Consider the following 126,935-nt stretch of genomic DNA (forward strand, 5'->3'; position numbering starts at 1 on the left):
GATTTTACAAGTCTGCAGACTTCAGCAAAAGCCTTCTGAAAGGGATCAAATAACTGCGAAAACACAAAAAGCTTTGCAGTTATTTAGTTTTAATAATGAGTTACTAGCTCGTTAGTGAAGAAGCCCCCTGCTGATGTGGTAGTATAGAACACAATGATATGTTGAGGGACTGAGATCTCATTATGCAAGGGTTTTTATGTTGCGTGTCACCCGAAGACCTAGAACTGTTGTTTTACACCAATTGAGGTCTCTTGGCTGACAGCCACTCATTGTAAAAAAAAGCATGTGAGAGGGAACTGGCAAAGGACACACGTTTTTTTCCCCCTCCACTCTTTTTCCTTCTCCCTTCTTTCTTAGATTTAATGATTCTCCACAAGATGGTGCCAGTTGGGAAAAAGGATGAATGCCACACCAATATTTCAGTTTCAGCTCAAGCAGTTATTTTATTTGAATATCTCTGTACAATGTGTTAACAAAACTATTGAAACTTTTATAATAATTTAGACATAACATTGTGGACAGTGTTCCTATAATAATTCCCATTTGATTACTAAACAAAAGACACAAATGACTTATTACGTAATGTATCTGAATTAATTATTCATTTAAAACCGACCCATGGAGTGGATTTTTGTTCTTTATGGTGAAGGATGGGTTTTAATCAAGTCAGCACCTGGACACAAACATATCCTTCAGTCTATCTGTCATTACTCACTCATTCACACTCGTTTTCTTTCCCTTTCTCTCTGTCTGTCCAAATACAGTAGTAGATGCACGCAGAGGGTGCTGGGAGGAGCTATAGGACGGGCTCATTGTAATGGCTGGAAAGGTATAAATGGAACGGTGTCAAACACATCAAACATATGGAAATCACGTTTGATTCCGTTCCATTTATTCCATTCCAGCCATTACAATGAGCCCACCCTCCTATACCTCCTCCCACCAGCCTCCTATACTGAGATACAGTATATTTCACTCCAGCTGTATGGTCTCTCCCGCTACCGCTCATATTCTCCTCCACTGCTCTCTCACTGGCTAAGGGGCCTCTCCCCTCCTCTGACAGCGGTCATCAGATGGCTCTTGTAGGTTTTGCTGAGTCCTGTCATCCAGAACTTGAGCAGCCTGACGTTGTCCTCCTCCCCAGGCCCCGTGGCACCCAGCAGGGCCAACACCTTCTGGGTGTCCTCCCTCCCACGCCCATCTACCTTTGAGAACTTAAACAGCACCTTCACTTTACTAAGGAATTGAAGGGATAGAGGGGGGGGGGTTAAGGGGAGGGGTATGGATAGAAGTGGGAGGGAGAGGAGTTATTGGAATTTCCCAATGATTCTGGACTACATTAAGCATTCCACATCATCCTGTACTGCACAGCCAATGTAACCAGGCTGGGGCTTTGGGGGGTTTCATAGGGGGACTTGTTTGACTCTTTAATGCCCCACTATCTACAGTTGCATACCTACATAACTCTGTTTAGAAAAAGCCAAAGAAATGAAACTTCAAAGTTGAGGGAAATTCCCTGCTTATCAGAGGGGTTGTTGTTACTCACTTCATCCACTCCTCCTTCAGACACAGCAGACAGTGAGAGACCACGTCCACTGACAGGTTCTCATTGGACAACGCCACCTCCATCTTATTCAACAACGTGGGACCTGAGAGAGGGGTGGGGGGAAGAGAGAGAGAGAGGACGGGAGGGAAGGATAGAGAGCAAGGGAGGGAGAGTGATAGGGGTGACGAGAGACAGGGAGAGATGCAGGTCAATAGATTGAAACTGGAAAGTTAATGGAGGGAAATTTCACACAACTAATTGTCTTTGACCTTTGCCATGATTGTTAACAACTAGAGGTGCCTTGAAGAAGACATGTATAATGTATACCTTCATGTTGACGATGTATATAGTATATTGTCCAGATGGGGTCTATCCTCACCTTTATCTGTAGGCTGTGAGTTGGTACTGCTGATGTTGAACTGATAGAGTGAGAGGATGTCTTCACCACAAGCAGCAGAGTACAGAGAGCCCCTCTCCAGACTGACCACATCCACCAACACTGAGAACTCTGGGAAGGGACACAGCAAGATGGACATATTTTATGGATATTTTAGGATTCAAAACCTTATGAAAACATTTTATTTGTAAATTGTTCTGTTCGCACTTATAACTAATATCATTATCATACAGTATTTTATTATTAGCATATTACTATCATATGTAATAGTGATTATAAGCAGACCTCCAAATAAAGCAGTAACCACAGTGATGTATTCTGGGTTTGTGTACCTGAGGAGCTGACGTGTGTGGGGATGGGCACGTCAGGGCTGAGGCCCAGGAAGTTACATCGGTATGCTTCCTCATACTGGGCGCTGTACGTCACAGAGCGGACACAGCCCACCGGGAGCAAGGCCTGATGGGACATATACCAAACCATGTGATTAGCGATGAATGTTAGGAGGAATATTCTTTAAAGGGGGATACAATGAGTAAACTTTTGATTGGCTGACCTTCAGCATGGTGAATGCTGAATGGATGAGCCCTGGGTCAGCCCCTCTCAATATGACCTGATTTCCCATGAGCACATGCCATGCTAGCTGGCGGAAATTAGTGGTCCCGAGCACCTGCGTACCAATCAGATAACAGATATCATCACAAGGAAACAGACAAGAAATGCATTCACAAAATAAGACGATATTGGTTTCCCTTTTTAACCAATTGGCTCACAAAGTTTATTTTTTTTAAACCAAGTGGTTAACAGAATTAAGTATGGCGTATGATGTGCTAGAAATGAAAGTGTTCATGATGTGGTAGGGAGAAAGGCACACCAATGTTTACCTGTCTTAAATGTCTCAAGGACCTGAACTTTGGACCAGGATACCCCTCTGCTTTCCCCTCGTCAAACAAGAAGTCTCTGTACAGCTCGCTTTCCGATTGGTGGCACTGGGGTCTAGACCCGCCCCCTTCTGCTCCTTCCCAGCAACTCATTTCCTCCTCTTGCTCTGAGAAGACAACAGGACATTGTTAAAAAGACATACAAAACACCCAATGTCGGGACTAATTCCCAGAGATATACTGTATATATACTGTTATTTTATTTACATTTATTTAGCCAGGATAGTAAACAAAGTAACAATTGCAACTATTTTCCTGATTGGAAGTATTCAAGTGTCATAGTGACTTGCAATATCAGAGCTGAACAGGGGGAGCAATGGAAAAAACTTTAGTACCAAAAATGGTAATCAGAATAGAATGTGTGTGATATGGTTGAGTGAGTCACATCGTCGCTCTCTGTCCTCGTGGTCTAACCGTGTTAATCACACGTTTACTGTAGACACAGACTCCTGTTCCACTCTGACACACTGGGCAAACACATGACTTCTCATGATAATGCTGTCAGGAACGCTTTACCCAGATATCAGATCACAATATTTTTATTCACTTCTTTTAACTTGAGCCATATGGGATAATATGTCTCTCTGACTAGTTTAAAACTGGTCTCACGGTGTCTCCCACCTCTAGAGTTATCCTGTCTGTCTGCATGTCTGTCTTTCTAAGAACACCAGTGTGTACCCGTCTACCCGTTTAACATTCGGGCTACCTGTCTGTCTCTCTATGAGCACCAGCACATACCGGTCTGTCTCTCTATGAGCACCTGTGCGCACTTGTCTGTCTCTCTATGAGCACCTGTGCGCACTTGTCTGTCTCTCTATAAGCACCCGTGCGCACCTGTCTGTCTCTCTATGAGCACTAGTGTGTACTTGTCTGTCTCTCTATGAACACCTGTCTGTCTCTCTATGAGCACCTGTCTGTCTCTCTATGAGCACCCGTGCGCACCTGTCTGTCTCTCTATGAGCACTAGTGTGTACTTGTCTGTCTCTCTATGAGCATTTGTCTGTCTCTCTATGAGCACCTGTCTATCTCTCTATGAGCACCTGTCTGTCTCTCTATGAGCACCTGTCTGTCTCTCTATGAGCACCTGTCTGTCTCTCTATGAGCACCCGTGCGCACCTGTCTGTCTCTCTATGAGCACCCGTGTGCACTTGTCTGTCTCTCTATGAGCACCTGTGCACACCGGTCTGTCTCTCTATAAGCACCAGCACATACCTGTCTGTCTCTCTATGAGCACCTGTGCGCACTTGTCTGTCTCGCTATGAGCACCTGCGCGCACTTGTCTGTCTCTCTATAAACACCCGTGCGCACCTGTCTGTCTCTCTATGAGCACCTGTCTGTCTCTCTATGAGCACCCATGTGTACCTTTCTGTCTCTCTATACAGTGCCTTGCGAAAGTATTCGGCCCCCTTGAACTTTGCGACCTTTTGCCACATTTCAGGCTTCAAACATAAAGATATAAAACTGTATTTTTTTGTGAAGAATCAACAAGTGGGACACAATCATGAAGTGGAACGACATTTATTGGATATTTCAAACTTTTTTTAACAAATCAAAAACTGAAAAATTGGGCGTGCAAAATTATTCAGCCCCTTTACTTTCAGTGCAGCAAACTCTCTCCAGAAGTTCAGTGAGGATCTCTGAATGATCCAATGTTGACCTAAATGACTAATGATGATAAATACAATCCACCTGTGTGTAATCAAGTCTCCGTATAAATGCACCTGCACTGTGATAGTCTCAGAGGTCCGTCAAAAGCGCAGAGAGCATCATGAAGAACAAAGAACACACCAGGCAGGTCCGAGATACTGTTGTGAAGAAGTTTAAAGCCGGATTTGGATACAAAAAGATTTCCCAAGCTTTAAACATCCCAAGGAGCACTGTGCAAGCGATAATATTGAAATGGAAGGAGTATCAGACCACTGCAAATCTACCAAGACCTGGCCGTCCCTCTAAACTTTCAGCTCATACAAGGAGAAGACTGATCAGAGATGCAGCCAAGAGGCCCATGATCACTCTGGATGAACTGCAGAGATCTACAGCTGAGGTGGGAGACTCTGTCCATAGGACAACAATCAGTCGTATATTGCACAAATCTGGCCTTTATGGAAGAGTGGCAAGAAGAAAGCCATTTCTTAAAGATATCCATAAAAAGTGTAGTTTAAAGTTTGCCACAAGCCACCTGGAAGACACACCAAACATGTGGAAGAAGGTGCTCTGGTCAGATGAAACCAAAATTGAACTTTTTGGCAACAATGCAAAACGTTATGTTTGGCGTAAAAGCAACACAGCTGAACACACCATTCCCTCTGTCAAACATGGTGGTGGCAGCATCATGGTTTGGGCCTGCTTTTCTTCAGCAGGGACAGGGAAGATGGTTAAAATTGATGGGAAGATGGATGGAGCCAAATACAGGACCATTCCGGAAGAAAACCTGATGGAGTCTGCAAAAGACCTGAGACTGGGACGGAGATTTGTCTTCCAACAAGACAATGATCCAAAACATAAAGCAAAACTTACAATGGAATGGTTCAAAAATAAACATATCCAGGTGTTAGAATGGCCAAGTCAAAGTCCAGACCTGAATCCAATCGAGAATCTGTGGAAAGAACTGAAAACTGCTGTTTACAAATGCTCTCCATCCAACCTCACTGAGCTCGAGCTGTTTTGCAAGGAGGAATAGGAAAAAACTTCAGTCTCTCGATGTGCAAAACTGATAGAGACATACCCCAAGCGACTTACAGCTGTAATCGCAGCAAAAGGTGGCGCTACAAAGTATTAACTTAAGGGGGCTGAATCATTTTGCACGCCCAATTTTTCAGTTTTTGATTTGTTAAAAAAGTTTGAAATATCCAATAAATGTCGTTCCACTTCATGATTGTGTCCCACTTGTTGTTGATTCTTCACAAAAAAATACAGTTTTATATCTTTATGTTTGAAGCCTGAAATGTGACAAAAGGTCGCAAAGTTCAAGGGGGGCGAATACTTTCGCAAGGCACTGTAAGCACCCGTGTGCACCTGTCTGTCTCTCTATGAGCACCTGTGAGCACCTGTCTGTCTCTCTATGAGCACCTGTGCCCACTTGTCTGTCTCTCTATGAGCACCCATGTGTACCTGTCTGTCTCTCTATAAGCACCCGTGGGCACCTGTCTGTCTCTCTATGAGCACCTGTGAGCACCTGTGTCTCTCTATGAGCACCTGTGCCCACTTGTCTGTCTCCCTAAAAGCACCCGTGCACACCTGTCTGTCTCTCTATGAGCACCTGTCTGTCTCTCTATGAGCACTAGTGTGTACCTGTCTGTCTCTCTATGAGCACCTGTCTGTCTCTTTATGAGCACCTGTGCGCATTTGTCTGTCTCTCTATGAGCACCTGTGCGCACTTGTCTGTCTATGAGCACCTGTGCGCACTTGTCTGTCTCTCTATGAGCATCTGTGCGCACTTGTCTGTCTCTCTATGAGCACCTGTGTGCACCTGTCTGTCTCTCTATGAGCACCTGTGCGCACTTGTCTGTCTCTCTGAGCACTTGTCTGTCTCTCTATGAGCACCCGTCTGTCTCTCTATGAGCACCCGTGCGCACCTGTCTGTCTCTCTATGAGCACCCGTGCGCACCTGTCTGTTTCTCTATGAGCACCCGTGCGCACCTGTCTGTCTCTCTATGAGCACCCGTGCGCACCTGTCTGTCTCTCTATGAGCACCCGTGCGTACCGGTCTGTCTCTCTATAAGAACCAGTGTGTCCTCTGTGGGAGCTCCCTCCAGCAGCTTCTCTGTCAGACGACTACCACAGGCCTTCAGTAACCTGCAGTAGAGGAGAAAAACACAAGAGAGTGTATCAAACAACTGGGATAGACAGATAGAACACTGCCCGACCACCCCTGATGTTGACTGTATGTCTGCTATTGTTTAGATTAGTAACCTTAGTGATCGTTAGCGACAGTTAGCCGTCTCACCAGCTGAAGGAGGAGTGTAGGCTGGCCCAGAGTTTGGTGTGCTGGGTGAGGGAGGGCAGGGAGCGGGCCGCGTTACCACTCCTCTGGTGGGGGAAGACAGCAGGAGAGAACACACTGTTCATCCTCACCGCCCTCTGAGGACACACACACTGCTCACTGTCAAACACCTGTAGAGGATAGGGGGAGGGGGGAGAAATAAGAGGGAGAGAAGTCAAACATTGCCCGCCTTTTCTGTCTGGTAGTAAGAGTTAGTGTTCATGTTTATTTGTCTTATGTTTTATGTTCACGTTATGAATAGTAAGTGTGTTTTAATGTGTGTGTATATATCTATGTCCCATACATTTAACATGGTGTGTTAGTTTGTGTGTCCTTACCTTCAGTGCTGTGCTCTGTAGACTCTGTATAGTGAGTCTGAGGTGGCGCAGCAGGAAGGGCCAGGAGTTGATGAGGTAGATCCTGTCCATGGCTACCATGACGATACTGTACCACCGCTGAAAGCCCCGGGCCAGGCTGTCCTTGATGAAGAACGTGTGAGAGAACACAAAACCATGCTGCTCATCCCCAAAGAAGATAGGACCCTCACGACCTGGACACACCTAGAGAGGCAGGGAGGGAGAGAGGCAGATGAGAGAGGGAGGGTACTGAGGGGATTACAGACATTAGGAACAGAGCAAATGGAATGGCATCAAACACCTGGAAATCATGTTTGATGTATTTGATACCATTCCACTGTTATGACATTGGCCTGGGGGTAGGTTTATGACAGTCATAAATACCTCTTTCCTCCTTTTTCCTCTCTCTACCCTACTGATGTTACATTTGCAAAACCCTTGGTTAACATAGAGATTCTGGGAACATCAGAAGGTGGGGGGGAAATGAACTGTATTCTGGTAATCCGACCAATTGAATATATGCGATGGTACTTAATGAATATGATGTCAGTTCGGTCGTCATCTGAGACATTCCCATCAATGATAAGATGACAAACTCTACAGTGGAAAGTCTACACATCAGAGTTATCGGATTCACATGGAATTGTTGTTCAATTCAAATGTTTGAATATGAAATTATTTGTGATGGGATGAAATGTGATTTTAGCTTCTAAAATGTGAGATTTGGGTTTTCATAAGATAGGGCTCTGCTCAATCAGTGGCCCACCCCTGTGAAGGGACATAAAACTTTTCAAACACACCCTCCTCTCCCTTCCTATATAAGCCATTGACAACAATATAAGAGAGAACTGACTGACATCGGACCGTCGTCCTCGGAACTCAACGACTAGGAGGTATCACTTCTGTAGTGAATAAGAGTTAAAAATTCATACCATTCGCAACCAAAGCTCACGCTGATGTTGGCTTCGTTCTGTAGTTATTATTTGAACCATTCTGACATCGGACCGTCGTCCTCACATCCTCGGAACAGGAGGTTACATTGACCGTCGTCCTCCTGTTCCGAGGATGTGAGGACGACGGTCCGATGTCAGAATGGTTCAGATAATAACTACAGAACGAAGCCAACATTAGCGCGAGCTTTGGTTGCGAATGGTATGAATTTTTAACTCTTATTCACTACAGAAGTGATACCACCTAGTCGTTGAGTTAGCAACAGCCGCTGCAAACGAGGGTTAGGAAGGAACAGACAGAGTATCCTGTCTATCACACAACGATGTTACTACAACGTATCCAATTGACAACCAGAGATATTCTTCAAAGGACAAAGGACTCGGTTGGGCAACACGGCCTTCCATCTACCACCAACCTGTCACGCCCTGACCTTAGTATTCTTTGTTTTCTTTATTGTTTTGGTTAGGTCAGGTCAGGTCAGGGTGTGACATGGGTGATGTATGTGTTTTTGTACTGTCTAGGGGTTTTGTAGGTTTATGGGGTTGTTTACCATCTAGGTGTTTATGTATGTCTATGGTTGCCTAGATTGGTTCTCAATCAGAGGCAGCTGTTTATCGTTGTCTCTGATTGGGAACCATATTTAGGCAGCCATCTTCTTTGGGTATTTCATGGGTTATTGTCTATGTCTAGTTGCCTGTGTCTGCACATTTATATTATAGCGTCACGTTCGTTTTGTTATTTTGTTTAGTGTCCGTCTTTATTAAAAGTAACATGTATTCATATCACGCTGCGCCTTGGTCTCCTCCATTCAACGAACGTGACACAACCTACTGAAGCGCAGCTCAGAGTAAATATTTATTGCATTTTCCTTTTCCAAATGGGCGGTAATTTAGAATGCATAAGATACTGTATTTACGACAGCACAGCTTCGCCCTTTGTTCCTCAGTATTCCCGCTCTTTCACTCAAACCCAGACCCTTTTCTTTTGTGTAACAAGCTGTCATTTCTGTTCCGCCCGCTAGAAACGTTTTCCTTTATGACGTAATTTGTAATCAAGTTACGATTTAAGTATGTGTAATTCTGTGTGATTAGTTAGGTATTAGTAAATAATTAAACCCAATTTTGTATTGCTGATTCAACTAGTTAGCCAGGGTTCGTGCAGATAACTAAGAATTTACAACTTTCAGATGAGACTGAATTAAGATGATGATTAATATTGACTGCTATAGATGTAAAATATTACTAGGTCTTTAAGAGTTTATTCGGAAGATAACAGCTCTATAAATATTATTTTGTGGTGCCCGACTCTCTAGTTAAATACATTTACATGATTAGCTCAATCAGGTAATATTAATTATGGAGAAATTATTTTATAGAATAGAATGTCATATCACTTAATCCGGCAGAGCCAAAGACATGACACCACTAACCCCGCTCCCGTCATTACCACAAGCCCGTTCTCCCCAATTAAGGTGCTACCAACCTCCTGTGATATCTATTTATCTATCTATCAGGGGTCTCCAACAGGTAGATCACGCAGTAGCTCTGAAAGTACATGCAATTGAGTGGCTGGTAGATTTTATAATGTGATAACCATCTCGTGGGTTGATAGAAACACTTCCCCCAAAACCTTCTCAATTAAATGTTAACTGCAAAGTAGGCTTACTTGGCAGAAGTATATCATTTGTATCTATTATTTGCTAACTTTGCCATGAAATGAGCAGCAGCAGCGCAGAACCATCGCTAGACCGGCACATTCCTCACTCCCTAGATACACGATTAAAAGGGCCAGAGGCACAAGGTGGAACTACACTCCAAAATAATTAGTTTTTGTTTTCTTCCAGACCCCCCCAAAATTGTCTTCTGCTGTGATTTAGGCATTAACATGGATTCAGCACCTCCAATTTCATTGTTTCTCTATGAACAATTGTAATTTTCAGAGTGAAAATTCAAACTGAGAACATAATTTGGGAATATACAGTTGGAAGTCAGAAGTTTACATACACCTTAGCCAAATACATTTAAACTCAGTTTTTCACAATTCCTGACATTAAATCCTAGTAAAGATTCCCTGTCTTCGGTCAGTTATGATCCCCACTTTATTTGAAGAATGTGAAATGTCAAAATAAGATTTTTTTTATTTCAGCTTTTATTTCATCACATTCCCAGTGGGTCAGAAGTTTACAAACTCAATTAGTATTTGGTAGCATTGCCTTTAAATAGATTAACTTGGGCCAAACGTTTCAGGTAGACTTCCACAAGCTTCCCACAGTAAGTTGGGTGAATTTTGGCCCATTCCTCCTGACAGAGCTGGTGTAACTGAGTCAGGTTTGTAGGCCTCCTTGCTCGCACACGGTTTTTCAGTTCTGCCCACAAATTTTCTATAGGATTGAGGTCAGGGCTTTGTGATGGCCACTCCAATACCTTGACTTTGTTGTCCTTAAGCCATTTTGCCACAACTTTGGAAGTATGCTTGGGTTCATTGTCCATTTGGAAGACACATCTGCGACCAAGCTTAAACTTCCTGACTGATGTCTTGCTTCAATATATCCACATAATTTTCCATCCTCATGATGCCACCTATTATGTGAAGTGCACCAGTCCCTCCTGCAGCAAAGCACCCAAACCACATGATGCTGCCACCCCTGTGCTTCACAGTTGGGGTGGTGTTCTTCGGCATGCAAGCCTCCTCCTTTTTCCTCCAGACATAACGATGGTCATAATGGCCAAACAGTTATATTTTTGTTTCATCAGACCAGAGGACATTTCTCCAAAAAGTATGATCTTTGTCCCCATATGCAGTTGTAAACCGTAGTCTGGCTTTATGGCGGTTTTGGAGCAGTGGCTTCTTCCTTGCTGAGCGGCCTTTCAGGTTAGGTCGATATATGACTCGTTTTACTGTGAATATAGATACTTTTGTACCCGTTTCCTCCAGCATCTTTGCAAGGTCCTTTGCTGCTGTTCTGGGATTTATTTGCACTTTTCGCACCAAAGTATGTTAATCTCTAGGAGACAGAACGCATCTCCTTCCTGAGTGGTATGACTACTGCATGGTCCCATGGTGTTTATACTATTGTTTGTACAGATGAACGTGGTAGCGTCAGGCGTTTGGAAATTGCTCCCAGGGACCAGACTTGTGGAGGTCTCCAATTTTTTTTCTGAGGTATTGGCTGATTTCTTTTGATTTTCCCATGATGTCAAGCAAAGAGGCACTGAGTTTGAAGGTAGGCCTTGAAATACATCCACAGGTACACCTCCAATTGACTCAAATGATGTCAATTAGCCCATCAGAAGCTTCTAAAGCCATGACATAATTTTCTGGAATTTTCCAAGCTGTTTAAAGGCACAGTCAGCTTAGTGTATGTAAACTTCTAACCCACTGGAATTGTGATACAGTGAATTATAAGTGAAATAATCTGTCTGAAAACAATTGTTGGAAAAATGACTTGTGTCATGCACAAAGTAGATGTCCTAACCGACTTGCCAAAACTATAGTTTGTTAACAAGAAATTTGTGGAGTGGTTGAAAAACGAGTTTAAATGACTCCAACCTAAGTGTATGTAAACTTCCGACTTCAACTCAATATAAAATATTTGATAGGGCCCCTCTTAGAATTGTTTAACCATTATTTTACCAGGTATATTGACAGAACTGTGCACTACTTGCCATTGTACACTAAGGATCCAGGGAAGAGTTGCAGAGTAGAGAAGAATGTGCCTATTTGAAAGCTTGAACAAAAACTTAGCTTGCGATTAAAAAAAAAAAAATTTAAAAAAAAATGTTTTAAGTAGCTCTCACGCTAGAAAAGGTTGAAGACCCCTGATATATATTGTTCCATACACCAGATAGCTGCAGTGAAATATCTTGTTTTATAGGATCAACCATAGTACAGCCATAGTACAGCACCCCTGGTGAAAATTTGGGTTTAATGCCTTGCTCAAGGGCACATTGACAGATTTTTCAGCTTGTCGGCTTGGGTATTGGACCCAGCAACCTTGTCGTTACTGGCCTAATGCTCTAACCGCCAGGTTACCTGCCACCCTTAACTAAAGGCTTATGTATTGACAAACAGTTATGAGTCTTAATGCAAGAAAAATGGCAACACGCACACATACACACACGAACACACAGGTGGTTACCTCACAGCTGAGGCTGCGTACGCAGGCCTGGCGGACCACACTGAAGAGCTGGGGTTGTCTGGGTTGTTGGTGGCTGAGGAACCGGATGCCTGTCTCACTGTCCATGCTGACGAAGCCAGGGTGAGACGCTGGGAGAGACCGGCAGCCCTGACAAAGAGATGGGGAGAGACAGGGAGTGAATGAGAGAGAGTGAGTGAGTGAGTGAGAAGGGAAGAGCGGGAGAGAACGAGATGGCCAGAAAGAATAGTTATTAGACAAAACAAATTAGTCAATGTCATTTCTATTCTGTCTGTTCAGCCCTTCACTCATCTCACACATCTCCCACTCACCTCGCACACGTCTCCTCTCTGTGTAGCTGAGCTGTTTGCCCTCATGGTGAGTCCCTCTCCCTCTCTGTCCGACTCTCTGTCCCCGGGTATGGGGGCGCCAGCCTGGGAGGGTGTGGGGGACGGGGGGTGCAGAGCCTCGGTGCAGAACAGGGTCCGGGGGCCATGGAGCTCACAGAAATGACAGAGAGCTACCAGAGCATTCATCTGAAGGGGGAGAGAACAGGGCCGGCCCTCCCGTTAGGCAGGATCAGGCGGCCGCCTACAGTGGCAGATTGACGAGGGCGTATTTTAAGCTAAACTGACCAAGATGTACCAACAACACATAAAACGTCACATAATTCTGCCCAAAATGAATGACAATTTCTCACCCTTTGGCACATGGGCTATTCAGTTGAATGCCGATGCCGCCATGTGATAAGCAGTGCTCACTTTGCCAAAAGCAGGGAAGCTAAATATTTTTCTTGTCTCTCCAGGGTGCTGTTGGAGAGATGGGTGCTGTTGGCACCACCAACATTCAGTCAAAAACATAATCTAACATAAATCATGTAGCCTATAGAAAAGGTAGAAATAGTATATGGCCTTTTCTGTAGAATACAGGCTGGAGTAGAGATCAAATTTATGACAATGTCATGAGACACACTTTACACCATGCACGTTTCTCTGAATCAAATAGCATAACCTAAATTGCGCCCAATCAACAACAAAAAAAAGTGCATCGAATATGGCACATTAACAAACATATCTTTAAAAAACCTCTTAAAGATTAGCCCCTTTTAAAAATGTCGCCTAAAATGACGTACCCAAATCTAACTGCATGTAGCTCAGGCCCTGAAGCAAGGATATGCATATTATTGTTACCATCTAAAAGGAAACACTTTGAAGTGTATGGAAAGGTGAAGGGAATGTAGTAGAATATAACACAATAGATCTGGTAAAAGATAATACAAAGAAAAAAAAGTTATTTTGTATTTGTTTTGTTTTGTACCATCAATTCGACAATTTGTTTTGCCTGGCCTATTGCGGCAGAACGGCCAGCGCCTGGCCCGGGAGAGAAGGGCCAACACCTGGCACGGGAGAGATGACTGGTGATCAGAGGTGCGTTATTGTCAATGCTTTGTCTTTGGATTCAGTGTAAACATTGATGTTGTAATGAAACAGCAGGGAGCAGGTCTCGAACCCTCGGCCTTCTAGCCCGAGGTCCAACGCGCTATCGACTGCGCTGCAAAAGCATGCTCGTGCGGCAGGGTCGATTTCCGCGCTTATAAACCCAGGGTCGTTACACTACTCCCTCCTTTCAAAGAGCCTCGCGCTAGCTTGCGACTCTACGTCTTAGAGGAACGCGCTCACCGGCCAAGCACACGCACTGTCGTGGATGCAAGGTCCGATCACTTCTGACACCAGTGTAATGAAACAGCAGGGAGCAGGTCTCGAACCCTCGACCTTCGAGGTCCGGCGCGCTATCGACTGTGCCGCAAAAGCATGCTCGTGTGGCAGAGTCGATTTCCGCGCTTATAAACCCTTTCTGTGTAATCAAATGTAATTGCTGGGGAAAGTTTCCTACAACCTTTCTAAATGGAAACCTATAAGTTAAGCACACTTACCTTGATTAAAGCAGCGTGAACAATCACTGCAACAAATTACAGGCGATCATATTGCATCAAAACATCACAAAATGACATTACTGACAAGCTAACCCCTAGCACAGCACGAACCAATGTCTCGAAAATAGATCATGATCATTTTTCTTAAAAGCATGGGAAATAAATCGCCAATGCACACGCAAGTTCTAATTTCTAGTTAATTCCCAAAGTAGTCTTGTTGCTGTATTAGCTTTTGTTTATACTTTTTCACTGCTCTGATACGCTCGCTCTCTAGGTTCGTGGTAGTCGTCATGTGACGAGGAGAGTCACGCGCTTTGGATCCAGGAGGACCGCACAGATGACTCACAGTTTTGGTATACTCTCTTCGGTAAGAAATTATAACAAACTATTGTCAATTTATAAACGGCCTAGAATATAAAATATTATAGCATCAATTGTTTTGAGGATTTGAATGATTATTTAAACGAAGAGAAGAAAGCCTGTTCTCATCACTGAGGTACAGAGACCTAGACCTACATTTCCCACAAGCCCCCTCAGTACAAACATAACAAAGGTCAAAGTACACATTTACGGTAGCTTCAGACAGAATCTGTGATATATTTGTTCATAAGTCAGAGGGTGTACATTCAGGTAACTAACAACAATAATGTATCATAATGCATATATTATACAGTACTACATTATCGTTTTATTCATGTTTAACATGTTGGTTGCATTGTATAACTTGTTATCTTGACTCTTGGGTGTGTTGTAGCTACATCCTCATTAGGGCAGGCTACCTCTCAGTTCTCCTTAGCTTAGGTAGCTACTATAGCTACACTGCACAACTTACCTCTAAATATATAGCTACTATATTTACAAAATCTATTATTGCTTAATTTATTGATTTATTAACTGGTTGTGCTTGTATTGCCATGTTAACAGTGAGAAACAGAGTTAACACTTTTGTATAATAATCGTTTACACCCACAGGTTGATTGACTATGGCGTCAGAGGAGACATGTGTGCCTTTGGACTCAGCTGAGAACCTGGAGGACAGGAGAGCACAGGAGCATAGAGCTACAGAGGGGCCAAAGACAGAGGTCCCAGCCAGTCCCAGCCAAGATGGACCTCAGGTGACGGCAGGTAATGTTTTGTCATTCAGTTGGATTCTGTGTGCACTGCTGGTAGGTGTAGACATATGAGATGTAGGCCTAACTAGGGCATATACACTTCTTTAGAGGCAGAGCAGAAATGACAGTGAAAGAGAACGTTCATATTTTGAAAATTACACAACACTGAAGTTTATCAAGGTATGATCAAAATATGAAGGACCGTTTTTAATATCGAGGTACTGAGGAAGTTGGGTGTTCACCAGTCGAGGCTGGTGGGAGGAACTATATGAGGACAGGCTCATTGTAATGGCTTGAATGGAATACATGGAACGGAGTCAAACGTGGTTTTCATATGTGCGATGTGCTTTATATCGTTCCAGCCTTTTCAATGTGACCATCCTCCTATAGCTCCTCCCACCAGCCTCCACTGGTGTTCCCCCCATCCTCATTTTCTCTGAAGGAAGTCTGGGTTTGCCTGTTCCACAGAAATTCCACACTGTTTGTACCTTAAGCTACACTCGCAATAACATCTGCATGTGACCAATACGATTTGATTTGTGTTGTTAGGTTCTAATTCTCAGAGTAAATAACTCATCGGACACCATGAAAGCTTAACCAAGTTTATTTCTTCCCAGAGGATCAATACAGCTGCATTAGACAAAACATGATTCTACCAACACAAGTATATATTCTCCAATTTAGGCACTCCTCCTTCTCTCTAATCCTTACATCTTTTATGGTTCGACAGGAAGACGAAGTGATAGGGTAATAAACCACTGTTTCTCTCTTAAGGGGATCTGATCTGACCTCAGCCCCCTTGATGCCTAATCCAAAGATCTCCACCCGTATCCCCTATAGCAATCCTGTGACTTACTCCTGTCCACCCAACACATTCCAAAGCCATCTGGCTCCGACAGATAACCATTAACTTCTGATGTAAAAACCAGTCTCCATCACTCCTCAGATACTATACTTCTGAGTATAACAATGTTCCAAGTTTAACCCAGAATCTAACAGTGTATTCATCAGACAGTATGATCTCTCTGAGATGTGCTTGTATTATTTACCTGTTATTACTTTTCTATTATCTCTCTATTTTCTTTCTCTCTGCATTGTTGGGAAGGGCCTATAAGTAAACATTTCACTGTTAGTCTACACCTGTTGTTTACCAAGCAAGGGATTAATAACATTGGATTTGATATTTGGGAGAAAGCAGTGTTTTTCCCACTTGTTACTCCCCCACTCTCTCTGAAAGCTCCTGGTAGAAGTTGTTCTGAAGCACAGATCGAGTACCAGCTCACTGTCTCTAACTTCTAAGGAAAACACAGAACTAACCTAGGTCAGTGTCTAGGGCTGAGTTCTTCCTACTCCTACTTTTGGGAAAGGGAGAAACCAACCAAACTGTCTGTGTACCCCCTCTAGTGTCATTAGGTTGCAAGCCAAGTCAGTCCAGTCCAAATGTTGTCAGTGCCAAGAATGGATGGAATTACACGTGCAATGTTTTATGCACTATCATACTTCTTATGGGAAACCCCTCCTAAGGACAAAATATGTGCCTTACACACAAGTAATACTGCAGATGTGTGTCATATACGATGTAACATTCATGTTGGGAAATCAGTGACTGCTAATACGTTGGGAGATTTAAGGAATAGAAAGGCAATAATGCACCTGTCAATCTCGTTCCAGGAGGAACAAGTGTCTGCAGGTTTTCACTCCTCCCTTGTTGATGAATTAAGGTCACTGATTAGTAAGAAACTCCCCCTCACCCTGTTGTCTAGGTATTAATTGAAAGGAAAAACCAAGAACCAGCAGACACTAGGTACTCCATGGTTTGAGTTTGACACCCCTGACATAATGACTCCTGGTTGTCCTAATCAGAAGTTGCACAAAAACAGGCTCATTAAATCCTCAACTATGACATCATTCAAGGTATGTGATTTAGATTAGATATCACTCCCATCAGTTTTCAGAAATATAATTGTATTAAGAGTTTTCATTGGTAGTTATATAGTTTTATTGGGCCTATGATTTTAATTGATTCCCCTCACATAAGGAAGAGCAGGAAGCCACTGTTGGCGTTGAGGTTATCTGAATCATCATACAGCCCCGTGCCCGAGGGGAGACTCATGTAGACCACATCCACCTGCAGCTCTAGAGTCACTGAATTTACCACACATCTACCATTTCCACCAGGACTGTGTGCATAATTAAACAAGATTCTCTTGTCATTCTTGTATATGTAAACACCAATGTCTCCTGGGCTAGGGGCAGTGAATCTGATTTGGTTGACTTTTATCACTTATATCTGCATCAGAGCAGAAACTGATCCAGGAAGAGATTAGCAATTTCCATCAGCACTCAGTAACATTAGCTGGCCCAGAATGTACTCTCATGTCCATACATGTAGGTAGTTGTAGCTTTTACCTGTAAGTGAGTTGTAGGCCTTTCCGATTTGTTGGGGAAGACTTTACTGTAGACCAGTGGGATGTCAGCATTGAAGGGTCCTATCCTCCCAGAGTCAGTCAAAGCAGCATAGAATGCCACTTTTTTGCCTGTCTGTGAATATAGTTTAATGTATGTTATTTCACATTATATGATATAGTATACACAGCAATCCTTCACCTGGGAAGATAATGTCAATGTGGCGCAGTGACTACATTTGTGTGTTTTCTAACCTTCAGCTCCTCCACCTCTCTCACTGGCACTCAGTGTGGCCTCCTGGGCTAGAGAGACATTTCAGAGCAAATATGAACTCTTCAATGATCTACTGGGGAATAATAATAATAATAATAATTTTCAGCTCTTTTAATATTTGTTTTGGAGACTGCAATAACATACAGAACAAGTCTTAGTGACTCCACTCTCTGGTTCACCACCTCTCCTTTCAGCTCCTTCACCTGGCTGTCACTAGCTGTCACTCTGGCCCCCATGTTCTTCAGCTCCACTCTCTGTTCCACCACCATGTTCCTCAGCTCCACTCTCTGTTCCACCACCATGTTCCTCAGCTCCACTCTCTGTTCCACCACCATGTTCCTCAGCTCCACTCTCTGTTCCACCACCATGTTCCTCAGATCCACTCTCTGTTCCACCATCATGGTCAGGTTGGCTGGTCTGGCAGGTTGCGTGTCTGGGGCTCATTTCGGGGTCATCGTGTCCTTGTTGAGTGATGTCATTCTCCCTGACTGCTCCAATCTCTCCATGAGCCCATGAACTAATCTAGTCTACTGGGCTCAGCGACGCCCCCCCCCCCCCTTCTTTTCAGTATGTACACACTGGTCTTGGTGGACCAATACATGGGAATTTAAAATGTGTTCTCAATGTAAAACTAGGTAAATCCAAGGACACTGATGTCATGACGTTGGCCTGGGGTAAGTTTATGACAGTCATAAATACCAATTTTCCCTCTTTCTACCCTACTGATGTTACATTTGCAAAACCCTTGGTTAACATAGAGATTCTGGGACATCAGAAGGTGGGGGAAAATGAACTATATTCTGGTAATCCGACCAATTGAATATATGCGGTGGTACTTAATGAATATGATGTCAGTTCGGTTGTCATCTGAGACATTCTCATCAATGATAAGATGACATAAAGTTTACACATCAGAGTTATCGGATTCACATGGAATTGTTGTTCAATTCAAATGTTTGAATATGAAATGATTCGTGATGGGATGAAATGTGATTTTAGCTTCTAAAATGTGAGATTTGGGTTTTCATAAGATAGGGGCTCTGCTCAATCAGTGGCCCACCCCTGTGAAGGGACATGGGCTATAAAACTTTTCAAACACGCCCTCCTCTCCCTTCCCATATAAAGCCTTGACGACAATGTAACCTCCTGTTCCGAGGATGTGAGGACGACGGTCCGATGTCAGAATGGTTCAAATAATAACTACAGAACGAAGCCAACATCAGCGTGAGCTTTGGTTGCGAATGGTATGAATTTTTAACTCTTATTCACTACAGAAGTGATACCTCCTAGTCGTTGAGTTAGCAACAGCCGCTGCAAACAAGGTTTAGAAAGGAACAGACAGAGTATCCCGTCTACAGCGACGTTACTACAACGTATTCAATTTACCAGCAGAGACATTCTTCAAAGGACAAAGGACTCGGTTGGGCAACACGGCCTTCCATCTACCACCAACCTACCTTTACGATAGCACAGCTTCGCCCTTTGTTCCTCAGTCTTCCCGCTCTTTCACTCAAATCCAGACCTTTTCTTTTGTGTAACAAGCTGTCATATCTGTTCCGCCCGTTAGGGACGTTTTCCTTTATGACATAATTTGTAATCAAGTTATGATTTAATTATGTGTAATTCTGTGTGATTAGTTAGGTATTTAGTAAATAAATAATTAAACACAATTTTGCATTGCTCATTCAACTTGTTAGCCAGGGTTCGTGCAGATAACCAAGAATTTACAACTTTCAGATGAGACTGAATTAAGATGACGATTAATATTGACTGCTATTGATGTAAAATATTACTAGGTCTTTAAGAGATTATTCGGAAGATAACAGCTCTATAAATATTCTTTCCTGGTACCCCGACTCTCTAGTTAAATACATTTACATGATTAGCTTAATCAGGTAATATTAATTAATTATTTTATAGAATAGCATGTCATATCACTTAATCCGGCATAGCCAAAGACACGACACTGATAACACAGAGAACACTGGGAAGGACAAACTACCATACAGATATTATATGTTGTTTTGTAACTGACTTTGGGTGAGACGGGCTGCTAAATAACTGCCCCCCTCCTCTCTCTCTGATGTTCCAGGCCAGGAGGAGGGAGCAGGTGTCTGTCAGTTCTTCCTGTTGGGAAAGTGTCGTTTTGGAAACAGGTGTCGTCGATCTCACAGGTCTGTAGCTAACACGATCACCACCAAAAACTACGGCAGGGCAATGGCTAAGTAACATTGCATTTTGACTTTTGATGGTGCCATGATGCCATTGTTACTGTGATGTCTAAACATGCATTCACACTCATGCAATTTTTTTAAAGCATGATTTAAATTGTCTGATGCATAATGTTTGTGCAGCCCTCGAACAACTGAAAATGCCCAGGGGTTAGGGGCTAATATTTACTCACAGTTCAGTCTATTTCAGACTTCTAACCACTTGAACAACTAAATAAGGCTGAAAGACAGAAATCTTCAAAGCATTTAGCTGCCAGCCCTAAACAGATGGCCCTCAGAATCTGAGTCCTCCCTCTCATCACTAATCCTTCTGCCTGGCGACAGTGGAATCTTCAGAAGAAGACATTGTTTTTCCTCCTGTGAGAAGCAGCATCTGTGGTATTGGCTCTGTCTGCCCTCACAGCAAACAGAGCCTCTGAACCAAGTGGTAATCAAGTCATGTAGCACAGTATAAATATAATAGATAGGTAGTTAACTCCATAGGATAAGAAAGTGAAGAGGTAGAATAGCAGAGTTAAATTAATGTATCTGTTTAGACATCTAGATAAACTTCTTAAAATACATCCATCTGAAGGTCACTGTCCTATCAGTATGAGGAAGACCTAACAGGTTAGCTCTTACATTGACCAGAGTGATGAATACAATCCCTCTTTCTCCTTCCCTCTTTCTCAGCACTCCAACATTAGACGACCCAGAGGCTGTTATAGACCAGGAAAACAGGAAGGAGGGAGAAAAAGAGGGAACACTCAAGAAGAAAGCAATAGGGAATAAAACAAACCAGCCAAAAGACACAGAGGGAAAAGGTACAATTTCCCTCCATTAAATCTAACTGAAAATATGAGAACCCACTAAAATACCTGTTTACTGCAAACTAAGTATAACTAACTAACAAAGTGTTTCTCCCATCAGGATCAACCAAGAAGCCCCGCATGCGTACAGCTGATGACGTCATCTCTCGGATCCTGTGGGACCCGTCGGTGGAGCCGGCGGACTTTGTGGTGGGGTACGTGGACCGCTTCCTTGGGGTGCTGGAGCGGCCCTTCTCTGAGTTCAACTGGGACACCGACCCCTGCGATTGTGACTACTCCTCTGAGCTAGCCCTGCCCAGACACAGGATTCAGTACTTCACCCATAGAGGGCGCAGAGTGTGGGACCGCAACAACAGGACTGACAGGGTGTTTGGATCCACTGGACAGTGTCTGGCGCCCCCCTTTGGACAGGAGGAGGAGCAAGAGCAGGGTAAGAGAGGGCGAGGAGGAAGCAAGGGCGAGGGAGGGTGGAAGGTAGGGCGAGGGAGGAAGGTAGGGAGAGAGGGCGAGGGAGGAAGGTAGGGAGAGAGGGCGAGGGAGGAAGGTAGGGAGAGAGGGCGAGGGAGGAAGGTAGGGAGAGAGGGCGAGGGAGGAAGGTAGGGAGAGAGGGCGAGGGAGGAAGGTAGGGAGAGAGGGCGAGGGAGGAAGGTAGGGAGAGAGGGCGAGGGAGGAAGGTAGGGAGAGAGGGCGAGGGAGGAAGGTAGGGAGAGAGGGCGAGGGAGGAAGGTAGGGAGAGAGGGCGAGGGAGGAAGGTAGGGAGGGAGGGCGAGGGAGGAAGGTAGGGAGGGAGGGCGAGGGAGGAAGGTAGGGAGGGAGGGCGAGGGAGGAAGGTAGGGAGGAAGGTAGGGAGAGGGAGGGAGGACTGTAGGGAGAGAGGGTGAGAGGACGAGGGAGGGAGGGAGGACTGTAGGGAGAGGAAGGGAGGGTGAGGAAGGTAAAGAGAGGGAGGGATTTCCACAGCTCTAGAACCTGGATTAACATACTGTTCTACTTCACTTTGCTAGTCTATAACATGTTTTTGTCATAATGTTTGGTTAACCTTCAAAATCTGCTTGTTTATTGTCAGGGACAGGGACACAAGATGTTGAACAACAAGACCCAAAAAACGACCACCGTGAATCAAGAGAAGAACAAGATGGAGTCATCACTACAGGGGAGGGAGAAGAAAGTGACGAGTCCCTGATAAAACAGGATGTTGAAAACGGACACTTGGAGGAAAGAAATCAGAGCAAGACAAGTGTTCAGATGCCTGAGTCGACCAGACCAGGCACAGGAAGTACTTCACTGAACCAACAGGAAGCAGGAAGAGAATCAGAACCCTTGGAAGAGGAAGTTGGGAAGGATTCCGTTTTAGTCGTCATAGCAGACCAGATGTCTCTATCCCAGAGAGAAAGCGAGAGCAGGGGGGATGAAGGTGAGAAGGAGGAAGAATGGAAAGATTACTGGGATGGAGAGAAAGGCCCAGACCTAGCCCAGTGTCCATCTGTGCCTGTGGAGCAGAGAACAGAGAGGGGTGGAGGCCGGCCTTCCAAACGTAAGCCCACCCACTTCATCACCTTCCGGGCCAACACTCCCGCCATCCTCTCCTCCTTCCAGCACCTTCAGGAGGAGCTCACCTCCCTCCTCCCCTCATCCGCCCCTCATTGGTTGCCCCCCTCCTCCCTCCACGTCACCCTGTGTCTCCTGGTCCTCCCCGGCCCAGCCGAGGTCACTGCCGCTGGGGAGATGCTCCAAAGCTTCGCCTACCTGGACCGCAACCCCCCTGTGGCCGTCTCCTTCCCCCTGAAACTGAAGCACTTTGGTGGGAAGGTTCTCTACCTGAGCCCCCAGCCTCAGCCCCACCTCCAGCAGCTAAATGCTGGCCTACAGGAGGCCTTCAGAGAGCAGGGCTGGCTGCACAGGGACTCCTTCAACCCACGCTACCATCTCACCCTGGCCAAGGTGAAGGACCGGGAGGAGGCGAGGGTGTTTGAGGGGGTGGGGGAGCTGAAGGTGGGTAAGGGGGTGAATTTTGGGCGACTGCCTATAAATAGGCTACACCTGTGTAGCATGGGGATGACTGGGGATGGGTTTTATGAGACACTGTGTGTGGTCAATCTCCGGTGAGATGTAGGTTTGTGTTTGTTTAGGTATGGAGGTGCTATTTTACAAAGCACAGAACCCACATTTCCACACCTCAGTCTCAATAATTTTACATTTAAAGGTGCAATATGCAGAAATCGCTCCGCCATTTCCTGGTTGCTGAAATTCAAGTTTGCCTAAGTTCAGTTTGTGACAAAACAAGCAATCATTGCTGGTTTTGTGTAGAGAGTTATTGTACCATCTAAACCGCTGTGAAATATCTTTTCAATAACCAAAATATTGTATTTTCAGCTTTCTGAAGATGGTGTACAAAACCGGAAGTAAAAGACACAACAATGAAACTTAAGAACGGGAAGCATAGAAATAGCACTCAGAACAGATCTACCACTTCTTAGACTTCTTAGATTTCAATGACAATGACAGATCTATAACTCACATTTCTATGTGAATTTGGTCCGCTTCCTAAAAGTTTCGTATTGCAGCTTGAGAATTACTCCATTGATTAAAATATGAAATCCCAATGTTCCTGAAGTGCCTCTATCTGCTACGGACCATGATGAAGTAGCTGTAATTGTAACGACTAATTTACTGTACCATGTTGTTTTAAGAAGAAAAATGCTATTGCAAACTCTTTGCAATAAGGAATTGAGACCAAAAGCTCAAGAGAAGTTTCAAGTGTTTATTACCAAGAGAATCCCCATCCATCTTCTGTTCTGGGCCTGACCCTGCTCTCTGATCCTAGGCAATTTCCTGTTATCTGATTAGGTCAAAAACCTTTCTAAATGAGCATACACACAGTTTCATGGCCTGAACTCTATTAATCCTCACACTAATCATTCACTACACAGGATATAAACAAACTACAGTTTAATTTGAAACATGTTACATTTTAATAGAATCCACCAATGTCTATAGCTTTCACAGGGAGGAACACCCACATTACATTTCATTTAGCAGACTTTATTACTGATGTAATAATGTAATGTATTTAATATAATAATGGCTGAAATATTATCTTTCCATCATGGTAACTGCATCTCAACCAATCAACTCTTACTTTGTGGCTACAGAGATGATTTTATAATTGTAATATGAATATTTTAATATAATCCAACAGAAACCCACTGATCGCTGCTACGTTGATCATGTAAAATGTCTGCTTTTACAAAGAATTATGACCTTTTGGATTTGGATTGCCAAGGACATTAAATATTGAACTTGTAATTTTTGTGAATGTCTGAGTGGTGATATTTCTGTGTAACAGAAGAGGGATGGAGGGAGGATAGAGAGAGGGATAGAGAGCTGGATGGAGAGAGGGATGGACAAAGAAGCGAGAGGGATGGGGGAGAGGGAGGGATGGGGAGAGGAGCCCCGCTCCGATGAGAAAGGAGAGAGAGGGATGAGAGGAGCGAGAGATGGAGAGGGGAGAGGGGGATGGAGAGTGAAGAGGGATGGATGTCAAAGGAGAGAGAGGGACGAAGGGAGGATAGGATGAGGGGCTTGAGAGAGGAGATAGAGGAGAGAGGATGGCTGCTACAGTATAGTGCTGGGTCTGAATGAGAGCCATGGAGGCACGGTTAACTCTGAGTTAACGCTCTTGCATACGTGATATTATTTTCTGTCTCTCCCCCCTTCTCCTAGATACACGCACACTAGTGTGTTCTCTCTCTCTCACTCCTGTACGCTCCCTTGCTCACATTATCTCTCTGACTCCCTTCCCCCACTCCCTTTCAGTGACACAGAAAAACGAACGCCACCCCTCCCTCTCGTTCTCTCGTTCTCCCCCGTCCTCCAATGGCACAAACACCCTGGTCTCTCATTCCACCCGCTCTCACTTTGTTTTTATTGTTTGCTTTTCGTGGTTGTTGTTGAATCATGGTGTTGATACTATTTTGCAGTCTCCACTCGAAACTGGTTTTGCAACTCCCCTCTCCCTCTATTCATCGCTCTCCCTCCCTCCCTCCCTCCCTCCATCCCTCCCTCTTTCTCTCACGCTCACTCACTGCCCAGTTGACAACCCATCTTTTTTCCTATTCACAATATCTTTGTTGCACCCTCCATCCTGCCCTCCCTCCCTCCCATTCTCTCTTGCTCTCAGTATCCATCTAAGTGGTGTGCTTATTTGCTTCTGCCTAAATATATGTGCATCTCTACCTCTCCCTCTCTCTTCCTCTGCACAACACAGCCAAACACTGCCCTGCCTAACCACACAAGAGATTTCTTCAACAAATATTTTGTGGATTTTTTGTGCAGAAATCTGAAATGTGACTCAAACTCGAATAATTGGACCTTTTCACGTTTTGTATTTTTTTAATTTAGACAATCGTAGATTTTTTTTATGATGATTTGTTGATTTTGGTCAGATTTTTGCCTCCTAATCTGAGAGTGTAGAGATTGATATGTTGTGTGTGTGACTGAGTGTTGATGGAGGTTTCAGTAAGAGCTGTGTCTGTATCGCCCAGCAGCATCATCATTTGTGTGAGCTGAGAGTGGATGGAGTCCTAATCCCCGTTAACAGATTCATTATCGCTGGGCACAATCGTGTCGCTGCCTTGTTGTGAAGTCGCCTGGCTGAACGATCTGCTGCCTGAATGGGGTTCTGACATGACGATAAGGGTCCCTCTGGGGTGTCTTCTCAATCCTAATCCCTCTCTCTCTTCCCTCTCTCTCCTCTCTCTCTTGCGCTGAGGGCTCCTCTCTTATCCATCAACACAAGCACCTCTCCACTGTTACCAGACAACCATCCAATCACAGGCTGTTTAATATTTCAAAAACAAAAACAGACCTTGTTATTTATTTACATTTTACGTATTTTTGGGGTTCATGTCCCTAAACCTATATATTTCAGGATTCGTTTTTTTCCCAAGAGGATCCAGCGTTGATGGTTGGCAACGGTATACCTCAGTGAGTGTGTAGATATTTGACAGAACACCAGAGAAGAGCAAGAGATAGCAGAACACCCTACCAACGCTACAGTCAAAGGTAAGAAACGGATCACTCTTCAATCACTCATTCACCATGGGTGAATTGTCTGTGTTCTACAAGATGAATGGGCAGTCAAGTGAAATAGATTCATCATGCACTGTTAGACCATTGCAGTTTATGTTCAATGATGGAAAGGGGAGAGAAGCCTGGGTTTTACATTAAATGTTTGGAATTTACGCAATGTCTGCATTGGCTGATGTTGAAATTAGGACATGATTTATAAAACATTGAGGTTGAACCATATTTATTTGATTCACTCTGTTTTAGATTGTTTTGTCAATCTCTCTACTTTACCATAGTTGATAAGAGATATTTTATTTATATTAATAAAATTTCACATTGTTTCTCACTGAATAGTTTGCTTAGCTTCATCTTCAGCAAACCTCTCTCAAAAGCTACAGTTGACTTTGTGCAAGCTTCTAAATGAGATTGTTAGTGTGGGAGCATTTGTCCATCCTCTTGGTACTGTATGTTATACTCTTGTACACTCCAAAGCTCCATGTTGAATTTATTGATTCTACAAGCACGGAGTAGCCTGCAGCTGAATGCACTCAATCTTTCATTGATTTGGTGAAATGTGTGTGTATGGTTTGGTTTAACTATTCTTGTATCCAAAATTTGGACAAGTGTGTACATTTTGCTGGTCCCCACAAGTAAAAAGGCTTTTAGGGTTAGGGTTAAGGTCAGGGTTAAGGGTTAAGGTCAGGGTTAAGGGTTAAGGTCAGGGTTAAGGGTTAAGGTTAGGGTTAAGGTCAGGGTTAAGGGTTAAGGTCAGGGTTAGGGTTAAGGTCAGGGTTAAGGGTTAAGGAAAATAGGATTTTGAATTGATTTTCTTTTCTTCGTTACCCACAAGGATAGTAAAACAAACGTGTGCGTGCACGTACGTGATCCTGGTGGGACATTTTTTTTACACAAACATGAATTTCAACTGAAACTTAAATATGAATTTTATAAGAAACAATTCAACCTCTAGTAGAGTCTGGAAATGTGTATTTATACACTACCCTTCAAAAGTTTGGGGTCACTTAAAAATGTCCTTGTTTTTGAAAGAAAAGCTCATCTTTTGTCCATTAAAATAACATCAAATTGATCAGAAGTACAGTGTAGACATTGTTCATGTTGTTGGTTAAATGTTGTGGAATTACTGGTCATGCTCTAGATTGGTTTATAAATTACCTATCAAATCATACACAATGTGTAATGGCAGATGGTTGTAAATCTAGAGGTAGAGGTGTGCTCAGGTGTTCTGTTTTGGGCCCACTGTTGTTCATTTTGTATATCAACAACATTGGGGATCTTATTGAAACAGTGGATGTTCATTTTTATGCAGATGATACTGTTCTTTATTCAAGTGGTAGTTTATCTTTAGCTTTTGAAAATTCCCAAAGAGCATTTAACATCATACAACAGAATCTGTATGATTTAAAGCTGATTCTAAATTCAGGTAAAACAAAATGCATGATATTTTCAAATGCCAGGCATGTTAGAAATCATGTCATTGCTACATTGGCTGGACATACTATAGAGCAAGTTAGTGTACAAATATTTGGGTGTGTGGGTTGATGATAAGCTGAGCTTCACTGTGCATGTAAAGAACTTGATAAGGAAGCTCAAGCTGAAAATAGGATTTTATTACCGGCATAAGGCTGTTTTTGTTGTTGAATTTTACCCTCTTTTCTCCCCAATTTCGTGCCATCCAATTGTTAGTAGGTACTATCTTGTCTCATCGCTACAACTCCCGTACGGGCTCGGGAGAGACGAAGGCCGAAAGCCATGCGTCCCCCGAAACACAACCCAACCAAGCCGCACTGCCTCTTAACACATCCAACCCGGAAGCCAGCCGCACCAATGTGTCGGAGGAGACACCGTGCACCTGGCGACCTGCTTAGCTCGCACTGCGCCCGGCCCGCCACAGGAGTCGCTAGTGCGCGATGAGACAAGGATATCCCTACCGGACAACGCTAGGCCAATTGTGCGTCGCCCCACGGACCTCAGAGACTCTGGTGGCACAGCTAGCGCTGCAATGCAGTGCCCTAGACCACTGCGCCACCCGGGAGGCCCTGCTTGTTTTTCTTTTGAGGCGAGGAATGAGCTGATACGATGTACATTACTGTCGGTTTTAGATTTTAGTGATATTATACAGTGGGACAAAAAAGTATTTAGTCAGCCACCAATTGTGCAAGTTCTCCCACTTAAAAAGATGAGAAGCCTGTAATTTTCATCACAGGTACACTTCAACTATTGTAACGATTTTCTGTATGTGAAGGAGAGTCGGACCAAAATGCAGCGTGTAGATTTCGATCCATGTTTTAATAAACAAACATAAAACACGAATCAATACAAACACTACAAAAATAAAGAACGTAATGAACGTAACGAAAACCTAAACAGCCTATCTGGTGAAAACACATAGACAGGAACAACCACCCACCAACACACAGTGAAACCCAGGCTACCTAAACATGGTTCCCAATCAGAGACAATGACGAACACCTGCCTCTGATTGAGAACCATATCAGGCCGAACATAGAACTGGACAAACTAGACATGTAACATAGAATGCCCACTCAGATCACACCCTGACCAACCAAAACATAGTTTACTTTGTATATTTCTATGGTCAGGGTGTGACAGTACCCCCCCCCAAGGTGCGGACTCCGGCCGCAAAACCTGAACCTATAGGGGAGGGTCTGGGTGGGCATCTGTCCGCGGTGGCGGCTCTGGCGCTGGACGTGGACCCCACTCCATAATAGTCTTGGTCCACCTCCTTAGCGTCCCTAGATAGGTGACCCTCCTTAATGACAGCTCGGGACAGAGGGTCAGCTCGAGACAGAGGGACAGCTCGGGACAGAAGGACAGCTCGGGACAGAGGTAGCTCGGGACAGAGGTAGCTCGGGACAGAGGTAGCTCGGGACAGAGGTAGCTCGGGACAGAGGTAGCTCGGGACTGATGGGTAGCTCGGGACAGAGGTAGCTCGGGACTGATGGGTAGCTCAGCACTGAGAGGAAGCTCAGCACTGAGATGAAGCTCAGGCAGGTAGTTGGATCCGGCAGCTCCTGGCTGGCTGGCGGTTCTGGCAGCTCCTGGCTGGCTGGCGGTTCTGGAAGATCCTGGCTGACTGGCGGATCTGGAAGAGTCTGGTCGACTGGCGGATCTGGAAGAGTCTGGTCGACTGGCGGATCTGGAAGAGTCTGGTCGACTGGCGGATCTGGAAGAGTCTGGTCGACTGGCGGATCTGGAAGAGTCTGGTCGACTGGCGGATCTGGAAGAGTCTGGTCGACTGGCGGATCTGGAAGAGTCTGGTCGACTGGCGGGACTGGAAGAGTCTGGTCGACTGGAAGAGTCTGGTCGACTGGAAGAGTCTGGTCGACTGGAAGAGTCTGGTCGACTGGAAGAGTCTGGTCGACTGGAAGAGTCTGGTCGACTGGAAGAGTCTGGTCGACTGGAAGAGTCTGGTCGACTGGAAGAGTCTGGTCGACTGGAAGAGTCTGGCAGATCTGGAAGAGTCTGGCAGATCTGGAAGAGTCTGGCAGATCTGGAAGAGTCTGGCAGATCTGGAAGAGTCTGGCAGATCTGGAAGAGTCTGGCAGATCTGGAAGAGTCTGGCAGATCTGGAAGAGTCTGGCAGATCTGGAAGAGTCTGGCAGAGTCTGGAAGAGTCTGGAAGAGTCTGGAAGAGTCTGGAAGAGTCTGGAAGAGTCTGGAAGAGTCTGGAAGAGTCTGGAAGAGTCTGGAAGAGTCTGGAAGAGTCTGGAAGAGTCTGGCAGATCTGGAAGAGTCCGGTCGACTGGCAGATCTGGAAGAGTCCGGTCGACTGGCAGATCTGGAAGAGTCCGGTCGACTGGCAGATCTGGAAGAGTCCGGTCGACTGGCAGATCTGGAAGAGTCCGGTCGACTGGCAGATCTGGAAGAGTCCGGTCGACTGGCAGATCTGGAAGAGTCCGGTCGACTGGCAGATCTGGAAGAGTCCGGTCGACTGGCAGATCTGGCTGCTCCATGCTGACTGGCGGCCCTGGCTGCTCCATGCTGACTGGCGGCCCTGGCTGCTCCATGCTGACTGGCGGCCCTGGCTGCTCCATGCTGACTGGCGGCTCTGGCGGCTCCTTGCAGACTGGCGGCTCTGGCGGCTCCTTGCAGACTGGCGGCTCTGGCGGCATCCTGCAGACTGGCGGCTCTGGCGGCTCCTTGCAGACTGGCGGCTCCTTGCAGACTGGCAGCTCCTTGCAGACTGGCAGCTCTATGCAGACTGGCAGCTCTATGCAGACTGGCAGCTCTATGCTGACTGGCAGCTCTATGCAGACTGGCAGTTCTGAACAGGCGGGAGACTCCGGCAGCGCTGTAGAGAAGGAAGGCTCTAACAGCGCTAAACAGGCGGGAGACTCCGACAGCGCTGGAGAGGAGGAGGGCTCCGACAGCGCTGGACAGGCGAGGCGCACTGTAGGCCTGATGCGTGGTGCTGGCACTGGTGGTACTGGGCCGAGGACACGCACAGGAAGCCTGGTGCGGGGAGCTGCTACCGGAGGGCTGGGGTGTGGAGGTGGTACTGGAAAGACCGGACCGTGCAGGCGCACTGGAGCTCTTGAGCACCGAGCCTGCCCAACCTTACCTGGTTGAATGCTCACGGTCGCCCTGCCAGTGCGGCGAGGTGGAATAGCCCGCACTGGGCTATGCAGGCGAACCGGAGACACCGAGCGCAAGGCTGGTGCCTTGTAAGCCGGCCCAAGGAGACGCACTGGGGACCAGCTGCGTAGAGCCGGCTTCATGGCATTAGGCTCGACGCTCAATCTAGCCCGGCCGACACGCGGAGCTGGAATATACCGCACCGGGCTATGCACCCGCACTGGAGACACCGTGCGCACCACTGCATAACACGGTGCCTGTCCGGTCTCTCTAGCCCCCCGGTAAGCACAGGGAGTCTGCCCAGGTCTCCTACCTGGCGTAGCCATACTCCCTGTTAGCCCCCCCCCCCCAAGAAATTTTTGGGGCTGCCTCTCAGGCTTCCATCCGCTACGTCGTGCTGCCTCCTCATATCTGCGCCTCTCAGCTTTCGCCGCCTCCAGTTCTTCTTTGGGGCGGCGATATTCTCCTGGCTGAGCCCAGGGTCCTCTTCCTTCTAATTCATCCTCCCATGTCCATACCTCCTCTTTGGGCTGCTCCTGTTGCCTCTTCTCCTGCTGCACCTTTGGGCGGCTACACTCCCCTGGTTTAGCCCAGGGTCCTCTCCCGTCGAAGATTTCCTCCCATGTCCAGAAATCCTTATTGCGCATCTCCTCGCGCTGCTCCTGCCTGTTGACACGCTGCTTGGTCCTTTTGTGGTGGTGTGATTCTGTAACGATTTTCTGTATGTGAAGGAGAGTCGGACCAAAATGCAGCGTGTAGATTTCGATCCATGTTTTAATAAACAAACATAAAACACAAATCAATACAAACACTACAAAAATAAAGAACGTAATGAACGTAACGAAAACCTAAACAGCCTATCTGGTGAAAACACATAGACAGGAACAATCACCCACCAACACACAGTGAAACCCAGGCTACCTAAACATGGTTCCCAATCAGAGACAATGACGAACACCTGCCTCTGATTGAGAACCATATCAGGCCGAACATAGAACTGGACAAACTAGACATGTAACATAGAATGCCCACTCAGATCACACCCTGACCAACCAAAACATAGAAATATACAAAGTAAACTATGGTCAGGGTGTGACAACTATGACAGACAAAATGAGGGAAAAAAATCCAGAAAATCACATTGTAGGATTTTTAATGAATTTATTTGCAAATTATAGTGGAAAATAAGTATTTGGTCAATAACAAAAGTTTATCTCAATACTTTGTTATATACCCTTTGTTGGCAATGACAGAGGTCAAACGTTTTCTGTAAGTCTTCACAAGGTTTTCACACACTTGCTGGTATTTTGGCCCATTCGTCCATGCAGATCTCCTCTAGAGCAGTGATGTTTTGGGGCTGTTGCTGGGCAACACGGACTTTCAACTCCCTCCAAAGATTTTCTATGGGGTTGAGATCTGGAGACTGGCTAGGCCACTCCAGGACCATGAAATTCTTCTTACGAAGCCACTCCTTCATTGCCCGGGCGGTGTGTTTGGGATCATTGTCATGCAGAAGGACCCAGCCATGTTTCATCTTCAATGCCCTTGCTGATGGAAGGAGGTTTTCACTCAAAAACTCCCCATTCATTCTTTCCTTTACACGGATCAGTCGTCCTGGTCCCTTGACAGAAAAACAGCCCCAAAGCATGATGTTTCCACCCCCATGCTTCACAGTATGCATGGTGTTCTTTGGCTGCAACTCAGCATTCTTTGTCCTCCAAACACAACGAGTTGAGTTTTTACCAAAAAGTTATATTTTGGTTTCATCTGAACATATGACATTCTCCCAATTTTCTTTTGGATCATCCAAATGCTCTCTAGCAAACTTCAGACGGGCCTGGACATGTACTGGCTTAAGCAGGGGGACACGTCTGGCACTGCAGGATTTGAGTCCCTGGCGGCGTAGTGTGTTACTGATGGTAGGCTTTGTTACTTTGGTCCCAGCTCTCTGCAGGTCATTCACTAGGTCCCCCCATGTGGTTCTGGGATTTTTGCTCACCGTTCTTGTGATCATTTTGACCCCACGGGGTGACATCTTGCGTGGAGCCCCAGATCGAGGGAGATTATCAGTGGTCTTGTATGTCTTCCATTTCCTAATAATTGCTCCCACAGTTGATTTCTTCAAACCAAGCTGCTTACCTATTGCAGATTCAGTCTTCCCAGCCTGGTGCAGGTCTACAATTTTGTTTCTGGTGTCCTTTGACAGCTCTTTGGTCTTGGCCATAGTGGAGTTTGGAGTGTGACTGTTTGAGGTTGTGGACAGGTGTCTTTTATACTGATAACAAGTTCAAACAGGTGCCATTAATACAGGTAACGAGTGGAGGACAGAGGTGCCTCTTAAAGAAGAAGTTACAGGTCTGTGAGAGCCAGAAATCTTGCTTGTTTGTAGGTGACCAAATACTTATTTTCCACCATAATTTGCAAATAAATTCATTAAAAGTCCTACTATGTGATTTTCTGGAATTTTTTTCTTATTTTGTCTGTCATAGTTGAAGTGTACCTATGATGAAAATTACAGGCTTCTCTCATCTTTTTAAGTGGGAGAACTTGCACAATTGGTGGCTGACTAAATACTTTTTTGCCCCACTGTATATATGCAGGCCTCAGCCTGAATCAACTACCCTGAGAGCACTTGATTCAGTGTATCATGCAGCCCTCAGGTTAATTTCAAATCAGAAACGTCTAACACATCATTGTGATCTCTACAGCACTGTTGACTGGTCCTCATTGACCTTGCACTTAAACACTTAAACACTGGTATACACTGATTTATAAGGCCATATTGGGTAAAATTGCATTTTTATCTCTGTTCTTTTTTAGTCGGGTCAGTAAATAAATATAAATTACGGTCCCATTCTGATTTGCTTCTAACAGTACTAAAAATGAGAACAGGACATGGTAGAAATAGTTTTGGTTACTTAGCTCCGTTGTCCTGGAATTCTGTCATGAACATTTTAAAATGTGATGATTTAGTTTTGTTGGTGGAGTTGTCTCAATGAGAAAAAAACTCTATAAATAAAGGTAAAATAAAAATGACTATTGTCATTAAATAGTACCCTCAAAACACCAGTCTCAACGTCAACAGTGAAGAGGCGACTCCGGGATGCTGGCCTTCTAGGCAGAGTTCCTCTGTCCAGGTTCTGTGATTCTTTTGCCGTTCTTAATCTTTTATTTTTATTGGCCAGTCTGAGATATGGCTTTTTCTTTCCAACTCTGCCTAGAAGGCCATCATCCCGGAGTCGCCTCTCCACTGTTGATGTTGAGACTGGTGTTTAGCAGGTACTATTTAAGGAAGCTGCCAGTTGAGGACTTGTGAGGCGTCTGTTTCTCAAACTAGACACTAATGTACTTGTCCTCTTGCTCAGTTGTGCACCGGGGCCTTCCACTCCTCTTTCTATTCTGGTTAGAACCAGTATGTGCTGTTCTGTGAAGGGAGTAGTACACAGCGTTGTACGAGATCTTCAGTTTCTTGGCAATTTCTCGCATGGAATAGCCTTCATTCTTCAGAACAAGAATAGACTGATGAGTTTCAGAAGAAAGTTCTTTGTTTCTGGCCATTTTGGGCATGTAATCCAACCCACAAATGCTGAAGCTCCAGATACTCAACTAGTCTGAAGAAGGCCAGTTTTATTGCTTCTTTAATCAGAACTACAGTTTTCAGCTGTGCTAACATAATTGCAAAGGGGTTTTCTAATGATCATTTCGCCTTTTAAAATGATAAACTTGGATTAGCTAACACAACGTGCCATTGGAACACAGGAGTGATGGTTGCTGATAATTGGCCTATGTAGATGTTCCATAAAAAATCTGCCGTTTCCAACTACAATAGTCATTTACAACAGTAACAATCTCTACAGTGTCTTTCTGACAATTTGATGTTATTTTAATGGACTAAAAATGTGCTTTTCTTTCAAAAACAAGGACATTTCTAAGTGACCCCAAAGTTTTTTAAACGGTAGTGTAGATACATTACAGTCCTCACACTGAATGGGCAGTTCATGTCCCCACTGACTGATGATAACTGGGCTGTGGTGTGTATCACAGGGCCATATAACTGTCTCATAAACGGCAATCATTAAGAGTGTCCTTAAGTGGTCGTTAGGGAGACCATTGGGCCTTAACGTGTGGCATGATTTCTGTTGCATGTCATTATTCATACCCAGTGGCCCAGAGGAAAGCTGTTGTTTGTGATGTGTAGTAATAAGAATATGTGGTGCAATACAGGATAAAGGAGAAGGTGGCTTTACTGTCCAAAGAGGATTTTCTTCCCTGCTGCACATCCTCAGTCTTCCTCATTAAACCGCCTTACAAAATGGCCTCCTGGAGAAACATATTCTGGAGGCTCCCTCAATACAAAGAGCTGAGTGACTGTTTCATAACAGAGCCATTCTCAGGGTTGAGTCAGTCAGCTTGGTTCAGTGACAGATAGTTGACGTCTATTCTACTGTATTCTATCCATTTCTCCTCGGCTTTGTTGTTCCTGAGTGTCTCTTGTTGGTTTTGAAGCAGCGAGTGCACAGCACAGAAGGCTGTGTTTTTGTTTCCTTCTTCCGTCTCCCTCTCCCCTTCTCCCCTTCTCTCCTTGCTCCCTGTTATTTGCCTTCAGTTATGCAATGGTAACCAGCATGATAACAAGCTGGCAGGAAGCATCACGTCAACTTGAGCCTGCCTCCCTCTGACAACTACTGCTGGACCACTGCTCAGCTCAGACTGCTCCCTCTATGGTGCTCCCTCCCTGGTGCCCCCTCAATCCCTTTCTGGGTTCATGTTAGCACTAGTTCCCATTGTTGACACCACATCTGGTTGTGGACAGACAGACAGATTTATGATAATTGCCAAAAATCGTTAATGTAGACTTTTGCAAGTAACATGAATTGAATTTCAATTCACACTATAGTCTAACCACACAACAACATTCCTATAATTCACCTAATGTGACAACATCCTATACCACCCTCACAGCCGAATAATTCAAGACTATAACAAGAAAAATCCTGTTTGTTGATATACCATCAGAGTCTGGCCATAACAATGTGAGACTACAACAATAACACCAGTCTGTTGACAGCCTCAGTGTGAGGGGATGGACGGCAGTGTGAAACCATTCTGAGTGTTGGCATTGATTTAGTTAGTGACAGTTGGGGGTTTGGAGCCATTAAGGTGAACAGGCTTATTCTAATGAGCTTGGGATTGACTGTCTGGGTTGTCTGTTTAACCCTCACACACACACACACACACACACTTATTATGTCCGTTGAGGCGTCATTGATTTTAAATGACTGCTACAGTAAAAAGACGATTGATATTTCTAAAATAGATCAGATATGGTCATATGCGATTCTTGATCATATTTAGTATTGTGTAGTGCTTCTATTCAAATGTAGTGTTGTGTGCTCATACAGATGGATCATTAAAAAGGATGAGAATTCATGTGATACAATGCTGAATGTTCTAAACATTCAAAGACAGCAAAACCAAGATAGGAGCCTGGTGCAGAATCCAAATCTAAGAATCCCCCCTGATAGACGCTATCAAATACACTATTGTCTTTCCTCAACGTTCCTCTGTGTCTCACTGTATGTAGAGCAGTACTGTACAACCCCCTGTCTCTACTCCTCAGTACAACTCCTGTCAATGGTCTAGTCTGTGCTGATCTCATCTCATAGGCTCTCTTGAAACCCTCTTGTCTTCAACTGTAAAACCCTGGTATTCTCTTAATCTGCACAATCAGTGCTGTGGCCCCCTTACCATCCCCCCTCATCCCCTCTTCATAGCTCTGTGATTGTAATGTAGATTGCGGTGTCTATTTGGGATAACTGGATTTCCCTTTGTATTTCCCCTACTTTCTCCCTCTTGGCTGGGCTTGAGGAAGGGGGGGAAGCAGAGGCTCTCAGCAGGGTGTGGTGGTGGAGTTTGGCTACAAAGACTGACCTGTCCTCCCTTGTTTCCCCTCTCTCCTTCCCTTTGGAGGGTGGTTGTGTGAAGTCTGCTACTGTGCATCATTGTTGTAGACATACTATCTCTTATAGTATCTTCTAATTTCCAGGATGGTTGAGGGGTGTTGTGTTGATAGTTGGTCTGATGGCGGTTGAATCTCCCTCTTGTATTGACCCAACTCTGCCTCTGTTATATAGTGCTGGTTGTGTGGTGTGGTTGAGATTGCCACTGGACCTCCCACTATCTCCCCTACTCTGCTCCTATAGGTTGAGGAGTATGATGAAGTAGGATGTTAGTAGAGACGACAGGGTAGTTGGTTTAGTTGATGTCCCCTGGATAAGAGAGGAATCGCGCACATCCAATCCAGGTTTTTGGCAGGTCCCATTTCTATTCAGTTCAGCCAGATGAATTTCACTTCTGTACTTGAATGAATTGGAATGGAATTGACCACGACCATGATCCAAATGTAGCTTAGAAGCTGAGCAAAAATAACTAGCAATGTCTGCTCTTGCTCTGTGGTTTCTGCTCCACAGGGTTTCACCCTGCATACCTCCTCGCTCCAGGTACAAGCCCTTAGGCATAGCTCTGATCTAGGATTAGATTACCTTGACTTTCACAATTCCTTACTTTAAGCATTAGGAGGAGACCATGTAAACCTCACCTTTAGATCAGAGTCTAGGACAGGGGTGTCAAACTCATTCCACAGACATCCTAGTTTCTGCAGGTTTTTGTTATTTCCTTTCAATTAAGACCTAGACAACAAGATGAGGGGAGTTCCTTACTAATTAGTGACCTTAATTCATCAATCAAGTAGAAGGGAGGAGCGAAAACACTCAGAACTCCGTGGAATGAGTTCGATGTGGTCTAGGAGAAGACCATGTAAACATCACCTTAGATCAGTGTTTAGGAGAAGACAATGTAAACATCACCTTAGATCAGAGTTTAGGAGAAGACAATGTAAACATCACCTTAGATCAGAATCTAGGAAAAGACCATGTAAACATCACCTTAGATCAGAGTTTAGGAGAAGACAATGTAAACATCACCTTAGATCAGAGTTTAGGAGAAGACAATGTAAACATCACCTTAGATCAGAGTTTAGGAGAAGACAATGTAAACATCACCTTAGATCAGAGTTTAGGAGAAGACAATGCAAACGTCACCTTAGATCAGAATCTAGGAAAAGACCATGTAAACATCACCTTAGATCAGAGTTTAGGAGAAGACAATGTAAACATCACCTTAGATCAGAGTTTAGGAGAAGACAATGTAAACATCACCTTAGATCAGAATCTAGGAAAAGACCATGTAAACATCACCTTAGATCAGAGTTTAGGAGAAGACGATGTAAACATCACCTTAGATCAGAGTTTAGGAGAAGACAATGTAAACATCACCTTAGATCAGAATCTAGGAAAAGACCATGTAAACATCACCTTAGATCAGAGTTTAGGAGAAGACAATGTAAACATCACCTTAGATCAGAGTTTAGGAGAAGACAATGTAAACATCACCTTAGATCAGAGTTTAGGAGAAGACAATGTAAACAAACTTCACATTGTGCTGACCCACCTACAGTACATTGATTGATGAAATAGGAACTTTCATTAACCATTGGCTGGCTCTCCCACAGACTGGAGGAGGGTTGGTTGGTGAGTTGATGTCCCCTAGTTCCCTTGCTCCCTCGCTTCCTCCCTCGCTCCCTCCCTCCCTGCCTCCTCAGCAGGGTTGTTCTGAAACATCTTATCTTTCTTCCCTGGCTTCCAGTGTGTAAGAAGGAGTGGTAGACGGACAACATTTCAGTTGCAATAGCCATCACCCAGCACCACATACAGCATAAGGCTTTGCTTACTCATAGTATTTATCATTGGTCTGCCACTGGTGTGGAAATGTGGAATATGTCTATCACTTACACACCTTTGATATTCTAACCCTTCTCTTCACTTAGTTCCTTTCAACAGGGTGGAGGAGGGGGGGTTAGGCGATAGAGTATGGCTGCCATGGCGACCGTGCCCAGCTACACCCCTTCGCTATGGGTGAGGATGTGCCACGCCCTCCCCCGGCTGGACCTCACCATGACGATGAGAGACAACCTATTCATCCCCGACAGCTGGGAGTACCAACAGGTAACAGAAAACACCCACAGCCAATCACATTCATCCCAAACTACAACTGGCCAATCATACAGCACGACTGATTGATTCATATTTATCTCAAGTTTTCTCTTGGTTCAAACAACAAGATCGACAATAAAAGACAGCTAAGATTCAATGGAAAATATGTATTGCACTTGGTAAGAATGAGAACCAAGTCTGATCCAGAATCCCCCCACCCCTCTGTTTTGCACAGCGGCATCTGCAGAATCCTACTGGTATTATTAGAGCATTTAAACAGCTTATTCATGCTAGTGGTGCAAGTGGCCTAGTTATTGACAGGGAAACGAGCCCAGACCACTCAGAAGAATCTTGACCTGGATTTCAAGTCATCTGAAATATTACACCACCTGGCTGTCTCTCCTCAAAACTGTTAGCACTTAATTACACTGTTCTGTTCCCATCTCCACCACAGTTCAGTTTACATCCCCCAGCTCCACTACAGACTCCATCTTATTTCACATTCATTCTCATCATCGGCATGCAATTGTAAAAGTTCCACAGTACGGTTTGAGTAGGATTTGGTTTGAGTGTTTTAATCTGGAGACACTGTAGTAGTAGCAGCAAAATGTTGTATTGTCTTTGTGGTAGAAAACACACCATTTTGTTGTGTTGTTCATTTCTAGGTTTCACCATTCCCTTCCAGTGGCTCTACGTCCCTACTCCCTATGTCACACACATTGCATGTTTACAACATGTCTACAGTACCGAGAGAGGGATTCTCAAATGATCCGCCAGTAGAGAAAGACAAAAGAAATGGAATGCACATGGAGAGAGAATGAGAGGGAGAGGATGAGTAACGTGAGGAGGTCGTGGGGAACAGAAGACAGGACAGAAAGAGAGAGTAAAAAGGAGAGGATGAGTAACGTGAGGAACAGAAGACAGGACAGAAAGAGAGAGTAAAAAGGAGAGGATGAGTAATGTGAGGAGGTCGTGGGGAACAGAAGACAGGACAGAAAGAGATAGTAAAAAGGGATAGAGAAAGTGAGGGTGGCAGTGAATGTATTTAAGTAGGTCACAGATTATTAATAGAGTTGCAGTGGCGTGGATAGAAAGAGAGAGGGAGAGGGGAGGGGGAGAGAGGCGAGGGGGGAGAGGGAGGCGAGGGGGAGAGGGAGAGAGAGGGGAGGGGGAGAGAGGGAGAGGGGGTAGGGGGAGCAGGAGTGGGGAGAGGGGAGAGGGAGTGTGGGAGGAGGGAGAGGGAGAGTGTGGAGGAGAGAGGGAGGGGGGGAGAGAGAAGGGGGAACATGGATGGTTGGGGGGGAGAGAGAAGGGGGAACATGGATGGTTGGGGGGCTATAGAGAGCAGGAGGCAGCGGAGAGAGGGATGAGAGATAAGGTGGAGGAGAGGAAAATGAAGGAGGGAGGGAGAGAGTGAGACAGGCAGATGGAGAGGGATAATGCTGTAGATATGCGTTCTGGCTAAATGCACTCTCCAGTAAAGTTGAGTATGATAGATGTTAGTATGTCAGAGTGCAGGCTGAAGATGAGATGCAGGAGAGATGTGACAGGGGTTAGTAACGTTAATGTTCACTACAGCTTGCAGCTGAGGTAGTAGTGTGACGATACAAGGTAGCTTTTAACCCTTAATCATGTTCAGTATGCATGTTAAACAGTCAGGAATGATATTATTACATTCAATTACTGGTTAATGAATGCAGTAGGTATGCTCTTCTGAATGGAGTCATACAGGTTAGTTTGTGTGTGCCTGTGTGCCTGTGTGCCTGTGTGCCTGTGTGTGTGTGTGTGGGTGTGTGTGTGGGTGTGTGTGTGCGTGTGTGTGTGTGTGTGAAAAAAGCCTCCAGCTTTTTAGTTGATGTCCCCTGGATAACTTTATACACTTTATGTTCTAATCACCTTTCACTTCCACTGCGTAGCTAGGTAGGACTGTACGCCATTTGTCACAGTGGAATTATAGGACCAAAGAGTGTTGTTGTCCTTTGTAGCTCATTTGGTAGAGCATGGCGCTTGTAATGCCAGGGTAGCGGGTTCGATTCCCGGGACCACCCATACGTAAAATGTATGCATGCATGACTGTAAGTTGTTTTGAATAAAAGGGTCTGCTAAATGGCATATACAGTAAATTAATATTGCGATTTTCAGTATCACAATATCAACCTGCTATTTTGCATAAATACACTGTATGGATTCTTGCAGAATATTGAGGTTCCCATGATGAAGGCTGGGAATACACTAATGTCCTCATGACTAACACGTGCACCTCCCAGCTGCTCTGAATCCCTGTTGTTATCCATAACACAGTATATTGATACATTTACCCAGCCCTAGCTGCTACAGTCTGGGCTCAATATTTGACTCTCAAATGGTGTGGAGGAGGCTCATGGGAGTTTCATTCCTTCTATTAGTTAGACAGTGGTGCATGATGTGTCTCTGACATACAGTTCTATCCCACGTGCAAAAATATGTTGAACCAACATTTTATCAATGTCATCTGTTAACAATTTTAGATTTTTTTTTTTTGGGGGGGGGGGGGTTGAAAAATGAAGAAATGAAACGTACACAAATGTGAACCAGATTTCCACCGTAAATCAACAATTTCAAGGGTTGATTTATTCACGTTAGCAATGCAATTAAATATCAACCGAATATAGACATTGATTTTACGTTATGTCAGGTTTTTGCCCAGAGGGATAATGTTACTTAGAAATGCATTTTCCATTATGCAATCAAGTACAATGACAGTGTTGCTCATCAGTCTGTAATGTGCTGTGTTTAATTTGATTTACTCTCTCAGACTCTACTGGTCCTCTCTAGTCTCTCGGCCATTGCTCTCGTTCTCTCCCTCCTCGTCATTATCTCCTTCCTTATACACTACTGCTGCTGTCGCCGTGGTGACCGGAGCGAGGGATCTGAGGAAGAGGAGGAGGATGAAGAGGGCAGCACTGGCCATGGATACGGAGGCAAGAAAGGGCGGGGTATCTGCTGCGTCACCTGGGTGTCGGTGGCGGCTGTCACACTGTGCTGGTGAGTAAGAGAGGTTATTGTGACGTCACTGCCAGGGTCAATGTGATGTCATTATGAGGGTCATTGTGACCTTTTTATGCGAGCCATTGGGATATTGTGATGTCCTGTCGTCTGTGTGACATCAGTGTCATGAGTGTTGTATTCATGAACTGTGACCAAACCATATGACCATTTGTCACAAGGATAGAGGAAAGGGAATCCTTTTTATAATACAGAGGTACTATCTTCTAACTTTCATTATTTCCCAATGGTCCAATAACCATGTGTGTGTTTTGAAGTAAGTTATTTTCAGAGCACTGTAGAAAGTAGTGTCCAGTCCCTGCTTTACAATGGGTTAGTATTTTGCTCCCGGCAATATCTGACAGACAGTTGACCTAACTGACCGTGGTCAAGTTATCGTTTGACCACTTGTACCAGGCCACTGAGGTTAGGTGTTTGGGCTTGTGGCAGCATGTTTGTGGTTTGGAAATTGAAACGTGGTTTCCTATCACCGTGACAATGATGTCAGAAGTTCCATCTCAGTGTATTGAATCCTCTCTCCTCTGTTCCCTCTCTGGTGACTATGCTGTCATCCACTGTCATGAGGGTGTTTAGTCACATTGTGACAGGATGTTAATTTTACGTTTGCATGAGGATATTGCAGCAGGTATTTAAATCTGACCCTACGAGGTCCAGAGTACTGCTGGTTGTCTGTTCTGCCTGATTATTAATTGCACCCACCTGGTGTCCCAGGTCTTAATCAGTCCCTGATTAGAGGAGAAGAATGAAGTGGAACTGGTTTAGCGGTCCAGATTAGAATTTGCGGGATTTACTGAGCCAGATTGGGTTCTCATATAGAAAACCCACAGTTAAACACCTTCAGCTCTGACACCGCATGATGTTGGATGTCCCCTCCCGTCTCAGCAGAATAGCGTTGTCATATGTCACATGTTATCGGATTGCATTGTCAGCCTGAGTTGATGTCACTGCTTTATCAAACAGCACAATGTGCTCCAGATCTGATTTCCGCTTCAGTGATGTCATCATTATGCAGGTGTTTGTGTTATGGTGGTAGACATCTTAGTTTTAGAAATGCATTGTGGGAAATATCAAATGACACCCTATTCTTCAAGTTGTGCATCAGAGCACATATATGACACGCATGATGCTGTCAGAGAAAACATACACGTTTGACTGTATGAAACACAACACTCCTCTTTTTCCGCCGCTTTCTAATCTGGGTCACATACTTTGTGGGAGATTGGGTCATACATTGCTCTTGGGTGCGAGGGGATTTGGTGAACATCTGGCCTAAGCTTTAATCTGAATATTTGAATAACAGAGATATATATATATATATATATATATATATATATATATATATATATATATATATATATATATATATATATATATATATATATATATATATATATGTATGTGTGTGTGATTATTTTTTATGTTTCTAATATCACTCCAACTGAAGACTGCAGATGCAGACACTGCTAAAACTCTTCTAAGCTATTTTATGTTTTCTAGTTTTCCTGTGGTTGTTAGTTCGTTTGTTCATTCATCCATTTCTCACATTTCACATCACTCTCACCAGTTCCATCTTGTTGTGTCAAATTAATTTAATATGTACATACAGTACAAACATGAATCTCTCTCCCTCCCTCTCTCCCTCAATCCCTGTTCCCCTTTTCGCAGTGTTGCCATAGGCGTTGGTTTCTATGGCAACAGCGAGGCTAATGATGGGATATATCAGTTGACCTCATCTCTTCTCACAGCCAATTACACACTGGCTTCCATCGATCTGCTGGTGAGTACTCCAGCTCCTCCCTCCCAGCAAATTTCAGACATGCACAATGTGTGTGTGTGTGTGTGTGTGTGTGTGTGTGTGTGTGTGTGTGTGTGTGTGTGTGTGTGTGTGTGTGTGTGTGTGTGTGTGTGTGTGTAGACATATTGGCGGAGAGGGAGAGAAAGTGGGGTGTAAACTTGTCAGGTGTGATATAGATCTGTCTGTCCTCATGCGGTTACTCAGTGGTTTATATGTCTCTCCCCACGCGGTCACTCAGTGGTTTATATGTCTATCGTCATGCGGTCACTCAGTGGTTTATGTCTGTCCCCACGCGGTCACTCAGTGGTTTATCTGTCTGTTCCCACGCGGTCACTTAGGGGTTTATATGTCTGTTCCCACGCGGTCACTCAGTGGTTTACAGTGCCTTGCGAAAGTATTCGGCCCCCTTGAACTTTGAGACCTTTTGCCACATTTCAGGCTTCAAAAATAAAGATATAAAACTGTATTTTTTTGTGAAGAATCAACAACAAGTGGGACACGATCATGAAGTGGAATGACATTTATTGGATATTTCAAACTTTTTTAACAAATCAAAAACTGAAAAATTGGGCGTGCAAAATTATTCAGCCCCTTTACTTTCAGTGCAGCAAACTCTCTCCAGAAGTTCAGTGAGGATCTCTGAATGATCCAATGTTGACCTAAATGACTAATGATGATAAATACAATCCACCTGTGTGTAATCAAGTCTCCGTATAAATGCACCTGCACTGTGATAGTCTCAGAGGTCCGTTAAAAGCGCAGAGAGCATCATGAAGAACAAGGAACACACCAGGCAGGTCCGAGATACTGTTGTGAAGAAGTTTAAAGCCGGATTTGGATACAAAAAGATTTCCCAAGCTTTAAACATCCCAAGGAGCACTGTGCAAGCGATAATATTGAAATGGAAGGAGTATCAGACCACTGCAAATCTACCAAGACCTGGCCGTCCCTCTAAACTTTCAGCTCATACAAGGAGAAGACTGATCAGAGATGCAGCCAAGAGGCCCATGATCACTCTGGATGAACTGCAGAGATCTACAGCTGAGGTGGGAGACTCTGTCCATAGGACAACAATCAGTCGTATATTGCACAAATCTGGCCTTTATGGAAGAGTGGCAAGAAGAAAGCCATTTCTTAAAGATATCCATAAAAAGTGTCGTTTAAAGTTTGCCACAAGCCACCTGGGAGACACACCAAACATGTGGAAGAAGGTGCTCTGGTCAGATGAAACCAAAATTGAACTTTTTGGCAACAATGCAAAACGTTATGTTCGGCGTAAAAGCAACACAGCTGAACACACCATCCCCACTGTCAAACATGGTGGTGGCAGCATCATGGTTTGGGCCTGCTTTTCTTCAGCAGGGACAGGGAAGATGGTTAAAATTGATGGGAAGATGGAAGCCAAATACAGGACCATTCTGGAAGAAAACCTGATGGAGTCTGCAAAAGACCTGAGACTGGGACGGAGATTTGTCTTCCAACAAGACAATGATCCAAAACATAAAGCAAAATCTACAATGGAATGGTTCAAAAATAAACATATCCAGGTGTTAGAATGGCCAAGTCAAAGTCCAGACCTGAATCCAATCGAGAATCTGTGGAAAGAACTGAAAACTGCTGTTCACAAATGCTCTCCATCCAACCTCACTGAGCTCGAGCTGTTTTGCAAGGAGGAATGGGAAAAAATGTCAGTCTCTCGATGTGCAAAACTGATAGAGACATACCCCAAGCGACTTACAGCTGTAATCGCAGCAAAAGGTGGCGCTACAAAGTATTAACTTAAAGGGGCTGAATAATTTTGCACACCCAATTTTTCAGTTTTTGATTTGTTAAAAAAGTTTGAAATATCCAATAAATGTCGTTCCACTTCATGATTGTGTCCCACTTGTTGTTGATTCTTCACAAAAAAATACAGTTTTATATCTTTATGTTTGAAGCCTGAAATGTGGCAAAAGGTCGCAAAGTTCAAGGGGGCCGAATACTTTCGCAAGGCACTGTATCTGTCTGTCCCCACGCGGTCACTTAGGGATTTATATGTCTGTCCCCACGCGGTCACTCAGTGGTTTATATGTCTGTCCCCACACGGCCACTCAGTGGTTTATCTGTCTGTCCCCACGCGGTCACTTAGGGGTTTATATGTCTGTCCCCACGCAGTCACTCAGTGCTTTGTATGTTTGTCCCCACGTGGTCACTCAGTGGTTTATCGGTCTGTCCCCACGTGGTCACTTAGGGGTTTATATGTCTGTCCCCACACGGTCACTCAGTGGTTTATTTGTCTGTCCCCACGTGGTCACTCAGTGGTTAATATGTCTGTTCCCACGCGGTCACTTAGGGGTTTATATGTCTGTCCCCACGCGGTCACTTAGGGGTTTATCTGTCTGTCCCCACGCGGTCACTCAGTGGTTTATCTGTCTGTCCCCACGCGGTCACTTAGGGGTTTATATGTCTGTCCCCACGCGGTCACTTAGGGGTTTATATGTTTGTTCCCACGCGGTCACTCAGTGGTTTATGTCTGTCCCCACGCGGTCGCTCAGTGGTTTATGTCTGTCCCCACGCGGTCGCTCAGTGGTTTATATGTCTAGGTGATGGATGCCCTCTTTCCTCTGTATATGTTTTTCATTGTACAACTACAAACTCTCTATGATTACATGACCATGAGATTGATTGTATGACTCATGACCTCCACCTCTCTGTCCTGCCCCACCCCTCCCTCTCCGCCTCCCCAGGTTTCAGACACAATCTCTGGGCTACAGCTGTCCATCGCTGGGCCCCTGACCACTATGGAGGAGCTGTTTACAGGCAGTAAGCCCTACTTGGTGTCCACCCGGAACTGTAGGAGACTGTCAGAGAACGTGGTGTCCCTGCTCACCTCTCTGACCATGGCTCGCTCCTCTGACGGGGGTGCTTGGAACAGCAGTAACAATAGGGGAGATCCTCCCATAGCAGCCCTCACCCCTGTGCCCCCCTCCATGGCCCCCACAGTGGCACCAGTCGGAGGGGTCATGCCAAGCCCCTTCTCCCCTGGCTGGGCAGCCAACACACTGATGGTCAACGAGGACTACAGGTGAGGGAAGGGAGTGGGAGTGTCTTCTTCTCCAATGTTTTAAATTGGGTGTTAAGAACACACATAGCGTGTGCCAGTATATCACTCCCTTGTGGTTTGCTGAAAGATTGAGTTTTGCGTTCAGCACCATAGAAATGAATTTGGAAGTGTACTCCCTGCATTGTGTGGTTCTATGGTGTCCTATTGCTGAGATGGCTGTTATCTCCTGGGCTGTAGATGGCTGTCCTACGTGCTGCTGTTGCTGTTGGACCTCCTAGTGTGTCTGTTCATCCTGTTGGGGCTAGCCAAACAGGCTCGCTGGCTCCTCATCCTGTAAGCACACACACACACAGACACACAGACACACACACCGACAGTTAAACCCTGTGTGTTGTATTGCATCGAACAACACTGAGTTTGTAATGCTCCGCGACTCTGTGTCATGTAGGCTGTGTAATATATGATGGTTTCTAGGAGGTGTGTTTGGTGCTTCGCTGACCCCTATGTGTGTGTGGTTTCTCTCCTCCCAGGATGACGGTGCTGGCCTGGCTGGCTCTGTTCCTGAGCTGGGGATCCCTGGGCCTGGAGACTGCCACTGTGGTGGTGAGTACTGACTGATAAAGGGAGGAGAGGTGGAGGGGTGGTGTGTGTTGTTGAGGGGAAGGGAGGGAGTTGGTCGTTCATGGCTGGCTAGAGAGTATCTCAGGAATGTCTTAAAGAAGTCCCGGCCAGAGCAGAACAGAATGGCTGTGTACTTCTGTTGGTGTCTGTCTGCATGTGTGTGTATGTGTTTCTGTATTGCATTCAGTGTGTCTCTGTGCCCCTTGTGCTAAACTGTGAAAAGACTGGCCTCCTAGGGAACACTGCAGTCATGGCAGGGAACCAAGAAGGAGGGAAAATGGGGCAGGAATTAGTGTGTAGGTGTGTTCTGTGTATTTTCTGTGTGTTTGTGAGCAATGTGTGTGTGTGTGTGTGTGTGTGTGTGTGGGCATGCATGTGTATGTAAGTAGTGCATGTTAATGCATGTTAGCTTGTGTGTGGGCGTGTGGCTTGGAGGGTGATGGAAGAAGAACACAAGTCCTTTTTGAGAGAGAGAGAGAGAGTGAGTCCCAGAGAGAGGGAGAGTTGAGAGGGAGAACTGAGGGAGAGAGAGAGGGAGGACTTCTCCAAAGACTCACCAGAACCCACAGAGAGAAAGAGAGGGGGTTGGAGAAGGTGTTTGTTTAGGGTGGTGTAGAAATGGGACTAGTGGGACAGCCAGTGACAGTAAAAACACAATTTGATTCTATGCTATGACACGATCTTGGCCATTCTATTGATTGATGCCTACCACAACACCACAGACCACAACCCCATAGACCATAACACATAATTACAGTAAAAGCAACAAATTATTCTAGCATTTAAATAAAGGTTAAATAAAAATAAAATAAACATTTGGAGGGAATAGAGAACGTAGAGATCTTTATTCAATATTGCATTGATAAAGAATTGGCAGCGAGCCAGGAATATAGAACTGTTGATGGCATTTGCTGAGAACTGCCAGGGAGTGTTCTTTCTTGCAACTGTCCCATTCCAAATCCAGGCCTTGGAAGTTTGTCAGGAGAGAGGGGCAGTGGGGGGGGGGAGACATTTGTGTGTGTGTGCGTGCCCCTGTGCGCGCCCCTGTGTCTATGAAAGAAGGTTGAAAGGCCTGGAGGGAGAGTGCTTCAAGCAGACCAGTGTCATGTGGAGCTGGCTGGAGATGTCTGAGTCCGTCCAGCAGTCCACACAGAGCCCTTCTGTCCCTGGCCACTGACAGACAAAACAAGACCCAGCTGTGGGTCTAAACTGCCCTGGACCGACTCTCTCTCTCTCTCTCTCTCTCTGTGTGTCTGGGTCTCTCACTCCCTCTCCTGGCCAGACTGCCCCTTGTTCTGTGTCTGTGTGCCTGCAGCTCTTTTTACAATGTGGCAGTCAGGAGGGAGGAAAAAGGAAGGGATCGATGTAAATGAAAAGAGAGCGAGGATGATAGTGATAGAGAAAGGGAGGGAACAGTTGAGAGAGGAGAAAAGCGGGATGAGAGAGGGAGAGAGCGAGATGGAAAGAGAAACGCAGAGTAGGTCTATAGAGTATGCAGAGGGACAGTAGGTCTATACAGCATGGAAAGGGACAGTAGATCTATACAGTATGGGGAGGGACAGAAGGTCTATACAGTATGGGGAGGGACAGTAGATCTATGCAGCATGGAGAGGGACAGTAGGTCTATACAGTATGGAGAGGGACAGTAGATCTATACAGTATGGAGAGGGACAGTAGGTCTATACAGTATGGAGAGGGACAGTAGGTCTATACATCATGGAGAGGGACAGTAGATCTATACAGTAGGGAGAGGGACAGTAGGTCTATACAGTATGGAGAGGGACAGTAGGTCTATACAGTATGGAGAGGGACAGTAGGTCTATACAGTATGGAGAGGGACAGTAGATCTACACAGTATGGAGAGGGACAGTAGATCTATACAGCATGGAGAGGGACAGTAGATCTATACAGTATGGAGAGGGACAGTAGGTCTATACAGTAGGGAGAGGGACAGTAGGTCTATACGGTATGGAGAGAGACAGTAGGTCTATACATTATGGAGAGGGACAGTAGGTCTACACAGTATGGAGAGGGACAGTAGATCTATACAGCATGGAGAGGGACAGTAGATCTATACAGTATGGAGAGGGACAGTAGGTCTATACAGTAGGGAGAGGGACAGTAGGTCTATACGGTATGGAGAGAGACAGTAGGTCTATACATTATGGAGAGGGACAGTAGGTCTACACAGTATGGAGAGGGACAGTAGGTCTATGCAGCACGGAGAGGGACAGTAGGTCTATACATTATGGAGAGGGACAGTGGGTCTATACATTATGGAGAGGGACAGTAGGTCTACACAGTAGGGAGAGGGACAGTAGATCTACACAGCATGGAGAGGGACAGTAGGTCTATGCAGTATGGGGAGGGACAGTAGGTCTATGCAGCATGGAGAGGGACAGTAGGTCTATGCAGCATGGAGAGGGACAGTAGGTCTGCAGCATGGAGAGGGACAGTAGGTCTATGCAGCATGGAGAGGGACAGTAGGTCTATGCAGCATGGAGAGGGACAGTAGGTCTATGCAGCATGGAGAGGGACAGTAGGTCTATACAGCATGGGGAGGGACAGTAGGTCTATACAGTATGGAGAGGGACAGTAGGTCTATACAGTATGGAGAGGGACAGTAGATCTATACAGTATGGAGAGGGACAGTAGATCTATACAGTATGGAGAGGGACAGTAGGTCTATACAGTATGGAGAGGGACAGTAGATCTATACAGTATGGAGAGGGACAGTAGGTCTATACAGTATGGAGAGGGACAGTAGGTCTGCAGCATGGAGAGGGACAGTAGGTCTATGCAGCATGGAGAGGGACAGTAGGTCTATGCAACATGGAGAGGGACAGTAGGTCTGCAGCATGGAGAGGGACAGTAGGTCTATGCAGCATGGAGAGGGACAGTAGGTCTATGCAGCATGGAGAGGGACAGTAGGTCTATGCAGCATGGAGAGGGACAGTAGGTCTATGCAGCATGGAGAGGGACAGTAGGTCTATGCAGCATGGAGAGGGACAGTAGGTCTATGCAGCATGGAGAGGGACAGTAGGTCTATGCAGCATGGAGAGGGACAGTAGGTCTATACAGCATGGAGAGGGGCAGTAGGTCTATGCAGCATGGAGAGGGGCAGTAGATATATGCAGCACGTGATTCACTCAGTAAATCAATAGAACAGGCAGTGTGCCAAGTGCTGCAGTCAGATATCTGAGGAGAGACGTGTGTCATTCAGTCAGTGTTTCTCTGTTAACTTTTCCCTTGTGATCTCTCCCTCCATTTCTCTCCCCCTTTATCTCTCTACCTCTCTCTCTTTCTGTCTTTCTTTCTATATCCCTCTCTTCCTCTCTTCCCCCACTACCTCTCTCTGCATCTCCAGTCTGTCAGTGACTTCTGTACAGATCCTAACACCTTTGTGCTCAACTCCACCCACTTCAACTCTGGGACCAGCTCAGGTACAGTAGTGCATCGCTGCACACTAACAAAGAGTCTCTGATTATTTCATTCATATAGCCGTTCATTTTGATACTGAAATGCCCTGACACACTTTATTCATTGCCTATTGATGGTCTGCTGCTGTCCTCTGTCCTATCCAGACGTGTTGGATTATTACCTGACCTGCAGCAGACGTATGAACAGCCCTTTCCAGCAGGTAGTAACTGTTCTCTGTAGATGCTGTTTCTCACTTAGTGGTGTTAGGGGATCAGGGTTTCAATAACACATGGACTCTTCTGAGTGCCCTGAAATTAGTGGGCTGGACCAATGTAAATATATGGGGGTTTGTATTATTTCTGGGCAGCTGTAATTCCAACCCTGGTGGCACTGATATAGGACAGTAAGTAAACGTGTATTTTCTGATAGGTACTGTTCAGGATGTTTATAGATTATACAGTGTTAGCATGATGATGATGCTTAGCTAAGCAATATTTTCAATGACCTGTTGTCTGCAGCTGCTGACCCAGTCACAGAGGTCCCTTTCCAGCATCCACACACACCTATCCAGCCTGGACCGGAATGCTCTCCCACAGGTCCCCAAGGCAGAGGTACATCACACTGGGCCAGGGTGCAACCCATGACACATAATGGCTGCCAAATATATAAAGCACAGTGTCATGTTTATGAAACTGAGTGTGATATTATCCTTACCTATTGTCGTTGTAGAAGTCACTCAGGGAGGTTCAGCAGATTCTCAATGCCACAGAGGGCAACTTTCACCAGCTGGTGGCGCTACTCCACTGTCGAGGTCTCAACAAGGTAGGCCTGGTGTTTAACATGGGGTGTAATGGTCTCTGGTGTGTTTGTGCTGTTTTCTCAAGTCTTTTTGCTCTTTCTGTCTCTGTTTCTTAGGATTATATTGACTCTTTGAAAGGCCTGTGCTCTGACGGGATGGAGGGATTGCTCTACCTCTCCCTCTACTCTTTCCTTTCGGCTCTGGCCTTCACTGCCATCCTCTGTTCCCTGCCCGGCGCCTGGAGAAGCTTCCCCAGGTGTGTGTGTCTGTGTGAGCGAGAGATAGAGATATGTTATTGATGTCATGTTGTTGCTTAAGTTTTGTACATCATAGTTTAACATTTCCTCTGAACATGCTCAGCAGTAAGGTAAGGTTGTACTATATAGAGGTGCAGGTGTGGGTTGACGTACTGGATGGATATGTAATTCACTACTGTACCTCCAGGTCTGTCAGAGCTTCTGTCTGTGTGTCTGTCTGTAGTAAACAGCTTCCAACTGTGTCACAGCCAGAAACATGAAGGGAAAAACAGATTCAGGGATCAACAAGGGGATTAATTTTTTATATTTGCGAATATCGATGTAAAATTAACAGGAGGTCTGTATTCCAGAGTACATTGCTGAATGCACCATCACAAACCCATTAATTGAACAGATAAAAACATATATACAGTGAGGGAAAAAAGTATTTGATCCCCTGCTGATTTTGTACGTTTAGCCACTGACAAAGAAATGATCAGTCTATAATTTTAATGGTAGGTTTATTTGAACAGTGAGCGACAGAATAACAACAAAAAAATCCAGAAAAACGCATGTCAAAAATGTTATAAATTGATTTGCATTTGAATGAGGGAAATAAGTATTTGACCCCTCTGCAAAACATGACTTAGTACTTGGTGGCAAAACCCTTGTTGGCAATCACAGAGGTCAGATGTTTCTTGTAGTTGGCCACCAGGTTTGCACACATCTCAGGAGGGATTTTGTCCCACTCCTCTTTGCAGATCTTCTCCAAGTCATTAAGGTTTCGAGGCTGACGTTTGGCAACTCGAACCTTCAGCTCCCCTTTTCTATGGGATTAAGTTCTGGAGACTGGCTAGGCTACTCCAGGACCTTAATGTGCTTCTTATTGAGCCACTCCTTTGTTGCCTTGGCTGTGTGTTTTGGGTCATTGTCATGCTGGAATACCTATCCACGACCCATTTTCAATGCCCTGGCTGAGGGAAGGAGGTTCTCACCCAAGATTTGATGGTACATGGCCCCGTCCATCGTCCCTTTGATGCAGTGAAGATGTCCTGTCCCCTTAGCAGAAAAACTCCCCCAAAGCATAATGTTTCCACCTCCATGTTTGACGGTGGGGATGGTGTTCTTGGGGTCATAGGCAGCATTCCTCCTCCTCCAAACATGGCGAGTTGAGTGGATGTCAAAGAGCTCCATTTTGGTCTCATCTGACCACAACACTTTCACCCAGTTGTCCTCTGAATCATTCAGATGTTCATTGGTAAACTTCAGACGGGCATGTATATGTGCTTTCTTGAGCAGGGGGGCCTTGCGGGCGCTGCAGAATCTCAGTCCTTCACGGCGTAGTGTGTTACCAATTGTTTTCTTGATGACTATGGTCTCGGCTGCCTTGAGATCATTGACAAGATCCTCCTGTGTAGTTCTGGGCTGATTCTGGGTTCTCATGATCATTGCAACTCCATGAGGTGAGATCTTGCATGGAGCCCCAGGCCGAGGGAGATTGACAGTTCTTTTGTGTTTCTTCCATTTGCGAATAATCGCACCAACTGTTGTCACCTTCTCACCAAGCTGCTTGGTGATGGTCTTGTAGCCCATCCCAGCCTTGTGTAGGTCTACAATCTTGTCCCTGACATCCTTGGAGAGCTCTTTGGTCTTGGCCATGGTGGAGAGTTTGGAATCTGATTGATTGCTTCTGTGGACAGGTGTCTTTTATACAGGTAACAAACTGAGATTAGGAGCACTCCCTTTAAGTGTGTGCTCCTAATCTCAGCTCGTTACCTGTATAAAAGACACCTGGGAGCCAGAAATCTTTCTGATTGAGAGGGGGTCAAATACTTATTTCCCTCATTAAAATGCAAATCAATTCATAACATTTTTGACATGTGTTTTTCTGGATTTTTTGTTGTTGTTATTCTGTCTCTCACTGTTCACATAAACCTACCATTACAATTATAGACGGATCATTTCTTTGTCAGTGGGCAAACGTACCAAATCAGCAGGGGATCAAATATGTTTTCCCTCACTGTACTGTGCAAAAGTTTTAGGCAGGTGTGAAAAAAAGGCTGTAAAGTAAGAATGCTTTAAAGAATAGGCATGTTAATAGTTAACAAAATGCAAAGTGAGTGAACAGAAGAAAAATCTAAACCAATCAATATTTGGTGTGACCACCCTTTTTCTTCAAAACAGCATCAATTCTTCTAAGTACAATTGCAGACAGTTTTTGAAAGAACTCGGCAGGTAGGTTGGCCCAAACATCTTGGAGAACTAACCACAGTTCTTCTGTGGATTTAGGCAGCCTCAGGTGCTTCTCTCTCTTCATTTAATTGCAGACAGACTCAATGATGTTGAGATCAGGGCTCTGTGGGGGCCGTACCATCACTTCCAGGACTCCTTGTTCTTCTTTATGCTGAAGATAGTTCTTAATGACTTTCGCTGTATGTTTGGGGTTGTTGTCATGCTGCAGATAAAATTTGGGGCCAATCAGATGCTTCCCAGATGGTATTGCATGATGGATAAGTATCTGCCTGTACTTCTCAGAAATGAATTGATGATAATTACCACCTGTTTGGTGTAATTGTATAATCATACACCTGACTATATACCTACAAAATACCTGACTTTGTGCAAGTGTACCTACAAGAATTGATGCTTTGAAGGCAAAGGGTGGTCACACCAAATATGGATTGGTTTAGATTTTTCTTCTGTTCACTCATTTAGCATTTTGTTTATTGATAAATATAATCTTTTAACATGTCTATTTTTAAAAGCATTCTTACTTTACAGCATTTTCTCACACCTGCCTAAAACGTTCACACAGTACTGTATATTATTATTTTACAACAATTTTTTGTTGTTTTCTTGTACAGTAGGGTAAAAGTACACAGATGTTGTGGCTGTGTTCCACACATGAAGAGTGTGTTCCATATCTGTTCCATAGGATTTAAAGGTTCATACAAAGTGTTACCAAAACCCCTAATTGTTGTTCTCATGAGTTCTCCTCTCCCCTCTCTCTGACGGGCGACAGTGATTCCGAGGAGTATGAAGATTCGGACAGCGAGAGCGAGGACCCCTTCACTTCCCATCAGGCACGTAGACAGCCGGCCGTGGGGTCTCAGCGAGGGGCCTTGCCCCCCTTCTATAATTACCAGGGGGCCGAGTGGACTCCTCCATTTTCTAGCGCGCCACCCCTCCCGTGAGTAACACAGACACACAGACACACAGACAGACAGACAGACAGAGTTGCCTCAGAGAGATCCCCCGGGAATAAGATTACGTTTTTTACTATAGTGGCTGAGGATGAAGACTTGGTGGAGATTAAGCTGATCCTAGATCTGTGCCTTGGTGTAACTTCAACTCGAAGCTCCCACCTGAAGCCAACAAGATCAGGACACTCATATAGGCCCAGTATAGAGTAGTGGAGCGTGCATGAACACACACGGACCTACTGACTAAGTCTGTTATGTTATCGAGCATAAGTGAAGGATAGGCACAAAACAGAGACACACAGAGGTTTTAGATGCACAGCTTGAAAAGACACACATATTTACTTCACCACACCCTGTAATGTTAGCATACATGAACCGTGGCAAACGTTTGACATTGGAAATACATTGGATATAGTTCTACCTCACACCCACCCAGACATGTACAGTGATGGAGTAGTCAGAACCACTCTGCCTCCATATAGACACATACGGATCACTTTGTCAGGGGAAGCAAACACACGCAACGCAGACAGACACACAGATAGGTCTGCTGTGGACTGCAGGGTAGGCAGAGAAACAGACACACAGACAGATCTACTGTGGACCGCAGGGTAGGCAGAGAAACAGACACACAGACAGATCTACTGTGGACCGCAGGGTAGGCAGAGAAACAGACACACAGACAGGTCTACTGTGGACCGCAGGGTAGGCAGAGAAACAGACACACAGACAGATCTACTGTGGACCGCAGGGTAGGCAGAGAAACAGACACACAGACAGGTCTACTGTGGACCGCAGGGTAGGCAGAGAAACAGACACACAGACAGATCTACTGTGGACTGCAGGGTAGGCAGAGAAACAGACACACAGACAGATCTACTGTGGACTGCAGGGTAGGCAGAGAAACAGACACACAGACAGATCTACTGTGGACTGCAGGGTAGGCAGAGAAACAGACACACAGATAGAGAAACACACACAGACAGGTCTACTGTGGACCGCAGGGTAGGCAGAGAAACAGACACACAGACAGATCTACTGTGGACCGCAGGGTAGGCAGAGAAACAGACACACAGACAGGTCTACTGTGGACCGCAGGGTAGGCAGAGAAACAGACACACAGACCAGTCTACTGTGGACCGCAGGGTAGGCAGAGAAACAGACACACAGACAGGGCTACTGTGGACTGCAGGGTAGGGAGAGAAACAGACACACAGACAGGGCTACTGTGGACTGCAGGGTAGGCAGAGAAACAGACACACAGACAGGGCTACTGTGGACTGCAGGGTAGGCAGAGAAACAGACACACAGACACACAGACAGGTCTACTGTGGACCGCAGGGTAGGCAGAGTAACAGACACACAGACAGATCTACTGTGGACTGCAGGGTAGGCAGAGAAACACACACAGACAGGTCTACTGTGGACTGCAGGGTAGGCAGAGAAACAGACACACAGACAGGGCAACTGTGGACTGCAGGGTAGGCAGAGAAACAGACACACAGACAGATCTACTGTGGACTGCAGGGTAGGCAGAGAAACAGACACACAGACAGGGCTACTGTGGACTGCAGGGTAGGCAGAGAAACAGACACACAGACAGATCTACTGTGGACTGCAGGGTAGGCAGAGACACAGACAGGTCTACTGTGGACTGCAGGGTAGGCAGAGAAACAGACACACAGATAGGGCTACTGTGGACTGCAGGGTAGGCAGAGAAACAGACACAACTCCAGAAGTCTGTCTTTCTGTGTGTCTGTCTATCGGTCTGTCGCACCTTCCAAGACAGACACAGACCGGTCCGATCGATCACTCACAGATCTTGAGTGTGTTTCAAATGACACCCTATTCACCATATAGTGCACTACTTGGGGCCAAGTGTCCAAAAGTAGTGCACTATATGGGGAATAGGGTGTCATTTGAGACACATACATTAATACTGCGGAGATATGAGGCTCAGGTTGACCTAGGTAAAACCCCATCACTCCCACCCACCATCCACACTGTGGTGTCCAAGTCTCATGTTATCAAGTCTCTCAAATTACTCTCACCTCTCTCTCTTTCTGTCTCTGTCCTTTATTATTTCTTTATCACTCTCTCTCGGTCTTTCACTCCCTCTCACTGTCTCTTCCTCTCTCTCACTCCCTCTCGGTCTTTCACTCCCTCTCACTGTCACTTCCTCTCTCTCACTCTCTCTCGGTCTTTCACTCCCTCTCACTGTCTCTTCCTCTCTCACTCCCTCTCACTGTCTCTTCCTCTCTCTCACTCTCTCTCGGTCTTTCACTCCCTCTCACTGTCTCTTCCTCTCTCTCACTCTCTCGGTCTTTCACTCCCTCTCACGTTTTCTTCCTCTCTCTCACTCTCTCTTGGTCTTTCACTCCCTCTCACTGTCACTTCCTCTCTTTCACTCTCTCTCGGTCTTTCACTCCCTCTCACTGTCTCTTCCTCCCTCTCATTGTCTCTTCCTCTCACTGTCTCTTCCTCTCTCTCACTCTCTCTCGGTCTTTCACTCCCTCTCACTGTCTCTTCCTCTCACTGTCTCTTCCTCTCTCTCACTCTCTCTCGGTCTTTCACTCCCTCTCAATGTCACTTCCTCTCACTGTCACTTCCTCTCACTGTCTCTTCCTCTCTTTCACTCTCTTTCTATACTTTGCCAGTCCAGTTAATGCCCTAAGAAGTGTACTTTCCTACCTTATGCCTTAGCATGTAGAACATAACTAAATGCCAAGTCCAGTTGGTGTATTCAGGCTCTGTAAACACTGTGATAGTCAGTGGCCCTAGCCTAGATCTAATAGTAACAGTATCATGACCAAACTGCCCAGAGTAAAGTAACTCAGATTCCAGGTACCCAATAAACAATAAGAATGCAGTGGACTCCTGATAAATGCTCTGGTTTGGGGCCGTCTGGAAAGCACACACTAAAGTGGAGCATGTGGATATCCAGAGCAATTAAAAATGAATGTATTTTGAATTGGAACTGGTGAAGTTTTAAATTGCCGTACACGTTGTACACAAATGTGCACTTCATCATTGTACATGACTTTGCATTTCCCAAAGTGGACTTATCAGGAGTGCACTGTGTGTATAATATCTGTGTCCCCCATGCTGAAACCTCCAGCTATCCCCCTGCCTACGTAGATATAGTGCCCTAATAACACTAATACCACCAGTTATAAGGAGGTCCGTTTCTACATCACCATTTCTCTAATCGCTCTTCCTCCCTTTCTCTTCTTACCCCACCTCGGTTCCCTCCTTTGGTCCACCTCCCTCTTTTCGTCTTTCTCAATGTGTCTCATCCCTTTTTCCCCTCTCTCTCACTCATTCTCCACTCCTGCTCCTCTTCCTCCCTTTCTCTTCTTACCCCACCTCGGTTCCCTCCTTTGGTCCACCTCCCTCTTTTCGTCTTTCTCAATGTGTCTCATCCCTTTTTCCCCTCTCTCTCACTCATTCTCCACTCCTGCTCCTCTTCCTCCTCTTCTGCCTTCCTGCTTTTCCTTTCGTTTCCTCTCTCTTTCTGTCTCTACACAGGACTCCAAACGTTTCCTCCAATGGCAACCCTGGCTATGAGAGCCTACCCCTGACTGACAGGCAGTCCCCACCCCCCTCTGTGAGTTCCTTTGTATTCGTGACATCCTAATCTGTGCCATTTGTCATCACTAGGCGTCACTCAAGGTGTTATTTGCCTGTACGTTTGTCATTAGTCGATAATAAACATTCTGGATCTAACTAACTGGTGGTGGTGATGGTAGTGGTGATGGTGGTCATGGTGGTGATGGGGATGGTGGTGATGGTAGTGGTGGTGATTGTCAAGGTGGTGATGATAGTGGTGATGATGGTTGTGATGGTAGTGGGGATGGTGGTGGTGGTGGTGGTGTTGTGGCTCCAACCTCACAGGGCCCTGTAGGCCAGGAGTGTAGGCAAGGGTGGGCCTGGGTAGCGTTGGCCCATCCAAATTTCTGTAGGCCCATCTACCAACTAAATTCTGTCTACGCACCTGCTGTAAACTGGCATTCTTTTTTAATTCAACTAACCTAAAGTATGTGTACTATCGCTTGAATGGGAAAGCTCACTTTCTGCCCCTAACAACTAACTCCGTCGGTTGTCACCTCTCTGACTTTGGACATGCTAGAAAGGACGCACATACAGTGCTTTCTGATCACAAACCTGAGACCTAACCCTAACCATTACCCTACCTTTGTCCTTTCTAGCATTACCATCCCAGTCCTAACTTTTACAACAGTCCCTGGTGCTTGTGGTAGAAGTTGCCTCCATACACCTCTGATCTGGGGTCAGATTACCTGATTACCTACCCATTCCTAACCTTAACCATTTGGAGGTAAAGACCCTGGATCAGTGGTTGTGGATAACGTCTACCTCCTCTACCCCTGTTGTTAGGGGAATAATGTGACCACGTGAGTGCTCATCTTCCTACATGAGATGATTTTGAAACAAATTTGAATAATGGAGATTTCTTGTTTTCTTGTCTCCCTTCTCTCTGCACACCCTCCTCTGTGGATCTTCAATGGCGGCTCCCCCATATCGTTTCTGAAAGTACAGTACTCTCCCAGCATGCTGACTGGTTACGGGGGTAGTCAAACACACCCCAACTCCGCCCATTCAAGGAACCTGTATTCACGCTAATTTTTTATGTTTAAAAAAGTATAGAATTTTTTTCTGTTTTCTTATGAATGGACACTTTATTGAGATGAAGAATAAATAACTAATCCCCAAAAATCGAGCTTTAGATGTAAATTTAAAGGTGCGTAACGTCAGTATCAACAAGGTTGAATGGCCTGCTGTAGAACCTCACAGTAAGCTAATGTCAGATAGATACAGTAGGTAGCATGATTATGAAGAGGTTTGCACCAGGTTCACTTGGTCAAAGTCACCCCTTTACAATCCCCCTTGTCTGTCCAGTGTCAACAGTTGCGCGGCGAGCCAAAATGGTATTGACGTTACGACATTGTAGTTCTATATTTTTTAAATGTAGTACCAGTTTATTTTCACGTTTTTATATCTATATCTTGTTGTAGAGAAACACTGACACGTAGAAACCAGACACATTTTTGGGTGAATGAATATGCAGTCTCCTCACTTGGTATTCAACTTGCAATTTTTATTTGATTTACTTTTTATAGGTGAAAATTCTGTACCTCCTTTGTATTACCTTCTGATACAGACTGTACATTTCACTGTTGATGACATTATCTAAATCAGGGATGGGCAACTCCTGTCCTTGGGGCCGGAGTGGTGAATAAACTAATTGCATTCTAAACTGAAGATCATGATTAGGCAATTATTGGAGTCAGCTGCAGACGGGACACCAAGTCCCCAAGGACTGGAGTTGCCCATCCCCTCACGAAACTTTGCTCTTAAAAATAACATTCAAGAGAAGACTATAGTACCACCTCTTTGTAGGCTTAATTGAGAACTACAACTCCCATCCAACCACGAGACCGTTAGAACTACAAATCCCATGCAATGACAGCAGGCACATAGCAATAAAACTCCTGCCACTGGTGCTGCAGTAGCTCTACCGTAAATAGCAATAATAACTATACAGCAGTGGGTTTCTGGGGTCTCTATAGGATGTTATGTACATATGTGATGTCAGATTTCATTGAACACCCTCCCTGCCTACTGACCTTGTTAACCCTTGAATTGCGTTTGTATGGTATAATCAATGCTCCTTTTGAATGGCATCCTTTTTCACTCCAGAGTCTAATATAAATAAAATATTAACAATTAATAAAGCTGCCTTGTTTAAGTCACTCAACTGTGAATGAACTGTGCTGCTGAACCTCTGAAAGACGAGACACATCGTTACATATAAATAACATTTTCTTTATATCCACTGAGAGTGTGTGTAGTTGAGCGCGTGTAACAGAAAGACAGTGCTCCCATTCACTTCGATATGCATAGTTAGATGTAGACGCAGACAGAACACAAACATAGAAGCATTATTTTCAGTCAGTTGTCAACATGACATCCAGTGCCACCTCTGTACCTCCTCAGTGCATAGAATAACAAAGACAAACTAGTTCTAACTGATCTACCTCGACAGTGCAGTGCATAGGAAGAAGGAAGAGAGAGAAGGAAAAATATATAGATGCAGCTGTAGTATAGGAATCCAAACAACAGTCAGTAAACTGTTACAAACAAGTCATTTGGGACAGAAATCCCTCGTCATCTTAAATTATCTTTGGCACTTCGTGTGTCTAAGAGTGCCCACACTCCTCAGCAACCGGTAATGCATTTCCTGAAATATGTACTTTTTGTTAAGCGCCTCTTGTTTTCTAAAATGTTATTTGTTTTTCCAGAGTAGAGCAGGAGTTTGAGTCCCATGCTGAATGAATTAAGGAATGCCCAGGCCAGAGGAATCACTTCCTGAGGTCATCAGAGTTCAGCCAGGTTCCGTACTCCTCCACGTCCCTCCTCACAACCAGGAGCATCTCTGCCACGTCCGGAGACAGAACTTCACTGAGAAATGTACTGAGAAAGAGAGAAGAGGAGTGTGGTGAATGAGAGAGTACAAATGGGAGAGTGAGAGAGACTGGTTTACAAGAGTGCAAAGTACAAACTGTAACAAGCCCCATGTGACCACTCCTCGAACAGGATGAGATCAAACTCTGACTAGTAGTCTACCACAGTCAAATTGTGGGCTGCATTCAAGAGTTCCTGACAGGATTACTATGTAAATAAAAATTACAGAGGGACATTTGTTTGCAAACAATTCAGCATGACAAATTTAGCATTTGCATATTTTTGCATTTATCACTATTTATTACAGCTTTAAAGTTTGAGATACTGTGCCTTTGAATAGGAGTTGTACAACACATGTCTGCATAGTCGTCGTCCCTCCCATCACTCACCGGAGATCTGCTTCGTTCCCGATGCAGACAGGACTCTTTAGTTTGGAGTCGAGGTTGTAGTAGTGTCCATTAACCTGGCGCACTGCAAGCCAGTGCCGCCGCTTGACGGGGAGGGACACAATTCCAAGAGAGACACGTGACGGAACGTTCAGGATGAACCCCTGGACCTTGTCAACACAGAGACTCTGTACTGTTCTGAGGGAGAAATAGGAAAAGGGAAGGAGATTTTGGTTTAAAATCAACAGTCACTGTGGTGGTGAAGGGGAGGAACAGTGATGAACAGTAGGAGTAAACAGAATCTGTGGCGAAGTTTCCTTATCCAAATATTTTCTTTGGTCAATAAAACTAGCTCTTCATGACCTGTAGCGGTACTTGGTTGGATTTGAATTTATTACACAGGTGTATTTCATTGCCAATCATCTCTTCCGAATCTGTCTGGCCCTGAGGTATTGAAGACTGACCTGCGTTTGTCCCACCATACTGCAGCCAACTCTCTGCTCTGTAGGGCAGCCATGATGACGTTGACGTCATAGTTGCCTGTGCCCAGCATCGAGCGGTGAGGGTTCACCACACATTGTGGAGCTAGCCTGGGGAGGAAGGGAAAAGAGGGGAACATGGTAAAAACAGATTCACATGCTCTTGGAACTCATGGAGAAAGTGTGTGGTGGGTGCTCTTTGGATCACAAGCTTATAGCAGTACTTGATGATTTACATGCAGAGATTGCATATTGAAGAGCCTGTGTGTTATCATTGACACAAAGAACCCTGTTTAGCCAAAACACCACCCCCTAAAGTTGACATTACACACACATCGCCTGACCTAAGTGACCTCACCGCTTGCAGATGTCATCTGCCATCTCCTTGGTGAACACTTGTTCTTGCAGAACGTTGTTCAGAGCATGAATGGCGCACAACTCCAGTCGCTGCTTCTCATGGAATACCTCTCCTTCGCTCATAATAACCCTGTTGATAGACAAAATACAAACATGTTGACTGCAGCTATTCAATACATTGTTGAATATATGAACTTTCAACAAAACAGTGAAAAGGGAATGAATGAAACACTTTCCAAGGAAACAAAACAATAGCAATCTCCTCTGTAATACTCCAGAAAAAAAACACGTGCATTCGAAGTCCAATAGAATGATTAATTTCATTCAATTATTAGCTAACTAACTAGATCAGTCTTTACCGTATTGGAAGTTTCCCTCAGTGTAATGGCCAAATAAAGCGGTGTATCAAAGTCAGTAATAGCTCTTTCGGTGCTCTTATTCCACGACAAACAAAATAATAAAATGTACCTAGCGTACACGTAAATCTATTATACATAAACTTGTTGATTGTGCGATTTTACGCTCACAAGATCATGCTAGTGAACTCTCTAGTAAGAATGGGGGAAAACCGGAAGCTTGATTGTTGTTGTTCAACTGTCACGCCCCGTAAATTGGAGCGAGCGTTGTTTTTGTCTTTGCTGAATTTCTCTGCAACGCACATCAGGCTATCCAATCAGTGATTAGTGCGCGCTGAAAGCCAGGAACTATGCGTGGTGCCAGCAAAGATGGCGCGCCTGGAAAAGCCCATAGACTTAGATAGACATCGCATCATTGTATATGTACTACAGTATTATGGCGTTTGTGAGAGCAGGGGCAGCGCAATTGAGGGCATCTCTATTTTGAAGTAATCCATTTTCTATGATTTGGTAAACAAACTGAATATGTGCATACCACGGAGATATAATAAGAACTGAAGACTACATCCAATATGTCCGCCCGTTGTTTTCAAGATAATCTACTCACTTTCGCATATGTTGATTAATTTCATGGGCCGTCTATATCTGAGATGCAACCGCACAAGGAGCAGCGCAAGCAGTGATCATGTCATCACATCGTCCAAAACCAGAGCAGACATTTGATGAATATAAAATGTTAATATCTTCGGTTGTGAGTGATGGATTTCAAAGATGATGGTACAAAAAAAACTAAAAAACACATGTTTTATATCTTTGTATTATCTTTTACTAGATCAAATGCGTTATGTTGTCCTACATTAATTTCACATTTCCACAAACTTCAGTGTTTCCTTTCAAATGGTACCAATAATATGCATATCCTTGCTTCAAATCCTGAGCTACAGGCAGTTAGATTTGGGTATGTCATTTTAGGCGAAAATTGAAAAAAAAGGGTCCTGTCCTTAAGATTAAACTGCTGTACAGAAGCAAAACTGTGGGAGCAGTCAAAACCATTCTTCTAGACCGGAACCCTGTCCTCTTGGTGCATACTGCCACCTGGAGTGCGTTGTTTGAACAGGTATAAAGCTTGCCAATGTACTGCCACCTGCAGTTATGGAATGTTTGTTCACAAGTATAATGCATTGGCTGATCCCTCCTGGTGACCTGGTTGGAATTATGTGATCCTTCCTTAACCCATAGGAGGTCCCACCCAGTGACTACTTCAAAATGGTGAAAGTGCTCAATGGCGCTGCCCATTCTATATTAGACATTTGGGCACTAGAGTCCTCTATCTATCTCTATGGGAAAAGCCACAAACATTGTGTCCAAATGAGCATTACTAGTTAGTGCCTTAGAAAAAAATACTGTTTAACTGTTTAATGTAAATAAAAATGATTGAATTACTTTATTGTATTTTATTGTATTTTTACAACATCACAATTAACAGCCATAAAAATCACATTTGACAAAAAAGTATTTGCACATGACACAAGCAATCATGTCATTAATCGAAAAACATTTTCTGATTGCAGAGAGGGCCACAAGGAAAATCTCTGTGCACTGTTTTCCTACAAATAATTCGAAGAAAACATCCAGAACCATAATCCCAAAATAGAAACACGCAGACAATGTAGTGATGAGGCGCACTCTAGTGGTCAATAGAAATACTGCAGGAAAAAGTCTCAGTGGGGGTTGGATGCCAAAACCTTCCCTTCCAAAATGATGGATACTAGGAATAATTTAAATGTAATGTTACTTGGAATGTACCTTTCCAAATCTCAGGTGTATCACTGTATCTTGAGGATGGCATTAATAATCACTCATCTACATTAATTTACTTTTAAATAACAGGGAAGTTTCTGTCTGGCACATGGTAGGCACTTTCCCACTCTGGCCTTTGTGACCATAGTTCTCAGGATGGTTGGTCAGGGCCAGGGGCTTTCAAATTCAATCTGAGCTGATGTCAGTAGACTGGGGTTGGCAGGCTGTGATGTTTTCTATTTTTTGTTTGTACAGAAGCAACACTTACATTAGATTTGCTGTGAGCTGTAAAAGTTTCCTCCATGCAAGTAATACATGTGATAAGAGTCTTACAGGTACAGATATTTAACCCCTTATTATAATGTTGGATGCCAGTGCTTGATGGTTTGGTACCTTAACCTTGAGCAAATAAATGTTTTACCTCATGCAACAAGGGATTACGTACCCAGGTTTTATTGTGCTGCTCACCAAAAGTCATGAAGAGTGAAAAGTTGATTTGTGGAAGATCCTAAAGAATTATGTGGACAGGTTTGAGAAATAGCTACATTTGTTGTAAGGCCTTGGAATGGATGGCGTTATGTGTGAACATTAGAATGACGACCATATTGTTAGAAAAAGTTGCTATTGTAGTAATTCCCAAGCATATCTAACATTTTGACTAACAGTTCATGCTTCTGATATCATCAAACGTTCTAAATTCTCTCTGATTTGTTGCATTCTAGCCTGGTTGCCATCTCTGTGTCTCTGCTCAGCTACTACATTCCACTCCTTGCCAAACCCAATGACAGGAGTGGCAAGGAGTTGAATGTTAGCTAAAAAGACTGGTACCTCAACTAGTATTCAATTAAAATCAAATCAAATCAAATTGTATTGTATTTGTCACATGCTTTGTAGAAAACAGTCGTAGACTCACAGTGAAATGCTTACAAACGGGTCCTTTTCCAACAATGCATAGTTAAAGATCAAATAAAATAAATACAAATAAAATATAAATAGTAACACAAGGAATAATTATGTACCGATGTCGATGTGAAGGGGTACAACGTAATTTCAGGAAGCTATGTATTGTACATATAGGTGGGGGTAAAGAGAATAGGCAACAGGCTAGATAATATCAGGAGCATATGTGGTGATTGTGAAAGTGTGTGACGTCAGTATGCATATGTGAGTGTGCATAGTCACTGCAGGTAGTCAGGGTTGCCATTTCTCAATATTGTTTAGAAGTCTTATTTATTTTATCTAGGCAAGTCAGTTAAGAACAATTTCTTATTTACAATGAGGGCCTAGCCTCCCAAACCCTAACCCAGACAACACCGCCCTACGGGACTCACAATCACAGCCAGTTGTGATACAGCCTGGAAACGAACCAGGCTCTGTAGTGACACTTCTAGTACTGAGACGCAGTGCCTTAGACCGCTGCACCACTCAGAAACTTATTTGGTTTGGGGGTAGAAGCTGTTCAGAGTCCTGTTGGTTCCAGACTTGGTACATTGATTTGATTGGTACCACTTGCGGCAGCAAAGAGAACAGCCTTTGATAATTTGTTGAGCCTTCCTCCGACACTGCCGTCTATAGGTATATTGTATGGTAGAGTTAGGTTCACTGGGATTAGGTTATATTGAAGTTTAGAAAAACGTTTATATTGTGTGCGGCTGTCTGTCAAGATGAAGGCCTACCCTCTGGGTAGGTATGAGTTTTTCAAACGCACCTATGGCTTGGAAGCATTTTTGACATTCTCGACTTTGGATGGTTGGTGGAAATGTCAAGTATGATGACGACGGCGCACCTACGATATGTGATTGGTCTTGTTGGTTACGTTGTTTGTACACGTGTTGTATGGCTAAAATACCGATTGGTCAAGACAACACAATTTCATTTGGGAGACGTAGTCGTGTTCCGTGTCAACGAAAATAGTAGCTGGCTAGCTACTCTAGCACTTGGCCACCACATAACTTTGGCTAAAAACACTTTCTTCCAGTAGCTCGCTTCCCTTCACTGTATACGTTGTTTACACCAAAAAGCAGACTGGTTTTAGCAGAATAACGAATTGGGGTTTACGTGCTATCAGTGTGTCTGAACTTTTGAGAAGAATTTCAGCTAGCAAGCTGCAGCTGGCTAACGCGTTAGCATAACTTGATCGCTTGCTTGGCATTCGAGATCTAAATAGTCGGCGATAACTGCATTTATTCATTTATTTGAGGTGTCGTGGACCACTTTCTCATCGATCAAGCATAAGCTGCAACTATTTATTAGTTGCTAGCTACCGTTGCTATTTAGACGAGGATCACAGAGTTAGCTAGCCCCAGTCACCTGAATACTAATATTTTTTCTGAAGACATGGTAAGTTAAACTTTTCTACCAACACTTTCATAAATGGATACAATTATTGGTTATTTAGCTAGCTAACAAAGCAAGTCAAATTGTTTGCCAGCTGTTTAGCTAACGTTAACTAGCTAACTACAGTAACGTTACTTAGTCGAGACCTAACTTAGCTAACTAGTTAAGTTGGGTAGCTAACGTTAGTTGGTTATTTGCTTGCTATAGTTAACTAACTGATGTTCGCTGATATAACGTTGGCTACGATTTTCTTTTGCAGGCCAGTTCAGTGTTGACACTTCTCCCGAACACAATTTAAATGGAAAACTGTCCAACATAAAGATGAATCACTAACTAACTTCTACACGATTGTCAGCAAATTAACTATCATAACGTTAGCACACCCCAAAGTTGGCGTATGTAGCTACCTATGCAAGTTAGCTAGCTACCTAATGATGATTTGGCTGGCTAGCTACCTAATGTTAGCTTGCTAGTTGGATATCTTATTTCCTCTCTTTTAGCGAAATTGATGAGTTGTAATAAGAACTACATCAATATGTTACACGATTGGGCGATTTAATGGTAACGTTACATTAGCTATTTGACAATGATGTGAACTAGTCAGTAATTTTAGCCAGCAATGCTACCATTAGCTAGCTTTCGGCTAACTGTTAATTCGCTAGCTAGCTACAACCTAGCTTTATTTGGCAGACAGAATGGCTAACTTGATGTCCGTTTTGAATGGCTAGAAAATGCTTATACAATATCTTAACTTTGACCGGTTTGTACATTTATCAATGAAGTAAACTGCCAGACATTGGCTGAAATCGCAGTTGTCAGTTGTGACACACAGCTTATCCACTGCACTCTCATGATATTAACGTACCACCTGGCCTGTACTGTATTCGACTCAACTCCACGATTTACGATGGAGTTGAGCAGCGACTAGTGTGGGCAAACTGGAATTCCTTAGTCCCATACAATTCCGTTTTTAGCAAAAACTTCTGATTATAGCATCCAAAGAATAGCCCGCAATTACACAGAAATGAAATCAGTAGTTTTTTATTCAAATTGATTTTGTGACTAAGGAGCTCCAGTCTGTTTACACTAATCGCAGCTCATCTCCATCATATATCGTGGAGTTGAGTTTAATCGGCTACAGGCCTAAGGCTTATCAGACAGTAGATGCTACATTGATTCTGAGCAACCATTTTGGTGACAGCTTTACTGAAATTGGCCCTTACTGAGATTTTCCTGTTATTAATGTGTTTGTGATCATGGGATGTGTGGTTTCCATATCTATAGTATTTACCATATTTGCACCTTTCTGTTGGTAGTGGGACAGAATAGTAATGTATGTGTGTGCCCCATTTATAGAACTCCAATGTAGAGAACTTGCCGCCCCAGGTTCTGCGTCTGGTGTACAAAGAGGTGTCTGCACTAGCTGCAGATCCCCCTGAGGGCATCAAGATCTACCCCAGCGAAGAAGACATCACAGAACTCCATACAGCCATTGAGGGACCAGGTAACGCATACCTCTGTCATGGGAAATGTTTTGTCTGCCTAGGGAAGCTGTAATGTAGAACATGCTGGGGTTGACATTAAGCTATCAAAGGTGCTTGTCCATCGGGCAAGTACAGGCAAAGGTCATAGTCACTTGCCCAAAAAACGAAAATGGTCTTTTACACATACAAATGTAAAACATTTGAACATTGTTTGAATGAGTCAGCACACTTATGACACTTCAAACCCGTTTTTTCATACGTTTCATGCTAATTCTGTAAAGAAGTTCTCTTAAGGCGTCAGCATGCTTCAGTTCAGCTGGCGATTAGCCGAAGTCAGCTAGGCGAACCAGACGAGTGTGCTCGCATATTCCCTTAAAAGACCTTCGCTTGGAAAAACAAGTAAAAAGCATAAATAGTATTGTTTGTCCATTTTTAAACGCCATAGCCAGTATACACTTCCTCAACATAGGCAGAATTAATCTAAGATAACTCAAGAAATCTGTCAATAGTTTTGATGTTTTTGACAAGGATGTTTGCAGTATTTCGCAATTAAACATTTTCATGAAAATTAGTCTCTTGTTGAATGACAACCGACTTCATTGAAGAATCCCTACTGTTGGCCAATCACTGACAAAGGGGTGTAGACTTCGGATACGGACTCTGGCTACCAACTTTGGCTTGCCGCAAGAAAAAATGTACGCCCAAACAACAACACAAAAATTACTGAAGTCCAAAATTAACAAAAACAGTGCAAAATATTGTCTTAATATATGCACAAACTCTTCCGAACTGTTTTGGCTGGGAAGCATGCAGACGCCTTTACTCTGACAGACTTCTGATGAAAAGGGTTAAAGTGTGTGTTAAAGTATGAAGTAATGATCACACATGTAAAATACTCCATAGAGGCATGAAATTTAAGTCTCCGGTACTTTTGTGTACTTTTTAGACAATAGTTCTGAAAGTAAAGCTCAGCAGCCAAAAGTGGTACTTGGAAATTGCATACTATCGCTCTGCTGAGTCTATCTTGTTGGCTGTCACTCAAATGGTGAGGAGCTGAAGCACATTTGCTGAAACTAATTGCTATGGGCGGGCCCAGGGGCTGGCCCATGTAGGGGAAATGGTGCAGCACAGCTTCCAGAAAAGTCGCTTTCAAACTCTAGATTTTGTGGCTAATTCAGGTTAGACCTCAACTATGCTGAGATTACACACTGGCTAGCTAACACACTTCTAGAGGCAGTTGGCACAAAGGCCTAAACATTTTATTTAGTTGTCCAATCTTCACTGTCTGAACTGGAAAACACTTAGGCCTACTTGAGTTGCAAGGTCATTTGTTAAATTATGGACTCCTACCGCCATTTGAGCACTGACATTTGCTACCGAAACAGGTGCGTCTTTCTCACTAATTTCACTGCACGTTTAGCCTACTACTGTTTTAACAGGGTGTAATGAGCTTATTATTGACTATTTGCCTTCATCAAAACAATGTTTTTGTTACATATGTCCATCCGTAACCTATTCTAAATGACAGACTAGCAGTTCGCTAAATGGACCAGATGCATAATTTTTTTTCAAATCTGCAGCTCGTAGTTGGAACACATTTCCCTACTTTAATCAACCAGTCCATTTTGAATTTGTGATAAAGCTGTCGTGATTTGGCAAGGAGTGTAGCTTGTCTACAGTTTTGTTTGTGTATGCCATCTGTTAGATGCATTTTTATAGGCAGTAATTTCTATAGTTTTAATGGGAGCTTGGGTGCGCAACTCGTTTGTGTAGAGGGAGCGTTCGGATCTGAATGGAGTGAGACGAGTAACGGAGGTGAAAGAGAATGTAGGGAGAACTGTGTGATCACTTGGCTTGATTTATTTTTTTATTGAGTCACTTATGCACATGAACAAATTGAACTCAAGTCGACGTGAATGAACGCTAGTCTTCAGGACAAACGGCAGATTCCACCTTATCGACTGTTCAGTTTACCTGCCCTGGACAACCAGTAATGTCAACCCCTGCTTGACGTGGTTTATTTATTGTGCTTCAATAGAAGGAACCCCGTTTGCCGGGGGTGTTTTCCGGATGCGCCTGGTCCTGGGGAAGGACTTCCCTGCTGCACCACCGAAAGGCTACTTCCTAACCAAGATCTTCCACCCTAATGTGGGCCACAAGGGAGAGATCTGTGTCAACGTCCTGAAGAGGGACTGGAGGGCAGAGCTAGGACTCAGACATGTATTACTGGTAAGAAACATTTAAGCATCTCTATAGGTGCTTCTTTTAATAATCCAAAATAGCAATGGGTGAAAGAAAATATTGTATCTGGTGAATTTTCTATTCTCAACATTTTGTTTAGTAGTTCAAGGAAAACCTTGAAATATACCCTGATGAGCCACTGGTGTTCATTCTCTCTCTCCCCTCAGACTATCAAGTGCCTTATGATCCATCCCAACCCTGAGTCGGCTCTCAACGAGGAGGCGGGGCGTCTGCTCCTGGAGGACTATACAGAGTATGCGTCCCGTGCTCGCCTCCTGACTGAGATCCATGCCATGGGGGGGCACGGGGGGACGTCGGGGGTGCCCCAGGACCCCGCCGATGGCCCCCAGCCCAAAAAACACGCAGGGGACCCTACCAAGAGGGCGATGGGGCCAGTGGTTGCCCCCTCTGCTGCTCTGGGTAACGGAGCCAATGGAAGCAGTACTACCTCCAGCAGTAGTAATGTTGTAGGGAAGAAGAAAACTGATAAAAAGCGAGCGTTGAGGCGACTCTAATGCTGTTTGGAGTCTTCTCTCTCTGTGTGTGTGTGTGTGTGTGTGTGTGTGTGTGTATACTGAATATTGCCCCCCTCTCCCAGACTCTTTCTATCCCCCTGACTCTACTGTCCCTTTTGTACTCATTGCATCTTGTATCCCTGTTCATTCCTTGTTGCCATATATTCTCCCAATCCCCTGTGGATAAATCCATATACATTCAATGACTTTTTGACAGCACCCCTTTTTGATTTGAAGGAAACCTTCCATCCATATTTGTCTGTTGTCGAAGTGGTCAGAAAGTGACTTTTTGGACCTCCATGTCAAAACACAAAAGATCAAGGTGATCAAAGTTGACCCCTTTTGCGAACCACACAATGATTTAGTCATTTCTTGGTTGAGTGGGGTATGCAAAATGAGGCAACTTTGAGCACCTTGATCTCCTGAATGTTTATGGCATTTAGGTCCAAAAAGTCACTACTTTCTGACCACTTCTTCCATGGTAAAACATGTCTGGAAAGTTGTTTAAAACAAAAGGGATGTTGTGAAAAAGTGACTGAATTCAAATGGGTTCACCACTGTGTGTTAGTTCTCTCCATGGTTCCTCGCTGTCATGAGAAAGGTTTATTGTGTTTCATACACAGCACTAGTGATTGTGTGTGTCATATAGTAGCTACCCAGCTCAAGGCTGTTCGAGCTTCAGTCTGACTCATCTCCCCTATCTGAAATTAGGCTTCTTTCTGTTCAGTGTTCACTAAACAAAATGTCTTGGATATTTTTCAGAAACAGAAAATGCCTCTTTCTTTCCCCACTCCCTTCTTGACATGGCTCCTGTTGCTGAAATGGTACTGTGTACTGCCCAGCTAGCCTCGTGTTGGGAAACTGGTGAGATGTTTTGTCATGTCTGAGTTGAGTTACCTTATACGAGATCAGGTTGTCGGAAGGGAGTAAGGGTAGAGGACTTATTAGAAGATTATGCAATGTTTTTTATTCATAGAGTGAAACACAACATGATGAGATGGTCATTCATTGGGTAGTCAAATGAGGAAGCAGCAATGAGCAGTTTTCCTAGAAAATGTTTGTCTAGTCGTGGTCGAAATGAGATGGACACGAAGGGAGCAACATTTGGTCTGATTATTACTTTAAAAAATGATTTCACCTCTATTTTTTTTGTTTATCCTCATGTATGACTATTCTGTTTTTGCGTTTTTACAAAATTGTCATTGATTATTTAATTGTCCAGTATTTGCCAGAGTAGTTTTAAAGTGACATGCCTATATTCAGATGTCTTGGTGCGCGTATGAAGTAGGTTATTGTCCATACAGGATTAGGTTAGGGTGCAGGATTGTGCATATCATTGATTATTCATTATATCCCATATATAATTATGGATATTTTATTTATATGGTCATAGCGGCACATCTGGTCTTTAGTACTGATGTACCAATAGTGTAATAGTGTACATTGTAAAATGTTTTTCATTTGATTTGTATGGATCAAATACCTGCTCCGGTCATATGCACTATCCAGCTCCTATCCTGTTCAGAATTGGGAAAAAACAATGTATTTGTCAATAGGGAAGCCTCAACAGATTTAATAGAAAGGAACTCCCCAGTCGATATGCTCCTCTGGCTGGGTTTCCTGGGCATGTTTTCTCCCTCCGATCTAAATTCATGTTGGCGCCTACATTTCCCAGGGAAACAATCAACAGTTGTCTTTTACTTCGGTGGGAAAAGGTGCCTGGGAAACAGTCATTGAGCGAAACTTAATGGGTGGGTATTTTTGTGTCCATTTTAAGTTATTTAAATTAATAAATTAGAAAATTTGGGAAAATGTATCATTTAGTTATTTCTTCAGTGTTGGTAAGATATTGAACATATTATGGTGTGAATACAGATTTTTAGAGAGCCCCCAATGTAGGTTGTTTATCTGGGGCATATTTCATAGTAAAAACAGGATTCATTTAATCTGTAAAGGTCTGAGTACACGGGATGGGTGAAAAAGCAACAGGGGAGACGAGTCGAAGGAGGGAGCCACTACACTCTTGAGCTCCACCCATTGTCATGAATTCCATACACACATGTTTAGTCTAGTGGAATGTGCCCCCAGCAAGCAGGCTGTCAGTTGACGTACGTAATGAAGCGCTCCTTCCTTTGGCTTGGCTGCAGTGAGCAGCATGCAGAGCAACCAGCTACCCATCTGGGTGGAAATATCTGCCTGATCCTGGTAGTTGCCCCCAGACACCTGGGTGTTGGGCTGGAGGTGATGCCAGGAAACCCCCCCTATAGAAAGGTTTTTCACCTTCTAGTCCCCATCAGTGGAAAGGTTGATTCAACTGTCTATCGGAGTGTCCTACCACCTTGACGATTATGGGGATAAAACGTATGGAGTGGCTGCGGATCCAACTTTTCTGGCCCCATCTTCCCAACAGCTGAAGGTCCTGAAGCTTTTGCTTGTGTGAAATTCTCTACTTTACACTCAGTCTTGGCTTTACTCATAAAGAACAGGCTACTGTTGCGACTGTCGCTCGTTTAGATAAAGTTAGATCAAAGCTGAAACAATGTCTGCAAAAACACTGATACTGGTCTACATAACAGAACCAAAAATAATAGCGTAGTATGTTACTGTGTAATTTCTTATGACGTTTTAGGATGATTGTACAAATGGTCACATTTTTCTACAACACAACATCGTGCTCCATTAGGCAAAATATTTTATTTTATTTTGAACTAAGCGCAGCTAGGCTATGCTACAGTTTGTAAACTCCGTCTGCTTGTTAACCTGTTGCGACGACCAAACCCGGATCCGGGATTCTATTTATAGACCTAAGCTCATTACCATAACGCAACGTTAACTATTCATGAAAATCGCAAATGAAATGAAATAAATATGCTAGCTCTCAAGCTTAGCCTTTTGTTAACAACACTGTCATCTCAGATTTTCAAAATATGCTTTTCAACCATAGGAAAACAATCATTTGTGTAACAGTAGCTAGCTAGCGTAGCATTTAGCGTTAGCATTAGCGTTAGCATTAGCGTTAGCATTTAGCAGGCAACTATCACAAAAACAAGTAAAGCCTTCAAATAAAATAACTTACCTTTGAAGAACTTCTGATGTTTTCAATGAGGAGACTCTCAGTTAGATAGCAGATGCTCCGTTTTTCCAAAAAGATTCTTTGTGTATTAGAAATAGCTCCGTTTTGTACATCACATTTGGCTACCAAAAAAAAAAAAAAAAAAAAAAAAAAAAAAACGAAAATTCAGCCCTCAAAACGCGAACTTTTTTCCAAATTAACTCCATAATATCGACTGAAACATGGCAAACGTGGTTTAGAATCAATCCTCAAGGTGTTTTTCCACATATCTCTTCAATGATATATCCTTCGTGGAAGCCTGGTTTCTCCTTGCTCTCAAATGGAAAAATAATTGCACCTGGCTTTACGCTCCAATTTCGACGCAGGGACACCAGGCGGACACTTGGAAAATGTAGTCTCTTATGGTCAATCTTCCAATGATATGCCTACAAATACGTCACAATGCTGCTAACACTTTGGGGGAACGACAGAAAGTGTAGGCTCATTCCTTGCGCAATCACAGCCATATAAGGAGACAATGGAAAACAGAGCTTCAGAAATTCTGATCATTTCCTGGTTGATGCATCATCTTGGTTTCGCCTGTAGAATGAGTTCTGGGGCACTTACAGACAATATCTTTGCAGATTCTGAAACTTCAGAGTGTTTTCTTTCAAAAACTGTCAAGAATATGCATAGTCGAGCATCTTTTCGTGACAAAATATCGCGCTTAAAACGGGAACGTTTTTTATCCAAAAATGAAATAGCGCCCCTAGAGATCAAAGAGGTTAACACGTTCGCTCACTACATAAAACAACACTAGGGTTCTTCGCAAGTACACTAACTCAAGATCTAAATATGCATATCCCCCTGAAACAGACCATATGTTTGGTATGCAGATGCTGCATGGATGTTTCACCGGTAATACTTGAGTTATCATAGAATTGTGAACGGAGGTTCGTAGATCAGAGACCGTTAAGTACAGAATCTTGCACATGCACAAAAGCTTCGGGACCTTTAACTGTCTGGAAGAGAGGTCCAGAAAGTCTTATCGACAGCCACTGCCTAGAAAATGGAAAAGTCAAAAGTCCTCGGTTGAAGTCTGGGGAGGTGCATCTGCAACAGCCGAAAGTTGGACACTAGTGGTTTTCCAACAGCAAGGCTCAGATCACATGGCAGTGTCAACATAGCTGCTGTTTGCAAAAGTTCTTCAGAATAAATGTAGAAGTTTATCACACATTCACAAGCTGAAAACATGTGTGTACATTTAAATGATTAGAAAGTCTCGTATCACTTTCATTTGTAACCCCTGGAGCTTTAGAGTCGTGGCAAGTTGGTAATGTCTTTGGTCACGTTCCCGTGGGTCATTCAAAAACACCCTAATGATTGTTTGACAAATAGTGCCTCCCACAATACAGGTGATGGCTGCATGGTGCAGGTGATGAGAAGCAACTGCAACGACTTCTTCAAAAATTGCATGACGTTTGATCACATGATTCTTGTAAGGTTCATGCAGTCAACATGTAGGCGCAAGGCGGACAATTTTTATAACTATAATGCAACATACTTTCAATGGTAGTGACCAACGATGGTCACGATTTGGCAAAAGTGATCCACTTGAACGCCCCCAACTTTACATAAATCATGTGATCAAAGGTCATGAAGGTTTGACTGCAGTCGCCAGTAAGTTTCTGCAGGTGCTCTTCACCAAGTCCATCCTGCAGCCATCACCTGCATTGTGGGAGGCTCTATTGTCAACCAATCATTAGGTTATTTTTATATGACCCACACCGATGCGACCAAAGACATGACTGAAACAGGAACCAACTTTGCCGCAATTCATGTATACAGTGGATATGTACACATTAATGTGATATTTGAGGCTCTCCTTTGCCAATTGATAGTAAAATGTACACACATAGTGGCAAGAAAAAGTATGTGAACCCTTTGGAATTACCTGGATTTCTGCATAAATTGGTCATAAAACTTGATCTGATGTTCATCTAAGTCACAACAATAAACAAACACAATCTCCTTAAACTAATAACACACAATTATAAGTTTTCATGTCTATTGAACACACCGTGTAAACATTCACAGTGTAGGTTGGGGAAAGTGAATGTGAACCATTGGATTTAATAACTGGTTGACCCTCTGGCAGAAATAAACTCAACCAAATGTTTTCTGTAGTTGCGGATCAGACCTGCACAACGGTCAGGAGGAATTTTGGACCATTCCTCTTTACAAAACTTTCATTTTAGCAATAAGATGTTCGGTGTGAACCGCTCTCGAGGTCATGCCACAGCATTTTCAATCGGGTTGAGGTCAGGACCACTCCAGAAGGTGTATTTTCTTCTGTTGAAGCCATTTTGTTGTTGATTTACTTTTGGGTCGTTGTCCTGTTGCATCACCCAACTTGTGTTGAGCTTCAATTAGCGGACAGATAGCCTTACATTCTGCAAAATGTCTTGATAAACTTGGGAATTCATTTTTCCGTCGATGATAGCAAGCTGTCCAGGCCCTGAAGCAGCCAGCAAAGCAGCCCCAAACCATGATGCTCCCTCCACCATACTTTACCGTTGGGATGAGGTTTTGATGTTTGTGTGCTGTGCCTTTTTTCTCCACACATAGTGTTGTGTGTTCCTTCCTTCCAAACAACTCAACTTTAGTTTAATCTATCCACAGAATATTTTGCCAGTAGCGCTGTGAAACATCCAGATGCTCTTTTGCTAACTTCAGACGTGCAGCAATGTTTTTTTTGGACAGTAGTGGCTTCTTCCATGGTGTCCTCCCATGAACACCATTATTGTTTAGTGTTTTACGTATCGTAGACTTGTCAACAGAGATGTTAGCATGTTCCAGATATTTCTGTAAGTCTTTAGCTGACACTCTAGGATCCTTCGTAACCTCATTGAGCATTCTGCACTGTGCTCTTGCAGTTATCCTTGCAGGACGGCCACTCCTAGGGAGAGTAGCAACAGTGCTGAACTTTCTCCATTTATAGACAATTTGTCTTACCATGGACTGATGAACATCAAGGCTTTTAGAGATACTTTAGTAACCCTTTCCAGATTTATGCAAGTCAACAACTCTGAGATCTCTTTTGTTTGAGGCATGGTTCACAATGCTTCTTGTGAATAGCAAACTCACATTTTGTGAGTTGTTTTTTATAGGGCAGGGCAGCTCTAACCAACATCTCCAATCTTGTCTCATTGATTGTACTCCAGCTTAGTTGATTCCTGACTCCAATTAACTTTTGGAAAAGGCATTAGCCTAGGGGTTCACATACTTTTTCCAACCTACACTGTGAATTATGTATTATATATAGACAAGAAAAATACAATAATTTGTGTGTTATTATTTTAAGTATGCTGTGTTTTGCCTATTATGACTAAGATGAAGATCAGATCAAATGTTATGACAAATTTATGCAGAAATCCAGGTAATTCCAAAGGGTTCACATACTTTTTCTTGCCACTGTACATTTTCAGTTTGTGAGTGTGTGATATGGGGGTTGGAGACATGTTTATTTTGACATTATAAAGAACAACTTTTCTAATCAATGGCAACACTGCCATGTTACACTGAGCCTTGCTGTAGGAAAACCACATCAGTGTCTGACTTATGGCTGTCGCAGATGCACCTCCCCCAACTTCACTCCTCAACCTTCGTCTACAGTCGGTTGCTTTCGCCTTACCACTCAAACGAGCCCAATATCTGACCCTGCTGTTTCTGTGGTTGGGGACAATGTCTGTATTCTCTCCCCTATGCTGGCTTCTGCCAGCCCTTTTTACCCACAACCTAATACTGTTCTCTCTTTCTGGGATTTGCACAGCATGGGTTTATTCATTTGGGAAAACATTTCAGGCTGTTCATAGAGGTATAGAACATGCATATGTCATACAGGGCTATTATTGTTTTCTCTTATTATCTGCGAGGTTTAACACCACGAATAAGCCCCATGCTTTACTGTTGGCTGAGAGGCTACAAGAGCTAGTATTGTAATCTGGGAGTATGATGTGCTTTGTCAAAAATAAATTAACATAGTCATTATTCTATGAAATCTAATGAAACACATACAAAAAAATACCTTTATGGGTTATGCACACTATATGGAATTAGGGATTCAAACTTCTCTCACTTCTTTGAAGACATCAGCGTCATCACATTTAAAAATTGTAGGCCTATCCGTCATGGTTGACAGATTCACTCACGCGCATCAGTGTTCTGGCTTTGGATTGCTCCTGTCCTCTTCCCCCACCCCGTTTTCATCCTTTCATAATTGCCACCAACATAATTACACAGTTGCTGTGGCAACCGTTGGTGCACCCCTCTCTCTCTTTTTCGCTCTCTCTTTTAATACCGACATACACAAAAAAGATAGTGAGAGACTGTATCAAGGCAGAAAAATATCAAAGGCCCCCCATTTTGATGTATTTTTGCACATTTATCATCTGATGACCAGCAGCATTATGATGACTGATGGCTGTCATGTTTTTCTTCTAACACCTGTGACACTGTAGAGCAGCAGGGCTGGACTACCTCATTTTGGGCCCCTACCTCCAGGGGGTTTTGTCATGAGGCTAAGAGAAAATGTTGCAGTTTTAAAGCTAATTTCATGCAATTATACACATTTTGTCATGGGGCAAAGTTAAAAATGTGCTGTTTATAGTTTATCTCATGCTATTCTTCACATTTGACCATGAGGCTGAGAGAAAAATGTCCACTTTTAAAGCTAATTTCCTGCTATTCTACACATTTTGGCATTATGCTGAGAGTAAACTTTGCAGTTTTTAAGCTGATTTCCTGAAATTCTACACACTTTGCCATTGCTTATGACGTGTTCATATGCTATCTTGGGGGCCCCCTGGAAGTCGGGGGCCCCGTGGCACGTTTGCCGTACATAATGGTCCATAATCCGGCTCTGCATAGCAGTTGAGAAGGATAGCTCATGTCTTCTGTATACATTCTTTCTGGTATTGGAACCAATCGTATTGGAAGCATAATCACTTCCTTAAGCCAATTACAGACCATCATGGATGGGTTGGAATTCAGCATCCGAAAGCCCTGGAGAGAACTCTCATCAACACCAGTTCGAGCGACCAATGGGAGAGCGCTTGAGCTTTGCGGACCTTAGTGAGACCAGTCGCACAATCCCATAGGCATTTTATGATCGGGGTCGGTCGGAATTTCTTACTGAACTCTTATATCAGCCTGGAATAAATGGAACGTAAATTTGCAGAGGAAAAATGTGTAGTTTAATTCAGGGAAAAAAAATCTGGCGACCTTCCTTTTGCCGGTGTGATATACCTATTGTGCTGCACTTGCTTGCTATAGTGAGTTTCGTAGGATAGCTAGATTTGCGTTTTCTGGTACGGATTTTTTTTACCAGACAATTATATGTGCAACACATGGAATTTATGCACATCGTTTAGTTACAAAATGTATTTCACCGGGAAAAGTTAGACAATATTTCCATAAACTTCCCATTGCACAGCTTGTAGGCTATTATAATAATAGTTTATTCCATCGATAGAGTCAACTAAAAGAGTTTAGCTCAGGCTAGTAAAAATAAATAGTGCAGATATGTCATATTGTCGACGGATATGCTGGTACACAACATTGGGCAGCAGTTTATCGACCACAAAATGAGGAGGGTTTGTCACAATAGTCTTCCTTCAACAGTTTATAAGACAGTCGTTATTGCCTAACCAGAGCGAATTTATCGCAGCAATCCAGTGCGCACGGTCTCCCCGGCTGTTATTCGGCAGAACGCGCAGGTAAGTCATGGCAATATATGAACCTTTTTTGATACAGGAACATCATGAAACAAATGCTCAGTAATAGTTTAAATTGTCTTCGTGTTTCTCGTTACCTCGGGTTCCACATATGGCACAAAGTGATTTGCTATCAATGTGGATAAATATAGGATACAGCAATAAAACGTATTGATTTGAAAGCTGCGCCACATAAATCAATTTATCACACAAACACGCTTGTAAGACGCAGCTGATACACATTGACACAGTTTTTATACATTGATACTTCATATGTGATTAGACTACACACACGCAGCCAGTCAGTGTATACACACTCGGGTTATTATACACCCACGCACGCTTAATGATACATGCAAGTCATACCTCCGTAACCCACATGCAATAATGTATGCGTGCAGTGGCTGAGCTACAAGTTGTTAACCTGTAAAAGATATTGATGTGCCGGAATCCATTCATGCACAGACCGGTTACAGCCAGATATGGGTACACAAGCAGCTGCAGGTTCATTGCGCAGTTAAACTCACTATGGGCATTTCAGATTTACGTCTGTTTGCACTAGGCTACTTCTTCTCTGCTGGCCTTTTATCAGAACTAAACCCATTTTTTTTGTGCAGGGTGCATATTAGACTCTATTGTTTTTCAATATGGAATATGAAAGGAATGTTGTTCAAATGTGAGCATTTAACATTTTGCTCTTCACAGGGTGTGGAGATATTTCCCTCTCCACACCCAGATTGGATCAAACCAATCTGAAACCAATGAGTCATGATGGACAAGTTTTGTTAACATCTTCTTCACACTATAGTATCAGAAATCAATAAGCAAGATGCTGTTGCTGTGATACAATGGCATGCAGGATTAGTCCTGTGTGTTTGTTCTGAATAAGTTTAGTGTCATGTCATGATGTCCTTCCTTCAGTGGACATGGAACTCATGGATACATCTTTCTGATCTGCACAGCACTGAGTGTTTTGTCCTTCACTTTTTGTTCCCATGTATTCTCTCACTCCCTCCCTCCTTTCCTCCCGTCCTTTAGCATGCAACAATGTATGTGAGGCAGCCTTGCCTCTGCCCCCACTCCTCATGCAACTGCAGTGCTTCTAGTCAGGAAGAGACATAACTATAGAGACATCTATAGAGAGACATCTATAGAGACGAATCTAACTTACAATGTTACAGTATAAACTCAGTGGCCAGTTTAAGGTACACCCATCTAGTACCGTGTCAGACCTCCTTTGTCTCCAGAACAGCCTGAATTCTTTGGATCATGGAAACGTTGCTCAATTGGTGTCATGGGACCTAACGTGCACCAGGAAATCATTCCCCACACCATTACACCACCGCTACCAGCCTGTCCATGCAGGATGGGGCCATGGACTCTTGCTGCTTACGCCAAATCCTGACTCTGCCATCAGCATGACGCAACAGGAACTGGGATTCGTTGGACCAGCCAAAGTTTTCCCGCTCCTCAATTGTCCAGTGCTGTTGATCACGTGCCCACTGGAGCCGCTTCTTCTTCTTCTTGTTTTTTTTTGCTGATAGGAGTGGAACCCGGTGTGGTCGTCTGCTGCAATAGCCAATCTGTGACAAGGACCAATGAGTTGTGCGTTCCAAGATGCCATTCTGCACACCATTGTTGTACTGTGCCGTTATTTGCCTGTTTGTGGCCTGCCTGTTGCACGATTCTTGCCATTCTTCTTCGACCTCTCATCAGCAAGCTGTTTTCGCCCACAGGATTGTCACTTACTGGATGCTTTTTGTTTGTCGCAACATTCTCGGTAAACCCTAGACTGTCGTGGGTGAAAAGCCCAGGAGGCCGGCTGTTTCTGAGACACTCGAAACCGCGCGCCTGGCACTGAAAATCATACCATGCTTAAGTTGCTAATTTTGCCCATTCTAACGTTCTATCGAACAGTAACTGAATGCCTCAATGCCTGTCTGACTGCTTTATATAGCACGTCACTACCATGTGATTCAATCTGTAGTGGCAAACTATTTTCGTAAACTGGCCACTGATTGTATAGTAGTAACTATACAGATATAACAATAGAGACTAACTTACAGTATTTAGTGGTAACTATAGAGATATAACCATAGAGATATCTAACTTAAGATGTTACAGTATATAGTGGGGACTATAGAGATATAACTATAGAGATATCTAACTTACGATGTTACAGTATATAGTGGTAACTATAGAGATATCTAATTTACTATGTTAAAGCATATAAGTGGTAACTATAGAGTTATATCTATAGAGACTAACTTTAGATGTTACAGTTTATAACAGTAACTATAGAGATATAACTATAGAGATATCTATCTTTTGATGTTACAGCATATAGTAGTAACTATAGAGTTATAACTATAGAGACTAACTTTAGGTGTTAAGGTTTATAGCAGTAACTATAGATATATAGCTATAGAGATATCTAACTTACAGTATATAGTGGTAACTATAGAGATACAACTATAGAGATATCTAACTTACAGTATATAGTGGTAACTATAGAGATACAACTATAGAGATATCTAACTTACGATGTTACAGTATATAGTGGTAACTATAGAGATATAACTATAGAGATGTCTAACAATGTTAAAGCATATAGTGGTCTCTGTAGACATATCTAACTTCTGATGTAACATCATTATGTGGTAACTATAGAGATACAACTGTAGAGACTAACTTACAGTATATAGTGTTAACTATAGAGATATAACTATAGAGACTATCTTACAGTATATAGTGGTAACTATAGAGATACAACTTTAGAGATATCTAACTTACGATGTTACAGTATATAGTGGTAACTATAGAGATATAACTATAGAGACTATCTTACAGTATATAGTGGTAACTATAGAGATATAACTATAGAGACATCTAACTTCTGATGTTCCAGCATGTAGTGGTAACTATAGAGGTATAACTATAAAGATATCTAACTTATGAGGCTGTAGCATGTAAGGGTTATTATACAGATTTAACTATAGAGACATAACTACAGGGACATCTAATTTCTGTTGTTACAGGATATAGTGGTAACTATAGAGATATAACTATAGAGACATCTAACTTCTGATGTTACAGTATATAATGGTAACTATAGAGATATAACTATAGAGACATCTAACTTCTGATGTTACAATATATAATGGTAACTATAGAGATATAACTGTAGAGGTATCTAACTTCTGATGTTACAGTACATGGTGGTAACTATAGAGATATATAACTTACGATTTCACAGTATGTAGTGGTAAGTATAGAGATATAACTATAGAGACTAACTTTCACTATATAGTGTAACTATGGAGATATAACTATAGAGACATCTAACTTCTGATGTTACAGTATATAGTGGTAACTATAGAGATATAACTATAGAGACATCTAACTTCTGATGTTATAGTATATAGTGGTAACTATAGAGATATAACTATAGAGACATCTAACATCTGATGTTACAGTATATAGTGGTTACTATACAGATATAACTATAGAGACATCTAACATCTGATGTTACAGTATATAGTGGTAACTATAGAGATATAACTATAGAGATATAACTATAGAGACTAACTTTCACTATATAGTGTAACTATGGAGATATAACTATAGAGACATCTAACTTCTGATGTTATAGTATATAGTGGTATCTATACAGATATAACTATACAGATATAACTATAGAGACATCTAACATCTGATGTTACAGTATATAGTGGTGACTATAGAGATATAGCTATAGAGACTATCTTCCAGTATATAATGGTGACTATAGAGATATAGCTATAAAGACTATCTTCCAGTATATAGTGGTGACTATAGAGATATAACTATAGAGAATATCTTCCAGTATATAGTGGTACCTATAGAGATATAGCTGTAGAGACTATCTTCCAGTATATAGTGGTACCTATAGAGATATAGCTATAGAGACTATCTTCCAGTATATAGTGGTACCTATAGAGATATAGCTATAGAGACTATCTTCCAGTATATAGTGGTGACTATAGAGATATAACTAAAGAGACTAACTTGCGATGTTACAGTCGTGGTAACTGTAGAGATATAGCTATAGCTTACTTACAGAATACAGTGGTAAATATAGACATTTAACTATAGAGATATCTAACTTACTATGTTACTGCATATAGTGGTAACTATAGATATATAACAACAGAGACATCTAACTTACAGTGTTACAGTATATAGTGGTAACTATAGAGATATAACTACAGAGACGTCTAACATCTGATGTTACAGTATATAGTGTTAACTATAGAGATATAACTACAGAGACGTCTAGCGATGTTACCACGTATGATGGTACCTATGTAGATATCAAACTTCTGATGTTACAGTATATAGTGGTAACTATAGAGATATAACTATAGAGACATCTAACTTCTGATGTTACAATATATAATGGTAACTATAGAGATATAACTGTAGAGGTATCTAACTTCTGATGTTACAGTACATGGTGGTAACTGTAGAGATATATAACTTACGATTTCACAGTATGTAGTGGTAAGTATAGAGATATAACTATAGAGACTAACTTTCACTATATAGTGTAACTATGGAGATGTAACTATAGAGACATCTAACTTCTGATGTTACAGTATATAGTGGTAATTAGCTTGAAGCTAGCCCGGCCAGCTCCTGTGCTACCACCGAAGTATACTCCTGGGCCACCACCGAAGTATACTCCTGGGCTACAATATCCGAACCCCTTCTACAGCCAGTATGGGAGATGGAACCCCGCAGATCCCCTACGACTGGAATACCTACATAATCTGCCCGAGAACTCCCAACAGGCCTCTCAGGCGCGACGCCCGCTGAAGGCCCATTATGCTAACCAGCTAGGCCTGCTAGCTACCGAGAGCTACTTGGAACCCTACTAATTCCACGACTGGTCTATCAACGTCACCGCACAAAGAGGCAAAAGCAGACTTACCCCCATCGCGACGTCCCCCAAAGGCTAACTTTCTAGCCCCTGCTATCTGCTTGCTTGCTAACCCGGTCGGCTAACTGCCAGCTTGCCAGCCCAGTCTGCTAACTGCTAGCCCTTGCTAACTGCTTGCTTGCTTACCCGGTCTGCTAACTGCTAGCCCCTGCTAACTGCTTGCTAACCCGGCCTGCTAACTGCTAGCTTGCCCCGGTCTACTAACTGCTAGTTTCCGGCCCCGGCCTGCTAACTGCTAGCTTACCTGCCCGGTCTGTAACTGCTAGCCCATGCTAACTGCTTGCTTGCTAACCCGGCCTGCTAACTGCTAGCTTGCCCCGGTCTACTAGCTGCTAGCTTGTTTAGCCCCGGCCTACTAACTGTTAGCTTGTTAGCATCGGCCTGCTAACTGTCTGAATCGCTGTGTCCCCAGCCAGCCCAACCCCTCGCTGGAGCCATATGTTCACTTGGCTACGCATGCCTCTCTCTAATATCAATATGCCTTGTCCATTAATGTCCTGGTTAGTGATTACTGTCTTATTTTACTGTAGAGCCTCTAGCCCTGCTTAATATGCCTTAACCAACCATGTTGTTCCACCTCCTACATATGCGATGACATCACCTGGTTTAAACATCTCTAGAAACTATATCTCTCTCTTCATTACTCAATGCCTAGGTTTATCTCCAATGTACTCACATCCTACCTTACCTTTGTCTGTACACTATGCCTTGAATCTATGCTATCGTGCCCAGAAACCTGCTCCTTTTACTCTCTGTTTTGAACGTGCTAGACGGCCAGTTCGTATAGTCTTTAAACGCACCCTTATCCTACTTCTCCTCTATTCCTCTGGTGATGTGGAGGTTAATCCAGGTCCTGCAGTGCCTAGCTCCACTCCCACCCCACAGGTGCTCTCATTTGTTGACTTCTGTAAACGTAAAATCCTTGGTTTCATGCATGTTAACATTAGAAGCCTACTCGCTAAGTTTGTTTTACTCACTGCTTTAGCACACTTTGCCAACCCAGATGTCTTAGCCGTGTCTGAATCCTGGCTTAGGAAAACCACCAAAAACCTTGAAATTTCCATTCCTAACCATAACGTTTTCTGCCAAGATAGAACTGCCAAAGGGGGCGGTATTGCAATCTACTGCAGAGATAACCTGCAGAGTTCTGTATTACTATCTAAGTCTGTACCCAAACAATTTGAGCTTCTACTTCTAAAAATGCACCTTTCCAGAAACAAGTCTCTCACTGTTGCCACTTGCTATAGACCTCCCTCTGCCTCCAGCTGTGCCCTCGATACCATATGTGAATTGATTTCTCCCCATCTATCTTCTGAGCTTGTGCTACTAGGTGACCTAAACTGGGACATGCTTAACACCCCGGCCATCCTACAAACTAAGCTTGATGCCCTCAATCTCACACAAATTATCAATGAACCTACCAGGTTCAACCCCAAATCAGTAAACATGGGCAACCTCATAGATGTCATCCTAACTAACTCGCCCTCCAAATACACCTCTGCTGTTTTCAATCAAGATCTCAGCGATCACTGCCTCATTGCCTGCATTCGTAATGGGTCTGCAACCAAACGACCACCCCTCATCACTGTCAAACGCTCCCTGAAACATTTCTGCGAGCAGGCCTTTCTAATCGACCTGGCCGGGGTATCCTGGAATGGCATTGACCTCATCTCGTCAGTAGATGATGCCTGGCTATTCTTTAAAAGTGGCTTCCTCAACATCTTAAAATAAGCATGCCCCTCTCAAAAAATTTAGAACTAGGAATAGATATAGTCCTTGGTTCACTCCAGACCTGTCTGCCCTTGACCAGCTCAAAAACATCCTGTGGCGTTCTGCATTAGCATCGAATAGCCCCCGTGATATGCAACTTTTCAGAGAAGTTAGGAACAAATATACACAGGCAGTTAGAAAAGCTAAGGCCTCGTCCTTCCGGCCCATAAGCTTGTTGGATTTCGACTATAAAATAATTACCAAATTGCTCGCCAAAAGACTAAACACTCTTCTTCCCAAAATAATAAAAGCGGACCAAACTGGATTTATTAGAGACAGATACTCTTCTGATAACATTCGCCGTCTTTTTGATATTATTGATCAAGTAAACGCACAAAAGACCCCTGTCCTGCTGGCTTCACTGGATGCTGAGAAGGCGTTTGACAGGATGGAGTGGAGCTTTCTGTTTTCAGTCTTAGAAAAGTTCAAAATGGGCCCAAATTGTATTAAATGGATCAAATCACTATACTCTCATCCAAATGCCATGGTGACTACTAATGGACTGAACTCTGACAGATTCCCTCTGGAACGGGGCACAAGACAAGGGTGCTCGCTGTCCCCGCTGCTCTACTTGTTGGGGGCGGAGCCTCTGGCAGAGCTGATAAGGAGCAATCCAAGTATTATGGGTGTTTCTGCAGGTGGCCTGCAGCACAAGATTTCGCTTTACGCGGATGATGTCTTGCTCTACATATCCAACCCTGAGAAATCCCTCCCTCTCATTTTAGACACAATTGCTCAGTATGGCAAGTTTTCAGGTTATAAGATCAATTTTAACAAATCCACTGTCTGCCCTCTCAATATTACACTCACCAGCTCTATGAAGACACTTTGTCCTTTCCAATGGAAAACACAGGGGTTTCAATACCTCGGGATCTTCATAACACCAGATCTGAATAGCCTTTTTAAGGAAAATTATCGTCCACTCCTGGATCGAATCAAGAACGATCTCCAAACCTGGATCTCCCTCCCAATTAGCTTAGTAGGAAGAATTAATGTAATCCGTATGAACGTCCTCCCTAGACTAAACTACTTATTTCAGATGCTCCCATGCTATCTCCCAGTTTCCTTCTTCAAAACAACTAACCAAAGCATCACCAAATTTATATGGGGCAATACAAAACCTAGGATCAAGTTTTCCACTTTATCAAAACCTGAATCTAAAGGGGGTCTTGCCCTTCCCTCCCTTCAACTGTACTACTGGTCTGCCCAAATCCGCAACATGCTAACATGGATCACAAACAGACAAGAGTCAACGTGGATTCAGATAGAAGCCCAATCCTGTGGTTCATTGCCCTTAAGCTCAATTATATTCATTAATAACTTTAGTGAAGTGGGCAACATAGCCAAAACCTTTGCGATTTACAGCACCCTACTAGCGTGGAGGGACTGTAAGAAATACCTGGGCATTTCCTCCCAAATATGTTCTCACTCGCCTATAGTAGGCAACCCAGACTTGCCAAAAGCCCTGAGGGATGCCAACTTTAATCTTTGGCATACTCTAGGAATCAGGACCTTTTCAGACCTATTTCATCAGAAAACCACTACACTGAAATCCTTTCAAGAGCTCTGCAGTGAATTCGATGTGCCAAGATCCCATTTTTTTAAATATCTTCAAATTAGACATGTAATTTCCTCATTTACTTCCAAAAGGAGGTTTAGAACTCAGTTGAATGAAGTTGAAACCCTTCTTGTCACAGCACAATCCATTAAAGGCAAAATATCATACATCTATAGACTTCTTTCTGAGAAAGGAAGCTCCTCCTTTACTCCTTTGAAAATAATCTGGGAAAAGGACCTTGGTCTGACTATCAGTGATGAGTTATGGGCGGAGGTTTGCGACAGGGTATACTGCTCCTCTACCAGTGTAAAAATGAAAGAATCTAATTACAAATTTTTGTAAAAATTTTATTTAACTCCTTTGAGACTCCATAGAATGAAAACAGATATGTCTCCTAACTGTAAAAGATGTACCTCTGAAAGCGGAACCTATATGCATGTATTTTGGAGCTGTAGGGAGATTGCCAGATTCTGGCAATCTGTACATACTGCTGCACAGAAAATACTAGCGGTACAGTTTGATATGACCCCGCGTATCTATCTTCTTAATGCCCAGCAGGACTTTGTTCCTGATCCTGACAGAGAAAATTTGCTTATGACTATTACATACTTTGCTAAGAAATGTATTATTCTATTGTGGGCCTCTAATACCCCTCCTACATTTAAAATGTGGATTGACCAGATTGTTGACTTTCTTCCTCTTGAAAAGCTCACTTATGACCTCCACAAGAGACAGCCCAAGTTTGATAGACTCTGGTCTCCACTATTCAACTATATTTCAAACTGGACAGAGTGAACGGGGTGACTAGGGAAATGTGCAGATACATGTTGTGTAAGGTACTGTAAAACCTAAAAACAAATTATTGGCCCGTCGTCTCAGCGAATGCTTGAAATAGCTGATAAGAACCTTGATAGTGCTGCTGCAAGGGTTATATGTTTTATTTTTTGTTTTTTTTGTGTGTTTTTATTTTAATTTAGTTTTTGAGTACGTGTGCGTGTGTGTATGTATATGTGCGTATGCATGTACGTATGTATGTATGTATGTACGTATATATATATGTACCAAGGAAAATATATAGATTAAGAAAAATAAATGCTTTTATTTGACTTTATCATTCATTTTAATTGTATTTTTATTTTTTCAAAAGTATTATTATTTTTTTATTTTATTTTTTTTAATTTTTTTTTAAGCCTGTCACATCTGTGAATGTGGAATGTGTTTTGTTGGTTGAATGAAAAACAAGAAAACTTAATAAAACTTTAAATTGAAAAAAAAAAGAAAAGCTAAGGCAAGCTTTTTCAAACAGAAATTTGCATCCTGTAGTACTAACTCAAAAAAGTTCTGGGACAATGTAAAGTCCATGGAGAATAAGAGCACCTCATCCCAGCTGCCCACTGCTCTGAGGCTAGGAAACACTGTCACCACCGATAAATCCACTATAATTGAGAATTTCAATAAGCATTTCTCTACGGCTGGCCATGCTTTCCACATTGCTACCCCTACCCCGGTCAACTGCCCGGCACCCTCCACAGCAACCCGCCAAAGCCCCCACCATTTTCCCTTTACCAAATCCAGATAGCTGATGTTCTGAAAGAGCTGCAAAATCTGGACCCCTACAAATCAGCCGGGCTAGACAATCTGGACCCTCTCTTTCTAAAAATATCTGCCGAAATTGTTGCAACCCATATTACTAGCCTGTTCAACGTCTCTTTCGTATCGTCTGAGATTCCCAAAGATTGGAAAGTTGCTGCGGACATCCCCCTCTTCAAAGGGGGTGACACTCTAGACCCAAACTGCTACAGACCTATATCTATCCTACCCTATCTTTCTAAGGTCTTCGAAAGCCAAGTTACCAAACAGATTACTGACCATTTTGAATCCCACCATACCTTCTCCGCTATGCAATCTGTTTTCAGAGCTGGTCATGGGTGCACCTCAGCCACGCTCAAGGTTCTAAACGACATCATAACCGCCATTAATAAGAGACATTACTGTGCAGCCGTATTCATCGACCTGGCCAAGGCTTTCGACTCTGTCAATCACAACATTCTTATTGGCAGACTCGACAGCCTTGGTTTCTCAAATGATTGCCTCGCCTGGTTTACCAACTACTTCTCTGATAGAGTTCAGTGTCTCTATGGGTGTGCCACAGGGTTAAATTCTCGGGCCGAATCTCTTTTCTGTATACATCAATGATGTTGCTCTTGCTGCTGGTGATTCTCTGATCCACCTCTACGCAGACGTCACCATTCTGTATACTTCTGGCCCCTCCTTGGACAATGTGTTAACTAACCTCCAGACAAGCTTCTATGCCATACAACTCTCCTTCCGTGGCCTCCAACTGCTCTTAAACGCAAATAAAACTAAATGCATGCTATTCAATCGATCACTACCCGCACCTGCCCGCCCGTCCAGCATCACTACTCTGGACGGCTCTGACTTAGAATACGTGGACAACTACAAATACCTGGGTGTCTGGTTAGACTGTAAACTCTCCTTCTAGACTCACATTAAGCATCTACAATCCAAAATTAAATCTAGAATCTGCGTCCTGTATCGCAACAAAGCATCCTTCACTCATGCTGCCAAACATACCCCTAAAACTGACCATCCTACCGATCCTCGACTTCGGTGATGTCATCTATAAAATAGCCTCCAACACTCTACTCAACAAACTGGATGCAGTCTATCACAGTGCCATCCATTTTGTCACCAAAGCCCCATACACTACCCACCATTGCGACCTGTACACTCTCGTTGGTTGGCCCTCGCTTCATACTCGTCGCCAAATCCACTGGCTACAGGTTATCTACAAGTCTCTGCTAGGTATAGCCCCGCCTTATCTCAGCTCACTGGTCACCATAGCAGCACCCACTCGTAGCACGCAGATATATCTCACTGGTCACCCCCAAAGCCAATTCCTCCTTTGGTCGTCTTTCCTTCCAGTTCTCTGCTGCCCATGACTGGAACAAATTGCAAAAATCTCTGAAGCTGGAGACTCACATCTCCCTCACTAGCTTTAAGCACCAGCTGTCAGAGCAGCTTACAGATCACTGCACCTGTACATAGACCATCTGTAAACAGCCCATGCAACTACCTCATCCCCATACTGTATTTATTTATTTTGCTCCTTTGCACCCCAGTATCTCTACCTGCACATTCATCTTCTGCCAATCTACCATTCCAGTGTTTAATTGCTATATTGTAATTACTTCGCCACCATGGCCTATTTATTTCCTTAACTTACCTCATTTGCACTCACTGTATATAGACTTTTTGTTTTCTTTTGTTCTACTGTATTATTGACTGTATGTTTTGTTTATTCCATGTGTAACTCTGTGTTGTTGTATGTGTCGAATTGCTACGCTTTATCTTGGCCAGGTCGCAGTTGCAAATGAGAACTTGTTCTCAACTAGCCTACATGGTTAAATAAAGGTGAAATAAAAAATAAAATAAAAAACAGTATATAGTGGTAACTATAGAAATATAACTATAGAGATATCTAACTTCTGATGTTACAGTATATAATGGCAACTATAGAGATATAACTATAGAGATATCTAACTTCTGATGTTACAGTAGTAACTATAGAGATATAACAACAGAGATATCTAACTTACAATGTTACAGTATATAGTGGTAACTATAGAGATATAACTATAGATACATTTAACTTACGGTGTTACAGTATATTGTGGTAACTATAGAGATATAACTATAGATACATTTCACTTCTGATGTTACAGTATATAGTTGTAACTATAGAGATATAACTATAGAAACTAACTTTCAGTATATAGTGGTACCTATAGAGATATAGCTATAGCGACATCTAACTTCTGATGTTACAGTATATAGTGGTAACTATAGAGATATAACTATAGAGACTAACTTACAGTATATAGTGGTAACTATGGAGATTTAACTATAGAGATATCTAACTTCTGATGTTACAGTATATAGTGGTACCTATAGAGATATAACTATAGAGACTATCTTACAGTATATAGTGGTACCTATAGAGATATAACTATAGAGACTAACTTACAGTATATAGTGGTACCTATAGAGATATAACTATAGAGACATTTATCTTCTGATGTTACAGTATATAGTGGTAACTATGGATATATAACTATAGAGATATCTAACTTCTGATGTTACAGTATATAGTGGTAACTATAGAGATATAACTATAGAGACATTTATCTTCTGATGTTACAGTATATAGTGGTAACTATGGATATATAACTATAGAGATATCTAACTTCTGATGTTACAGTATATAGTGGTACCTATAGAGGTATAACTATAGAGACTATCTTACAGTATATAGTGGTAACTATAGAGATATAACTATAGAGACATCTAACTTACAATGTTACAGCACATAGTGATATCTATACAGATATAACTATATAGATATAGCTATGGGGATATCTAACTTCTGATGTTACAGTATATAGTGGTAACTATAGAGATATGACTATAGAGATGTCTAATTTCTTATGTTACAGCATATGTCATTTTTACATTTTTACTTGTAGGTGTGTTAGGATACTGGTGATACATTACAGGAATTATAACTGCATGATGCTTCACTCTAATTTGCGTCTTTAGTCGTGACAAGTCTTTTGGATTCGTTTTTCCTGCTGGAAAATGCAGGTTGGGATGCCTTTTCATGAGAATAGATGTTGTTAGTGGAAGTGATAAGGAATGTGGTGATGGAGATAGAACAATGTATAGATAGAGGATGAAATGGAAGATATTATGGTATCATGGACAACCAGTGATGATGGAGGTAGAAGTTTCAGAATTGGCTAATAGGTGTAGATTGGACTATACCTCATTTTCTCTCTCTCTCTCTCCATCTATCTCTCTCTCTTACACACAGACAGAGCTGCAGTGCTATTCTAAGAGAGTTAGCTGCCTCAACCCACGCACCAAATCTGAGAAAGAGAGAGGAAGGGAGAACGAGGGAGATGGGAGAAAGGAGGGAGCGAGAGGAATGAAAGGAGAGAGCGAGAGGAATGAAAGGAGAGAGGGATAGACTACAGAAAGGTTCAGAATGCCTGTAGAGTCTACTGCAGTCACACACACACACACACACACACACACACACACACACACACACACACACACACACACACACACACACACACACACACACACACACACACACACACACACACACACACTATCTCTCTGACTGACATACATGCTGCCACTTCAACAACAGCATTAACAGTGTTTATTGTGCAGATATCAGATCTTGCAGATGCAAGTGAAAGGACATCCAAATCACTCTCTTCCATCATATTTCATGCTTGTTGTGTCACCCTATCTTGTTATGTTGTTTGGGTTGTGCATTTGTGGGTCTGTCTAACTGTGATGTGCGGTGTTATATTGGTAAGTGCTGGGAGAAATGTACTTGATTCTGTGCCACCCACACACCGCCCTCCCACTCACGACCGTCTCTGTGTCTATACCTCTGGCTCTTCCCGCTCCCCACCAACTCTCTCTGCTCATTTAAATCCCGACCCTTCATTTATCACCCTGCTCTCTCTCTCTGTTTCACTTTCTCTCCCTCTCTAATCTGCTTTTCAGGAGCTGATGCTCCTGCAAAAGGCAGACACACTAACACACAGACACACCTAGCATACCTACATGCACTCACACCGTGAAGGAGTAGCTTTGTATGCATGGATTTATTGTGTATTTATTTATATAGTATCCTAAACTGTCAATTAATTATCACATCCTTCCAGTTAATTGATCTTTATTCATCAGCTCAACCTTTACCTGTTGGTTTGAACGTTAGAATGAGTGACATGCCCCTTTAATTGTGTGAGCTGACTGCGTTCAAGCTTTGTTAATTAGCTGATTGCACTTGCACACACCTGTGGCCTCCTGCCTGAAGCACTTCAGTTTGTTTAAATGGAGGATGGTGTTCTGTGTGTGAGTGGGACTGCTGGGATGTCTGCAAGTTTTTAATAAAACTACACTATTTATTACGATATCACTATCTCTGTCTCATCAATGTGAGGGCCAGCTATCTCACACACGCATAACAGCACACAAATTCAGGTGCATATGACTGGCTGCCCTGCACACGCACGCACGCACGCACGCACGCACGCACGCACGCACGCACGCACACACACACACACACACACACACACACACACACACACACACACACACACACACACACACACACACACAGCTCACAAATTCAGGTGCATACAGTATGCATGGTGCACACTTCTTGACAAGTTCTATTCCAATTTATAGCTAGAAATTCTTAGCAATTCATGAGTGTCTTACAGAGTGTGTTGTCTGTGTGTTGCTGTGGTGTGTGTTAGAATACGGGGGGGGGGGGGGGGGCTTGAAGTCCATTCTCCTAATCGATTATTTTTGTGTTCCATACAGGATCCACAAATCTGTGAAGACATTCCAGGCCTGATCCCCTTTTTCCAAATCTGAAGACGATACAGGAAATCAAGCAGAACTTTCAGGGAATAGAAGAGTTCTTTATAAAAACTTGGAACAACAGTGAGAACTGCTGGTTGTATTCTCCATTGTTTTTATTCACATGTATTGAAACAAGTAGAGCCATCAGTGATTTCAGCAGCCCCCCTGCCTCCCCTATCCATGCCTACATGCTCAGCAACAGATAAGAACTGTTTTGATAATTGTATGTAATTATAATTTGTGTGGGAGACGGAGCTGTCTCTGTCTATTATCACCTGTAACCTCAGACACAATAACTCCACGCATTTACATATTTCTCTCCAAAAATGCTTTTCTTTCAGTTTTAGGACCAAATCAGGAATAATCAGAGTTATTGAAGGAATGGCACATGTGAACTACAATGTGCTATTCAGTCCTCAACCATCATAATGAGACACAACTGAATTCAATCTGTAGAGTTACATCTAAACCTCAAGCTCTTTTCCTTGTATATTCTATACTAGACCATACATACTAAGTTTGTACATCTAAAAACAGAGGTACCCATCCAGCCACTAGCTGTCTATTTGATATAATACGATTTGTCGTACCGTTTTATACTTTCTCCTCATTTGTGGTATTCACTGTCCTCTGTCCTTAATGTAGGGCGCTGGCTCTGTAGCCTTCAGCCCAATCAGAGGAACAGTAAGTGCCTATGCATTTTAGATAAGACCATAAAACATTTAAGTAAATAAGTGGCCAATGCATTATGTAGTTAGTGACCTGTGATGTTTATATGCCTGGAAGCGCAATGTCCTGCTTTACAGTCACACAGTATGTTTACACTACGCCACAGCCAATCAGTGCCCTGACCCGTCAAGAACCACAACCTCTCCAACTGCCATTCAAATGGTCTGCAACATCTAAAAGCACAGGAACACAAATGATTTAGATTTATTTAGCATGAGATTTATTTAGTACACATCTTTTATTTAGCATAATATTGAAACATTTACACATTTATATGTAGAGATTTTTCTACTTTTTCAGAGAATATTAGTTTACAGGTTGAGTCTAAGTGCAAACTTGGAATGTGTCCAGTGGCACAACGACATGATTGAATCATTAACGGTTTACATTTTAGGATGAATGTTTACAGAGGACTGTTGCCCTTAAAACACAGGCCTACGTGTCATTTTGTGACATATTATTTTACAAGTGCCATAACCGAAAGGAAATGTATAAAATTGCCATAACTCATTGAGGAAGCTTACTTCTTGTCTTCAGCTAAACAAAGCTCAACGTGTTCAGGAATACGTCATGGTGAAGGTAAAAACCCTCTGTTTGACCTTTCATCCAAGGAGATTCCATCTATTTTTGTATTTTTGCATGTGAATGTTATAACCTCAAACTAACTTCACATGATTCATAGCTAGGCTTTGTATGGTAGATAGATTCTAGAACTAGGAGAAGAAATAGACGATCTGGGTTTGATCAAGATCATAATTTTCAATTTACCCTTGTTTACTCTGTGAGGCTTATACAGATCTGATTTTACTGTAATGGGATGCAGAATATTATCACAGAAGATGTTGAAGATAAGAGTAACCGAATGAAAGCCATGTAAATACCTCTGTCACCAATGGTTGACACTTACAACTGGTTGACACTAATGACTTCCATCTCTTAAAGCATATCTAGAATTAATTCACGAAGTTCATCAGACATATTCATTATTAAATTGAGATATTTTGAAACTATGAGTACCAAACAACTCATACCTGCTACCTAAATGTTTCAAATAGTGTTTTAGTGGTTTAATTCTGAAAAAAGGACAGCCTTGTAACAGCGTTGAGTCGACAACAGAAAATAGAGCTCTTAGTCATGTAAAGATGACGCCCACCACCAATCTCCACGTCTTCGCCATCTCCCTCCTCTCTCTCCTTGCTGCCCCACTTACCACAGCTGAGGACAGATCCCCCTCTCCCTCTCCCCTACGTACCGACCCCCGGACTCGCCAGGGGGGCTCCACCGACCCCCCTCAGTCCGCCCCCAGCCCCCCTCTCCTCCTCCTGACCATCCATGCCAACCTCCGCCCCGCTGCCCTCCGGGGCAGGCCCAAAGCTACAGAGAAACTTCCAGAATCCCCTGGGGTTCTGGAGACCCCTCCCCGACCCCTGGCCCAGATCATGTTCCCCAAGAACGTGACGTCTGCGGCAGCGGGAGCCCTGGCTCCGCCGTTGGGCACGGCCCAGGTGGCTCCTCCTCCCCGCACACTGGTGGACGTGGATGTGTGCCATGGTTACTATGACGTCATGGGCCAGTTGGACAACACCTTCAATTGTTCCAAGGACAGCTTCATCTACTGCTGTGGCAGCTGCCACTACCGCTTCTGCTGCCCCGACCCCACCCGTCGTTTGGAGCAGAGCAGCTGTACCAACTACGACTCCCCGGATTGGGCCAAGACCCCGCCACCAAACGCCATACTCCTGGATGATGATGAGCCAGAACTGGACCCTCTGCAGCCTCTGAGCCACAACACAGGCTTTGTGATTGGAGGTGTCATTGTGTTTATGGTAGCGGTTGCCGTGGGGATTAAGATAATGTTCAACAAGGTGTCGCAGCAGGCCAACAACGGAGAGATCAACATGCCAAGGTGAGGGGAGGGGTCAATCAGTCACAGACCAGACAGATGAACAGACAGAGAGTAAGACAGACAGACAGTCACACAGACAGATAGACAGATGGACAGTCAGACAGACAAACACAGATTCTTTAATCATTTCATAATGTCGTTATAACATGTTTATAGCATGTTTCATTCATAAGATCAGACAAGATATGATATCGTTAATGCCGGGGGGGGGGGGGGGGGGCTGTTATTACTCCAGGCAATAAAACACATTTTACACCTAATGACTTATACTTTTACATTTTTGACATTCTCTTTTTTTGGTTTCTCCTCTCAGAGCGCTGGTGGACATGTTGCGTCACCAGTCCAGTCCAGTGCAGCAGGATGAGAGGAACAACAGCGTGGCTCTGTGTGGTTCAGGGGAGGGACAGGGTACGCTGGGCAGACCTCCCAAAAACCTCTACGCTCCTGGCCTGCCCAGCAAGGACAACAGACGTGAGTGGCCAGGGGAGCATTCAGTTGGAACAAACGGGAAACATGTTTTTTAAATGAAAAAGGGAAATGAGGACAAGCTCTAATAGTACACTTCTGTTTCAAAGTCGTTTCTCCTGTTTTGTGCTGTTGTTGGGCTTTAGGCTTATTTCAAACTGTCTTGTAAGAAAGGGGAAGGAGTAAAATGGATTAGATTAGATGAGGTTATTAGTCACATGCACAGTGTTGCAGATGTAATCGCAGGGCTCAGTGAAATACTTATGATCCGAGCTCCAACAGCGCAGGTCAAAAAAAGACAAGTGAATGAGACAATAATAAAAATAATATTACAACTGTAGCAATGATAATGTCTATTGGGGGGAGGGGCAGGGTAAGTGTTATTGGGAGGGGGTAGAATATCCATAGGGGGAAAAGCAAGGGGGAGGGAGTAGGTAGCTCCCTAGTGGCTATTCAGCAGCCTGATGGTTGGTGGTAGAACCTATTGGCCAGTCTGACAGTTTTTGCCATGATACTCCTATACTGCCAGTGTCTGAGCGATGGAAGCAGGGAGAACAGGCCATGATGGCTTGGGTGCCATGAGGTCCCTGATGATCTTCTTGGCCTTCCTGCGATGCCTGGTGTTGTAGGTGTCCTGGAGGGCAGGCAGTGAGCACCTAATGGCTCGTTTGGCTGAGCGTACCACCCTCTGTAGAGCCTTGCAGTCAGCGGCGGTGGAGTTGCCGTACCAGGATGCAATGCAGACCGACAGTAGTCTCTCAATGGTGCTCCTGTAAAACACTGTGAGGGCCCTCGGAGACAGGACAAATTTATTCAGCCTCCTGAGGTAGAAGAGTCGCTGCTGTGCCTTCTTTACTACGATGTCCCTGTGGTTTGACCATTTCATCTCATCGGAGATGTGTATGTCGAGGAACTTGGAAGTTTTCGAAGAGGGACAGTTATGTGTATTTGAAACACAGTGCAATATCCTGGTCGATTCCCACAGGCTCAATAAATGATAAGTGAGTGAGCGTGTAAAGGGGAATTGGCCCAGGTAATGTAAAAGAGGATGGATGCCTTGATCTTAATATGGTTAATAAACCATGAAGCTAGAAATCACCTGATAACATCCACAATTGAGCACATCATACAGTGTATCCCTCTGCTGTCTCACTCACGTACACACACATCTACATTATGTATACACTGTTGCTCCACAGCTGATGACTGTTTGTTTGTTTTGCAGTGGGGAATATTCAACACAATTTTATCCATTCAGGAACCAGTCCCAATCACACTGCTACCATCGGTAAGTCAACTGGTGGTGTAAATGGTTGGTTCCATCGACATACTGTAATGTATGCATCTGGTGCCCTTCCATGTTTTACAGTTTTTCACAATAATGTCTTAGATGTCAATGATACCAACCTGGTTAGATAAAGGTTGTCCGAAAAACAACAATTAAGAAACAAACACACCATAACATAGCTGTCTTTTGACCCCTCAGAACACGCCCCCCGTATGAACAACACCCAGCTGGCGGCAGGAGGCACTCTTCTGTCCAGCAAACACAACAATACTAAAGAGCAGCCCTCCTTCCACCACTCCCTCCATAACCTGGCACAGCTCCCCCCATCCTACGAGAACGCCACCAAGCCAGAGCTCAACAGATACTCCTCGCTCAAACGCCTGGGTGAGTAGTGTACCACGTAGCAACATAGAGATAGACCCCGTTACACAGAAAACAATAGCTCTATTACTTATGTGTTTCACTATTCCTCTTTTGATTCCAGAAAAGAGTGGTCTTGATGAATATTCATCGGGCTACTGCACCACCAAGAGGCGTCCCCACACAGCCCAGCCCGCTCTCCAGTCCTCCAGTCACCACATCCCCTGTGGCGGAGACTACAACACCATGGGTGGGAGGGGCACCCTCCCTCGCCACGCCCCCCGCCCCTGGATTCAACCCACCGGCCTACCCCCCGTCTCCCCCACGGTCAACCCCTACCCCCTGGACCCAACCGAGCAGCACTACAACCTCAACTACGACACCCTGTCCAAGCCTGCCAGGAAGGTCATGTCGCAGGACCAGCTGCTCAACATGGGGGACGTCCCCGGGAACACTGGGACCCTCTCCAGGATGTCCAAGAACCAGCAGCACCAGTACTACAAAGCCATGGCTGCTGCTACTAAGAACTCCAACACCCAGACCCTGACAAGGAAGCCCCAGGATCGACCCCAGGAGCGGCCTCAGTCCAACACCCAGACCCTGACAAGGAAGCCCCAGGATCGACCCCAGGAGCGGCCTCAGTCCAACACCCAGACCCTGACAAGGAAGCCCCAGGATCGACCCCAGGAGAGGCCTCAGTCCAACACGCAGACCCTGACACGGAAGCCCAAGGATCGACCCCAGGAGCGGCCTCAGTCCAACAACCAGACCCTGACGAGGAAGCCCAAGGATTGGCCCCAGGAGCGTCCCCAGGATCGCCTACTCATGTCCCCAGATCACCTGGAGGAGAGCATGGGTAGGGGTGTCGGAGGGATGGGAGTGGGTGTGCAGGATCCATACGCCCATGGAGGCGGGGGAGGCATGGTCCCCACTCTCCCCCGGGGTGGTCTCACCCCTCAGCAGAAAGCCCAGTCCCAGCAGAATGTATGTGCCACGCCCTCCCTGGACCGCCACCACATGATCAAGATGAACTCTCACCCCACCTCGGGGAGGGAGCAGGAGAGAAGCCAGGGCATGACGGGGCATATGAGTGGAGGCATGGGGGGAGGCATGGGGGGCTGGGGTGGTAGCGAGATGCCCGGGGCGGGGGTTGTCATGGGAACAGGGACGCTAGGGGGCCACAGCGCCAAGAGGATGGCTTTCGCTGCCAAGAGGCAGAACACTATCGAGCAGTTACACTTTATACCAGGAGGGGGCGACGGAGGAGCGGGAGGAGGAAGTAGAGGAGGAGGAAGTGGAGGAGGAGGGGGAGGCAGTCAGGGCATCAGGACAGGCAGTAAGAATGAGGTGACAGTGTGAGGGGCACCAGGTAGAAATTGCCATCAACTGCAGATCTAGGATCAGATTATCTCACCCCTAAACCCACCCTTAACCATTAGGGGGATGAACAAATATCTGACTCTGTATCAGTGGTTAGGGCAAATTCTACCTACTGTGTGTGTGGTCTTCATGAAGAGAGTAGACATTTGAGAATAGGAAGGGTAGATAAGGAAATATGGTGAATCAATCTGTACATATAGGGAGATGAAGGACTTGCTTAGAGGTCAAAATGGTAGAGGAACGGAATTATCCTGCCATTTTTATGTATGTGATACATCAGCCATATTTCATATCTAATGTGCCATATTACCATTCACTGATTCCATGAATAACTAAAAAAAAAATGTGGGAGAAATTAGATAGCTAGGACTTAGTTAAGAAACTTGTTTGTTCATGCATAACCTTGTGTTTTATATCAAATGTTTTACAGAATAAATAAACTTTTGAGCCATATTAGAAAGGAGGGACCAAGATAATACATCTAAGTATGAGAGAGAGAAGAGTGGTGTACGGCCAGACTGTGTATTTCAGTGTTACATAGAAAAACAGGTTACACTTGTATCAAAGGATGCTATTTTCCTCATGGAGCATTGAACTGATGATCTTCATGACCTATGATGTGGAATGTCGGATGTTGTAGGGTATTGAATCCGGGGAGTGGTGTACGAGTGAGCCCGCCTCATTGTGACGCAGGAAAACAGAGCTGTCGATTGTTGCTTCTTGTGTGAATGAGTGAGTGACATTGGGAAAATTGCTTCCATACATTCTCTAGTTGCCCCCAGTAACTGATCTGAGGTCAGTTTTGCATCCCACCACCGCCTAATAGTTATGCTCAGCATTTGGGGAGGTTGAGCTGATCCTAAATCTGTGCCTAAGTGCAACTTCTACCTGGAGCTCCCCTGTGACCCACCTGTCTTCATCAGGACAACCAAATCTGATTGAGCCATGAGTCACTATGTTTGACGAGGAACTTCTGAGTCGGTCAGCCTACCAATAGGAGGATTAGCTACTGCAACTACAGGGTATTTTCTTTCATAGAGCACAAAAAGTACAGTATGATGCAGGTGTTGCACTTCATAATACGACTGACCTTCAAAGCCATGCATTGGGATACAAATAAAATACCAGAGAAAGCACGTCTGACAATCACTATTTTATTAATCTCACCAGAGGAGAACTGACACAAGCCAACATTTCTACAGGACAATACAAATGATTGGCTTCAGAGCAAGCCAAAGTGTATGTGTCTAGGGAATTGACTGTAACAAGGCAGTGGACTATAATGCATACTGTAGGATGACTCCAATGATGAAGCAGTCAGATATGAGGGTGAGACTCAGAAGAGACTTGGTTGGCTAGGATGCCCTTTATCAGAAGAGGACCTTGCTCGTTCGTAGTAACACACTCCAATCGTTCTCTATTAGGTAGAAATGTCATAATATCAATAATAATGCTTAATATTAAGGGCTATCCTATCCTACATGTGTGGCTTTGGACCATATAATACAGCATATTAATGCTTTCACTTAATTTGTGGTGTTGATATTGTCACTGACGTGTGAGTACTAATGTCCTGTAGATGCCTGGAGTCAAACTTGTAAAAAAAAACATGAGCAGTTTTTTCCCAGCCCAGTTCAATGAGGGAAACACTAAGACAGAAACGTTTTTGCACAATCCCCTGATATTTGCACCAGATAAAGACAGACATATTTTGTATCACATCTTAGTGGTTTACATTCAGCAAAAAAGGACACTCAGTCACTGGTGATGCGCGGGGCTGTGTTTGATAAACTTAAGGGATTTAAGAAAATGAACAGACTTGTATTCGACTAAGAGGGAAGTATAACTGTATATATATATATCATCTACAGTATACAAAGTGTCTCATATTGCTTACAAATGGACAGAAGAAAAAAATCTGACATAATTCAGGAGATAAAATGACTGACATGTTGATACAGATTTTCTTTTGGCAATCTTCCTATACACAATGGTAACTTACCCAGTGAGCAAAATGGCATATTTTAGACGTCCATGGACGTCGGCGTCAGACGGTGTTCACTGGGTAGTTCGTGTCGGTTATTGTCATGATTACAACAAGTGTTATTATTAATGATTATTATAATTGTTGTTATAATTAATGGTTATCTTATAGTAATGATGTTGGTGTTATTTTTCTTAGTGAGATTTGAAGTGTTTACATGTTTTTAGATACCTATCTTTCTCATGACATTTGGTTTGTTTTTGTTACATCTGAACACAAAATGGGGATTCAAACTAACACTGTCTAATCTTGATGCATGTCAACTCCATGGCCTGGTAATGCATTGACAACATGCCTGAATACAGGGCTTTATTACAGTATGTTTTGAGACAAAGGCCCAATTACAAACCTCTCCCTAGTCCCTTTCCCTAGATGGAGCCTTCTATCTAGACTATTTGAAAATATTGCATAGGTATTAGAAAAAGTTGTGTTGGTTCCACGTGTTGGGGGTGGATTGATTACACTCACCGTTCACAAGGTCATACAATATTGATAGGGACTAGGGAGGGGAAAGTTTGGGAGGTTTGGGACCAAATTGAAACACTTGCTAACACCACAGCCTAACCCAATAAAACCCAAAGGGTTAACACATGATGTCACAATGTATGTGTTTACATTAATGTCTTAAACACAGGTAGGTAAAAAAGGGTATAACAGTAACTACCTGAATGTTCAGTAACAGTGTCTTTTTTTCAGGGAATTAGGACAGCTAACCTAGTTTTAGATTTGTATTCAAGTCACAGAAAGTCTGTAGCAATGTCTGTACTATCGCCACAAGCCATAACCATTGAAACAGTCATTACATACACTTCTGCCATTATTTTGTACATGGTAAACCTTTTTTTGTGTAAGTATATTGTATTTTGTATAGCTAGTACAATCAGAATATTCTAATGGGTTGTGGCTCTCTTCTATAACATATTAATTTGAGGCTTCAACAAATTATATGTGAGTATTTAGTGGAATGTACAGTGACCACCCAAATGCTTAACATTTAACATATTTCTATATAGCCTATTATGTGGCAACAGGGATATTTTTGATGAGTAATGACACATAACACATGTAATAGATGGTGAATAAAATAAGACACAAAGAGATGAATGAATAGGTGTGTTTCGATACCATCATTAATTCATTTAAACATATATATAACGAGGAAGGATAAATCTAAATCTAGATTTGTATGAGATTATATAGATTTGTATGGGATGATATTTACAAGTGAACTTCATGAATGTTTTCATGACTATTATTAATTTTAATATACAAAGGCCTACTTTTAATTTCTCCAATGCATTTTGATCCCCTTGGATACAGCAGTGATCAAACACTACATTTGTAAAATAAAGTTGGTGGAAAAGGTTGTCAGACTTGTTTCTTTCATCAGGGTCTTACTCAAGTACTGATGAAATTGTATGATATTAGTAGTGATAAACTAGCCATCCTACTCAACTATTCTCATATGAAGTGACTTTACTGACAGGTAAGATTGAATAAATGTTAGACATTCTGTGGGAAGTTGTTCCTAAATCTACAGTAGGCTACAACTAAATCACTAGCTAATATGGCAACCACCCCCCTGGAGAGCGACTGTCCTGCAAGCTTTAATTTCAACAAAATTATAACGGTTCCCCAGGACCTTAATTAACTGAATCAGGTATGTTACCACGGGTTTGGAGCAAAAGCCTGCACCAATAGCCTTCGGGAGTTACCCCTGATCCAGGTATACATTACCATTTCAATGAAACCCAACATTTGCATGACAAAGCCTGCACCCCGCACGTGCCAGAATGACAAGCAAGTATGTCCAAACATCTAGGCATTTTTTAAAACTTTTATATGAATGATAATGAAATGCAATTTAGCAAATACACGGCAGCCATTTTAACACGTCTGGTTGGTGAATGCTATGCCCAGCTGCAGCATGAAGCCAGTTAAAATGGCTTCAACCTCCCGCAGAGTCTGAATCTATTTCTGACGGATTTTTATCACATTATTTGTCATTCGGATACCTATACGGGTGACTACTTGACATAATATACCATAAAAAATCTTTACTAAATGTAAATAAGAATAATTCAATGCAAAATATCAGTTAGCTATAGATAGCATGCTTGCTATCCAAAACAACTACTGAACCACAGGTTATGCTACCCGGAAATATTTCACGGGCCGGAAAGGACCAATGTTAAGTGAGCACACGTCATTCCCTTTTACCCCCCCAAAATTATAACCGACCGTCCAAAACATTTAAGCCGACAAAAACATCACCAACTCATCATTACCAATGGGGATTGATGCTGTCAAATGGCGAGGAAAAGGTTGCAGACTCAAATACTGAGTATTTAAAAGCGAAAGGGAGCCGAGCATTCACCTAGCTCAGCATCAGTGAACATGGCTATGGCTAACGAGTCGAAAACAGTACGCAGAAATGGAGAGCTAAGCGAATGATAGCTAGATGGTAGGAAGGCGTGACAGGCCGCATCCTGAACTTGTACTTGGATGTGTAGGTAAATAATCAATTTCGTATTTCATTCTGCCAAGAGGCATTCATTGGCTTTTGAATGCATATTTTTTTATGCTATAGATAGCAAGCCGTGTGTGTTGTGTATTTGTATGGGTTGCATGCGATATCTGCTAGCTAAATAGCAGAATGTTATACCAAAAGCTGTCAGTTTTGCATGTAAGCGCTTCTTTGCAAAACCCCCAATGTTTGTCAAAGCAATGTGCAACCCAAAGTTAGTAGTTCCCGTAGCTAGTATTGTGCAATTATGCAATTTTTGCAGTGGCTGAATAACAGTTGCTGATTCTGAATTTGTGTCCTCCACACAGGATTGGTCATCTACACTACTAATGTGAAAGGCAATCAAAAAGATGCGATTGGGAAATAAAATCCATCTCCCTCCACTGTCGGGGAAACAAATTTTGACTCATTGACATCTGTCAAAATTCAAAGGTAAGATTTTCCATAACGTGATCAATATTTCGCCGACGTCTTATAAACATGCAATAATAATTCATGATAATTAATGTTTTATTTACAGTTAGGGGGACTTAAAAAATGTGACAGTGCTCAGTTCATAAGAAACTATATGCAGTAGTAATACTCTAGTAATAAACAATAAATACATTAGAATAACAGTAGTAATAAAATAGTCATTCAGCATACTATACTTACATTTGGAAAACTATTAATTTTAGTAAGACTGACATTTGAAAAAATATATAATTACTAAGTTTTATTTTATCTAACCTTTATTTTAACAGGTGCGACATTTTGAGACCTAGGTCTCTTTTTCAATTGCGCCCTGGATAATACAACATAAATATACACATTGTTAACAAAACCATGTGTAATTTGTTTTGTGGCATCGATGAATGTGATGTTCAAGGTTCGTGATTGCATTTTCATCACCTACTTTATCCCTTTTCAATAATTAAAAAAATACATTGTTTAAAAAAATATCTCTATATATATGTGTGTATATATTATATACCTTTTTTTGTTGTGTGAATTTATTTTAAGCTAAAGAAAATTGTATTTTATCCTACACACATTGGTGTATCATAGTGGTACAAATGTTGGTGTATTTACAAATGTCAGCTCTTTAATTTAACAGTTTTTATCAAACAGAAATATCTATTTTGACAAATGTAGTCTCTGTTTTTCAGTGAGGAGAAGAAAACATCATCTCTTCCCAGAGAATGAGTGAATAAACTGACGTGGATGAAGGGAAACGATGATATGGATGAAAACACTGTAACTGAAACAGCCAACCAACAGCTGTTGACTGAACTGCTCTCTAATAAAGATTGTTCTGTACCATAAAACACCAAGAGACCAACAAACAACAACAATTGCACACCAAAACAAGGCCTTTTCTCCCCATGAAACTGTACAAAGTGTTTAAGACTAAATAAAATGGCACCAACCCATCAAGATTAAAAAGAGAATACGGTATCCACATTGAAAAGAACTGTGAGAACTGTTCGCGTTTTAGAAAAAATACCCTTTACACTAAATAACCCCATTCCCCACACACTTGCTCCCTCTCCTGTTGGATGGAGAGTGGGGGCAGTGGACGATCGGGCGGAAGTAGCAGCAGCCGAAGTGCGCGAACAGGGGGGACCGGCAGTGTTATTGGGCGGAGTTCGGGATCGAGCCGAGGTGACTCAGGCAGTTCCAGGTCAAATAGTGGCACTGCAGGATCCCTCGGCCGAAGCTCGTCCGTTGGCGGCAGTGGTGGGATCATTGTCGCTGCTCCTGGTGCTGGAGGTGTGGCTCCTGCACCCCCATGTGCCAGTGAGTGGGAGATGTTCCAATTTGGAAAATACAATTTGGACATAATAGAGATGTTAAGCGGACACCAGGCCCATCAGTTCAAAGGCCTTGGGTTAGAACGACAGCTACAGCATCAGCAGCAGGTGCAGCTTCACCAGCACCAGCTCCAGCAGCAACAACAACAGCAGGCCGAGACCTCAGGAGCTCTCCTGTCTGGGCTAGGCCTTGGGTCCCTCCAAGGGGCCAGAAGCAACGCCTTTTCCGATTCTGCCTCTATTTTTGCCAAAATGAGCGCCCCTCCTCCCCCTCTACAACAACAACCTTCTTCGTCCTCACAAAGCTCAAGATCCAAGTCAAGCAAGATGAGTAGCAGCAGCTCAAGCCATGTGTCGGGCTACCCACAGTTCCTGCGTTCCTTCCACCCGACAGAGGCAGCTCTGGCACAGGAGCAACTGCATTCTGGGGTCGGCCGCTTCGAGCACTTTTCTGGGGGTAGCAGTAGTGGGGGTGCTGGGGGATTGGGAGTTGCCCCCCCTCCACCACCCCCTCTGCATCCAGGCCTCTCTGTCCCCCAAGCATCACCTGGCCCTTCATCCTCTTCCCCCTCCCCCTCCAGTTCAGTGGTAACTAACAATCCCCCCAGTAGCAGTACAGTCACCTCTCTGGGACACCAGCTGGTTGGGGCCCAGTCTGATGCACGGAGCCTTCATCAGCAGTTCAGTTGCATGCTAGCTGCTAATCAGTACTTTCTCTCTGGGGTGCCTGCTAACGCTAGCTTAGAGCAGTTTCTGGTTCAACAGGGAACCCACAACCACCTGGGGATAGGTTTAGGTCAGAGTGAGGGATCCAGCTCAGGCCTTGCTCCGCCTCCAGCTCTGCATTCCTCTCATTCGCATTCCCTCTCTACCGCTCAGCCACAGCAACAGCAGCCTCCACAGCAGCAGCAGCTGCCTCCCCATACCCTGTCCCACCCCCACTCGCACTCCCACCCTCACCACCCCCTACACCCAGGCTCCCAGCCCTCTTCCCTGGGTGGTTTTGACTTCCAGGGCATCCCAGTGCTCTCCTCCAACCAGCTGGCCTCTCTGATGCAGCAGGAAGCAGGCCTGCCGCTCCCCCTGCCGCTTCATCTGTCCCTCTCCAAGGATGACGGTAAGGGGGACAGCAGTGGGGGCGGAAGCAGCAGCAGTAGAAGGAAGAAAGCGATGGCTGGCTACCTGCCACAGAGGAAGTCAGATGGCGGCAGTAACAGCAGCAGCGGCCACAGCAGTGGGAACCCCAATGCTAGCAGCAGTGCAGGGGGGCTGGGCCACGACCCCTCTCCAGGGCTGGTTGGGGGGGGGGGCGGAGGGGTTGGCATGTCAGGTTTGGGAGGAGATCCATCCCTCCTTGCCTCTTCATCATCCTCATCTTCGTCATCAGTTGTCTCATCCTCCTCTTCCTCTGGCCCCTCCTCCACTGCAGCATCAGTCCTGGTTACTAATGGTTCTCACCTATCCAAACCTGATAACATGGGCTCCATGCCATCTGCATCTACACAGGCTGACACTGAGCCCCTCTATAACTGTGGTGAGTGTGGAAAAACCTTCACTCACCTCTCCAGCCTTCGCAGGCACCTGCGTATGCATGAGTCTACGGCAGCAGGTACTAGCAATAATGCCAGCATTAACCCAAACCCGACTCATATCCAACCACTAACTGACCCCAGTCTCCCACACTCCACCCAGGAACACTCCACCCAGGATCTGAACTCTCAGTCTAACTCACTGTCCTCCCAACAATCCTCCAACTCAGTCCAGGCCTCATCTTCCTGCCCCAGCCCTGACAAGACCTTCAATTGCTCAGATTGTGGCAAGCACTTCAAGAAAAAGGGGCACCTCCTCCAGCATGGCGTCATCCACTCAGAGGCTCGCCCGTATGGCTGCAGCATCTGCTCCCGGGCTTTCAACCGCCGTGAGTCGCTGACGCGACACGAGAAGATTCACCAGGACAAGCCCTTCCGCTGTCCAGCCTGCGGTCGATGCTTCCGTGAGAGTACCTCTCTACTCAACCATGCTGCCTCTGGCACATGCGGCAAGCCAGGTAGGGCATCAAAACCACAGGGCAGCAGCAAGGAAGGAGCTGTAGGGGAGGGCAGAATGGGAGGAAGGGGCGGAGGAGAAGGTGGAGGAGGTGGGGATTACCAGGGTAGTAGAGGGGTGATTTATGGGAAAACTGAGGAAGATGAAGAGGGTGTGATCATGGGAGGTGAGGGAGGTCAGAAGTCAAGGCTAGGGTGTGATGGTGGTCTGTTTCAGTCAGAGAGGGGAGGGAATGCTAACAGCAGGGACAGGCCAGATGGTAAATACCCCACTGATTACTCTCGGAATCGTTACACAGGCTACCATGACGACCACCGTTCTCAAGGTAACCCGTCTCCGTGTTACTCTGGAGCCTCCCCCTGTGGCAGTGGGATGGCGGGCCCGGCGCTGAGGAAGGCACCATTGGCCCCGACGCTGCACCCCCACCCTCAGAGTCAAACCCAACATCACCACCAGCAGCACCTCCCCCTGTCCTCTCTCCTGGATGACTCTGAAGACGACGTCACCAGCTCTGTCAACAACGCCATCTCAGCCATCGCCGCCGCAGCTGCCGCCAACTGTGATATGAACAGTGGCAACAGAGGCGACGATAGGAGGGATATCATCGGAGGGCTGTTGGGGGGGCTGGACTTAGGCCCCTTGGGGTCCCCTTCATCCACATCTGGGATGGATAAGACCTATAGAGGAGCAGGGAACCAGGATGGTATGAGTGGTAATATGATTCACAACCAACAGCAGGGGAATGATCCACAGAACCCTGCTGCCAAACCAAAACGTCCCCGGAAACCCAGAAAGCCCAAAGACCCCAACGCTCCCCCTAAACGCAGGCAGTACACCCCCAGAGCTCCCAGGGAGTCGAGCAACATCCCGCGGCCATATCTGTGCAGTGTTTGCGGCAGGGGGTTTGCACGCCGCGAGACCCTGCGTAGGCACGACCGTGTCCATACTGGGGAGAAGCCCCACCGCTGCAGTACATGTGGGAAGCACTTCAGAGAGGCCTTCCACCTCACCAAGCACCACACCGTTCACTCTGGGGAGAAGAACTACAAGTGCAGCCTGTGTGGGAAAGAGTTTGGCTACTCCCAGAGCCTCAAGAGGCACGGGAAACTCCATCAGAAAGGGGAGGTGGAAGAGGTCCCCACAACACCAGGAGGGGAGAACCTCAACAACTTCAACACAAACCCGTCATGTGGGATGGGCCAAGACAGGGAACAGAACCAAGGAAACAGCTCCTCCTCCTATTATTCATACCCCCAAGATGTCAAGCCTCAAGGCTCCAACAGCCAGCCCCCGCCCAGGCTCTACACCTGTGCCATATGCTGGAAGTCTTTCCGTCATCACTTCCACCTGACGGCTCATCACCAGACGGTCCATGAGAACGGAGGTGAGAAGCTGTTCAGCTGCGAGGTGTGTGGGAAGGCCTTTGCCTACTCCAACAGCCTCACTCGACACAGGCTGTCGCAGCACGGCCTGGCCCGCACCGGCCCTGACAACGCACAAGGGGACGGCAGTGGGTCAGGGGTAAACAGTGCAGCTGGTGGTGGAGTGAGTGGGACTGCGTCAGAGAGCGAGGCAGCCACCAACGCCCTCCTTCAAATGGCACCTTCCACTGAGGGCCACGGGGGGCAGCAGAGTCACAGTGTTGTCACCCACAGTCATCAACAACAGCCACCTCAGCCCCCAGCTGGCTACTCCCCCCTTTTCTATGATGCTGGTACGGCCCACTCCTCAGCCTCCAGCATCCCTCCCTACTCTCAGCCCCTGCCACCCAACTCCACAATCATGCCCCCTCAGCACCAGCATTCCCCAGCAAGGGTGAAAGGAGAGCACATTTACCCAGCTGGGTCCAGTAGTCACACCCTTCACACCACAGCTCCATTCCAGCCCCTCACGGAGCTGCCATCCGACCACCATCACCACCACCACCACCACCACCACCATTCTTCACATCACCTCCACCGTTCAGAGCCACAGTCCCAGCAACCACATCACAGGAACATCCAATCACACGATGACATGAGGAGACACAAGAAGAAGAGAAAGTCCGACAGGAGGGAGGGAAGGGGGGACATGTGGGGGGAGTCCTCAGGCTTCGTCAGAGACGAGGAGAGGAAAGACCAGAGGAAGAGGAGGTCTGTTTTGCAAAAACAGCTGAGGAAGAAAAAGCTTCTGTTGAAGATTAGACGAGGGGGGGAAGCAGGAGGGGGAGGATATGAGCTGGTCACAACAAGAGGGATGAAGATACAAATCCTGTCATCTCTCAAAGTCCCAGTGAAACGTTTTGCCTGCTCCATCTGTCCCCACGCCATGTTCGCCCGCCAGGCCGGCCTGCTAGCCCACAGGGCAGCTAAACACACCCAGAGAGTCCTGTCCCCCCAGGAGCGTCTGTGCTGCGGTGTGTGTGGGAAGCAGTCTCACAGGCTCCTGGAAGCCTTCATCCACCGGGCGACTCATCGCGCCCAAGGGTCCTTCTCCTGCAGACGCTGCTCTGCTCGCTTCTGGAACGCCCCCCTCCTCTGCAGGCACAAGGTGACCTGCCGACATCGGGCCAAGGGACTTCCACGAGGTGGCGCTATCCGCCTGAAGTTGTCCAAGAGGGCGGGGGAGAGGAAGAGCAGAGAGGAGCAGCAGGAGATGTCGCACTCCCTGCTTACAGAGTACAGATACTGAGCTTGCTGAATTCTAAGGTAGTCGTGTTTAGATTTTCATTGATAGGAAAGGGAGAGGTTATCAGTTTTGGACTATACATAGAAGAAGATGGACTTTTAAAAACAAAAGCCTTTGTGGGGGGGGGGGGGGGGGGTTTAAATTGGTCCGGTGTCTGTCTGGACCTCATCAACTCAACTCACTGACTGTTAGAACGACTGTTTTAACAACATGAACTACTGTAGATCAACCAAGGATCACCCGGAATTCTTCCATCCAACTGTATGGGAGGATGTTGAAAGACATTACTGTTTTCATATGATCATTAACCCTTAAGTGCATTGACACTATGCTTGGCTGACACTGTGCAGTTATTAGACATGTTTAGGTGATTTGACCTGCTAATTTAACTCTACCCCCTCAGCCTTACTAGCATCCCTTCTATACCCCTAGCTGTATGATAACTCTGTCTCTGCTGTGTACTATGTCTTGTTGATGTTCACCTAGAGCCCCTTTGGGGATTTTTTAATGTAAAAAGTGCATTTAGTAGGAGTAGGGAGAGGGTGGGACACAGACTTCTGGTTGGTAGAGAGGCAGTCTGTTTGTCGGTGCATGTGTGTTTTTTGGTCAGTTTGTTGCGGAGGTTGTGAACTCACTATGTGACGATTAATTCAGTGCATCCAAAAAGGACGTGTTTTAACCGTTAGTTAACAAAGTCCTGAAGAATGTCCCCAGTGATTTAATCACCTCTTTAAAAATACATTTGAGAATCGTAATAGATTGAAGTGAATACCACTTCCAGACAAAAAGGTGTATCTTACAAAAAGTCTTGCTAATCATGACTTGATTTAATTTTCATGCCCGTGGAAACAATTGTAGCTTTTATACCAAGATATTGAGATCAAGACAGGATGAACACAGCTCACTGTAACGTATATTGTGTTAATATCTTATCACTGCTGTTTTTCTCTGTTCACAAAGTACTTTATTTAGCTTTCACTGTTCCTTCATAGTAGCAAAAGCAGTTATGATTACATGTATTAATGTGTGTTTAACTCCATCTGTCTACCTGCCAAACCTGGATTCTATCCTGTCCTCTTCTCTTATTTTTTGCTGAGTTGCAATCATGTTCATAACCCTGCCAGGCCTTGTTTTATCTTCTAAAGAAAAATAATAGTTCTAAGTACATTTCTATCACTTTATTTACTTAAAACAAAGATAGTTGTTGATTATACTTCAGCATTGAATAAAACATAAGTGTTCTCTGCTGTGCTTTTTCTCCATGTATCATGTAAGGCTAATGATGAAGAACGGCATAGTTACTGATAACTAATCATGTGTGTATTGACTCTATAATGAGAACATTTTTACAAATACCAAAATCAGTATAATAGTTTTGTCCCAGATATAGTTAAATAGCTGTGTGGGCCTGATGGATTTCAGGATGTCATCATGGATATACAAATACATTTCAACTTAGCACAACTATGGTTATCCAACACCACTATGGTTATCCAACACCACTATGGTTATCCAACACAACTATGGTTATCCAACACCACTATGGTTATCCAACACCACTATGGTTATCCAGCACCACTATGGTTATCCAACACCACTATGGTTATCCAACACAACTATAGTTATCCAACACAACTATGGTTATCCAACACCACTATGGTTATCCAACACCACTATGGTTATCCAGCAACACTATGGTTATCTAACACAACTATGGTTATCCAACACCACTATGGTTATCCAACACCACTATGGTTATCCAACACCACTATGGTTATCCAACACCACTATGGTTATCCAGCACCACTATGGTTATCCAACACCACTATGGTTATCCAACACAACTATGGTTATCCAACACCACTATGGTTATTCAACACCACTATGGTAATCCAGCACCACTATGGTTATCCAACACAACTATGGTTATCCAACACCACTATGGTTATCCAACACCACTATGGTTATCCAGCACCACTATGGTTATCCAACACAACTATGGTTATCCAACACCACTGGTTATTCAACACCACTATGGTTATCCAGCACCACTATGGTTATCCAACACCACTATGGTTATCCAACACCACTATGGTTATCCAGCACCACTATGGTTATCCAACACAACTATGGTTATCCAACACCACTATGGTTATCCAACACAACTATGGTTATCCAACACCACTATGGTTATCCAACACCACTATGGTTATCCAGCACCACTATGGTTATCCAACACCACTATGGTTATCCAGCACCACTATGGTTATCCAACACCACTATGGTTATCCAGCACCACTATGGTTATCCAACACCACTGGTTATCCAGCACCACTATGGTTATCCAGCACAACTATGGTTATCCAGCACCACTATGGTTATCCAACACCACTGGTTATCCAGCACCACTATGGTTATCCAGCACAACTATGGTTATCCAACACCACTATGGTTATCCAACACCACTATGGTTATCCAGCACCACTATGGTTATCCAACACAACTATGGTTATCCAACACCACTATAGTTATCCAGCACCACTATGGTTATCCAACTTATTGGCAGGTCAATCCAATTAATGTTGTATATTCGACCAGAAAAGCTTTTTTTTGTTGCTTTGCTTTCCATGACCCCAATTTGAAACAGCCACAACTCACAACCACCCAAAATAAATAAATAATGGACATCTACAGCCTACAGTATTATGTTAAATCCACTAGATGGCATTAGGCACCTCATTTCTGCTCACTGTACTCTGGCCCCTGTGTTTTAGAGTGTGGCAGTCACATGGATTTTACACCAATAGGGGGTGGATTCAAGAGTCGGAAACGTGCAGTGTCCATGTCTGAGCTGTGTGTGTCAGTGAGTGCGCACGTCTGAGCCGTGCGTGCATGTGAGTGACCAGTGTGTACAAATGTGTGTGTGTGTGTTTGCAGGCTCATGCTTGCATGCGAGTGTGAGATAAATCTATTTGTGTACGACACAGATAGAACATCAACATAAATGCATACATACATAGTCTTCATACAGAATTGCAAGGCAGTAATGGCTGCCCTACTGACCTAGTTCTGTTAGTTTGTGTGAATATAGGCTATTGTAATGTAGACTACAGTATTAGAGTTCACCTTAATGAAATATGACAGCTGTGGTCTGTTGTTCTGGTTTGACTTAAGTATTTTTTAGGTGGCAGCAGCACTGTCATACCTACTGCTATAGAGGGATATGCACATTTCGCTTCATTATGCTTATTCCCTCTGTTTCAACACCAAATACTACTAAACATCAATAATTCATGTCTAAATACAAAAAGAAACATGAAATGCTAACTATCATTTTAATTTCTAGATACCATGGTCTGTTCGTGTGTTAGTGCATTTTCCACATGTCATGTAGGACTACAGCCAAAGAAGCATATTATAGCCTACCTATCAAATCAGAGTCACCTTTGTTCGCTAAGTACATTTAACCTGGTGAGATGGTGCTGCCACAATAACAAGAGCCTACTATATCTTAAAGCAAAATTGATTATGATTTAAAATAGAAAACAATTTTTAGACCATGTGAATGTAATTTAAGGTCATTGTCAGTCTTTTCTATATTCTAACTACCTCTTCTGTAGGTCTGTTCTATGCTCTCTCAAACCTTCTCAAATTGTTCTAACAGATTAATTATCATGAATAGGTCAGGCATAAAGGCATGCAAGCTTCGTTTTGCAGTAAACACACATGTATGATAGTTTATCATCAATCAGTGTATCAATTGTTTCCCCAATAATTATACTCATGCTGTTGGCATATGCCTATTTGTAAAGAAAACAAGTGACTGGTACACACAGTAATATCCTCAGAAGGATGTATATTGTTCCGGGGATCTGTCTAAATATTGTTTTTCCAATGTCCGACTAAAAAAAAGGAAACAATTTCCTGTGGCTCTTTGACTGTGGGTTAAAATACAGTACTGCAGACACCTCGCGCTGTTCTGCTTTGAATCGGTCTCACGCGGCCGTAGCATGGGGGGAATCCGTAGGGCGGGGCGGGTGGCCTAGTTCTTTCCAATAAGCGCTCACTAGGGGAGGATACATTATTTTCTCCAACCAATCGAAACTAGAGCAACATGCATAAGGGTTGCACCTCCTCGTGACTGGGCCATGTGCGCTATTACAGCTATTCTGCTTTTAGGAAGCAACGTGCTGCTGTGTTCCTTTCGCCTGAAAACCCGGCAGCCACTCACGTTTTCTCTGGATTACAAGCGGACTGGGAAAACTGTAGTCTACACTCAGTTGCTTGCTCATAGAATGGCGCAAGGCCCATTGCCATTATAATGAAATAATCACATTGGCATTCTATTTGGGCAATAATCTGTATGCCTAGATTAACGTTCTATAGAGGATATGTCTCAAGGTCCCCTCAATTGCTAGTGTCATTTAAAGACGTTCATTCAAAGTCATGATGATAACGGTGGCGGGTGATTGCTAACTGTCCATTTGTTGTCCGTCTGTCCATGAGCATACAAACAACAAGTGCTTGGCGTGCCCCCTCGAGGTGTGGCACGAGGGGGGTTGTGTGTTTGTCATGCATATTGAACAAATAAGCCAATCATGCCTTCTCTCGCGCCTTGCCCTATGAGTTGTGACGTCACGTGAACTGCCCGTGTTCGTTCCAGCTGAGAGGACAGCCGTCGCGCAGCCCAAATCCAAGCCCGTGCTTCAAGTACGTTGGCTACACAAAGTACGCGGGGGAAAAGAAGACCCCCCCTCCCGAAAGAACGATAGAGCGACAGGAAAGCTTAAAGAAAAAAGTAATACAGCTTGTCACCCGACAAATAGTGCGCGTACTCAGAGCCTTCTCCGCTTTTCGCTCTTCATTATTTGTTCATTTGGCATTGTGGAGTAGGACATTCTTTTTCCTTGCTTCGAGTTTCATTTTGATCATATTTGAATCGTCATTTTTTGGGGTGTTGATCAACTCAGGATATTTTTCGACAACAATTTATTGATCTCCAGCTCGGATTTTATTTTGTCCACCTTTGAATTGACCATGGGCACCAGTCATTAGTTTGACGTTTTACAACTGGTCTCTATTGGAGAATAACATCTTGATCTGCACCGGGGATTTAAAATAATATAGTGTTGCACCATATCTACTGGAATACGGTCTATTATAATGATACAACAGTGGATATAAGAACACTTCACAGCCTAAATAGAGGGAAAGGTAAGAACATGTTTATTGACATTCTAAACAAATCAAAGGGACACGTTTTGCAGCTATTGCTTGTTATTATTAGGCAACACTGGTATACTGAGCCTGGGAGTCAAACTTTAATGTTCTCATATCTTGTCGAGATATGCACTCACATATGCGTTTTATATTACTTCAACAAGTTTGTAATGTCATTTCAAATAGACTATTCATTGCACCTGGTTTGTACCCAATTCTAACTATAATAAATGTTAATTCAATATTCTCGTTAATTGAATAGCGGTGATCAATCTGCCAGTCATTTCGACTCCGCCTGCGCCCCAGGATCCTAATCAACAACCAGGTCCGGCCAACTATGTCCAGGCAGCTCACCCAGCTCCTGACCCCGGACCTCCCAGCCGGCGCTAGCCCGCAGTTCGGGAATTGCAACCAGTCTGGTGGCTCCATCAGCGGTGGACACCTCAACTCCATGGCTAGTTTGAAATCCCTCCTGCAGCATCCGATGAAGGGAGACCGTGCAATTCTCAAAGACTGCTGCGACGTTAAAGGTGAGAACTTTGATTTACATTGTTATCATGCTGTTCCCACTAAAGGTTCTACAGTGCAACAATGTTGCTGTGTGCTGCACTTACAACAGACACTGCATGCCAATGTTGTTTTTCTGTTATTTAAAAATAAAGGAGAGCCGCACACTCTACGAGCTCAGATGCAAAAAAAATAATTTACCAACGTTTCCACAGCCAAGCTGTCTTCATCAGGGTACAATCCTATTTCTCTTATTTAGCATATTTTGTAACTGACATTCAATGAAATCATATCTACCAGTCTCTATTGTCTGCCTGACTCAATTGAGTACAGTACAGTGAAGACAGCTGTGCTCACCAGCATAACTTAATATCTGGCCCTGCCATTGTCACACGCACATGACATGACACATGCACCACAGTCAGACTTGTTGTTTGGAAACAAAACAGATAAGGTATACTGGTGTGGTTCTTCAGTACAGAGCTCAGCTCTGAATGATGATTCATGATTGACATTCTGCAACCAACACACACCATAGGATATACATGGTGGTGGAAGTTGTCCTTTAGAACTGATTCATGGTCAGTTTGTATTTTCACTTCTGACAGTACAGGTCAGGACCACAATAGGAAACTTTGTCTCAGAACAGAACTTACACTCTTAGAAAAAAAGGTGCTAAAAGGGTTCTTCGGCTGTCCCCACAGGAGAACCCTTTGAATAACTATTTTTGGTTCCAGGTAGAACCCTTTTGGGTTCAATGTAGAGGGTTCTGCATGGAACCCAAAAGGGTTCTACTTGCAACCAAAATGGGTTCTCCTACGGGGACAGCCAAATAACCCTTTTGGAACCCTTGTTTCTAAGAGTGTAGGATCAAATGCTCTTTGGAAAATGTTAATAGAATCCAACCACTCCTATAGTATAGAGCAGTAAACCAGAAAGCATATTATGGGATAGTAATCATGCTCAAATCATCTTTAAGTGACTTTGTTGAGCTTCACAGTCAACTTGAGATACTTTTGGATGATTTGGACATGCTAATATCGGTCCCATGACTTGAATAGGATTTGTGCCACAAATGCTAAAACGTTAGCATGTGGAAACAGTGCCAGGGAAACTACTGTCATACCTTATCCATAGACAGTTTACAGGGTAAGGAAACCAATATGCCATTATCCCTGTAACACATTATTACATGGTCATTAGGCATAACAAACACTTTTATCCAAACACAAAGGTCACTCACTGTCCAATTATGACCCCCAAATGTCCAATAGAATGATGGTGCCATCCCATGTTGCACTCTGCTGTGAGCTGAGCATGATGTTCTCATATGGATTATAATCTCTGCCCCTCCAATCCCCTGGCATAGTTTTAGATTAGCATGCAGATTAAGACCACATCTTTTGGTACAATATCTGCCATGCTAAACAGTACCAGCGAGGCCTGTGGTATGGATGCCTATATTACCACATTCATTTGTCTCACCAAGTATAGACATAGACATGCAGACATGTAGTAAAAATCATATTGCTTTTCATCCAGCATTCTGATTTGGATTCTTGTGCAGTTTCTTGTATGACCATCTGTTACGGTCTGACTGAAGCATTCAGTGGTGTTTGTGCGCAGAGCAGTGCAGCTGATGCATCCAACGGTCATACCATTCCACAGATATCATCTATCTCTCAGTATCTGTAGAGTTGACACATCTATAGGATCATTGTGCCTCTGGACCTCAACAGCTATGAGGCTTGGGCCATAGCACCCTCTTGTCTCATTGAATTAAATTAAATAGGTTTACAAGAACGCCTACAGCTTTGGACATAAGATAATTATATCCTGTCATATGACCCTAATAAATTCCAAACCAAAACTAAAAAGCAAAGAGTGTATGTAGATGGAAGAAGAGAGTTCCAACCCCTGTCCATCCTTTACTAACCAATAACCTCCGTTTTGTCTCTCTCCCACCATCCCAGACAAAGACAGAACCATCACAGACATGGATGAGGACTCCTTGGGTGGCGGGAACGGCGGCTGCAACATGCGTAGCGGCAGCAGCGGGGTGAGCAGCAGCAACAGTAACGTCAGCGGAGGAGGAGCTGGAGGATTTAACCAGTCTGCGTTCCTGGGACCCCTCCTGTGGGAGAGGACCCTGCCAGTGGAAGGAGGCCTCTTCCAGCTGCAGTACATGGACCTGGAGGAATTCCTCACAGAGAACGGCATGGGCGGAGTCCACGGCCAGAACAGTTCCAGTACAGCCCAGATCCCATCCCAGAGTTCCCAGTCGGCGGTGCCCAATCAGAGTTCCCAGTGTCCCCCCTCATCGCCCCCACCCTGCTCTTCAGCCTCCTCCTCGTCATCCTCATCTTCCCCGTCGCTCATCGGCCTGGAGGTGGCCCAGTCCAACATGCAGGGAGGACTTGACTATGGTGAGTAACCCGAACCGGGTGTCGGAGGAGGGGAGGGCAACATACAGGGATTTCTATGATGATTTTATCCCATGGATACAATACGGAACAGTGTACATCTGTTTATTGTACACATCTTCAGTAGGAACATGGGGAGAGGGGTGGAGATGAGAGTGTTTATGCTGATTCTATGGAAAGGGATTGTAGGGGTGGTGGGTGGTTGGTGAATGTATCGTAGTTCACATGGTATCGACAATGTATTCAGTGGTCCAGTTTGGCCAAATGAAGCAAGGATTATGGTGCCATGTTGTTTTGGCCATGTGAAGTGGCAACTAGATGAAGGACTAAAATGGAGGATCAGTGACATGGCAGTTACCATGGTGACCCTGTATACAGGAGGGTTATGTCCTTAGAGAGAAGGCTGTAGTAAAGTCTGCACAAAGTCTTCATGTGATTCAGCTCTTTAAGTTGTCCTCAGTACTCATATTGAACTCCTCTCCTATGGTGACCAAGCATCATTTTCTGTGAAGCCAAATGGAATCCCTTAACGCTGAGTTAACTTGACAGAGAGGGAACAACAAGGAGGGGTGGAGAAAGCAACGACAGGAATTTCCTGTAGGCTACAAACTACCCTTCACACTGAGCTAGGTTTACCATTTAGGCTGCCTGAGAGAAAGAGACAGAGGAGACATTTAACAAATGCATCTCACAGCACTGACAAAGGGGTTTGGTTTGGTGGGTTTATGTTCAATTCAGGTCCAACCAGCCATTTACTGAACACTACGGTCTTACTGTACACAGGGAGATCGAGACAGAGATAAGGAGAGGAAGTAGGTGTGTGTAGTGAGTGCTTGTGATCGCGTGTCTTTAAATCTCTCCTCACCTCACACGCTACAGCAATGTGCACGTGCAGCGTCCCTTCACGTGCAGAGGCTGTGAGCACTGGAGCAGGAGAACGAGAGGAGGGCCAAGCGGAGGACTGGGAGGAGCGGAGAGGCACGAGGGTGGGAGGGAGAGGGAGGGGGGAGGAAGAGGTTCCCATTGCCTGCTGATACTGAAGTTCAAATGGAATGTTTGAATGCAGAAGAGAGAGATTTACAGAGATAGTAATGATTAAGATGTGGTGCTGTACAGTAGATGGGGAATGTCAGTAGCCATTGTATTTAACCCTTCATAAACTGGTTGTTTTTTCGCTGCATTTCAGTTGTATTCCAATGTCACATGTCACAATAATACACTTTAGACAGTTTAGACATGAGTTAAATACGACACTTTCACATTTACAAGACAAATCGGATATTCATGTAAAAGAAGAATTGATGAAGCCAAAATTGATATTGCGGGTTGGATGATGTGTTTGCTACATAGTCATTACAGTGTAACACAAATTATGAGGCAAGACAGGAGAACGTATTTATAATGATCTGATTTGAGTTTTCATTCAGACACCTGACCATTGACTTAACTGGAGGTGGGTGTAGTGTAGGCTGTGTTCTGATTGTGTTCTCGTAAAGGAGGAATAGGAAAAGGAAAAGGCTGTTTGGAGTCTTTATGTTAGGAATGTCAAGGTGTTATGTGCATTAGGCCCTAAAGGGGGTGAGTGAGCTTTAAAGAACTGATTTCAAGGGGTGGGGTGACAGTTGTATAACAGTTTTAGAAACATTTCAAGAAAACTGTCAAAACCAGCCTTATAGGAGTCTGGGCATGTTGATAATAATATTAAACCAGGATTGAAATATATACTCTGACTAAAAGGGTGATATTGAATGTTTATTTATACACAAGAAAACTTGAGAATAGTGCTCTTGCATATGTAAAGTTCCCATTTGAGTTCAATTTCTCCATGATAATTGATTCATATTGAAGTGAAACTCATGCTCACGATACTTGGAAAGACGTTGGTCTGTAGAATTCACACTTGAATGCAGGGAGAAAAACGTTCCTGTTTATTAGTTTCTCAGAGCAGAGAGTAGCTCCCTTCCACCACCTGGTGGACATGGTCTCTAACTGCAGCCTATCAGCTCTACAGCTCTTTTACTTTACAGATTTTGACTTGCAGATAAATGCTGTGTGTTATTGCTCTCTGATGGACCTGAGAGGTCAGTGAGTCATAATGTATCTACATGGAATCTCCTGGTTCATATAAAGGTTTAATAAGAAAATAACAACCGATTCTCTCTCTTTCAGGAGGCAGTCAATCGAGCATGAACGACGACTGCGGCTCGCCCGGTTCCTCCGTCTCCTCTTCGTCCTGCACTCCTCTCATGACGCCCACATCCAACGGTCCAGATGTGATGGGTGGCTTTGAACCCGACGCGGCCGACGTGGCTCTGTCCAGCGTGCCCGGCCAGGACGCCTTCGACCCCCGCAGACACCGCTTCAGCGAGGACGAACTCAAACCACAGCCCATGATCAAGAAGGCCCGCAAGATGCTGGTGCCAGCAGACCTCAAGGTTGGTAGTCAGAGAGTAGGTAGAAGTATTAAGAGTTGGTAGAAGTTGTCCCTAACCTCTGGTCCAGGGTCAGATAATTCTCTACAAGGTAATGTCAGTAGCTCTGTATCTAACGGTGTCTCCCTCTTTCAGGATGATAAGTACTGGTCCCGGCGGTGTAAGAACAACGAGGCAGCCAAGCGTTCTCGTGATGCGCGGCGCTTGAAGGAAAACCAGATCTCGGTCCGCGCCGCCTTCCTGGAGAGAGAGAACCAGGCACTCAGACAGGAAGTGGCTGACATGAGGAAGGAGCTCGGTCGCTGCCGCAACATTCTCAATAAATATGAGAATCGCCATGGAGACCAGTGAAGAAGAGGAGGAGAAAGAGAAGAAACTGATGGGTGGAATGGGGTGACATGATGATGAAAACGATGATGATGATGATAAATGTATGAGACGATGACAAGGGTGATATAAAGAAGCTCAGGTGTCACATTTTGATGATGTCAGAGTGGGCAGGGTTAAAGGTTAGGGACAGAGAGATTACATAATCCGGAGGACTGTTGCCCCTTTAGACGAAAGAAGAGAAGACGTGACTTTGAGGATTTTGATATCGGAGAATTGTATATTTTTATATTAAGACTAGAGGGGGAGCAAATTTTGGAAATCATTTTTGTATATTTTCTATATGAATGGGAAAGATGTAAGATATAGAGAAATGGAGGGCTATGACAAAATATCTTTTTAAAGTAAATTGATAAAGGAGATGCTATTTTAGAGGTGTTAGACAGGGATTTTTAGACAGGATTCAGAGTCAGGGACTAGGAGGCAAGGTGGCCATTTTAAACTGTAAAATAGAGAGCAAAATGATTTTAAAATTGTACAGTTCAACATTTCTTTGTGGATTTTACTCAAGCACTTAATTTGTTTTCTTTGTTGTGTTTCTAACTGATGGGGTTTGGGCTGAAATGGTAGGAAAGTGAAAGAGAGAGAGAGCGAGAGAGAAATGGGAGAAACACTATTAACCCAGCACAATCTTCAGCACTTGTCCAGTGTTTGTAAATAACAAGTCCTTCATATTGTTACAACTTTTGCAACCTTTTAACAGTTTGGACTGTTTAGTAGTTGTCTAGATGTCTGGGCTTTGGTGCAACAGCTCTTACATTTGATTATAGCTGCACTATCTCCTCTGTCATATAGAGAATTGTATTATGTGACCCCAAGACTAGCAGGGCATTCAATCACACTACAGCTAATGGATGGGGCGACTGTTAGTTTTTATTATGTATACTATGAACTCATATTGCTGAGCCCTTGGCCATCTCTCTCTCTCGCTCTCTTTCTGTCACTTTTTGTCCTTTTAGATTGCTGTCAGTTCTAACTGATATAGAATATCTTGCCCAAGCTGGGTTGGTAGGATTTTTTAGTTGTTCTGGTTACAGTGGACCGTTTTGATCTTCTCTCTGCATTGTGATGTTTTCTTCCTTCCTATGTTTTTTATATCGAATTGATCCAATCCCAACACGGTTAATGTCGCTTACAATCACGAAAAGGCTACTTTTACCTTTAACCAATCCTAACAACCGGTCTCTGTGGTTCTAGATTGTATACATAATACCACAATGTCTTCACACCCTCCTAAATAGTCCACCAACTACCCAGGAAAAAGCACACTTGTGTTATTGTACTATATTAATGATTTTAGATAGCATTCTTATTATTGGTAGAAGATAAATATTGTCTATATTGAATATACCAGTTTGTGTATTTTACATAGGTATATGCTAAGTGTGAATGTTGCAGAGATGAGATGCGTGTATGATTGCGTATATGCAAATGTATTCCAGGAGATGGGGTTTGTGGTAGGGTGTCATATCAAATGTGACCCTATTCTCCCATATACCCAGGGAATAGGTTATCATTCGAGATGATGCTATTATTACTCTCCCCATCGATCGGAATGGTGTTAAATTCTCAGATTTCTGGGACTAATAAAAAAGCCAAAATTTTAAATGTTGATTTATTAAGGTTGTTGATACTTTCTGTCAGTTCTCCGGCATTTCTGTGTTGTTGAGCATCGTCTTAGTATCCACATAGTGTCGTGTTTCACTACCGACTCACTAAACCCAGGGGAGAGAAAGGGCCCAGTCAACCCAGTGATAGTGCTTCTTTTCCTCAACAACCATGTTATAAATAACTACCATTACTATTATTATGATTATGATGATTGTTACCCCCCTTTATTGTTGCTGTTATATATAATTGAATGATTTTATTTCTTTGGATGAACATGATTTGTTTCGTATTGAAGCATCTTTGAACTATCCTCACAGAGAGACTATTCAGAAATGCATCCCGGTTTTTATGTCACTTCCTGCCCTGCACCATGTACATCCTGTTTTGGTCCGTCGAGGGCCGCTGGTTTGTTCATAACCCCTACGAACAGTTTCTATCCGGACTTCTCTGAAACACAGTTCCCAGAGGAAGACGGCCATCTTGGTTTCTCTGTTGAGCATGGATTCCACAATCTCGCTGGCTCATCTCATACCTGGAGAACGACAGCGGTAGAATCCCATGCACTTCTGACTGTACACGTCTGTTCAGTTCTCTAGTTGTGTATGGACTATGCACGCTAGCCACAGTTTTCCTCTTGGTTTTCTGCAGCCTATTTTCACCTCAGTGACTGTATGTATGCTCTCCCAACTGGATGCTGTTCCTGATCTCCCTGACGTGGATGATGATAACTCTTATAGTGACTTTTATTGAACTACAACCACCCAGCTGCACCGGTGGTGTCCACTGTTCCAGCCCACTCAGTGCTGGCAATGGGGATGTCGTTGAACTTTCCCCAAAACACAAATAAAAGATTGTTCTTACTTACTGCTTCTCTGTTTTCTTTATATTTACTCACGTTTTACATTTACATTTTTTGTTATTTAGCAGACGCTCTTATTCATCTTAAGATAAACTATATATACAAAAGTATGTGGACATCCATTCAAATTGGTGGATTTGGCTACTTCAGCCACACCCGTTGCAGACAGGTGTATAAAATCGAGCACAAAGCCATGCAATCTCCATAGACAAACATTGGCAGTAGAATGGCCGTACCGAGGAGCTCAGTGTCTTTCAACGTGGCACCGTCATAGGATGCCACCTTTCCAATAAGTCAGTTCATCACATTTCTGCCCTGCTAGAGCTGCCACGGTCAATTGTAAGTGCTGTTACTGTGAAGTGGAAACGTCTAGGAGAAACAACAGCTCAGCCGCGAAGTGGTAGGCCATACAAGCTCACAGAACGGGACTGCCAAGTGCTGAAGCATGTAACACGTAAAAATAATCTGGGTTTGGCGGATACCAGGAAAATGCTACCTGCCCCAATGCATCGTGCCAATTGTAAAGTTTGGTGGAGGAAAAATGGTCTGGGCTGTTTTTATGGTTTGGGCTAGGCCCATTAGTTCCAGTGAAAGGAAATCTTAACGCTACAGCATATAATGACATTCTAGACTTCCAACTTTGTGGCAACAGTTTGGGGCAGGCCCTTTCCTGTTTCAGCATGACACTGACCCTGTGCACAATTTTTGTATTTATTTATTTAACCTTTATTTAACTAGGCAAGTCAGTTAAGAACAAATTCTTATTTACAATGACGGCCTACCCCGGCCAAACCCTCCCCTAGCCCGGACGACCCTGGGCCAATTGTGTACCGCCCTATGGGACTCCAGATCACGGCCGGTTGTGATACAACCCGGGATCAAACCCGGACCTTTAGTGAAGCCTCTAGCACTGCGATGCAGTACCTTAGACCGCTGCGCCACTCATAATCCCGCACAAAGCGAGGTCCATACAGAAATGGTTTGTTGAGATCGGTGTGGAAGAACTTGACTGACCTGCACAGAGCCCTGAGCTCAACCCCATCGAACACAGTTGGGAGGAATTAGAACGCAGACTGTGAGCCAGGCATAATCACCCAACATCAGTGCCTGACCTCACTAATACTCTTGTGGCTGAATGGAAGCAACTCCCCAGAACAATGTTACAACGTCTAGTGAAAAGCCTTCCCAGAAGAATGGAGTCTGTTATAGCAGCAAAGGGGGGACCAACTCCATATTAATGCCCATGATTTTAGAATGAGATGTTCTTCGAGCAAC

The 126,935-nt window shown here is 43.9% G+C and overlaps 8 protein-coding genes across 23 annotated transcripts; 6 read left to right on the plus strand and 2 right to left on the minus strand.

The window, feature by feature from the left end:
* Positions 1-417: 417 nt before the first annotated feature.
* LOC139421524 (folliculin-like) lies at positions 418-14,535 on the minus strand. 3 transcript variants are annotated; one of them, XM_071172523.1, is made up of 13 exons: positions 14,239-14,532; positions 13,006-13,132; positions 12,638-12,896; positions 12,309-12,455; positions 7,202-7,423; positions 6,828-6,994; positions 6,585-6,676; positions 2,825-2,988; positions 2,497-2,610; positions 2,276-2,399; positions 1,926-2,054; positions 1,547-1,649; positions 418-1,236 (listed from the first exon to the last, which is right to left on the minus strand). In XM_071172523.1, the coding sequence occupies exons 3-13, from the start codon at positions 12,839-12,841 to the stop codon at positions 1,029-1,031; spliced, it is 1,674 nt and encodes a 557-aa protein (XP_071028624.1). In that variant the 5' UTR covers positions 12,842-12,896; positions 13,006-13,132; positions 14,239-14,532; the 3' UTR covers positions 418-1,028. The 3 variants fall into 3 exon arrangements, with proteins under 3 accessions (XP_071028624.1, XP_071028607.1, XP_071028615.1); XM_071172506.1 differs by having other exon boundaries at positions 12,638-12,841; positions 14,239-14,302; XM_071172514.1 differs by lacking the exon at positions 13,006-13,132 and having other exon boundaries at positions 12,638-12,841; positions 14,239-14,535.
* A 7-nt stretch (positions 14,536-14,542) lies between these two features.
* LOC139421512 (leukocyte receptor cluster member 9-like) lies at positions 14,543-24,379 on the plus strand. Of its 3 annotated transcripts, XM_071172493.1 has the most exons (7): positions 14,772-14,868; positions 15,211-15,363; positions 20,122-20,203; positions 20,933-21,063; positions 21,170-21,499; positions 22,136-23,061; positions 23,443-24,379. In XM_071172493.1, exons 2-7 carry the CDS (start codon positions 15,222-15,224, stop codon positions 23,473-23,475), a joined length of 1,644 nt encoding a protein of 547 aa, XP_071028594.1. In that variant the 5' UTR covers positions 14,772-14,868; positions 15,211-15,221; the 3' UTR covers positions 23,476-24,379. The 3 variants fall into 3 exon arrangements, with proteins under 3 accessions (XP_071028583.1, XP_071028594.1, XP_071028578.1); XM_071172482.1 differs by lacking the exons at positions 14,772-14,868; positions 23,443-24,379 and adding an exon at positions 14,543-14,605 and having other exon boundaries at positions 22,136-23,413; XM_071172477.1 differs by lacking the exon at positions 23,443-24,379 and having other exon boundaries at positions 22,136-23,413.
* A 1,065-nt stretch (positions 24,380-25,444) lies between these two features.
* On the plus strand, positions 25,445-60,093 carry LOC139421540 (protein tweety homolog 1-like). Of its 7 annotated transcripts, none has more exons than XM_071172548.1 (15): positions 25,445-26,133; positions 38,642-38,819; positions 41,602-41,831; positions 43,518-43,629; positions 46,374-46,711; positions 46,928-47,023; positions 47,221-47,293; positions 50,679-50,754; positions 50,896-50,951; positions 51,250-51,342; positions 51,461-51,553; positions 51,647-51,786; positions 54,789-54,956; positions 58,498-58,576; positions 59,178-59,399. In XM_071172548.1, the coding sequence occupies exons 2-15, from the start codon at positions 38,685-38,687 to the stop codon at positions 59,226-59,228; spliced, it is 1,740 nt and encodes a 579-aa protein (XP_071028649.1). In that variant the 5' UTR covers positions 25,445-26,133; positions 38,642-38,684; the 3' UTR covers positions 59,229-59,399. The 7 variants fall into 7 exon arrangements, with proteins under 7 accessions (XP_071028649.1, XP_071028658.1, XP_071028672.1 ...); XM_071172538.1 differs by lacking the exon at positions 59,178-59,399 and adding an exon at positions 59,527-60,093 and having other exon boundaries at positions 25,449-26,133; XM_071172580.1 differs by having other exon boundaries at positions 25,450-26,133; positions 54,789-54,849; positions 59,178-59,237.
* On the minus strand, positions 60,067-63,351 carry LOC139421566 (josephin-2-like). The gene is made up of 5 exons (XM_071172592.1): positions 63,034-63,351; positions 62,676-62,804; positions 62,303-62,428; positions 61,842-62,036; positions 60,067-61,461 (listed from the first exon to the last, which is right to left on the minus strand). The coding sequence occupies exons 2-5, from the start codon at positions 62,795-62,797 to the stop codon at positions 61,350-61,352; spliced, it is 555 nt and encodes a 184-aa protein (XP_071028693.1). The 5' UTR covers positions 62,798-62,804; positions 63,034-63,351; the 3' UTR covers positions 60,067-61,349.
* A 3,337-nt stretch (positions 63,352-66,688) lies between these two features.
* On the plus strand, positions 66,689-73,219 carry LOC139421573 (ubiquitin-conjugating enzyme E2 S-like). The gene is made up of 4 exons (XM_071172603.1): positions 66,689-67,170; positions 68,524-68,671; positions 70,690-70,880; positions 71,060-73,219. Exons 1-4 carry the CDS (start codon positions 67,168-67,170, stop codon positions 71,405-71,407), a joined length of 690 nt encoding a protein of 229 aa, XP_071028704.1. The 5' UTR covers positions 66,689-67,167; the 3' UTR covers positions 71,408-73,219.
* Positions 73,220-96,133: 22,914 nt separating this feature from the next.
* LOC139421576 (uncharacterized) lies at positions 96,134-104,514 on the plus strand. The gene is made up of 5 exons (XM_071172617.1): positions 96,134-97,651; positions 97,965-98,122; positions 99,342-99,404; positions 99,603-99,788; positions 99,889-104,514. Exons 1-5 carry the CDS (start codon positions 96,888-96,890, stop codon positions 101,121-101,123), a joined length of 2,406 nt encoding a protein of 801 aa, XP_071028718.1. The 5' UTR covers positions 96,134-96,887; the 3' UTR covers positions 101,124-104,514.
* Positions 104,515-105,100: 586 nt separating this feature from the next.
* On the plus strand, positions 105,101-113,463 carry LOC139421583 (uncharacterized). Of its 5 annotated transcripts, XM_071172653.1 has the most exons (5): positions 105,407-105,701; positions 106,024-106,147; positions 106,459-106,583; positions 106,864-109,555; positions 109,853-113,463. In XM_071172653.1, the coding sequence occupies exons 4-5, from the start codon at positions 107,254-107,256 to the stop codon at positions 112,222-112,224; spliced, it is 4,674 nt and encodes a 1,557-aa protein (XP_071028754.1). In that variant the 5' UTR covers positions 105,407-105,701; positions 106,024-106,147; positions 106,459-106,583; positions 106,864-107,253; the 3' UTR covers positions 112,225-113,463. The 5 variants fall into 5 exon arrangements, with proteins under 5 accessions (XP_071028740.1, XP_071028731.1, XP_071028761.1 ...); XM_071172630.1 differs by having other exon boundaries at positions 105,368-105,701; positions 106,864-113,463; XM_071172660.1 differs by lacking the exon at positions 106,459-106,583 and having other exon boundaries at positions 105,392-105,701.
* Positions 113,464-116,461: 2,998 nt separating this feature from the next.
* LOC139421610 (hepatic leukemia factor-like) lies at positions 116,462-125,661 on the plus strand. 2 transcript variants are annotated; one of them, XM_071172678.1, is made up of 5 exons: positions 116,462-117,435; positions 117,704-117,971; positions 119,922-120,374; positions 122,541-122,806; positions 122,939-125,661. In XM_071172678.1, exons 2-5 carry the CDS (start codon positions 117,779-117,781, stop codon positions 123,152-123,154), a joined length of 1,128 nt encoding a protein of 375 aa, XP_071028779.1. In that variant the 5' UTR covers positions 116,462-117,435; positions 117,704-117,778; the 3' UTR covers positions 123,155-125,661. The 2 variants fall into 2 exon arrangements, with proteins under 2 accessions (XP_071028779.1, XP_071028772.1); XM_071172671.1 differs by having other exon boundaries at positions 116,902-117,435; positions 122,541-122,821.
* The last annotated feature ends 1,274 nt before the right edge of the window (positions 125,662-126,935 follow it).

Source organism: Oncorhynchus clarkii, chromosome 2 (genome assembly GCF_045791955.1).
Source record: "Oncorhynchus clarkii lewisi isolate Uvic-CL-2024 chromosome 2, UVic_Ocla_1.0, whole genome shotgun sequence".
NCBI classification, from domain to species: Eukaryota; Metazoa; Chordata; class Actinopteri; order Salmoniformes; family Salmonidae; genus Oncorhynchus; species Oncorhynchus clarkii.

What these genes read in the sequence shown, in the direction of transcription:
- LOC139421524 (XM_071172506.1), bottom strand. An exon ending in TACAGAGCACAGCACTGAAG is followed by an intron (nt 6,995 to 7,201) that starts GTAAGGACACAC and finishes TATCCTCTACAG; the next exon opens with GTGTTTGACAGTGAGCAGTG. An exon ending in CTCACAGCCTACAGATAAAG is followed by an intron (nt 1,650 to 1,925) that starts GTGAGGATAGAC and finishes CCCCTCTCTCAG; the next exon opens with GTCCCACGTTGTTGAATAAG.
- LOC139421512 (XM_071172482.1), top strand. Translation starts at nt 15,222, where the DNA reads ATGGCGTCAGAGGAGACATGTGTGCCTTTGGACTCAGCTGAGAACCTG. An exon ending in TGGACCTCAGGTGACGGCAG is followed by an intron (nt 15,364 to 20,121) that starts GTAATGTTTTGT and finishes CTGATGTTCCAG; the next exon opens with GCCAGGAGGAGGGAGCAGGT. An exon ending in AAAAGACACAGAGGGAAAAG is followed by an intron (nt 21,064 to 21,169) that starts GTACAATTTCCC and finishes TTCTCCCATCAG; the next exon opens with GATCAACCAAGAAGCCCCGC.
- LOC139421540 (XM_071172538.1), top strand. Translation starts at nt 38,685, where the DNA reads ATGGCTGCCATGGCGACCGTGCCCAGCTACACCCCTTCGCTATGGGTG. An exon ending in ACAGCTGGGAGTACCAACAG is followed by an intron (nt 38,820 to 41,601) that starts GTAACAGAAAAC and finishes TTACTCTCTCAG; the next exon opens with ACTCTACTGGTCCTCTCTAG. An exon ending in GGCAGTCCCCACCCCCCTCT is followed by an intron (nt 58,577 to 59,526) that starts GTGAGTTCCTTT and finishes CTGAAAGTACAG; the next exon opens with TACTCTCCCAGCATGCTGAC.
- LOC139421566 (XM_071172592.1), bottom strand. Translation starts at nt 62,797, where the DNA reads ATGAGCGAAGGAGAGGTATTCCATGAGAAGCAGCGACTGGAGTTGTGC. An exon ending in GCAGATGACATCTGCAAGCG is followed by an intron (nt 62,429 to 62,675) that starts GTGAGGTCACTT and finishes CTTCCTCCCCAG; the next exon opens with GCTAGCTCCACAATGTGTGG. An exon ending in GGGAACGAAGCAGATCTCCG is followed by an intron (nt 61,462 to 61,841) that starts GTGAGTGATGGG and finishes TCTCTTTCTCAG; the next exon opens with TACATTTCTCAGTGAAGTTC.
- LOC139421573 (XM_071172603.1), top strand. An exon ending in TACAGCCATTGAGGGACCAG is followed by an intron (nt 68,672 to 70,689) that starts GTAACGCATACC and finishes GTGCTTCAATAG; the next exon opens with AAGGAACCCCGTTTGCCGGG. An exon ending in GACTCAGACATGTATTACTG is followed by an intron (nt 70,881 to 71,059) that starts GTAAGAAACATT and finishes CTCTCCCCTCAG; the next exon opens with ACTATCAAGTGCCTTATGAT.
- LOC139421576 (XM_071172617.1), top strand. Translation starts at nt 96,888, where the DNA reads ATGACGCCCACCACCAATCTCCACGTCTTCGCCATCTCCCTCCTCTCT. An exon ending in GCCCAGCAAGGACAACAGAC is followed by an intron (nt 98,123 to 99,341) that starts GTGAGTGGCCAG and finishes TTTGTTTTGCAG; the next exon opens with TGGGGAATATTCAACACAAT. An exon ending in CAATCACACTGCTACCATCG is followed by an intron (nt 99,405 to 99,602) that starts GTAAGTCAACTG and finishes TTGACCCCTCAG; the next exon opens with AACACGCCCCCCGTATGAAC.
- LOC139421583 (XM_071172639.1), top strand. Translation starts at nt 107,254, where the DNA reads ATGGAGAGTGGGGGCAGTGGACGATCGGGCGGAAGTAGCAGCAGCCGA.
- LOC139421610 (XM_071172671.1), top strand. Translation starts at nt 117,779, where the DNA reads ATGTCCAGGCAGCTCACCCAGCTCCTGACCCCGGACCTCCCAGCCGGC. An exon ending in AGACTGCTGCGACGTTAAAG is followed by an intron (nt 117,972 to 119,921) that starts GTGAGAACTTTG and finishes CCACCATCCCAG; the next exon opens with ACAAAGACAGAACCATCACA. An exon ending in GCAGGGAGGACTTGACTATG is followed by an intron (nt 120,375 to 122,540) that starts GTGAGTAACCCG and finishes TCTCTCTTTCAG; the next exon opens with GAGGCAGTCAATCGAGCATG.